The sequence below is a fragment of the Pyrgilauda ruficollis genome, unplaced genomic scaffold, assembly GCF_017590135.1.
Source record: "Pyrgilauda ruficollis isolate IOZ18807 unplaced genomic scaffold, ASM1759013v1 scaffold74, whole genome shotgun sequence".
NCBI lineage: Eukaryota > Metazoa > Chordata > Aves > Passeriformes > Passeridae > Pyrgilauda > Pyrgilauda ruficollis.
The window spans coordinates 3833590-3955485 of record NW_024529266.1 but is presented as its reverse complement, the minus strand read 5'-3'; the positions used below and the strand labels follow the sequence as shown (position 1 = coordinate 3955485).

Genomic DNA, 121896 nt, shown 5'->3' with positions numbered 1-121896 from the left:
CCTTCAATCGCCGCTCGTCGCCGGCGACCCACTCCTCCTCCTCCTCTTCCTCCCCCCCTCGAAAATGGCAGCGCCGGCCACGGGCGGTGGGGGAGCAGCCCGTCCGCCGCCATCTTGAGGCGGGAGGGACGGCGGCCGCCGAGCCCCTCCTGCCCGGCCTTCTGCCGGAAGTGGCGTCAGGAGGCCCCCCGCGCNCGCGCGCCCCGCGCCGGGGGGCCGGGGAAGCCGCCGCGCGGCAGCCGTTACCGCTGACCCCGCCCCTTCCGGGGCGCTCGGCCGCGCCGCCGCCCCCGCCTCCCTCCGTCCGCCCGTCGGTCCCTCCCTCCCGCTCCCGCTCTCCTTTTGTGAGTTATAGCAACCGTTGCCTTGTGAGTCGAGCGCCATAGTCACCGTAGTCCTGGCGACTGTTACCCATCAACAACAGCCGCTCCGCTCCCGCTCCTGCTCCTCCTCCTCCTGCCGCTGCTCCGCACCCCCTGCCTCACCGTCACCCACCACAACAACAACAACAACAACCGCAGCCGCCGCCAGCAGCAGCAACGACAGCGGGAGCGCCGCCGCAGCCCGCCCCGGCACAGGTGAATGCGCTCGGCGGGCGCACCCCGGCCCTCCCTCCTCCTTCTCCGTGAGGCATCCGGGCCCGGGCTGCGCCCTCGGGCTGCGCCCGTGCTCGCGGGGCGGCGAGGGGACGCGGGACTCCCCGCCGACCCCCCGCGGCCCTCCCGGAGCGCTCTGCGGTCGGGGGGAGAGGGGCGACGGGCACAGACGGGGGTGTCGGGCGGGGAGCGGGGCCGGCCGCCGTGCGGGCCGGGCAGGAGGAAAGGCTGGGCGATGCCGGGGACGCAGGCACGCTGCGGGACCTCCAGGACAATCGCTGGGATGCGGTGGGTGTGCGTCTGAGTTGGGTCTCGTTTGTACGGGTCGGGAGATGGAGAAATCGGGGAACGCGCTGCGACCGCAGTCAAAGGTTAATGCATTTAAACCTGAAGAAAGCCGTAGGGTTGGGAGGAAAGATGCAGCCGGGGACGGATCCTGTAGGACAGCAAGAGCAGGGGTTGATTTCCCCCTTTCACTTACAGGGGCCTTGTTCTGATTTGCTTTGACTACTAAATGACTAAATGTTGCAGGTTTTCGTGAATTTGCTATATCTTTTAATGATACTCTCGTGCTATTCATCATATCAGCCCCCCTTTTTTTTGTGCTTTCTCTGTGTAATTTTTTCTTTTATTCATAATTAATGTTGCAGTTTGTTTTCTTGCAAACTATATTTTCTTTGTATTGTGAAGTGGGGTTTTGTTTAATACATACATAGAGTAGCAGGTTGTTTTTTTTTTTCTTCCTTATTGCACTGCTTCTGCAGGGAATTGTTTTTAAATTATGCTTTCATACGGACAGTAGCATGGAACAGTGCATGTGTAGGTCTAGTTTATTGCACAGTGAGTTACGTTCATGTGGAGAGAATCCATTTGTTTCCTTAAACTCTCCATGCTGAAGGAAATTCAAGATACTGACTGTGGGTTTCAGCACTAATCAGCAAAGAAAGGAGAAAAAAAAACCAGTATGAAGAAGAAGTCTGTGTGATTTTATTAGTGGTACTGCTTTTCAAGAGTACTTTTGTGAAAGAGAGAAAGGGCAGCTATTTACCCCTCCAAAAGATGTAGGAGGACTCATGTTATTAATGAGTATGGTTTCCTTCTTATTTTTAATCCAAAATGCTTGCTTTCTTCATCCATTTTGTGATTGCTTATTAAGATCTAAAGATTTGTGTTGTCACTGATGTCAAATCATACTTCATATACTTTTTGAATTCTTTGGATGAAATGAATTTTTGGCATCTTTTATGGCAATGAAACATTTAACATCTTAGAATTTCCATACCCACTCGCACTCTCCCCTTTGACTTGTCAAATCATGTGTTGTTTTGGTAGACTTTATTCTTTCTGAAGTGGTGACTTATTTATTTCCTTATTTATTTAGTAATATAATTAGGAAAAAAAATAATGCTCTTGTTTTTAATCTAAACCCCATGTTTAATTGTACATACACCTTTTCCATTTCTATATACTTAGATGTCCAGTGTAAGATACTGGATTTGTCTCGCATTGGAACTACCAATGAGTGTGACTGAGGCAATTTTTTCAAGCAGGTATTAACTACAAAATCTGCTAAGTGGTTACTACATTGTTTGATACTGATATTCCTTGAGGCAAGGCATATTGGATCCTTTTAAAAATGTGTTTTAATGTTTCATAGTTCACAAGAACTTAGAAAATAAATTATTTTAGATAATGACCAAAAGCCTCAACGTCATAATTTTTAAATTTTTTTTACTCCAAGCTGAAACCACTGTGTGTTAATTTTGTAGGCCCTGGTGTAAATAAGTTCTAAATACATTAAGAATTTTCAGTGTGAGTTCTAGTAGTGTATCAGTTATATGGCAAGTCTATATCTTTATGAATTTGTTGTCAGTTTCTGTGATTTATTGGTTTTGAAATAATTCCTGGCATCTACTGTTGTTGAAAAGATGTCAGTTCTGCACCATACCTTTCATGAGTAGCCCCCTTAGAGCAGGACAGAATACTGCTCAGGATGGGATCATTGCTGGGTATTGAAATCTGTCTTTGAGGAACATGTATCCAGGCAGCTGGGTAGCAAAGGAAAGTGTGTGCCTGTGTGTGAGACAAAGTTTCTGTTCTAAGTCTGCCAGGTGATGTATACAGGTGTTTCTGAAAAAGTCATATTAAAAGCATGTTTTTGTCGAAAACCAAAGACCTTTATAGTACTATTTAGCTGCATTTTCCTTAGTCAATGACTACAATTTGGAAAATAATAAATCAGGTGTAATCACTGCTTTTAATGTTATGGACTTCACTGAGAAAAGTATTTACTCTTTATTTTTTCTGAGATACTGCAGTGACCACAGATGAGATCTGCATTATGCATTCTGATTCTCTAATGCCCACGGGTAATGAAATAGTTGGTGTTTGTGATGCTAACCAATGTTTAAAAATGACATGGCTTGTGATATTTATTTATTTATTTATTTAAAATGCATAGGCTTTCATGACTTACAGAGTGTGACTATCTAATTTTGTTTCAATGTAACCAAATAAAACAGTAAGGATCAGCTGCTGAATTGTGCTACTAGTAAGCTAACATACATTGTGCTACTTTGGAGAAATCCTTTCAGTGAGGTAGTGTAGGTAAATGAAATGGGCATCAAAGATACTGTTAAAGGCTGTTAAAGATTTTAAAGTCATGGTGCTTTATTAGAAAATTAGGTTCAGCTTTGTTAGCACTATCCCATTTCTTGTTCCTCCCTGACAGGGTATTATTAATCAAAAACTGCCTAGAGAAGTAAATGTTGCACTTTATTTCCATTTACTAAACTTTTGAGAAGTCCATCTGCTTTTGTTTGCTTCTCTTACTTGAAACGTAAGCCAGTGTCTAAAATGCAATAGTACTTTATCATTGTAGTTCCTTTTTAGTGTTGTACAAGTGTTTCTCATTTTCATGCTTTAATTTGAAGGGCTTTCTTCCCTCTGAAAATACTCTGGATTAGTTGTATTTTTTACCTGCAGTCTTCAACAGCATACCATCTGTAGGTATGTATCATGCAGAATGCTTAAAAAATTAATAGGCTTTAAAAATATATATGACTATTGAAATGGTTTTTAAAAAACATTGTCAGTTGGAAAGACATATGAATGCTCTACAATACAGAATAAAAAATAAGCTTTCAGTGGCAATGTAGTGTCTTTGTAGTTGGAGTTCCATTTGAAAATCAAGCTCCTTGTCAAATTTATGTAGTAGAATACAAAAAGAAGAATGTTTTGAAATTATCAATGAAAATTGATTTTTTTTTCCCCAAGAATTAGGGCTGAGAATTTAATGAGGCTTTTAAAATGAATAACTATAGTTTAAGACCTTTTATTTCAATTAGCCATAAGTTTATCATCTGCGTATTTTGCCTACAGTTGGTTGTCAATCAAAACAATACTTCTCTTTTCTCACAGCTAAGATTTTGATTTTTAGATTTGGCTAAATCTAGTTTGTTAGGGACAGATGGCTGATTTAAACAGGTGTCACTTTCATTTCTTGTGCCTTGTGTTGAAACTTCCAGAGGTTTACAAAAGAGCGTCCTAAAGCAGATGGTGATCTCCACTTCTGTGATTAAAAAAATGTACTTTTGTAGGAAATCATTTTCCTAGTGACTAGGTGTATTTTAAGAGTTTGATGTGTCATATTAGAGTTTATGCTTTAATCATTAAAATATCTTAGCAGAGTTTGAAATGTTTCATGTAATACAATAATTTTAAAATTTCTTTTCTCATTGGACTTTTAAAGGAGATGTGAGTATTTTGGTGTGAAATTCAGCAGTTTGAGCGTGTGGATAGCTGTAGACCTAATAATTGTTACTCTTGCAAGACCAAGAGCAGATATATTGTTTGGTGTAACATTTTGTTTCACTACCTTATCTTTTCTACTTAAAGATTATTTCTTTTTGGAATATTTTGTAATAAAAAAGAATTACTATTAAGAACAGAGGATTAGTGTCAAACAAATGTTTAATTTTTTTTCTGGCACCTTGCTGTATTAGCATATCTGCAGGTTTCTTTTAAATTTTTTTATTCAGTAGTTATAATTTTCTCAATTATTAAATTTAAGTTAGTTTTCTAATAATTTTTTTATATTTTTATTTCTAAGGATTCCTTTTTGCTTGTTTTTATGTTGACTTTTTTATCACAATGACTGGTGTTTATTGTTAGTTGTTTTCTTTTTCTAACAGATGCACCAGAGGGTGCTGTGCTATTTGAAATACAAAAAGGAGAGAAAATCCTAAAAGTTTGTTCATTGAAATGCATTGATAATGCATATGAGACTTGAATAAACATTACTGAAATTTTCACACATTTCTGTGCCCTGCAATATAGCAAACTTGCTGTTTTGACAATATTATGTTAAAAATCATAGAGTAAATTGGCTGTTCTGGATCAGATTATGTCTGTGTATGTAGATTCACACACTCAAAATGCAATTTCTGTTCATCAAAAGAAAACAAATATTTATATGTAAATTATGTCTGTTTCACATATAGCTAAAACTATTTAAGCTGTATACTCATTGAAGTACTACATGAACACATGTGAGAAGCGCATGCATTTGGAGTGACCTTTATTGTATGTTATATTTTTCATTTATAAGGCTCTGTTCACATTTTATATAGCTAATTTGCTCATATGTGAACCCTTCTTAAAAAATGTATTGCTGTGTATAGAATTTTTTTCCTTTCTCACTGAAGCTCTTCCCAGATGAAACTGAGGTTGACATGGGGGGTATGTACTTATGAATTGCAAAAAGGACTAGATATTTTTCTCCATCAATCAGTAGTTGTGGGAAAGAAAGCCACCAACAAAAAAAAAAACCACAACAAAAAAAAACCAGAGAAAACAAAACAAAACCAAAACAAAAAACAAAAGAAGAAAACAAACAAAAAAAAGAAAACAACAACAAAAAAACACACAAAAAAACCCTCTCAAACCAAGCCCCTGCCTCTACATATTTATAAGTACCACTAAGTTTCATTTTAAAAAATTCTCTATGGATATATGAACCTGTCAGATTAGAAATTAATTGTAATAACTTTGGTAGTTTAGTAATATCTATTTTTTAATCATACCCCATAAAATTAATAAGGCAATATTTTTTTTCCTATGTGTAGGTGGTTAACGGTGTCGAGTTCAGTGTAATTTCCCTTTGGAAACATGCAAAAAGACACAGAGTGTATCTTGGGTAGTACACCTTAAATTGCTTCATTTTGGACACTGTTGCAGACAATTTAGTTGTTCTACCAGTTCCACTATTCTAAGTTGTTTGGTTCGTTAGGAACTTCAGTTTTGGTGTCCTAAAATCAAGAGGTAGTGGATGGAATATATTGTAAATTCTATTTGATAAAGAAATTTCCCGTTTTACAATATAAATTTTAGTGAGACTTGGTAAGTTAATTTCTAGCAATTTAGACTTCCTCTTTGAGTATCTAATTTATTTCTAACCTGTCTTCTTTAAATTCTTGCATAACATTCATAGCAATGCTTTGAGAATCCCAAATATTGTATATGAATAACTGAATTGGAGTGTACTTGTAGCATTTATAACTTTATTCATTCATCAAAGAGAGGAAAGAGCAATTTAGCACTATTTTTAAAGGTCACTTCATTCACCCATAGACCCAGTTTATTGAGTACATCTCAGCTTCGTAGACCATCAATGAGTAAACAATATATTTAGTTATTTCATTTCTTCTTATTGAAGACTGATTTCAAATAAGTTTATAAGGCCTTTAAGGCAAGAACCATGTATTTAGATTTTGTTCAGGCTTTGGACTTTGTTCAGGCTGCTACTACAACTAATGACTCAAAGCCATGTTTGCTGTTTATCTACCAAGTGGATTCTCTCTTCTGTTTTACTTCCTCATTGTATTTAATCTAACTATGCCTTCTCTTACATACCACCTCAGGGATTTTTTCTAAACTCTGAAACTCAATGTAGTTAAATCATGCAACCTTGCAAAGTAGAAATAGAAAGAGGCATGTCTGTTAAAAGGCGAAGTATGTCAGTTTGCAGGTGCCATTGACTCAGATTGTTCTACCTCAGTTGAGGTGTTCTTGGGTTTTGTTCTTTTTTTTTTGTCTGATTACTTTTTTATGTGCTGTTAACTATACATCCTTTACAAGAAACTTTAAACGCGTAATAGGATTCTGTGACAGAGCTACTTAAAAGACAGTTATTAAGGTTATAGATAGCTATTTATTAAAAAAAATATATTTTTGATTCCAGTGAACCAGTTTATGTCTGCTAAATTTTCAGGTGATTCTTGAATACCTTTTGTCTGATTTTCTTCCCCCCTCCCCAAAAGTTCCTAAATCCGGGGCAGGAAGAAGGGAGAGCAGTCTTGCTTATGTATCTCTCTTAATCTGACAATGATATTGGATGTTTATTGAATTTCTGAAGTTTCCTTTCTAGTGGATTAGATGACTAGGACTGTCAGTTTGTACTATTGTCTTTTGGTGTGATCTGTTGCAGATTATTCACAAAGCATTTTGAAATGTTGCTGTTGTACTGTGTGGCATCATCTTAACAAAATTAGTCTTATCACCTGAGCTTTTTCTTCCTTGCATTGTGGTAGCATTCTGCACTGCAGAGAGCTGGGACTCTGGGACAAAGAGCTGGAAATTAACAGTGAAACTAACAGAGTTGAATGGTAAAAAGTAACTAGCATTATCTAAAGAGGACTTAATCTTTTCATTATTGCTAGTGGGAAAGCAAAAAAAACCCAAAATAGCTGTAGTTCTCATGCCATTGGAAGCAGTGGTCAGTGTCAGGATTTCTGTCTTATATTAGATGTCTCATAAGTTTAAAGACTTTATTTTCTATTTAACTGCTGCAAAAAGTATTAAAATTTCTCCATTTAGAGTCCTAACTGTTTTGTTATCCCAGTAAGGTGTCTGCTGTATTCTTACCTCTTTATTGTTCTGTAATACAATACAGATACAATAGAGTTACAGATTTAATGAAGGAAGAATGTTTCCTACCTTCTGTTTTTGCTGATGAGATGCACATTGTAGTTCTTCCATTGGGAAGGACATGTGGCTATACACAAAGGACTGTTAATTTGTCTTTCTAGTTAATATTTTATATATTGTGTTTATTATTGGAAGTCAGTGTTAATTACTTTGTATCTCAGAGAATTTATAAGATACAATAAAGAATTAACCTTTCCTTAATTAAAATCCCAGTCTTCCTTTTCAACGTTTTTAAGAAAAATAGTTGTTCTATAATTGCCATTTAAAACTGGAATTTTCTCAAAATTTCTGATTGAAAAATCTGGAATAATATAATGATCATCTGATATGCATTTTACAGTTAAGTTATAGAAATGTGTTGTTTAAATATATGTAGTTCAAGAGACTATTACAGTCATTTATAAAATGCATGACTTATGAAAACTATTTAGATTACTTCTGTAGGAAAGTCCAGCTGTTTTCAAAGTTACATTAGCCTTGGATAGTGAGGAGCAGTTGAGCTACCTGTATAGTAGCTGATTTATCAAGTTGACTGTTAGCTATGAGGTGAGTTGACACACTGTGGTAGCTAAGATCATATCTACATTTGTATTTGTCTTTAGCATTTAGTTCACTCCTATTTTGTTTTGTCCACTCTGTGTTAAATCAATTCAACTGAATTGCAGTTTGCAGAGGAGTTGATAAATAACTCTTCCATATTCATTGTATTGTTTTCCTGTCAGATTTAGTAAATGGAAAAGTGTAGAATCCAGGGTGTTTCTAATTCCTAAGAGTTGAAACTGTGTAATATTAATAGCAATTCCCTGTAACTTCTAGGAAGTTTATTTGTTGGATTTTCTGAAAAGCATGGAAGCTCTTCCGTGAGCTATATCATCGTTACAGTTCTTTTTATTAAAGAGTAGAACATGCTTAGTGTTAAACCATAGATTTAATGTAATTTAATATTATTATTATTTAATAATAAGTGGAGGTAAGTAAGACAGAAATATAGCTTCATTCCCTTATTTTTTTGGGAATATTTTTGAGCTGCAAGTCTGGATTTTGAAGTGAGGCAAGAGTGAAGTGAGGCAATTAAAATGAAAACGCAGCTCTTCATTGTCTCTTTCCAAGTGCCTTCTGATGGAAGGTTGTCCTGACTTACTCTGGCTTTCTCCAACTTTGAAACTCCTTTCTAGTGTAAGGAGCACAGTCCTGAGGGAGTATGCATGGTAGTGAGCAAGTAAATGTATAGAGTTTTAGTATGCTGGGTCTTTAGTGGTGTGAAGATGAGATAGGCTTAGGGTTTTGCAAACCTCAGGCTAGTTCACAGAATTTAGGTTTTGTGTCCAAAGTACCCTTTGCTAGCAAACTTATGTCATGCTGCGGAAAGGTTTATTTGCACTAAACTCAGAATTAGAGATGGTCCTACAAAGCAATAGCATAATTTATCATGTAAGTAATGATTCTGTCTTATGAAAAAGACCTTCCAGTATTTTAAAAGTTGTGAGTTTACATTGATTCAGTTGTATCTGTTTGGTGTAGTGGTTTTTTACTGTTGTTGTTTCAGGTCATTCAGATGGTCAGTTGTCAAACACTGTAACCTTATGAACCTTGGATATAAGATTTTATGTTACTATTTTATATCCATACTTCCTGTGGAGGCATATTTAAATTTCAGATATTAAAATTTCCTGCCATGATCTTGATATGGGCCACTGAATCAATTTTTCTATCCTTAATAGGGCTTGAAGGTCTTCAGTATCTTCACTCCTTGGCCTACTTTAGTATTTATTTCTCCTTATTGAATTCCAAAGAAACTGACATTTCTTGAATTCAGGGAAGAGCTGAACAAAAGATCGTGATTTCAGTGCAGTGACCAACGTTCATGATGAAGATGGATACTTCATGCAGTCTCAAATCACCAGTTAAAAGTTTGTTTGTCACAAACCTATTTCAGGCAACTGAGATGAATAGAAGTTTTAGGATTACTTTCCATGTGAAAGATTGCCATATAAGGGCACCCATTGCTTGATTTCAGGATGGAATACTAGATTATTTGGCTAAGACTTGTAACAACTCAGTGCTTTAAATCTCAGAAGCTTTTAATGGCTTGAGTTCTCAACACAGATGTAAGTTTGAGATATTCAGAAATTCTTGTGACAGCACAGTTGTATTTTCTGTTACATGCTATGATCCAAGGATGGTAACTCTTCAGGCACAGCTGAATTTCTTGAAAGCTCAACATCAACAGACTGACCATCTGTAGCCTACTGAAAAAAGGGTTAAACTGGAGCCAGTAGTTTATTTTTTTTCCCGTACTTAAAAATAATGAATATTTGAAAAACTATGAGCATTTTCTTCCCATATTTTATAAAACGGGAAAAGATACAATGTCCAAGTCAGAAAAACAGGTGTATCTGGCTGATAGGAAAATGGAAGTTATGTTTTTGTCATCTGTGATAAAGAAAGCTGTGTATGCGAGTTTAATTTTTGATCAGAAATGCTTTAGTACTTGTCCCAGAGTTTGTAGTATAAGAATGGGAAAGTAATAGGTTTTGGCCATTAAAAACGGCTTGAAGATGTAATTGTGTGTTAATAGTGGGAATTGAGATGTTGATTCATAATGTGTTATGTTGTCTAATAAAATTACAGGTGTCATCTCCATAAAACAAACTGCATGGTCGCAAATAGAACTTTGTTTTATAGCTATGCTTCTGACCTTCCATTGATCTGTTCTCTTTGACTAATATTTAGATTTCATTTTTAAAAATAAGTTCATTCCACATGAAGTACTTTTGTCTTCCATAGACTGATTCAAAAGCATTTTATGTGCTCTAGTTACAGGATTTAACTTGTTAATATGGAAATGGTTAAGTTTATCATAATGATGCCAGAATGATTTTTGCTTTCTTGTTTCCTTCTTATATATATTTTTTACTATATTTAGACTGTTGTTGTATAGTTATATAGCTCCTAGCTAGCTCCAGTACTTTTCTCTACCCTGATAGGCAGAAAGACAAAACACCTTCCAGAAGCTCCAAGCCCCAAGGGTCCAAGTCCCCCATCTTGGCTTCTCTTTGGGAACCAAGGTTCAAACCAGCTCTTGGAGACACGTTTTCATAAATAAAGTTTAGCTTCTATCTAAGCTGGGGGGGGGAATTCAGGAAAGGGTAGAACCAGGGGGAATTACCTCATCACTTGTGCTTCTAATTAGGGATTCTTTTCAATTATGCTAATTTGCTAAACTTACAAAACTGTATTCACCCTGTGCAGGATGGGCATTTTTACGTACCTGCCCCTTGCAGGTCTCCAGTAAAGACCAGCCTTTATATTACATCCTGTACTAATATTGTCTCGAAAGTGTATTGCTCATTTCTAGATCTTTAAGGCATCAATAAAACCAAAGGAACAGGAGATGCTTAAGGTACTCAGTGCAGTATGATGTGCAGTTTGCTGTTGGTTTGGTTGATTGTTTGGGGTTTTGTACTTGGTTTTTTGTTTGGAGTTTTCTTCCTTGAAGAGTGAAAGAAACGTGGAAGACACTTTCATAGGAATAAGAATCATCTAGCAAGACACTTTATTTTAATCCAGGTGGTTCAGCTTGTCAAATGGAGTTACTTGTATTAGGGCAAATGGTAAAACTGGTGGTTTTCACATCATTTGCTGGTATGTCATTTCTGTATTGAGCATATTGTCTCAAATAATCTGCTAGCTATCCTTCACAGGGTATTAGAATGCTTATCTTTTCTTACAGCAAACATACAGATTACCTATTATAAACACAGTTGTCTTAGTGAAATCTAGAAGAAAAGTGGTCACTGAAAAAAATACTCTTTTAACCTACTTCTACAAGAATCTTCTGGCTAAAAGGGAGAGAAATGCCAGTCCTGTGAAGCTCTCTAGGGCTTCACAGACCTGTAGCTGCAGACTGCAGGCTGGGAACGGAGTGGCTGAGACTACAGGCTGGATGAGACCCCGAGGTCCATGGCTGTCAGGTAGCTGAATATGTGCAAGCAGTGTGCCTTGCTGTAGGGAAGATCAAAAATGTCTCTTAGGCTGTATGAACACAGGTATAGGCAGGAAATTGAGAGAAATGTTTATCCACGTCTCTTCTGTATTTATTATACAACATTCACACGCATTTCTGCTTTTACTGTCACTCTTCTGCAGTTGAGGGAAAGATGTTGGTTGGACTAAGTTCAGCAAAGGGCCACTAAGATGATCAGGAACTAGAGTGCACGTCTATGAATAGGCACTGAAGAACATGGACTTGTTCAGTCTAGAGAAGAGAGAGTTACAGGGATCCCATCAGCAGCCTTCCCTGGAAGTGCACTTCCTATGGAAGTGTGTGGTGAAAGGATAGGAGACAGTCACAAGAGGTTTAGATTGGACGCTAGGAGACCCTTTTTCCCCATGAAGACAACCCAACAATGCACTTTAGACCAAGTGAGGTTTTGCCATTTCTATCTTGGGAGATTATCAGCCTCTGACTGGATGAAGTTTTGGGTTGCTGGTCTAATGCCAAATCTGAACCTGCTTTGGGAGGGAAGTTGGGCTTGGCAGCTGCTGATATCCACGGCAGCCCAAGCTATACTATAATTTTACTTGGGATTTTTGCTCTACAGCCAAAGTTCCTAGATGTGATCTAGTTTGCCTTCTAGTCTTGTTGGCCAGTTCAGTTTCCTAGGACTGCATTTAAAACCTCACATCTGGAAGTAGAAGTGGAGGGATAGAGCTAGAGTCACAAAGAAGTCCTCTTGACATATATTATAAAGACGGATTGGGTGCTCAGGAAATATCTCTCTAACAACACAACTCTTGGGTTCTTTTTTTCTTCAGTGTATTACATTTCTGTTATTTTGGTCCAACACTTCATTCTATGGATTTTGCAAACTTAGGTCTGGACACAGACTAACATTTATTTCCTCACATTTATCCTTGAGACTTTTCATTGGAGTTCTGCAGAGGCACAAAAAAAAAAAAAAAAAAAAAAAAAAGCAGTAGCAGGAAACCAAAATTTTTTAGGTCTCTTGGGAAAAAGACAATGATGAGCAAAGGGTTTTATGAAAGAAGGAGGGACCTTGCAAAACCAAACCCCAGTTGCTGATTTCTGTGGACATTTATTTGTGTGTATTTATCAAAGTCTTAATTTGCAGTTTTTAGTTCTTTTGTTGGAGCAAGAGAGAAGAATAAACTAAAAGAGGAAGAGCTGCAAATGACATTTTTATTGGAAATTATTCAGAATTTTAAAGTAAACTGGATAATTTCCTTTCTTTGTTGAAACAAGTTCAGGGGTGTTGATGAAACATTCTATATTTGGCTTACTGCCTGGTGATTTGTAAGTGATGTTCAATGTACATAACAGCCAGCAATCTGAAGAGGGTATCAATCTTTTTTGTAATGAGGGTATCTGAAATATTTTCCTGTAGCTTGACTATACCTCTGTTCACTTTGATAAGAACTGGACTGTGTCCAAAAAAAAAAAGTATTTCAGAAGCAAGCATGATTATTTTTGAGTACATGTAAAGAGATGTTTGTTTTTAAAAAAATGTTTGCTTTATCATATAGCTACAGATATAAAATTAATAGCAATGATAAAGATCAAGAGCAATGATCTAAGGAAGTATGTATTGCAGTAACTATTATAGGTGAAATCAGAAAAAATAGATTGATAATGCTTCTGTTGACTGAAGTGGTTCTTGTTGGGAGTCTTTTTGTTGTTTTGGCTGGAGTTTATTATGATGGGACATTCAGATCCATAGCAAAATTAATGTACTTTGATTTCTCTTACTCTTATTTAGCACTGCTTGAGGGATAAGTAAAAACATATGTATACATTACTAATTATGATAAATGTAGTCTTGATAATTGTGGCAGTATTAGAAAGTAATCCTTTTTTTTAAATGGAGATGTTTCATATCAGTAATAAGCTGAGTTGAATGGAATGATTAAGGCTGGGATAAGCAAATACATTATTTATTATGTGGTTTTATTTTATTCATAATTTGTTAAATTTGCCTCTGTCAAATTTGAGAATTTAAGTTAAAGAGGGATGTAGGATTTCTGTAAAGTGTTTCCAGTGATTTTTTTCCAAGGAAAAAATAATTTTTCTGATTGAATAAAGTACTTGAATGTACAGTGAAACTCAGAGTGCCCTAAATGATCTAACACTATGACACAGTCAGTACCTTTTTCAAGTACCTCTATTCTAATGTGCTAATATTTTAGAATGTTCCTGTCAAGTCCTGCCTGACTTTTCAAAGTCAGTGATTAAAATGAATATCAAGAAATTCAAGTAGTAGAAATTCTGGTGGGCAAGACAAGGAGCTGCAATAAGGAAAACAAGTGAAATAAACATATCTCAAAATTTATATAGTTAGTGTTCAGTGTTGTTGTTGTACGTGTCGTAGTTTAGGTTTCTGTATTTCCATATTATAAATGAGATAGCTAATGATATCTGTTTGATATTATTTTTACCGTTACTTGGCAATTATGGAAGAACAATCAAATGGTATGTTATATAGTCGTATGTCTTTATCTTAAAACTTAGAAATCAAATTCAGTTTCTGCTGTTCAGACATAAATCCTGCATAAATATTGTGGCTGAATGTTCTCTATATTTGAATTGGTTTTTTATTCTCTATAGGTGCAGTAGGCTGGAGCCAAATAAAAAAAAGTTACCAAATAATTACAAAAATCAGTTACCATTACCTTTTCTCAAACCATCTTTTGAATGTAGTATTACTTAAACTTCCTGAGCATCAAGCTTTTTGTCAGATTATATGAAAATTTCCATTAGGAATGTTTTGTAACATTAGAAGCCAGAAAACTAATAAACAAATATGCTTTTGATCAAATTGTGCAATTCTTAATATTCAATTTGTATTATAAGTACAATTACTGTAAAAATAGAGATTAGTTAAATACTCACTGTTGTACAGTACCAGTCATTGCCATTGTCATTGATTAATGACGTTCTTTCCTCTTTTTTTAATTAATTAATTAATTTCCCTTAAATTTTTACTTTTTTATTATTTTTTTATTTTCATTTCTGTATGCTGGTATGCCTTTCATTATTCTTTACTTCACTTGAGTTTTACATTGTACCTAATTTTTTTTTAACTCAGTGTTTTTGATTTGAGGGCAAAAAAGCCATGCTAGGTAAACCTAGCTAATAAGAATCCTTATGTGTATTTTCATTCTACAGTTTCATGTTTTCAAATGCTTTCTTCAGTCAATCTTAGCTAAGAGCTTAGAGAACTGTTTGTTTGAGAGAAAAGTAGTGGTGAGTAAAAAGGATTTAATAATTTTAGGATATTGTTTATAAATAAATGCCTGTAGGCTGAAAATATAAGTTGAAATGGTTTGTTCTAAGTCACACATGGAATAAAAATAAAAGATTGGTATCTATCCAGGAAATGCAAGCTGTGGCTTGTTAAATCACTGTCTTTTCAGGTGCTCAGTACTTTTAGGTTGGAAAAGCAGAACAGAATGTGCTGTGGAACTGAGTGTCTTTTACAGTGAGGTCAACAAAAAGCCATGTGGGAAGGTTTTTTTATGTTTGGCTTACAGGATTTTTTTTTTTTTTTGTATGATTTGTGTGTATTTTAAATGTTAAAATAGATTTAATTTCATGTGACATCAAAATCAACACCGGTAGTAACAGCGTCTTGTGAATAAATATCTGCTTGTGAAAGCTAATGTGTTGGGAAAGGTCACACAGGAAGGCAAACAAAGTTATAATTAATATCTTAAATAATGTTGTCAAATGTGATAGTAAATTTCAAGCATGTTTGGTAAAATAGTATTTTTGTAGTGAGAGGCTTTTTTGTGGTTGCTTTCAGCATAATGCGTTTCTTGTATATTTCCTGTAGAATTGCTGCTGCTGAATTTGCTCTTAAATTGAGTATAAATTCCTTAAATAATAAAAGAAAGAACGTGGTAAACATAGTGAAATATTGGTTGCCTTGTTACAGTTACAATACTTCAAATACATGGTTACAAAGCTAAGTAGATTTCTAAAGAGATATTTAAAATTCAGATGGTAGGGCAGGGTAAAGGATATCTTTAGGACATAAAGCAGTATTTTATAACAAGACAGCCTTCTTTAAATGAATTTCTAAATTTCTAAGTTTGTAAATATTCCTTTCTCTCTCTTTCTTTCAAATAAAGTATATGCCAGTCTTGAGGTTTTTTTATGTGAGCATTTTTTCCTTCTTTTGCCTTTATAATGTAGTTCTTTTTTTTAATGCTTTATTATATCATCATTGGTGACAGTAATATCTACTTACATATATTTTGCAATTCCAATTATTTTTTCAGTACTTTTTTGGCACTCACCTTTAGTTATTAAGCTCTGTGGTTCAGTATCCACAGCTTGGCTGTTTGGTTTTTTCACCTTTTGTTGTTGGATGCCTGGCTTGGATGTGGTTTAATATTTAACAGTTTACCTGAGATAGTGGGGTGTGACTAGTCTGGTAAGCATCACGCTGTGCTGACATGATTGTAGGGATTGCCTAAGGTGCTGAGATTGGCTTTCAGGGACTGCCTGATTTTTTATTTACCAGCAGCCACTTTGCTTTCATGTTTGCTAATCTCTAGCTTTCTCTCAGGGTGCTTTAGCCTGCTTCATGGCAATGTATACAGAATTGATACTTAAAAATATATTTGGAAGAACATTCTTTTAGTCAGTTTGATGTAATTGGAAATAACTTGAATTGAGAAATTCAGAATCTGTTTCTTTTAACGGCTGCATAAGAATAGGTAAATCTCCAGACTCTGTTACTCTGTTAACCCCAGTTACTGAAGAGTGGAATGCTTGAAGGATATGTTAAAATAAGATCTTGAGTCATTTGGGGGTTTTGGTGGAGGAGGTATATTTGTTGTTTCAGGAAACTCGGAGAGGCAGGTATATGGACCATGCATTTGTTCTGGTCTAATTGTGGTGGTAGAGAATTCTATCCTAAGAATAGGATTCTAGAATTATGGGAGAAACATTACTTCCATAAGTAATCTTACTAATGTGGAATTGTCTCCTAGAGCCAAGGGAATGTTCAGCTTGTACAACTTATTTGAATGGCCCGTTTACAAGTAAGTTATCCTCTGTAATAAAGGATGAAGGAATCTTAGGCTCATCCTTAAGCTAATTATAGTGAGATCCTGGTCAAGTTTCTTTTACTAAACTGTCAGTGAAGACAACCAGAGTGTCTCACCAAACTGAAGGAATCAAGGCATGTTTGTGTAAAAAAAAAACCACTGATGTGTACAAATTTCATTTCCTTCACTAATATTAAAGTAAATATACTTACAGAAAAACATTTAAGGAAAAATGGTGGATGGACGTAGCTTTGAATCTGTTCTCTTTGTCAAAGTCCTCCTTTTCTCTAATAAATTCTTGGGCAACACAGAAGTACGTTACAAGCTCTAACAAAAATGTTGATAATCAGTACCTACTTTTTAATTATAAACCTTAGGTAGTTTTACAGCATGACATGCTTCTATTACTCCTCTAGCTGTATCTAGTTGTTGGTGTTGTCCAAGCAGCCTGTCATCTTTGAGGTCATGATGTCTAGGGTAACATATTACAGTGATTTTTTTCTTATAAAATCTTAAAAAGTAAACTGGCAATGGGGTTATACACAGCAATTCTTTAGATTTATGGATTTGGCTAGAATGTGTTTCATTCTGGCATTTTGTTGTAGACTCTACTAGATTTGTGGCTGTCAGCTGTTCCAGGCTAGATCCCTCAAGTACAGGGGCTAATGCAGGTTTGTTTTTTTTTTTTTTTGAGTGTTACCCTGACACAGGTGAAAAGTTCAGTTTTGCCTTTGAAACAGATTTTGCAAACTTAAAAATTCTGGAAAAGTAATAAAGTAGTTGGAAGAGTTTGAATTCATGAATGCATTCTGCTGATATTTGCTGTTTTACCCTCAATCATCTGAGACTTCTTTTCTTCAGAACACGCTTCATATTTGATATTGTTTTCATGGTTCCCCTAAAAAACATCAGCCACTGAGTAGTACAAAGCATTTTGGAAAGGATAAACACTAGCATTTCCTTATATTGCTATTGGAATCCATTTGTGGCACTGTCTTTTACATCTGTTGTCTAGATAACTGATCTTAATATTTCCAATAACTACTAGGACAGTGCATTAATTTCTTAAATTTGTACTCTTAAGAAAATAAATTAGGTTTGTTGTTTTTTGTGGCTTTTTTTGTTGGTTTTTTTTGGGTTTTTTTTTTTGTTTGTTTTTTTGGGTTTTTTTTGTTTTGTTTTTGGTTTTTTTTGTTGTTTTTTTTTATGTTGTTATTGTTTTTTTGGTGTTTTTTTTGTTTTTGTTTTTTTCTCATATGCCTCTGATATGTCTGTCTTATGCAAAAGATGATTAGAAGTTTCAAAAAAACATACTAACAAAATAATTAGCTTGAAAAGATAAGAAACAATGGGTGCTACCATTGAAGAAGAGGCATTTGCAACTTACTTTTCACTCCCAACATACTGGATAGTCAGGCAGCAAATACTCACAATTCATCCTACAGTGCTGTATGGATTCATTTAAAGGACCAAGCTGGAGGAAATGCTGCTTTCTTAATTCTGATGCCATGGAACAACTTGTTCTTTGATGCAGACTGGAACTGCCTCAGATTATTAGAAAGAAAAGCCATAATAATCAGCTCTTTTGCATGTCATTTCTTAGCCATTCTTTAGCATATTTACAAAAATATTGCTGAAAGAAATTAATCTGTAAAGATTTACATAGATGTCTAGTATGTAGAATGTGTAAAGGTGACAAAGACACACAAAACTAGAACTCACTTGAAATCTACTTAGAGGTTTAAAGAGGAAATAAGAAATATTCTGACATTTCAGAGTTAGTTCTTTTTTTCCTCAAATTTCCACTTCTAATATCTAGAGTATGAAAATTGTATGAAAATGTATTGTTCTGTCAGAAGTTTATTATAAAATATCTTTGCAGAGCATGTTTAGCAACTCCATTATACTAGCTGGTTGGTATGTGAAGGTTGGACTTTGATGGGTTTTGGAGTTAACAGATTTTAGCATTGCTAATTTAAATGATGGTTTAGAGGAAATACGGCTGTCTGCTTTGTTGTAGTGTGCAGTGTAGGCCAGATATATTGCTTCTGTGGAATTTTTTTGAGTTTGTGTTTGTATACCGTATTCAAATCTTCCCTTGCAACTTTTTTTAACGGTATGCCTGGAATTGGGGTTGACTAAGGAGAGTGTTAATCTATTTAAATAAACTGGTTAGAGCCATAGGAGAGGGCCTGTGGTGTTTTCAAGGCTTCTCAGCCCGAAAGTGCCGCATAACCCTTTTAGGTTGCATAGCAACAGGCTCCTAGCAACAATAATAGATTGAATTTCCAATAGTGACTAGGCCGGATGTAATAATAAAGCAAGAGTACAAACAGTTGTCATGGTTTTCTTTTCACAGTAAACTAGTGTTAAATTTAGGGAGATTCTGTTTCTCAAAGTGGTGAACCTCTTTGCAAAATGAAAGTAATTTTGAAAATGGAGGTACCAAAACCCAGACAAAGTGCTTAAAATTAGAGACTTTGATGTCTAGTAGTTTGGAACATTGGAGAAAACAAAGAAACATTGAATCAGTTGTTAACAAAAAAGAGTATTTAGTAACTGGTTTACATTGCTTTTAAATCCCAGCTTCTTTTATTAATCGACCTGTACTGGATCTTCACAAAACCCCCTACCTGTACTGATAGACATATTGTTTAGGAAAGTTGGGAAATACCTTGTCAGTATACTGTTAGAAGGTAATGAATAAAACTGATTAACAGATTTGTTTCATGGCAATAATCTCTCAGTATTTCAGGACTTGTTATGTGTGAAAGGTAGAAATTTATGGATGAGCAAGTGACTTGGAATGAGACAGAAATCATCTCATTAAATAGTAATAGTTGCAAGTCTAGATAATTACATTTCAGTTTTAATGTTTTGACCTGGCTAACAGTTGAAAATTGTAACATTGGTTCTTAAATAAATACATAGATTAACACCTCTTTTCAGTTCCTGTATCTGGTTTTGGGATGGTGTTGAAATGTTGCTGCAGTAAAGGCCAGTTACCTTAACAAAAAGGACAAATTAGTTATTTGTAATCTGCTATATTCCATTACTATGGCATTCTTTGTTTTCTGAATAGATGAAAACTGCTCTAAGAGTATAAAACATTCATCTTCAGTTACTGATAACAGGGACAACTCTGAGGTCTGTACAAGATAGAAGAAAAAATAGAAAATTAGACATTTGGAAGTTAGAGACTTGAGATATTTCACTGGATTTTAATGTTTCAGTGTGTTCAGATGTTTATCAGTAGTGTTTTATCTCAGGAATTTTTAAAACTGAATTCTGAAAAAAGCCTTTTATTTTTAGTGGACCTCTTAGGTCTGACTATAGATAGTATTCTCCATTTTAACTGTTAATCTCAGCATTTTGATAGAATTATAGAATGTTAAGGGATTTGAAGGGACTTTAATGACTGTCTAGTTCCAACTCCCCTGCCATTGGCAGGGACAGCTACCACTAGACCAGGTTGATAAAGGCCTTATTCAGCCTGGCCTTGAACATTGCCAGGGTTGGGGCATCCACAGCTTCTCTGGGCAACCTGTTCCAGTGTCTCATCAACCCCACAGTAAAGAATTTCTTATTGAGTTTTTCCTCATTTGACACTAGAATTTGCATGATGAAGTGTATTAGAATGGTGTCAGAGACATATTTTGGATATAATAAATGAAACAAGATGCTTTTATGTGATTGTATTCAAAAATTGAGTTCTTTGAATTGTGAGTTAAGCAGTATTCTTAACATTCTGAATTTGTATTATGTTTGTAATTTAGACTATCCACCCATTTAAACACTTGAATTTTAAAGCTTAAAAAATTATTTAGGAGTGTAATCTAATCTGAGTCTGACATCTGAGCAAAAGCATTGACTAGCATTTGTGGATTGCTAAATAATTTGTGCTCTACAGACGTATTTATATGATAACCGTAACTACTGCCACAACTGGAGAGCTAGGAGAGTTTGAAGGGTTTAGCAGAATTAGAGGTTTGTAACTTAGAATAAAATTAAAATCTGATAATGAAATCATATCTAGGAGATAGAAAGAAGAAATTTTAAAGATACAGGAACATAACTTTTATAGCATTCATAGATTATGACTGTTAAAGGTATCTTTATTGAGAATTGTTTTGTATAGTACAGTTGTGATATTTTCAGAGAAGTCTCAAGCATTTTAATCTTACATTGTAACAATAGTATCTAGTATTTATTATGGCAAATACCTATTCTTAAATCATGTACATTACAATCAGAATTCTTGTAAGAATTTATTTTCCAGAAGTGCAGTCATTAACTTTGTTCAGCTCCCTGTGCTCCCTCTCCTACATAGCTGGATTACTATATGTTGTATTAGTGCTTGCTTTTACTTTTGGACCAGAGATGTTGCTTAGAATAGATAGTTACTGATATTGTTCTTGTTGGGCAAACACAAATAACTGGATTTGCATGTTAAGGCTTCTACTTCATCCAGACCTGACCTGTCAGGCTGCTTGCCTCAGAATGTTAAAAGCCCAAAAATCCCTTTTTCATTCAAATCAAAAGAGCAGAGGTTAGATATTGGACTCTGTGCCAGATATGATGGTAACAAGTGTTTTTTTTGCTTCCTGTGCTTTTAGGGCAGTTCAAGAGAAACTTACATCTGAAAGGCTACTTTGCATTTCTTTGAGCTTGCAATTTTTATTAAAGAGAAAAAAAATTATTGAATATAATAACTAAAAACTGGGAGGACATAAAAGCGATTCTAGGGTCTTGTAGCATGTAATAATGGAAAATCTTGAGGAACAAAATGGAAGGTGAGCTAAAAACCAATTTTATTCACTTATTTTTAACCGTAAGAATAAGTAATTTTAGGAAATGCTTTCAAGTGTTTGGAAATGTAAAAAGAAAGCCTGGGAGGAAGTAGGTCTCTGAAGTTCAAAGGACAATAGAGAACAAGAAGTTTGGCAAAAAATCTGTGTAGTCCATTGGGCTGTACATTTATCCTCCTACTGAATTACCATGAAACGTAATGTGTTGTGGCATGGCATGGCATTGAGTGTTTAATCCTAGTTTGTTTTAATTAGTGCTGTTGATATACAAATTTATCTTCAGATTTTTTCCTGTCATTTAAACATTCTATTCTCATATTGATTTATTGTAAGAACAATTACACTGCAATTTAGTGTAAGACGTCAAAACAATTATTTTTTTGTTTAACATCTATAAGTTGAAAACTGTAGTTTGGAATAATTGACCAGACACCAATTCTGAAGCAAACGCCTCATATGCTTTCTATTTATTTTTGTAGTGATGTCTTTCTTTTCTCAATACACTAACTATGACTAAAATAAAAATATGAGCAATAATGTTGGTTTATGTAGTGTTAATGAAATGCTGTGTAAAATTACAAGATGTTTAAAAATGCAGGGTTTTTTAAATGGGAAAAGAAACAGGCTGAAGTAGTGAATGCTTCCAAGCAAAAAGCTATGTTAGCATTAAATGTAATTCTTGTGTGGCAGGACTACAAGATCTAACTAACTTTTTGGACTTAACTGCTATTTATATGCTACTGGGGCATGTATTATATTCTTTCATAAATTTACCATGTACAATATTCACTCTTTGATCATATACTGTTATTTATGCCACATTTATCTACCAAGAAGAGTGAAGAATGTCAATGAGATGTTTTGCTGCTTAATTAAATACTTAACACCCAACTTAATAGGTCTACATCACGTAAACATAGCTGTTAATCAGATATAAGTACAGAATGCTCTTTGTGCATTGGACCTGAACTGGTGTGTTCAGTATCTCTCTTTTTGATACACGCTTGAAGATTTTAAAGTTACTTGTATTGGAAAAAAAGGTGTAGGAAGCTATTGTGCAGAATTTCTGGGAATCAGACCTGCTTTTATCTAGAGAGGACATAGATGGACAAAACCAATCTTTGATGGTGACCTTTTGAAGAGAGAGAATGGAATTTTCAGGTTATGAGATTTATGCCTGTATATATGAGATTTATGTATTTTTATATTTCTGGAAAGTAATTCTTCAGAATGCTCATGTTTTACTTTTTTTTTTTTTTCCCCCCTTTTTTTTTTTTTTTTTTTTTCCCAAGGGTTTCATTATTGGAAAATTCCAAGCTGCCTAAGATTTACAGATATTCTTAGGTATTTTCCTATGTTTCTGACAATTGAGAATCTAAGATTTCTGTGGTATTCTGAGAAAAAAAATATTATTTTGCCATTTTTCTTCCAAATGCGTTTTATGTTGTAATAAATAGGAGAGCATCTAAATAGTGTTGCTAAATATTACATACAACTTTACATTTATACTTTCATGTACTAGTTCTTTGTGTTTCATTTGTCTCATGTTTTTAATAGAATTTTTGACTATTCTGGAAGTGCTGACTATGATCATACAATCTTAAATGTAGACCTTGGGGCTACCTATTTCATATTAGTTATTGATGAGGAAGCTATCATTAAGGACTTTTCTTTTAAGAAATGTACAGATATAGTGTGTGAATTGCTGTCTCACTATTTAATTTTTGAAGCATACTAGAACAAAAAGCCCGTGTTTGAAACTTGGGTAATTTCTAGGTCTTTGTAGAAGCACAGAAATTTTCTGTTACAGTCATTGAAGGTGCTGACCTATAAAGCAAATCTTATTTTAATTTTCTCTTACTTGATCATGGAATATAACTACCAAGCCAAAATCAGTGAGTAGCATGAAGTTATTCATGCCTTGAGATAATACGCCATTCAGTTTTTAAATGAATATGAGAATAGTGATGATACCATCTTACAGTCATTTACCTCATTGAAATAAAATATATTAAGCCTCTAATCATTAGATAAATAATACTGCAATTACTTGAAATCTCAGTAGCTAAGCCTGTTTTTTCCTCTTCTGTACTGTAGAAGACAGTATCTTTTGAACTTGAAGGTGTTTTGACATAACAAATGTGACATTAAAATCAGTGTAGTTCCTTTGAATAATTATTTGGCATGCTAGTGCTCATATAAAAGTGGCAAATGTAGGATGTATCTGGTGTTGTTATTTCAAATTAATATTAATTTATAACTGCAGTAATGCTCACTGTAAAAACATAGTGTTATCTGTTCAGACATACATCAGTTCTTTTAAAAGGTTTCAATTCCTTAATGTGTTTGACTAGGTAATTTTATCAAAATTTATTAACATGTCAATTGTGTCATGTATTTGAGTTTGGGAGAAGGGGGTAAAGGGATATTCCCAAATGAATTCTAGTACTGTTCAGCTTTCTTTGATATTGTTGCTTTTAATATCTGAAATAAAACCATTGTAGTGTTGAAAAAAATATCTTTTACCAAGTAATGTTGCCTTAAATGTGGAGAGTTTGACTCCTGGCTTGTACTGTTAGTCACTTCTGACTGCACACTACACTTCTTTCCTGCACTTTTCACTGCCATTCTGTATTTCTTCTTCAGTATGTGAGACAGATGGGTAATGAGAAAAGCATGTAGTTTAATTTTGAGATGAATCAACAAAATATCAAACTATAGCTGTATGACTAAAACCATTGACTGTGATGTCACAGTCTTGCATATCCTGCAGTGAGTTTGATCACAAGGGAGCAGCTGATCACTGTGAAAAATAAGCTGCTGTCAGTACTTTCTCTGGGAATTATTTAAAAATAAAAATGTGTGGAAGGGAGAATAGAGAATTGAAATGTCCAGATAGTAATTGAAAATGAGTTCTCTAGATGCAATTTGGGGCAGATTTGGTAGAAAAGGACAATGGTAAAAGGCAAGGTACCCAAGGTACATTCTTCACCTTGGTCTTTATTGGTAAGATCTGCCTTCAGGTGTTGAAGGTGCAAGTAGAAAACTTGTGCATCTTGGAAGGTTTTTCCTCTGTGGAGGAATGTCAGGTTATGATGATTTAAACAAACAGGACGTATAAATTTCCCTTGGTTCAGGGAAAATGCACACAGGAATGCTGAGGGAGCTGAGCAATGCCACCAGGAGATCACTCTTGATTGTTTGAAAGGTCATGGTGGTCAGGGGATGTTCTAGATGTGGGGCTGGGGATATGTGTTTTCACTACATTTTTGATCCATGCTTCTGTCTGTAGACAATTACCACAGAAATGCAGTTGTTTTATATATATTCTTACTAAAAATAACTGCACATTCTTCCATATGTATTACTCCGTTTTATTAAACCTTTTTTTGTTTTTCAAATTAATAGATATCTATGTAGTGTTCACTTTTGCTTAGGATTGTATTTTCTTTTTTGGTAGAATACTGACTAAAAACAGATACTAGCACTAGATAATTGAGCTGTTCAGCTACCACTTTTAGAAAATTTATTCTGAATGCAACATGATATGATTTAGTTAAAATGCTTTCAATGCTGTTTTGCTGTCTGGTTTATTAAAGATTGCCGCTCCTCCCGGCTAGCTGATGACAGGCGGGGGTGCGGCAGATCCCCCCTCGAGCCCCGCTGAATCCCAGCGCAGTGTCGGCGCAGCACAAAACACAGGGCAGCACACGGGCCCCAGGGTAACTTTATTTGATGGTAAAACTTCCCCTCATCTTCGTCCCAGGACCCCAAACTGGGGGCAGACAGTAGTTTATATATGGGGCAGATCTCAAGGGGAGGATACAATCTTTAACAAATCGGAAGAATTGGGAGTAAAAAACAAGGCAGGAAATACAATGTATGAACCAATAAAGAATCCCAAGGGAGGAGAACAGTTTCAGTGAACTAATAAAGTTTGGAGAAATACAGAACTGACAGGGAAGCTTCTCGAAAGAAGGCAGGTTCAAAAGGAAACTGGTATCTAATAACAGAAAAAATGACGAAAGTTCTAGGAAAAGAGCAGGAACAAAAAGGAAACAGCATAAGGAAACTACAAAATTACAAATCAAACAATCAACCTACTAATAAAACAAAAACACACCACAACACAAGATGCTTTAAGATAGTGTGGCCACTACTAGTAAAAGACTAATGTAAGGAAGTAATTAAAGAATAGAATTGTTCATGATGAGTCGGATTTCATTAATTTAGTCAGTTAAATACCTTAATTAAAAAAACTATTGAACTAAATCTGAACTAAATGCCAGAGCACAGTGGTAGTCTAGATCCTAAAGTAAGTTGCATAGAACTATTCCTTGCTTTTCATTTATGCTGGTGTGGTTAAAAAGATGCCATGTTAACATTCCCGTGGCTTTGTCACTGCATAACTTACTATGTGACCTACTGTTTGGCAATGAGCTTATTCCTTGTTATTTGCTTTTAAATGGGAAATCTAATTTTTGCAAATTACACAATTGCTGTCAGTGTCTATTGTTCATCTGGGAATATTTGAATTAATATGATTAGGTATTTGGGAATTGATTTATGGTCATAAACATTAGTGAGATCTTATTTCTGTAGGAAATACCTCAGGACTCAATTGTTACAGTCAACAGTTTCAGTCCTACAAATGTGTGAATAATTCATTTTGTGCTGTATGTTGCCATTTCTTTACTACTGGAAATTACTGCTTCAGAGATAGGAAGGTTGATGAAGAGGACTGGACGGTTGAAAAGGCAAAGAGACATATTAAAGATAATGAAAAATAGTGTGGGAAAACAGTACTGAATTTAAAGATTCTCAGCTCTTAGACAAGGATCTTCACTGCATGGGCCAGGATGATGAGAGTTGTTTTGGTTTTTCTAATCTAGAGATTATATAGGGAATGAAACATCTACTGGATATATTGAGATTTTTTTTTTTCTATGCTTAAGTCAGTGAAATACTTAGGACATGCAGAACAGTAAATGGCTATATGGAGATAGATGTTCATTTTGTGTATATTATTACAGTCTAGTGCTCAACAGGCTCAGTTCTGCTGCTAGCTACGAATTCAGCCCTCTAATAAGATCAGTATAATCACTTATCACCTATTATAGGGTTGAATTCTAAACATTCTAAAAAGGGGTGAGAAAAGCAAAAAAGCAAGAGGATTAGTATAGTAGTTGCATTTTGAAGAAACTGGTTAACATCACCTGAGATTTATTTATCACGTACAGCACACGCCTTCTGTAATGATTTTGCAGCTTTCCAAATGAGTAACTCTACTCAAGCAGCACATTAAGCCACCAGAATTTGTACTAAAATAAAGTTAGTAAGCATCCGAAGTAGAGTTTCCATGGACTAGAACTTCTAGGATTAGCTGCAGCTTGGCAACATTCTTAGTGTATTAAGGTCTGTGTAATTCACATGTTCATAATGGTATTTCAGAAGCTAATGTAATTAAGGTAATATTTAAAGTTCATATTCATTCATGACTGTAACATAATAGAGCTACATTGTTTTATCAGTTTATATTCAATTATACTATTGGAGTTTGCCTAATAACATCTTCATTAACTGAATTTTAAAAAGTAAGTTTCATAAGCTCAGTCACTGTAGGGGAATTCTTAATGTAGTATGTTAACTTGATGGTCAGATAAATATGATCTAGTATGAGAGATATAACTGCTTAAAGCATTTAAAATGACATGTGGGTAAGAAAGATCATGCCAGTGATTATATTTTAATCTTCCATTGCATTTCATTAATTTTAGATGTTTCATGTTTTAAAGAAATTTCTGCATACTACAACAAGATCAAAAAAAAAAGCAAAATTAAATAAATATTTATCATATGGCTTCAAATTCTCTATAGGTATCAGTCAGTCTCTATCAGTAATCATGAGAAGACAGGAAAGAATTAGGTTATGGATTTCTCTCAGGCATGCATTTGGAGTTAAAAACTATCAGGTGTGTGCAGTATTTCCAGTGGGTGCTTGTCATAGAAACAAGAATTGGTGTCTCAGCCTATTTTCAAATATCTCTACAGTAGCTAATTATTTTTATGCACTTGGCGTTTAAGGTTTCAGGGAGTTTAAAGACTTCAACTTCCATGCCACTAACTGTTTAAGTGTGATTATGTAAATAACTGTTTTGCTTTCTTTGTACTGCTTCTGTAGTTATATCATTTAGATATTATGGCAGTAGTGGTGATGGGTATTATAGTTAGGAAGTGTTAATTTCTTATGTCTTGGGTTTTCTTTGACCTTGCTTGAAAACCTGCAGACCCCTGTCCTGGTTATTTTTTTAGGCTGAACTGGAATACCACTACACCAATGCTAAATTGGAGCAAGAACTAGACAGCATTCACTGTAATAAAGATTTATCAGAACCTTGGAGTACATGCACAAGTTTTTTTTAACTTAAGGGAAAGACAGAACACACTTTGGGAAAGAGCTATGCTTACTAAACTAGTATCTCTAGATACTAGTTCTTGTAGAAAATGTATAGAAAGTATTCTTAAAACTGTGCATTATAATATACTGTTTACCTAACTTTCCACACTATAAAGAATGTGTAAGAAAGCCATGTGAAAAAAATCAGTATAGTACCTCGTTGTTACACCTCGTGTGTGTATGGGTGTGTGTGCATGTGTGTGTGTGTCTTTTCTGCCACCCTGTGGGCCTATTTATTTTTTTCTAGAATGGGTTCTTCCTTTGTTTCCTGGAGAGGAGCAGTTATGTTTTTTCTTACATGGATTTTTATGCAGTTGTTTTCTACTCATTTTTGTTTTCGGAGCTGAAGTTGAACAAAACTTCTCCTAGTTTCTTAAATTCAGCATGAACTCTCCTAGGAACCTGATCACTTCAGTTTCTACTATCAATGACTGGAATTTCTCAAGATTCTAGCAACATGTTTTTTCTTCAGCACATTTCACAGCATATGGTGTCAATTTAAGAAAAATGATGTTAAAAATGGCCAGGAGTTTCAATTTTCAGATTGACAATGTGGTCTCTTCCTCTACTTGGACACCCTTCTGTATGGACAGTTGACTGTTACAGCAGTTTGTAAACGGAAGATGTTTTTGGAAAGTCAAATTTTGTGCAGGGGAATAAGTGAGTTTGTGATAGCAGACACGAAGGCAGATAAAGCCAAAGGTGAGACCTTGACTATAGCATGGAGGATTGAGAAAGCATGTTGTAGTAAGCATGTGCTGTAGATGGAGATGGAAAAGGATCAAGGCATTCACTACAAGAATAGGGAAGGAATAGTTTGAGAACGATTGCAGCACAGATAGGTTTCTATAAAAGATAGTAATTTTTAGTTTTTGAAAAATATGTAGTAAAACCTAAGATTTCATGAAAGCTCTAGAGGCAGTGACTTCTGTACATTAAACAGTTAGAAAAATGAGGACAGAAAGTACACTTTTCATTCTTTTCTTCCTGTCTGTCCATCACCCCTTCCTTTGCCCTTGCCTTCTCCCCTTTTCTGCTTTTTTCCCTTTCTTATACTTTGCCAGACAAGAAACTGTGATAGAAGAATGCAGTGAAAGAAGAGAGTTTTAAAGCTGTCTCTTCATGTAAGTGTCCTTAAAATACATCCTTTAAAAAGACTGTAGGTTTCTCTTTGAAATATGAAATGAAATAAAAATTGCAGTATTTTTCATTTTTTGTGGAATAAAAAATATCCAGCCTTTCTAGTCTAAAGGTTGAATAATGCCACATAAAGTTTAAATTTGCAACTACTATTCTTGCTGTGATTTTTAAATTAAATTTTTTATACAGAGTGATTATTTACAATAAAATTCTAGATACGATAATCAAAAAATGAATATATTTATTTTATATATCAAATGCATATTTAAAATAATACAGGGAAGTGTTTATTAAAAATAAATTGTTCTAGTTTTTATGCCTGATGTGTTCACTCTTTTGTAGATACTTATTGTTTTGTAATAACATCCCAGTTTCCAGAAAGGAGAAAGGGCAGGGGGGAATGAAGTTTGAATGTAAAATATATTTTAGCTTCTCCAAAGCTTTTGTTGACATAAACAGGTCTAGGTCTTTATGGTTGGTGTTTGCAGTTAATTAGCTTTCCCTTCCTTAACAAACAAAGCAAATGGAGTCACAAGACACTTGTTACATTTTCTGTCACTCTAATAATAATTTATGTATTTAACTTGTGCAGGTTCTTCAGTTGTTTTTAGTGCTAACCTTCCTACATTACATGTAATGGAAGTGATAAGTAAAAGTTGCAAAACATGTCACAAGAGAAAGCATTATTGACAGCTACATTCCTCTCTACAGAAAAAAACCAACAATCGTGTGGTGGAGCATAAAGAATGTCCTAAATGTATAAACCTTAACACTTCCAAGTTTCAGAAGTCAGCTTTGAAAAACGATTGCTACTTTAGATTGCTTTTAGTATGGAAACAATTGTTTAAATATTACTTTGAAAATGTTCAGGTTTGTGGGTTTTTGTTTTTTTTTTTTTTTTTAGTCAGCAGTATCAGTAATGGAAATTACAGCGAAATGAAAATTCTTTTATACCCTGCAATAACATTTTACCCCATTTGAAATAAACCAATGTCAAAACTGTCAAATCCAAATAGGTAAAGTGGAAGACACAGGAAAAGAAACTAATATGCTAAAAACATACTGTTTTAGTGTGAAATAATGTAGGACTTGTGGTTATACTTTGTGAGAGATAGTTATGAACTACAAAAATGTGTTTTTCTAAATTGAAGGCTTATCTCTAGTATCTGTCATGTCTGTTGAAGAGGAAAGAAGATCCAGAAATAAGGGTGTTAATCTGGAAACTTACAGTCTGTTCCCTGTGTTGCAAATTCTGTGTGTGTGGTCCAGAATTAATTGTTTATGCCTACATACCTGAAGGTGTTCACAAATCTAATTCTTCTTAGCTGGTCCTTAGTCAGAGTTTCTAAGTATTAGGGGGTTTTTTTGGTTGTAATATTTTTTTCTTTTTTTTTCTCAAAAGTGTGAGTTTTTTTGACATATTGAGGTTTAGCGCCTTGAATTTGTTGTGGAATTTAGAAGGAAATGTTGAGGACTTAAGAAATACCAGTCTTGACTTATCTTTTTTATTTTTTTACTACTTTTTATATGGAGTATTTTTCAGTTGGATTGAGGAGCTTTTATCTGAGGAAAAGAATATATTGGTATAAAATTGACATATCCTAATCATCAGAGAAATGAGGCTAAATTGAGGGCTTAAATTGTTTAGCATCTACCAGTCTCCAGAAAAATGTTTTGGAACTCAAGTGTTTTTTTCTTTATCTTACCCATTTATTTCACAAAGATTGATACTTATCATTTGTCAATGCAAGAATGTAAATTGCTAAAGTAATTTAAAAGGAGATTGATTTCCTGATGGCTTTTAGTCACTACCAACCACTATCTACAAACCAGTCCTTGCAGTTGTGTATCACCCAAAATCTTGCTGAGGTGCACTGTCTTCCATCCTCTAGGTCATTAATGAAGACATTAAACAGTACTGTACCCAGTATGGATCCTTGCAACTGGACTGGCCACCTGCTGAACTTCGTGCCACTGGTCACAACCCTCTCTTGTTAAATTCCGTTCAGAACTCTTTTGAAATGTGGGTATCAGCAAATACATGTTTCAGAACTTCACTTTAGTATGCATGCTTTCTAGTCCTAAGAAGTCACGAGTGGGGCAGGCTCTCTCTTGGGCCTTAATGTTGCACTTAATGTATGCTTATATAAAAAGACTCACAGGACATACTCAAAGTTTTGTGGGCCCTGGTTCACAGACTGTTTCATAAGGGTTGCATTACAGGCATTGCTGTGAAATTCTTACTATGTGTGTTAGGCTGATTATAATCATAATTCCTGTTTTTTTGCAAATCTCGTATTTCAGCACTATTTTTTTATTTTCTTGTAATGATGGTTACATTCCAGATGACACTATAGTACCAGGGTTTCAGGTGTATCCCAAAGTAACTGTATTGTGGTTTTGAGCAGGAAAGGAGGAGAGGATACTAAATCTTTGGGGTTTTTTGATGCATAAGATTGTAATTATCCAAATCTGTTTTTAAAAATAGATTGGACACAATCCATTCATTAACTTTCACTTTCCTTGTCTTGTGCTTTCATCAGTAGTAGTATTCTTCCCTTTGTTTTTATGTTGTATTATTAATTTATTAGCTAATTTTCTAATTTACTTAAAATAATGAGTGAAATTACATAAATCCTGCTCAACTTCCCTTATTTCTTATTTTGAAGCTCTGTCTACAGCATGTGGCAATAAACTGCAAATCTGCATGGGTTTTAACTTTGAAAACAATTAATCTCAATAAATTGCTGGTAGTGACCAAATATCGTATAAACCTGATGATAGAATCAGCTCTTAAGCTATTATAATTTTATTGAGTTTTATTGTGCTTTTGTGAAGACCACTTCATGTTCTCTAGTTTGTGAGCCATATTGCAGATGGTACAGTTGCTATTTGTCTTGTTTCAGAGTCTGTGTTTGTTACTAGTTATTACCTTCTTCCATTTTGTCAGACTGGTTTCTGGCTCTAATAAAATAGGGCTTCAAATAATGTGCTGCTTATCTTAAACTAAGACACAACTGAATTTTCTAACAATTTGCTTATCATGAAGAAACATCAATATTCATGCAAAAGTTAGACAATAACTTTTAAGACTGAAATTATGAAGTGCTAATATATTGTGACTTTGATGTAATATATTAACTCCTGATTGTATTCTTATCTGACATTTATTGCAGAGTGTGCTAACAGTAACAGTTTAATTTATGACAGCTTGATAAAGGAAGTATACCCTTATTTGCTTGAGGTCATATTCAGCTTTTGCACTTCGTATACTACTTGTGTACATATTTCTGTTAAAATCATCCTTTTCTTCGGTGATATCTCTTGGGATTTTCTTTTTATTTGTTTGTTGTTGGGTTTTTTTCCTTTTACTTACTAGCATTTGTTGGAAACTTCATAAAAACAGAAAACAACAAAATCCATCTTCTTGTTAACCTATGCAGCTTATCTGTATAAGACAATCTAATACACGGCAATGAACATTGATGTAAAAAAAAAAAAAAAAAAAAAGGAAAAAATTAACTGTGGTTTTGGAATGCAATTTGTTACAGTATCTGCAGCACATAGGAAGTTCTCTTAAGGAGACAGACTGAAATTCTTGAAAATATTAACATGCCCCCTAAAAACTATCACAGCTTTAGCTCACTCCTCCTTTTTGCCCCTAGGAGCCACCACGACTCATTTTAAAAGACGCAGAATATCACAGTTAGACCCCCGCTGGGAACTAAGCACTATGAAGCATCTCACTCACTCCCCTCTGCCTCCTCGCACCCATCCACTGCGGGGAAGAAAAGTTAAACTTCATCGGTTAAGGAAAAAACACTTTAATAATTTAAACAAAATATAATTTACTACTACTAGTAACGAAAAAGAGTGTCCAGTATACCAAGGGGTTGTAAGAGACGCGTGCTCCGGGAAGGCTGTGGATGTCGATTCCAAGCTCATGAGGGCCGTAAGCCGCGCCCCCCGCATGTGCAAGAGGGTGGCAGGTCCCCCGGCAGGGCGGGTCGAGCGCTCCCCTGCAGTCTATCGGGCAGAGGTGTCAGAGGCTCTTGGAGCTCTCCCTCGGTCCGCTGGCGGCCGCCCCCTTCTCCTGGCAGCGGGATGGCGGTGGGGCCGCGGGCGCAGCCGGTAGCGCCGGTGCGGGGACGTGCGGAGCACGCTCTGCCCGGCCGCGGCGCTCTGCTGGCAGCCGGGCGGGCCGAGCACGTACTCCTGGTAGTCGTCGTCCGCCCTGACCGTGTGCAGGATGCGGCCGAAGCGCTGCCTGCAGAGCGGGCAGGCGGCGCGCACGGCGGCCCACTGCCGGATGCAGGCGAAGCAGAAGGTGTGCAGGCAGGTGTCCACGTGCGCCGCGTTGTCCACGTCGCCCAGGCAGATGGGGCACAGCCCGGCTGCCGCTGCCTCCCGCTGCCCCCCGCTCGAGGCGGCCGGCGCGGCGGAGCCGCTGTCCTGCAGAGCCTCCGCGGCACCGCGCGCCATGGGCTGCCAAGAGACGGGCCGAGTGCCGGGGCTTCGTGGCGCCGGGAAACGGGCAGCAGAGAAGGCCCCAGAGCGTGGGCAGGGACGGGAGACAGGGCCCTCCCGAAGGGTCTCGGTGTGGGGCAGAGGCGGGATACAGGGGCCTCCCGCAGGGTCTCCTTGCAGGAAAAGGAGACTTTACTGGAAAGTGACTGAGCAGCCCCTCAGCTGCCTTCGACACCTGCCTCCCCCTCCGTTCCGCCAGGCAAGCTGCCCCCCTTTCCAGGAGAAATCTCCCTTCCACACTGCTCCCACAGCCAGTGCGACTCAGCTGGCCCAGGAGGCGGTCGGGAAGGAGGAAGTGGCTGGGAGCCCTCGGGGATGCCGAGAGCCACAGCGCACTCTCAGGAGCCAGGACCAAATGCACTGGCTGCTGAAGTGCTGTGAGTTTATGGCTGTTTGCCCCTCAGTGATAACACATAATTCTCTGGGCCTGCACCACAACCAGCACCTGGGGAAGACAGTAAACACCCCGGAAGGGTGAAAACCTTTGAATCACAGGATGTTTATCATGTTGTGGTGTCTTTTTGAGCTGAGATAAGCCTAAGTCTCCTCAGATCCTGTAATGACTGACTGTTTCCCCTTAGTGTGTGGACTCAGCAACAGGCAGTGCAGCAATGCAGGTGGGGAACTGCTGGTCCCTGTGAAGCACTCCGTCTTGGCACTTCAAAGATCTATCGGGGAGAAAGACCCCTTGCTTGTGGTAAGAAAACTTTGGCAGTGGAAACTAAACTCTGGGGGCCATCTCTTCTAAACCCCTGCTTAAGCAGGGCCACTTAAGAGACCGTTGCTCAAGTCCATGTGCAGATGGCTTTTGAAAATCTTCAGGATGCAGACAGCGCAAGCCATTCTAGTGGTGTTTCAACCTCGCAGAAAAAAAAAAGTTTTTCCTGATATTCAATAAGGACCCTCCTGTATTTCAGTCACAGGCTGCAGAATGCATATCTGCTCCATTGTGGATCTCTCTGGGTTGCAGGGGCGCAAACTGTGTCACCATGTTTTTTTCCACAGGGTTCAGGAATCTCTGTTCCAGCACCCGAATTGCCTTCTCCCCCTCCTTCTTACAAGCTTGATGTCTGCAGGGTTGCTTGTCTTTCTCAGGTGCTGTTGAAAGCACCTTTTACCCTCTCTTGATTATGTTATCACAGGGGCGTTCCACCCTTGGTGTTCAGCTCAGCTTTGGTCAGCAGTGAGTCTGTCTTGGAACCAAGTGAAAGTGACTCTTTGACATGCGGGGAGTTTCTGAAAGCTTACTGAAGCCAGCCCTGTAGCCCCACTGCTACCCAACTGATACAGGAGCCCAGAACTGGACACAGCCCTCCAAGTGTGGCCTCACCAGTGCTGAGCAGATGCCAGTGATGACGTCCCTTTTCTTGTCTTCAATACTTTGTGTAGTGCTGGGAATTTTTGTTGCAAAATACAATCTAGCTTCTTTCAAGGGGTAAAATTCAGGATGGAACGTGTTGTGTGTATATATGTGCATATCAGTAGTTTAAACATGAAAGTGTTTCCTTGCCACATGAATTGCTCAGGTTACATAGCATCCAGCTGTAGCAAGGTTAAGTTTAAATATTTGGTGTTTTGAAGATGGTTCTGTTGAGCGTATCTGGACTATCTTAGAATTAGTTAGAGACAGCAACTTTAAAAATAACTTCATAATTTTTTGGTGTTGTTTTTAGGTCAGGCAAGTATATGTGTAAACATGTATGTAAAGGTTGCTAGTTATTTCTTCTGTCCACTAGGTCAGGAACTTATTTCTGTTATGTCTGCACAGAACTTCCTGGGTTTTTCTTTTTAATATTTTAGCATTCTGTGTAACAGCTCATTATATTCACGGCACGTAAAATACATGAAATTTATTTCTATTTTAAAGCAAATTTCTGGTCCTAGAGCAAAGTCTTAACAGAAGGATTTTAACTTTGTCATATACACCTTGCACTGAGAACTTCAGACACCTTTCCTTTTATTGTGCTGTGTCTTGTTACATGGTAGTTGTATAATAGTTTTTTTTGTGTGTACCATGTCTAAGTGAAAACCATGCAAATGCTGGATTGTTTCTGTTGATATAAAATATGACACATTTCAAAGAGCAAAACTAATGCATTTTTAAAGGTTTGTGTTAGGTAGGAGTAACATGCAGGTAGTCTTCTGCAGTGTAGAGAACTTCTGTACAGGAGCTTGAGGATCGTGGGAAGGTATGAGGAGAGATGAGAAGGGAAAGAAGAGAAAAACAGCAATTCTTACAAGTATCACTAAACTCAGTTAAGGTTACTGTTGTGGCTTCCTCTTATTCTAGGAGATACACCATCTCTCTTCTAGTAAACAAATTAAAAAAAGGGAAGAATATTTCATTAATATTTTGTTAGGTGTGGTGTGTGGTAACTGTGCAGCTTGCCCTGGTGTTCTAGATTTGTGTAATTTTTACTTCATAAGGAAATTTCTGTTTTGCCTAAAGTGTTTAAATATTGTAGTTGAAAAAAGTAACCAGTATGACTGTCTGCTTCATTGATTAGTAAGCAGCCTTGACATTTCAAATGTGAGTAGACCATTTAGATTGTGCTTATTTGCAAATATATTGTGAAAGTATAGTGGATACAACAGGAGCTGGAACAAAATCTGTCAGTTTTTCAACTCCTGTAAATATTGTCACCGATCTTATTTTCTATTTGGTGTGAGTTAAACTACATTTTTTGTCTTGCCTTCTTAAAGCAATTGAGGTCGTTGTGTCATTATCTTGATTCACCAAAAATGGAGAATCACTTGGGGGCATAAACTACATTTTTTGTCCTGCCTTCTCAAAGCAATTGAGGTCATTGTGTCATTATCTTGATTCACCAAAAATCACTTGGGGGCATCCCAGATTTGGACATTTTAACTGAGTATTTTAATTATGGGTGTAGAGTTCTGTGGCCTTCTGGGTTTTTTCTTAGAATGAAGATAAAATAAATATTTAATTATGTGGGCAGTGTTGTTTACATAGAAATAACAAAATATAACATAGCAAATCAATGTTGACTCACTTATAGAGAAAATAAATCTTGCAGTAGGTTGGCACATTTTTCTACTTGGTACCAGAAACTTGGATTACAATGCACAGAATTAGAGGAAAGCTGCTCTTTACCAGAAGTAAAAAATCAGCACTTATCTAAGCACTACTGATGTAGTCAGTGTTATACCTGTCAATTCATCTCAGATATTAAATGTAAATATAGTAACTGCATTGGTGTACGTGCTGTGAACAGTAACACTTCAGCAAACTTGTTTAAAACACAGCTAATTTTGTGGGGTCTGACAGGCAAGTTTTCATTTGCAGTCAAGGAACTTGCCTTTACAATGATTGATAGTTTTTGCTTGCTTTGTTGAACTGTAGTAGTACTGCCAGTAATATTTGTCTCTCTGTATGCTAAATGAGTGAGTAGTTGAGAGTAGCTCAGGCTTTCAGCTCTTCATGCTGCAGTTGTTCTCCTAAAGGTACAAAAAAAAAAAAAAATCAGTACTGATTTGTTTTGCGGGTAAGGTAAGAACTATTTGCTGTGAAATTGTAGACAGACTTGGAATATTAGCTCTATAACAATAACACATTTTTATACTTAAAAGCAGTACATGTTTGTTTATACAGTGTGAGTTCCAAATGTTGGCATCAGGGTCCTCTCTTTCCATGTGAAAAGAAACCAGCATAGTAGCACCAGTGTAATTTTTGCAAAGTGAGAAATACTTATAGTATAGGATGAAGCTTTAAGGAACAAAAACTGTAAGAAAAGCTGCAGTAGGAATTAAACAGTTTTTTTCCATAAGGATAACAAGCCTACTGCTGTAATGCTACAAGGATATGAGCAGTGAAAGAACAAATAATTTTTGTGTCTCTTAGCTGGAGATAGGGAGGTATCATGCTGTAATCGAAGCCAGGCAAATAATAATGTTGTGTATGCTGAAGTTCATTCTTAGTAAGGCAAAGCTGTGTGAACTAGGAATTATGCTAAGTTATTTCTTAAAACTGACCAACCATTTGAATTAAATCTTACTATTGCCACCTGTCAAATGGTGGAGAAATTTGTTTCTTATTTCTTTTTTTATCTGAGAGCTGTCTTTTCATCTGTTACTTGTAAAAATTATGTACAGATCCAAGCTCATTCTTAATAATAGGAAATTTTCTTACCTCAAAAACCTGCATGTTTTTTCTTATGTATAGTGTTTTAAACTTCATCTTCCAGTCTGCTTGCATCATTTTTGGGTTGCACTATTCTTTTGTGTACAACCACAGTGGATCAGATGCAGACTGTTGAACCTGGAACCATACTGTCAATAACTTGTCTTAGTTTGATTTGAGTCCTTTCTTTCTTGTAGTCAATTTGTCAGTTGCTGCAGCGAGTCAGTGTGGATTTTTTTTCACTTTTGTATGTACAGACTTATTAAATGTAAGTGAACCTATCTGTAAGAAACTAAAACATTGCAGTTTTCCTATCTTTTCCTAAAATCTTTGGTCTTTTGATACCTGGAAGATACCAGTAGGTAAGCAAGAATGTCTAGTTGAGCTGAATATAGGTTAATAATTTGGTAACTACTGATTTGCTTGATTTTTTTTCCCCCACGATGTTAGAAGTTATCTATCTAAGAAGAGATAAATGAGTTATGGGAACAAGGTTGTTAGTTTTTTTTAGGCTGAATTAAGAAATCTAAGCAGTCTGCTTAAGTCTCTGTTTTGTTTTGTTTTTAATGAAGGTTTAGGTTGTTTTGAGAAAACTACTGGATTACTGATTTATTTGAGAATTATAGTCACTGTGCTACAGCATAAGCATCATCTTTAGCATTTAGAACACAAGTCATCTGGAAATTAGCCACTTCTAAGATTGAGTGTGTGGGGAGGCTATCTCAGAGAAATGCTGGTGATCATATTTATTACTAAAAGTATTTGGATGTTTCTGAAGTTGTAAAGGTATGTCATGAAATTAAGGAGGCAATTTTCCTGTGGGGCATTCTTCAGGAAATTATATGTATCCAAACTTCTTTTATTAAGGCTGAACAAATCCCTTCTGATCTTCTGGTCTGCCTTTCCTTCCACATCAAATATAATTGCTTTTTTCTTTTTTCTTTTTTATTCTTTTTCTTTTTTATTCTTTTTTCTTTTTACCCTCTTCTGTGGAATCCAAAGATGGATAGATGGATAGAGCATTTCAGATGGATAGAGCATTTCATTACCTCCAGTCTAAAGTCTGGAACTGAGGCACTTGCTGTTACAGTGAAATCTACTGTTGGTTGTCTTTACTGCAAGGATATATCAATCTACAGTTCCTATGTTCTTTACTCCAGTTGTGTCTGAATACTTAGTAATTTTTAGTATGTCAACACCTAATATGTGTTACAGTGTATTGTTGTTTAGGGAGATCAGAAAGACTCGTCTGAAACAAGTTAAAGTAATACATAATTAAAGCTATCAGCACAAATAAAATATTTGAGAATATTTTTTCTACTACTATTATTAAAATAGAGATCACCTGATATGCTGGGATTTTTACCTTTTAAAAATCACAGATATAAATTAAAATACATTCCATTGTGTGTTCTTTAAACAGTTTAGTCCTTGCAGATTCTTTTTGCAATATAAAATAAAGTTGTCAAAATATATTGGAAGATGAATGTTCTGCTGTAGCAAATGCTGTCAAGACAGGAACATTTTTAAGTAGTCTTAGGAAGAGAGAGGTATGTTGTCCATTGATACACAAAATATATCAGATTATGGTTTAAGAGCCTACAAGCCTTCTGGTAAGTCAGAAATACTAAGCCACCAATTTGTGGTTGGTCTAGGACCTGAAGTTATTAAAATGCTACATTTAAAAAAAAATTCCGTTGTAAGTTCCGTATTTTCAGGTTCCACACCTTCATGTAAATTATTTGATTTCCTAAGTCTGAAAGTTTAATGTCCTTGAAATAGCTTCAGAAATTTTTTTTTTCAGTTTAGGGAGTTCAGAGGATGAATCTGCCTGGTTTTGTGCAGACCATGATGAGCAAGCTATGCTAAGTATTCAGGGCTGATTGAGGCTTCAAGCTAGAGTTAATTACTCTGATGCTAAGGAAGAGTTTGCATGCCCTGCCCAGAGCATTCTGCATAATTCATGGCTGAATGTGATCAGTACTGAAGCTTTGCACTGAAGCATTCAAAAAACTTGGCTCTTTCTTCATGGCTTCATTGTCAGTGCTTCTGACAGTGCAAAAGCACTGAATTTTATTCTTTGGAATATTTTTAGGTTTAAGTATGGTTTAAATCCATCTGGCACCTAAATCCCCTGCAGGTGCTCAGTCACTTCCTCACCAACAGGTTGGGGGAGAGAATCTGAAGGGTTATCCTTGTGGTCAGTTGAGGTCAGCTGTCCTGATTGTGTCTCCTTCCAGCTTCTTGCACACCCTTCTCACTGGTGGGGTGGTACAAGAAGCATGAAAGGCCTCAGTTCTGTGCAAGCGCTGTTCAGCAATAAGAAAAATATCTCCGTATCATTAGTCCTGTGTTCAGCAAAAAAACAAAATTCAAAACCCAACCCAATAGCAGTCACTATGAAGAAAATTAACTCTACCCCAGCTAAACCCAGCACATTCCAGCCCTTATTTCCTGGCATTTACATCATGCTCAGGTGCCATACTACTCGATATGACCTCATTAATCACAACCCACTTTCCATTTGGTGTAATAATTTTCCATTTGATATAATACACAGCATTCCCTTAGTCTGAGAACTACCTCAGCAAAATGTTCATAAAATGTCTACAAAATGTCCACTGAGTTATTTAGTCCATGACTTTCGGCTCCATCTGTTCTGGTGGTCATTTGGGACAGGGGAGGTGGTGTGTTGCATGGAGTAACTGGGCACCAAAGCCAGCTCAGGTCATGTCCCTGCTGTACTGGATCTGCTTCTTGTAAGTCTTCTCCATTGGTTTGGATTGTTAGTGTCATGGTAATTCCTATAAGATGCAACTCAGATCATGGTTTACAACAACAGTTTAAAGGTATATCCATTAAGAGCTCTATCCCTCATCCTTTTGGGCCAGGTTTTATGGTTTAACATTGCAGTGAACCCCTTCACTTGTTTCTACCTTGCCTACCAGCGAGGATTTCCTGCTGTGGTCCACCATTAACCCCCATGGGCTGCATAGAGACAGCATGCCTCACTATGGTCTTCAGCAAAACAGGCTGCTAGGCAATCTCTTGCTTCCCCTCTTCCATCATGCGGTACCACCCACAGGAGACATTTCTCTACAAACTTTTTCAGCATGGGTCCTTGTCACAGGTTGCAGCTCTTCATGACCTGCTCCAGCCTGAGTCCCTTCCACAAGGTCCTTCAGTCCTTCAGAAACAGCTTTGTGTGGTCCAGCATGGGTCCCTCGCAGGGTCACAAGACCTGCCAGCAAGCCTGTTCCAGGGTGGGCTCCTGTCTCCTCCATGCATTCACAGGTCCTGCCAGGAACCTGCGCCAGCATGAGCCTAGTGCAGGGTCCCAGCTACTTTCAGTTATCGAGCTACTCCACCGTGGGCTCCTCCATGGACTGTAAGTGGATGCCTGCTCCTGCATGGACTCATCCTTCTACTCAAGTTCACACTGGTGTTGCAGCCTGTCCACTACAGCAGTACAGAAGATTGCCACAATGCCACCTGCCAGGTCAGGCACTTTGCTATGGTTGTTTTCAAAATGCTCTTGGGCACAGCACAGTGAGGTGATAAGCAGCACAGCACTGCAGCGAGCAGCAAAGGCAACAAGTGGCCACTAATGAGCATTAGAGTCTAATATTCAGTCAGGCAAGCAAGCCCCATGGCAAGCACAGGAGCCTGCTCTTTACTAGCTAAATGGCTTTAGCTATAAATTTGATCTAGTACATTTGAGTCAAATCTGTTGTTATCTTGAACCCTTTGTGCTTCACATTGGCCACCAAAAAGGACTTATGACTTAACCCCAGCTGGCAGCTAAGCCCCATGCAGCTATTCACTCTCTTCCCCTACAACTGGGATTGGGAAGAAAATTGGAAAAGTGAGAAGACTCATGGGGTTGAGATAAAAACAGTTTAATAGGGAAAGCAAACGCCAAACACACAAGCAGAATAAAAACCAAGGAATTAATTCAGTGCATCCCATGAGCAGGCAGGTGTTCAGGCATCTCCAGGCATCTCCAGGCATCTCCAGAACAGGGCCTTATCACACATAATGGTGATGTGAGAAGGCAAATGCCACTGTTCCAAATGTCCCTCTCTTCCTCCTTCTTCCCCCCACTTTATATGCTGATGTTGCAGCCGTGTCTCCTCCCAATCTCCTGTGCACCCCCAGTCTCCTCACCAGCATGGTAGTGTCAAAAGCAAAAAAGGCCTTGGCTCTGTGTAAGCCCTGCTCAGCAATAACAAAAGCAGCTCTATTTTATCAATCCTGTGTTCAGCACAATCCAACATGTAGTCCCACTCGAACAACTGTGAAGAAAACTAACTCTGTTCCAGCCAAAATTACATGACGACTATAGAGTTATTTTATTCTTTTTTTTTATTTCTTTTTTCTTTAATGAATCCTCTTTCAGTTAGAACATAAGCATGAGTAAGAATAATTTAGGATAGAAGGATAATTTGGGAAAAAGGTATAAGGATAGGCAAGGCTTGTTTGCCTACACATCTGCTAGGTGTAGACTGACAGATGTAAATGAGAATTATGAAGTTCAGCTGGACACTCTGTGTCCTTATTGTCTTCTACATTCCCTACCTGTTGACATCTTAACTCTTTTCTAATCGCATTGTATTTGAGAATTATCTTGCATTCCCAGCACTTTCTTCTCCATTTTATGTGAATTGACACCATAGTCCCAGATGCAGCTAAGGTGTGAATTATTGCAGCTATTATTACTGCATAGTTGGGACTGTTGTAATATTTTGAGAGACGGTGATCAAATCTCCAAATTTCAGGCACACATTTTTATCTACTTCTAGTCTGTTACAAGATAAGAATCAAGCACTAATCAAATACACTGGTCTTTGGGTTTCTTCTAAAGGTTGATACCTATTTTCAGACATCTTTCCACTCATCTGTTTCCTGCAAATAGTTGCAGACTGTGGCACACAATCCAATATGATAAAATACTGTACTTCCGATTTCTAATTAATTCTTTTTAGGTGTCTGGGTATAAGGTGAATAAGAATTTATTTAATTTTTCTGTTTTAAGCAAGCGGTGTAATGTCTCAGAGCAAGAATAAAATGGTATGTTTCACAAATAGACCTTCTCAGTACAGGGAAGGAAAGCTCCAAGGAAAGATATGCTTCAGATGATGTCTCAGTCATTAGCAAAGTAAAATAGTCACTAACTTGTCTCTTGACATGCATGATATACATCCTTCTCTTACAAAATAAAATTGCAGGTTGAGGAAGACAGGAATGGGAGAAACTGGTGAGATTTTATCTGTTCCATTCATTGTTTAAGTAGATTACTTGTAGTTATCCCTGAAGTAATCCTGCAGATATCCCAGCTATAAGACTATTTGCATGTTTACCTGGTCAATATAGAAGGGATTTATCTTAGCTTGCGTCTTTGTTTTAAGGCAATCTAGTCCTTAGTGGTGGCAGAGTTATAATATTCTTGTTGAAGTCCTGTTCCTGTACTTTCGTAGACAAAAGACAGCTATAGCTTCTACATTTAGTAGCCTAATGGATTTCACATTTGGCCAAGAAAGCCATTGTGGCTTGAATCAGCAACAGTGTGGCCAGCAGGACAGAGCAGTGATTGTCCCTCCATACTCTGAACTGATTAGGCCACACCTCAAATCCTGTGTTCAGTTTTGGGCCTCTCAGTACAAGAACATTGAGGTGCTGGAGCATGTCCAGAGAAGGGCAGTGGAGCTTGGGGAAGGGTCTGGAGTACAAGTCCTATGAAGAGCAGCTGAAGGATGTGGGGATGTTCAGCCTGGAGAAAAGGAGGCTCAGGGGAACCTTACCACTGTCTATAACTGAAAAGAGACAATGCAAGATGGGGGTCAGCATCTTCTCCGAGGCAGCAAGTGACTGGACAAGGCAAAATGGCCTCAAGTTGCCTAGGGAAGTTCAGGTTGGATCTTAGGAAACATTTTTTGACTGTGGTTATGTGTTGGAATGGGCTGCCCAGGGAACTAGTAGAGTCACTATCCCTGGAAATGTTCAAACAATGAGCAGACTTGGCACTTTGTGCTATGGTTTAGTGCCCATGACGTTGTTTGATCAAAGGTCAGACTTGGAGGTATTTTCCAGTATTAATGATTCTACAATTCTGTGATAATTTATCATCATTTTTCAGAGCCCAAACCTGAGATGTTCAGAATATACATCTCCAAATAACTTTCAGTATGTCAACAGTATTTTTCACTAGGATTCTCAAATCTCAGAGCAGTATTCTATCTTAGTCAAGAGAAGAATAGAAAGTAGAAACAGGAGCTGCAGACAGTAAATGTCCAACACTTGGTATATTACTGCCAGACAATAGGATACCTTTTTTAATTTAAACATCTACTTAACATGCACATATTAGAACATTTTTCTAGCATAAACTTAATTTTGTTGTGTGCTATTATCAAAACACTTTCTGTGAAAAGAATATATAATTTTAATTGTACTGTAATGCAATACTTCCAGCAAAAAATACAGAATTTCACCTAACTCAAAGGTGTTGTATACACATAGTCACATAGTTATCAGTTTACTGTAGTATGTATACTAGGCACTTCAGTTAAATGTTGTGGGGATTAGGATTATATATCCGTATCAATGCTGTATGTGTGAAGATCACGTCAAATATGTGTTTTGAACTGCTTCAGCTTCTCAAAAACTGAAATATTAAGATTTATGGATCTTAACTAAAATAACCAAAAGTTTAGCCGTTTGGAATCTGATAATTTTGTGATGTATGGATTTTGAAGCAAATTTTGCTGCAGTTCAGAATAAGGGAAAAGATGTCTCTCCTCATTTTCTTTTCTCTTAGATGCACAATCTTGCATTAGAACTGTTGTTCTCTAATATGATGTAGCAAGACAGGATCATACCATTTAACCTTTTATTCTGTACATTTTCCAAAATTTAAAGATATTTTAACACTGAACCACTTCTAGTTTCTAGACTGCTCTAAATATCCCTTTAAGAGCTTTCATCAGTTTTTATCCTAAGTCTTTCCTATCCAGTGGCTGTAAATTCTAGTTTGGCAAATGATATTGATGATAACCTGAATATGATGTGGTAGACTGTTATTGGGTGAAACCTATGTCTCTCCCTCTACATTATCTTTTTTTTTCCTCTCCTTTTTTTTTTCTTTCTTTTTTTTCTTAATTGGCTTCCCCTGTCCCCATTCATAGGGGAATTGTGCGTTGTCACCTGTCTCACCATCTGTTTAACTACTGCTAAGGTGATGGGTGAAGGAAAAAAATTACCAACACAGCCACTGGAGCAATAATTCTGGCATGAATTGTTTCCTTCTTCTTGTACCTGGTGAGGAAATAGCTAACTCTGAAGCATTTGAAAGATGTCAGTGTATTAATAATACCATAACTTTTAAGTGTTAAGTTATGAGATGGGCTAAGGCAGATCTGACTCTTTTCAGTGGTGCCCAGTGTAGGTACAAGAGGTGGTCCTCTCTCAACCTGAACCAAAGCTTTTTTCTGTGAGGCTGACCAAGAATGGGCACAGGTTGTCCATAGAGGCTGTGGAGTTCCTATTCTTGGCTGTATTCAAAAGTCACCTGGACATGGTCCTGGGCAGAAGGCAGGGTAGGTAGCACTGCTTGAGCAGGTCCCTTCCAGTTTCTGGGAGTGTACTGTCATTTGGTGAAAGTCCAGTAGTAAGAATCACAAACATAAAATTTGTGGCACAGAGATGACACAAATAGCATAAGGTATTTCCTCTAGTACTGCTCATTCTGTTAATAAAGTAGATTTTTCCAGCTATAATGCTTTTATTTTTTCATTTTATGTTTTGATCTGTTGAGTGGTCAAAATAAATATAGTCTCCATTTTGACATCACTTTTACTCCCTTTATTTCATTATTATCAGGCACATGCTCACTCTTTTGATGAAAGGACTGCAGCACAGTATCATACTAGAAGGAAAAAACCTACCCGAACACCCATAACTCACTTCTGAAACAACCTAGAGATCTCCTTTCATAACTGTATAAATTATGCAGAAGCAAAAAAAGTTGTTTTGTTCAGGTGGTTCTCCTGCTTTCATGTTCTTCCTCAAAAAGTTATCAAAATACATTTTGTTGTCAATAATTTTGAAAGGTGTGAAGAAATAGCATTATACATGTTAGACTTTATAATTAATTCTGCTGTTATCATTAGTGCCCTAGAATAAGATCTTGGCTCAAACGAGAAATTTCATTTGGTATTGTAACTATCATTCTGCATAGAGATATTTTTGGGAGATTGTGAACATGCTCATTCCAGCCCATGACAGTTATGCTAATATAATAAAGACAGATGCCTCAGTATCTGAAAAGTATCTGAGTACTATTAAAGATGGATAATGCTTGACTAAGTGTGAATTAAAAGCCATAATATACTAGACTTAGCAGTGTAAATAGCAACTTAGAAAGCACACTTGTAGAAATGTTCTGTAATAAAATTCTTTATCAAAACTTATTTCTGGTTAAACACTACAGAATACCATCCCAGCAAGAAAGTCCCTGTGAACTTCATCCTAGATTGTTTCCTGAAGACATTTTTGCTTCTGCAGAAAACAAACTGTAAGGTTAGATAGCTTATGTCCCTCCATTGGTGCCATTTAGTCATGTTGGCTGTCCCAGCACATCACTGTCATCTCAAGAAGGCGATAGTCCTGCAAGTGCACAGAGGTCTCTATTCCTTATGTTTATTCACCATGCTGAGTGTGAGGCCATTGTATACCCCTTCACATATGAGCTCTTCAGACAGGCACTTCAGAATGCTGATTTCTGAAAGAAGATCTATGTGGCTTCCTCATAAACATGCCTTGTAGCCACTTCCTTGCTCATATGCACATGCTTGAGGTGACCCTGCTTAAGCCTCATTTTTTGACTATGTGTTGCTTTTCATTCATGGCACCCCAGGCCTTTGCTTGTTGAACCTGTCCACCACTCCTTCACTGGGCTGCTGGAAAATATTTCATTCCCCATACCACTCCTTGCTCCAGTGTCTTCCTACCAGGTCAGCTATCATGGTGGAAGAAATATCTCTGCCCCAGTTTATGAGGCGCATCCCAGCTCTCCTAAGTTGTTAACCTCAGAGAAGGCCCTATGGTCATAAAGCCCTGTTGCCAATTCCGATTATACAGTCAAGTGTTGACATGCAGTATCAGTGCCCTCTTCCTCACACCGTTTCACCCAGGATGAAGGAAAACACCTCTTGGATTTTCTACTCACAGACTTTCTAGTGGACAAATGAATGCTTTGTATATAGCATATAGAATAGCATAAATGTAATTGTTTGATGGTTTGCTAGTTTTCTCACAACAAAAATTTTGAGAAGTTTTAGCCTGTAAGTGAATGTAATCTTGGTGCTGGTGTGTATTAATGGCTAAGGCTGCTGGTGTGTGCTAATGGGTAAGGCTACTGATTAAATTTTCCAGCAAGGGAAGATACAATTCTGATGTTTTTGGAGGTAAAATTAGTAAGTAGATCAAAGTGAGAGTGTCATGAAGTACTCATTCAATCTAAGCACCTATGTGCTGTGAGTTCCTGGCAATATGGGATTTCATTATGACTGTTGTTTACTAGTACCATTCCTAGGGACTTGGTAAACTGATCATCAAAACAAGGCTTTTTTATATTCTGAACTTTCTTTGAAGGAGTTACTAAGAGTTTCTACTTGCACAGGTCCTTTCCAGAGTGCATCTCTATATCTCACCCTTCTGTTTGTTACTCTTTTACAGGGTTTTACTACTCGGAAGTATATATGTAAGTCCAGAGAGGCAGTTTCTAAACTTCATTCTGTGCCATTCAGTTAACTGTTACTCCTCCATAAATCTGTGAAAAGCTTAAAAAAGAGTAAGGAAATCTGTATTACTAAGTGCAATATTTAGCAACTAGTACTAATACCAGGCATGGTCCAGCTGTGTACTTTGGTATTCACAAGAGAAGACAAACAATCAAATCGTGTTTAGTAAGACACTGGGGTACTAACATCAAAATACATTAGTATCTAGTAACTTGTAATATTCTGTTCTTCCTCTGTGAATGGCTTGAGTAATCTGTCTTCTGCTCTGGAGTAACACAACACAATTATGAAGTCAATTATTCGTAAAATTTTTGTTTATACAAAAATTGAAAAAGAATGCTTATATGAAACTAGTATATTACTGAAAACTGTTTCCACTTATACTCTTGTTCAGGAACCAAGCATTCCGTATTAATTGTTGAAACAATGTTTTGAGTTTTCCTTTATTGTGAAACACATGGTGTTGCTGCAAATTCTTAATTAGTATATTGGCTATTCATCATTATAAATAGATAAGATTTTAAGATTAGCCTTTTATTCTGACTATTAAAAGCCTGCCATTACTGCATGTGATTACGAGATCTAGTTCAGTTTATCTTCTGTGATGTTTTGTTTAGGCTTCTAGAGGAGAAAAAAGAAATTTCCTGCTGCACTTGAAAGTAAATTACAGGCTTTCATTTTCTGCATTGAATTAAAGCCTGCTGTATTATTTGATCTAGACAATAAAGCATATGTAGCTGAACAAAACTTTGCAAACTCTGGTCGCTTAAAAAGGTAAATTAGTTCAGTGTGAAGTAGTCCAAGAACAAAAAAAAATCATAATCTGACACATTTTAACAATATCTTTTGATAACTGTTAGAACAAGTTATACTATTAAATCATTCTGTCTTCATATTTCAAGTCTCAAAACCAGAAGGATTCCAACTGAGAATTTGGGTATATTAAAAAATCTTTAGGGAATTTAACAGACAACATGAAACTGCACAGAATATATAGGAAAGGAATAATTTTCAGCTTTGCCTAAGTTCTGCCCATTACACTGAGGAAATACTCACCTTGTTGCATTCAGCAGCTGGGTCCCAACAGTATCTTTTCCCACTTGGAGGGGTTAATTAGTCTTTCAGAATGCGGCCTGTTTAGCTTACATTCACATCATGCAATAAGTGCTGGCTGTACAAAGCAATAAGCGCTGGCTGTACAAAGCACTACCATTAACAGATGGGTGTGTCCAACTGCTTAATTAGGCAGAATGAAAAGGACCTTGTCAAACATTCATCTGTTGTTTGTCATACACCTGACGGTCCAATTAGGCAAGGATGACGTCTTTTCTGCGGTAATATTCACTTCCTTTACTTACATGGAGTGTCAGTGAAAAAATGGGAGAGTGTGTTTTGATTATTTTTGTAGCTTTAATCCTAGGCAACGGCCAAAGCCCTCAGCCACTCACTTCCCACCAGTGGGGTTGGGGAGAGAATCGTAAGGGTAAAAGCTGAAGAGCTCAGGGGTTGAGATAAAAACAGTTTAAAAGGGAGAGCAGAAGCCGCACACACAAGGAAAGTAAAACATGGGATTAATTCAGTGCTTCCCATGGGCAGGCAGGTGTTCAGACAGCTTCAGGAGAGCAGGGCCCCATCGCACATAATAGTGACTTGGGAAGAAAAACACCATTGCTCCAAATGCCCTTCCCCCCAGCCCTCTTCACCTTCTTTGATACACTGAGCGTGATGAGCATGATGCCACATGGTCTGGAATATCCCTTTGGTCAGTTTTGGTCAGCTCTCCTGGCTGCATCTTGTCCTGATGTCCTGAGCACCCCCATTCCCCTCACTGGTGTGACTGTACCAAAAGCAGAAAAGGCCTTGGCTCTGTGCAAGCCTGCTCAGCAGTAACAAAATTATCTCTATTATCAACCCTCTATTCAACACAGCCCAATTGCCAGCCACTGTGAAGAAGGTTAATTTTACCCTAGCCAAAACCAGCAGTGTGTTCTCAATATTGATGTAATGTAAAGGAATTACACTGACTGCATCATTGATGTGATGCTAGAAAAACTTCCATTAAATAGATACTTAAGGTTGACTGTCATACCATATTGTATGGCGCCTAGAGGAAAAAATCTGTACAGTGTACTGAACTATAATAAAATTTTGCCTTTAGGATAGAGACTTAAACCAGAACAATGGAAGCAGTCCTGGCTGAATGCCAGGTGCTCACCAAAACCACTCTGTAACTCCTCCAGTCCTCTGCTAGACAGGTGAGAGAAAACATAACTAAAAGTTCATTGAGGAAAATAACAACATGGAAGGATCATTCACCAATAACCACAACAGGGAAAACAGATTTGACTTGAGGAAAATTATTTGAATTTATTGCCAATCAGATCAGCGTAGAATAGTAAGAAATAAACCTAAATCTTCAAAAACCTTCTCCTCACTCTCCACTTCCTCCCAGGCTTAACTTTATTCCTGATTCTCTACCTTCTCCCTTCCAGCAGCCCAGGGGAATTCAGAACGGGGATTATCATCAGTTCCACAGAAACACATTGTTTCTGTGGCTTTTTCCTTCTCAGGGGGTGAACTCCTCATACTCTTCCTCAGCTTCTGTGTAGTCCTCCATGCATTTCTCTGTGAGTCTTCCTGTGGGCTACAGTTCACAAACTGCTCCAACATGGGTCCCTTATATGGGGTACAGCCCTTCAGGGCCAGGCTGCTCCAGTATGACTTTCTCCTGGGGTCACAGGTCCTGCCAGCAAACCTGCTTGTATCTCAGCACCGGCACCTTCTGAAGCCTGCTGTTGCACTGACATTTCTGCAGGTTCTCTCACATACTCTGACTCCTTTCTTCTGTGACTGCAATTTGCTTCTGCCCGGTAACTTTTCTTTCCCCCTTCTTCGATATGTTTTCTCAGAGGCACTACCACTGTCACTGATGGGCTCAGGGCTCAGGTTTGGTCAGCAACATTTCCATCTTGGATCCAGCTGGCACTGTCTTCATCAGACACAGGGGAACCTTCTGGCAGCTTCTCAGAGAAGCCATCCATGTAGTCCCTCTTGCTTGCTACCCAAGCCTTGCCAGACAAACACAATATACCCATCTCTCCTTCCTCACCTGTTCTTTCTGAACAACCTGCACTCCAGCCAAGGGATTCATCTCACCAATTTTGAGTAATCACAACTAGGTTGTAACTTTCTAGCAGCATGGAGGCTTCCAACTCCTCCATATTTATTGTGTGGACATCCATTTTAATTGTTAAGATTTTAATATATAAATGTAATCTGAAGTTCTACTTCTTTATTCTTTTGTATGCTGATTTTTGTCAAGTGTGCTGGATGCTGAAGTGCATCCACTGCTTAAAAGTAGAGGGTTCAGTTAACGTGAAACTCTGAGAGTCTGTTAATTAAACTGAAATTATTTTGATCAAGAATTTATCAGTCTTTCTGAATATTTCAGAAGAGGAATTTAAATTAATCAGGTGTTTCATTGGCATGATTTCCTGGAGTTTAAACCAAGAATGGTCCCAATTGGCAAGGTCCTTGCCCTATTGCCTGACCTCATACCAAATTTATATACCTGTTTCCTGCCTTGCAGTGGCTACATTTAAATGCAAAGTGAACTAGAGACAGTTGGAAAGAGGAACTGCAGAAACCCAGTCTTAAATCATCTTAAACTGCTGTGGAACCCAGCCTTGAAAGTTTGCTGTTGACAGCTGGTTCCGCAAGGAGAATACTGAATTTTTTTTCATACAGTAATTAATTCCTCCTGTTATCTAGTGGTATATCCCTCAATATTTTTATTATGGTTTTGTCTGAAAAAAATATTGTTGAGTTTTTGGGGGAGCTTGTTATTTGGTGGTGGTGGTAGGGATTAAAGTTTCTTCACTGTCAGCCATCTGGGTCTCATGAGTTAAACTGAAAAAAAATGACTTGCATAGATCATTCTAGGTAGCTATAATTTTTTTTTTCATATAAATCTCTTTTATTATGCATGATAAAGCTACTAATTTTTAGTGACAGTGGTTCTCAGATTGCCAAAGTATCTTGTAGCTAATATAGATTAATAGAGACTGAGAGCAGTAAAGGTTTTCACAGAACATTTGGATTATAGACTAGTAATTTGTGTTTGTTCACTGTGATTCTTCACAGACACATACAGTCTTCTGTTTTGAAGATACCAGGTGAAGAAGAAACTGCTCATCTGTTTGTTATTTTCACTGGTTAATCATCCACTGCTTTAAAGAAATTTAAGAAGAAAGGGAAAAAAAGGATGATTCACAATTTTGAATTAATTCTGGTTTGTCACTATTCAACTGTATTGTCATTTCGGCTGTGGAAATTTGAGGAATGTGCAGCTCACAATCTATGTTTCATATGAAGGCATGCCATTCTTGGTTGTTTTTCTGATAAGTTTTCTTTGTTAGGCATTTTCCTTGATTCTTGAACCATTTCTTTATTCTGCCCAAATTTTGTTGCTCCCTTTAAATATCAGGGTCATGATCATAGGCACTTGTCTACCATTTGTGTATTTCTAAATGGTTTTAGAGTAAAAAAATTTATTCATAATTGCTTTAATGCCTTCTACTGAAGAAGGTTATTTGAGTGGTTTTTTCACTGTGACTGATTAAATGCTTTTCAGAGGTTGCTTTCCAGAGTAGAGGCCTTCATTCAGTGTCCTGCTTCAAGTTCAACTTTGAATTTGAATGTATAGAGATTTTAGTGTAATTCAGTAAGACAGAGAAAAAATGGTTTTGAATGCTGACCAGTTATTTACAAGCTGAGAGAGGATCTGCTGCTGATTTTTCTGAGTTACTCCTAAAGGGACAAAGCTCAGATAAGTGATGCATTTCTTCATATGTCAGCAAAAGATATTTCAAATATAAGTAAGATAAAAATAACCTAAAACTCTATTTATGCAAACTTGTGTGCTAGTAGGGGGAAAAATCTTTAGGCTCATAACAAGATTGGTACTAGCTAATTTTAAAATATTAATAGAAATAAGGGACAAATTAGTGTGCTAATGTAAGTGGCAAATAAAAACATTATGCACTAACTTTTGGATTTTATATTTTAATTTTATTCAGAGATCACAATGCAGACATCAGAGACTGGGGCGGATACAGGTTCAACTGTGACTTTACAGACATCTGTGGCTGGCCAGGCAGCAGTTCCCACACAGGTAGTACAGCAAGTACCAGTTCAGCAACAGGTATGTGGCTGTTAATTTTGAGAAGATTAAATAATAATTCTTTACAATATAATGAATAACTTGGTTTTGTGCAAGACTGCTAAAGGAACTTTTGCTCTGCTTTTATCAGTTTTAGTTTGCTGGAATTAAAATAACCAGAGAAAAGCAAGCTATTTTCAGGATCTGTTCCTTTACTAGAGCATCTGACAAGCTCTGGTAGTACTCATCCATGATTCTAGCTGTTATTTATTATATAATTCATGCAGTAGCTCACAGAAATTTGCTTTTTGTTACTGAATATTTACATTTTTTCCTTGAAATAATGCATATGCTTCTGAAATTATTGACTATATAATTTCTTCATCTGTTTGGATGTCCAAGTACAATACAAATGTAAATATGAAAAGCACTGTTCTTTGCACCTCTAGGCTTGAATGTGTGCAGATGTATGCACAATGTTATGAAAGTTTTTGTGATACGACAGTCAGTAACTCATAATGTGAATTTGCTGGGGAAGGAGGAAGATTTGTGTAGCACGCAGCACAGTGCACTGTTCTGCTACATGAGGTGGTTACTCCTATGCAGCATCCATGAGCTTTAGAAGAAATGGAGGCAGAAGAAAATGGAGAGCTAAAAAGGAAAAGTATGGAGGTAGAAAATGGGGGTTCAGAAAGCCATGATGACTGTCTAGGACTTTTCCAGAAAACACAGAAATTAACTGTCCATATGATGGGTATTCTGGATGACATTTGATGTTTTTCATCAAAATCTGATTTCCCATTTTCCAAATCAGTAATATGAAAACTAGACATGTTTCGTTAAACAGTGCCATTCATTTCTGTGCTGGCAGAGCACTTCTCTCTAAATTAAACTCTTCAGCATTTGTTAAGTTCTTAAATGCCACTGCATTTTTATATATGTGTTTCGCAGTCTCATACATTTCACTTATGTTTTTTTCTATTGTGTAGACTCAGTTTGTAGTGCCTTGTAGTTCCATTACTACAGTATGATGATTGAACTTAGCTAAACTTTGTAGGAGATTTGTCTATAACTCTTTTGTAAGATTTCTGAGTGAAAGACTATTTTCCCTTGTGAAATACAGTCTGGATAATTGTTTGATTTATATCTTCTTTCACGATGACAGATGTTAATACATGTCGTTTATATGACTTGTTCCTTGCTATTTCTGTATTTCACTTTTTCAGATACAAGATGGCAGTTTGGTAGTGCTACATGGTTGCTTGTTTACAGCATATCAGATGTACATTCAATGGTCTAATATTACGTACTGAATTTATGAAGTACTGGTCAGTGTGAAGGACTGAAAACTGGTAAACTGGTAAAAGAAAGTTTTTACTAGTAAAAAACTGGTAAAAGAAAAGTTAGTGCCATATAGGATACTTTATAGCAGTTCTAGTATTTGTATTGATTGAACTGTAAGGTCAGGTTCTATGCATTTGTGTTCTACTCTTACAGAAAAATGGAGAATGAGCAGGACTTTGGTATTTGTAAACTTTGTTTGTGCAAAGTTTCTACCTTTTTGAAAACTTCTAGGATAGAATTGGCTCCTTGTTTGTTGACTGGAGCTGCCTACTGAAGGGACCTCAGGCCAGAAGCTGATGTCTCTGCATTGGGAGTGTGACTGCCTGAGAGTCTCATGAATGGTCAGACTGGGAGTTTTCCTTAACATATTTTCTCACATAAATAATGCATTAATCTTTGTCACCAACTTTGTCTATGTCTTTTCTAAAGTAATGCTTGTTGTCCACTAATAATGTTACACGTGTGTCAAAACATAGAAGCCAAGGATGAGATTGGGTTTTTCCTTCTTTGATTATAAGAACAGCAAACAGTATTTTTGTTGCCCAATCTGAGTGTGTAAAACTGTTCCTGATCACCTTTACCTAGATCTCCTTTAGTACTGCTACTTCTGAGTATCACCTTGTATTGAATACACCATCATCGAGTGTTTTTCCCTGTGGACATAGTAAATTATATTTTCCAACTGACTCTTAACACTGACTGTAAAATCAGTGTAATGTTTGAGAAAAAAAATCTAAAGGAAAGGGGATTGAAGATCCAACAAGAATGTTTGAAAGTCCAATGCAGACAGTATTGCAGTGGTTGAAACACATATGTATGGGAGATATGTGTAGAGAGAGATATTAGATTATGGGAGTAGTGAAGAGGAAGGGAAGAGTGAAGATGTGACTATGGTATACCAGCAGGAAATGTGATGAAGAATGTAGGTGGGATAGGTAATTTTAATTGCAGGATTAAAAAAAAAAGGAATAGCAAATATAAAAACAATTGCTGTATTGAGGAAATTGCAGGTATGATCTGTCCTGAGGAATGACCTGTGTATAAATTTCATTGGCATAAAATTAATATTGCCTTTATGTTCCTTGAGTAGGAATAAGTCAAGTTGCCTAAAGAAAATTAGGAGAAAGAGCCATTATAATGGCTATTTTAATAAAGACACTCTATTGATGGCAGAGGGAGGACTTGTTATTTCTGTACATTCAAAGTTACCAAAGTTGAAATCTGGAGAGAAGGTTTTAGGCAAGAGTATATAAAATATGGTTTCTTTTTTTCTATGATTTATAGTGGACATGCTTAATGATTTCAGCTGTATCCAAATTATGTGTGATTATTCAAATTTTGATTATATTTTCTTGTGAATATACATTGCTAAAAACAATGGGACAGTTCGAGGATTTTGTTAAATTCAGGGATACTGCAACACAAGTTTCCATGTATATAGAACAATTTGGTGTAAGCTGAAACTTCCATATCATGATTTACAGTAATTTATTAGTACTTTCTAATGAATAATGCAATTTTAGATGAATTTGTTTTAATTAATATTAAATGCATAGTGTTTCATTTTTCTAGGGAGGTTTCTGTTTCTGAAGTTTCTGTTCCTGTATGTACGCCATATTTAAATGACATTGCCTGAATGCATTAATTTGGGGTTGATTTCATGACAACATGTTTCTTACATGCACAAAAAATTTACATTTTTTTCCAAATGAAATATTTGTGCCCTGAAAAGGAGCAAGCTGAATAAGTAGAAGGGCAGATTAAGAGCCTTTTCTCTTCAGCTATGTTAGTACTCAGGTATCCTGTCTTTTGAAAAAAACAATCAACAAATGAGTAACTTATTTATGGCTAAAACAAATCCCTAATTTCCATATAGCTGGTATTAATATGCAGCTCGTAAAAGTCTGCTGTAATGCTCTGAAAATAGGAACAATAAAGGTACCATTTACGAAAACCAGGATTTTCCTCTTGCAGAAGTGGCTCTAGTGGCAACTGGTTTCATGCAATACAGCAATGTTGTTGCATGAAACTGTTGAGATGGGATAGAGGGGAATAAAAAGCAAAAAGCAACTACAGTAAGAGCAAAAATGTGGGAGTGTAATTAAATTCTGTTTAAATAGCCTAAGAAATTTTCTTAGTCTTCTGTTTCCTTGAATACTGGGATTTTTCATTAATATATGATTGCTTTTTCAACAGGCAGTCTTCAGCTCAGTGCAGTAAGCTTCTAAGGATTCGAAATAAAACTCACTTTTGAGTTTATGCCATGTGATGTGGAAGAATTTGAAAAATAAAACTAAAATTAAGCAATTTCATAAAAATATATCCATGCATCTGAAGTTGGGCAAAGCATTCCTTTACACTCACTGAATTTGGTGGCCATTGCATTCACAAGCATTCTATCATTCATTAACTGGAGATGCAGACTTCTGCTAATCAAAATTGCTCCTAATGCAGAATCATGTTTAGCATATGAAACACATAATGATGAGCTGACATTAGCCATTATATAAATATGAATGTGCTTAGACTATTACAGCATGTGCTATTTATATGTTACTTGCCAAAAGTAATCCATACTAATGAAGGAAAAAAATTATTTTTATCTCCAAGGACAGAAAATGTTGCACATCCAAGCTGTTTGCAAAGACACAGTGGATAATTATATTTTCTTTTTAAAATGGAATTTTAAAACCCTTAGATATATACATTGCTCTGTTGTTCTAGTCTTTGCTTAGTGGTACTTTGAACAGAAGCACTTTTTATTGGAAATCAAAGTTCACTCTTACATTTTGTTTCATGCTTCAGTGTAATTTCAGCATTTCAGTATGCTTTTATATGCTTTATTTTGTTGACAAATTTTCATAGATAAAATATAACTAAGTCCCTTATTTGTTCCTCTGAGGTAGTATAATTAAGAATACAATTTATTTTTGCCATTTTTTTCTTCTTCAGCTAGTAAACATAACTACACGTGTATTTAAATAAGTTTTCATTCACCTCTTGTTGTTCTGCAACATTTCAGCTGCTTGCTTCTAATCCTATTCCAGTTTTTTATTTCAGGATAGAGTCACTGAAGCAAGAGGAATGAAAGCTCTACTATCTGACCTTATTTAAGTCAAAAATTGCTGTACAAATTTGTTAATTTTCTGTTTTCCAGCCAGAAAATAATGAAAATTACCATGGCTAGTTCACTAGTCCACCCTAGAACATAATTTTTGAACTTGCATACTGTTGCTGTTTCATAAATAGTTTATTGTGTTTTCTGTTTTGAACCCATTTCAATTAATTATTGGAGTATTTTTTTAATACAAGAAGGCCATTTAGTTTTAGGCCTCTGAAAAACACTGTGAGAATAATCAACAATTTCTGCACTGCCCCAAAAACTACGTGATAGCACTCCTTTAACAGCTTAATAAAAAGTGAAAAGATAATGATAAATAAAACAGATATGAAGAAAAAACCCACCTTTTTCATATTTTCCACAATTTTTCATAGTGTTTTGTTTCCTCATAAACAACTTCTCTCAAACAAATTCTCTCATATATACTCATATAGAGTAAATATGCACATCTAATTTCTTTCTGTTGAATATTAAAAAGAAGATTCAGAGGCACTAGATTTAATTCTCATTAAAAAATTAAAAATGAAATAAAATAGAAAATAAAATTAGTATTGGAAATATCATACAACAAAGACTTTCATCATGGCAGAGGTTTCACATACAAGGCCATCCTGAAGGCTCCTTATTTATTTTGTCATAGCTTGATAGGAAAAGTATTTGCCTTTAACCTTCCCCACCCTAAAGTTCTTAGTAATTGCAATACCATGTAGTGACTACAGCTTCCTTTGGCAGGATAATGAATTTAATTGTAGCAGTACTGAGTTTCAGAGAAGCTGAAGCAAAATAAGTTTTTTTGTAAACTTTTTAAATTATTGTATTGAAAAAAAAAAAAATTCAGTGACCCTCTTTGTGTTGAACTTCAGTGTTAAAGGAAAAACATTTTCATTTTCAAAAGTAGGTAAAATGTTTTAATAGCACTGTAGCATATCCATTCTTAAATGTTGGTTTAAAAATAAATTACTTTCTATGCATAAAAAGTCCTGATGTTTCTAGAAGTACTATATGTTACGCTGTTAAAGAACTTACATAAAAACTGCTAGAAAATTGAAATTAAGCAATGAAAATTTTAATTTTAACAGATTTTGGTATTTTGTTTCATGGTAAATTAAATTTTTGTTGTTCTTACTCCATATTAGAAGAGAAATACATTTCGAATATTTCAGTTTTCTGTCCAATAGACAGCAAACATTGATGCACTGTGTACACACTTTGTCCCTGCAGTATTGTCTCAGTTGTGACAGAAAGGTCTTGCACTGTGCTGAATCTGATGCTTTTGAAATGGGTGGCAGCTTGCATTCAAGAATAATGTGAGAATATAATAATGCCTTATATAGAAGGGGAACATGACCTCTGTTTTAATGCTGTGTTTGTACACAATGTAGAGTTCCATTTTACCCGTATATGCAGGTTATAGGGAGAAAACCATGTCTCCTTTATTAACAGCAAAATGGTGTGGGTTATTTTTAATAGGAACTAAGCCATATTCAGTGTGTGTGAATAGGGAACAAAGTGCATTTTGGGAGTAGTTGGGTGAGAACATGGAATTTATACTGTCAACAGCATCATTTCCACAGTGTTTCCCCAGCTGTGCTACTGAGAGACAAAATGGAGCATATCCATTACATGCCAGGTGACAAGCTACTGGTTTTAAGAACAAAGCCCGTTTTCAAGATGTTTTCTCACAGCATAGGTCAAGTAGATCAGTTTGGTGTTCTGTAATAGACTGATCAACAATGACTCCCCTTCTCCCATTGATTGAAGGTAATAGAATTGACTCACCCAAAAGGAATAAATAAGCCTAGAATTAAACTTTAAAAATAGCACAACAGCAAGTTGCACAAATGTTTCACAATAAAGCACGTATGTATTTTGGCCAGTTATTGCGTGAGTGGGTAGTTTTGTCAGAGTTTGGCAGATCTGAATTTTGAGAGATACAGATTAATTACAAGGTTACAGGTCTTTCTTACAGTGGATTTCAATCAAGCCCATTCCATGAAATGGTGATGTGAATTAATTTAGGTTATTAAATTAATTAAGTCAAAACTGATGGAAATAGAAATAATTTAATTTTGGAAGATGTTTGCACAATACAGCTGTTTCTGTTTTTTAATTCAGAGAATTTTCTAAGGTCTTAGTAATGTGCATAATTTTGATTAGAGTTTTTTTTGACTACTTTGAGAACTGAACCTTTCTATTGAATAACTAAGTATTGTTAGGAGAAGAAATGTACACAGGTACCTTGCCTTAATAATTAAGCAGACATCTTCGAAGTATACTTTCTGAAGTTGAGAAATTGTATTTCAGGTGTATTTCTCAATTTATGTAATGATTCCTATGGGAAATCTTAAAAGCTTGGATTTTAGTAGATATCTTAGCCATCATGTTCCATCTTATTTCTGTTAGTGGACAGATGCATCTGATTTTTCATCATGGTAATACAGCTGCATTCTAAACTTTGGCTGTTTTCTGTCTTTTTCAGACTTTGGGTTTTACTGTCAACATAAGGAAAGGTTTCTGTAAAAATCTAGATTTTTGTTTCAAAGTCAGAGTCAATATTATGGGAAAGTATGAAATGTGCTTATTTGCAGAACTTTTTAAAACACAACACAGGTGGAAGTATTAGATTAGGATATTTTTAAAGAGCTCTTGGAGGGGGTTCATCAAGTGCACGAAACACAGACTGATCTGGGATTATGGTGTTTGCAGTCATTAAAATCAAATGGTAGATTGAAGTAGCCTTATAACAATAAATATGAGAAAAATTATTGTCACCTGATGTTAAATCTGTTTGCTAAACAAGTGCATTGATACTTTCTTGATTCAATTCCTTGGGTAAAATTGTGTCAATCTGTGAAGTCTCTGTAAGTCCTTTAGAATGTTTTAGATTCTTGGACCAAAATTTGGCTTCTCTGAAAGCTGGAAGGTGTAAAAGATGAAATTCTTCATCTTTACTGTGGCAGAAGACAAAAAATTAGGATTGAAGAGAAAATTTGCGTGACCTGAAACATTCCTACAATAGCATATGAATCAAAGGAGTTAATAAGTAACTGTCCTTAGCGATACATGTGAAGATAATCCATGCCTTACTGCCTCTTTTTGTTTAGTTCATTGAAGTAAAACCGGGTTGTGTTGGAGTTTTTAATACCTGATAATATTCTGGGAAAGGGGTTACTCAAACTTGGGGTTTTGGCCCATAACTGTGCATTGCAAAAAAAATCTTGTGTCACTGTAATTTAACTCCAGTTAAACAAGAGCTAAAGCATCTTAATGAGAACATCTATTTCTTAACTTACTGCAACATATTTCGGCTATGATTTTAAGGCTTGTACTATTTACTGCTTAGAATAAGAAAAAGAATAAATGTAATTAAATGATACTTCCGTCTGTAATAAATGTAATTCTTCCGCTTGGTGCAAAGCACAGTTACACTTCATCTCATCTTTGTGCTCTCCAGTTTTGCCTTTGGCACTGAAGATGTGTATGAGCTTGCATCTTCAGTGTTAGGGCTCTGTTCACCAAACGTACAGCACAAATATTGTGTAAGAGCAGTAATTTTTTTTGCTAGTGCTGTGATATACCTTTAGTAACTTTAAGAACAGAGGTATCTCAAATTGTTTAGAAGCCACTAGGTGCACTAGAGCATTGGTACTTCTTTATGATATCCCAAACTTGTGATTTTCTTGTTTTCAGGTACAGCAAGTACAGACCGTGCAACAGGTACAGCATGTCTATCCAGCCCAGGTTCAGTATGTGGAGGGAAGTGACACAGTCTACACTAATGGAGCTATGTAAGTTGGAAAATAGTTAGAATTTTAATGTTCATTGAAATGTGTAGTTAAATACTTTCAGTTAAATATTTTCAGTTAGATTCTATCAACTACTGTATATCAAATTAGAAAGAAAAATCAGAAAGAAAAATTATTCAATTACAGTTCTTCCAGTGTCAAAATAGTTTTTTGGATGAAAATGTGAATTCACACTATTTGTTTTTGTTAAGGCAGAAGTTTTGTGTAAGTAGAATTCTTGTGATTGTTTTAGTTGCACACTGTATGACATAGTGTTTTTTGAAAAAGTGTTTTGTAGTTCATGGGTAGGTTCTGTCTGAAAGACATATTGTATAACTCCTGTCCCAAGGACAAAAGACAGGGCCTTCTGTCTTCCTGGCTTCAATCCTAGTGGCAAATGATAAAACAGTGCAGCAGCTGTAGTTACTGTCTAGTAATGTAATTTCATTCGTGTGTTTCATAAAATGAGATCAGGTTGGTTTTTTTTTTCCCAAAGGAATGAGGAAAAGCAGAGAAAGGAAATTAACAGTCTCATTTGCTGCTTCTTTAACGTCTTTTTTCACATGATTGTGCATTTCCTGCTTTCCTGAACAAGCTTTTTCATCATCAAGTTTCTTTCTTCAATATACAAGCTAAGAAAGACTAAAAAAAGAATAATCTAAATTTGATCTGACCTCTGGACATTACCTAGTCTAGTAACAGGCTTGGAGCAGCACCACTTTTGAAGTTGGCGCAAACTTCAAAGTAGACTGTGTTGCTTGGAAAGGAGCGTCTCAATGTAATTTTTTGTGTACCATTTTTGCTTTCTAACTGGCTTTTCGAAGAAGTACAGTTTTGCAGCGGCGGCTGACCTTAAGGTGTGTCCCGGCTAGCTGCGGCCAGCACCGCCGGCAGCACGGGGGCACTCTCCCGATCCGGGGCTCGGTCAGGGGAGCGCCTAAGGCTTTCGCCTTGAGGGACGAGGATCCACGGTAAAGAGAGAGGGCTGCTATCCCACAGGAGGCAAAAAAGAGACGGACTCCAGCGGTAGTGCAATCTGGGTTTAATGTCCAGGGGAGCTACCAGCTGAAGACAGCCAACTGGGCTCCGACCTGGGTTTATAAAGATGGGTGGGTACAAAGAATTAATATGGTCTTCAGCAAATAGGAGTTAAGGTGGGAGTGGTGGGAGGATAACAGACATGTAGGGAAACCAGTGGGAGGAGAGCAGGGGCGGAGTCCCAGCCCCTGATCCAATCACTCGATGCCCAGGATGCCCCAGATGGAAGATTCTAGAACCAGGGAGGGACTGAGGGATGGATACATTTGTTGCTAGGGGTAACAGGGAGGAGAGATTAGACTGACAGGGCGATCAAGGAGAGGGAGAACCAGGGCAGAACCATTACAACTTAAAGGGGTATAAGGAACAGACCAACATCGGCATACAGCAGAACCAACACAGTACAACACAATTTAGAAGGCTTATTGAGTGTCTGAAGATACTTATTTATTGCTGGTAATCCAAAAGCAGTTAAAAAAAGTAATATTATTTGTATTCAGAGACTTAGGATGCTGACACTGACAATGCTCTTTGGTCATTTCTACTAGCACATTTTGATTTATTAATTTTAAATGTACTGTCTTCTCTGTTTTTTTCTCACTTGTAAATCCTGAACAATATATTTTAAATATGCATTTGACTTCTCTGTTGTACTGATTTTGTTTGGGATAGATTAATTTTCTTCCTAGTAGCTAGGACACAGCTGTGTTTTGGACTTGTGCTACAAATGGTGTTTATACTATCTACTGTGAAGAAGGTAACTCTACCCCAGCCAAAGTCAGCACACACCTACAGCAGCATAATGTCATTGTGACCATGATAGAACCTACTAGCCTCCAAAAGAGGTCATTCTTAAATATGCTATTTTTCAAGTTTCTCTTTTCATTACTTTTAAATTCTTATGTGTGCTGTTGGGACTTTTGGCAGTATATAAAAAGTGTATTACACTACTTATTACAGTCCAAAGGAAAAACAAGCAGATGTGACTGACTGCTTGGTATGAACCTTCAGGTTTCCATTATTTTATTGTATTTCTGTGTCTGAATTCCTCTGTCAGTTGCTGCAAAATCAGTCAATAGGATATAAAAGAAGAAAGCTCTTCTTAGCATGTGAGCCAAATCTAGATTGTTTTTCTCTCTCACAAAGATCATCTTACTTATGTTGTTGTGAGCAGTAATGTAGTGGACAAGCAATTTGTTGTTCAATCCTTACAGGAAGATTAGCCTTTCTAAAGATTGTAATTTCATTGACGGAGAATGGACCCAGTCTGTGTTTCTACTCAGACTTTTCAAAGATTCTATATGGTGAAGTACATTTCCCATATACTTCTATGCACCAGATTTTGGGTAGTCTTCCTATGATTATATGTTTGATATATTTTATGATAAATCAAAATCTTAATTCTAACTCAAAATCAGATACAGGATTGTTCTGTAATCTGTCAAGCAACAGTACTGCTCTAGCAATGGAATAAGAAGTCTGCAAACCATAGTTAGGGTGAAGACATTAATTCATACGGGAATCTCTGGAATAAATTGTCACAGCATGCCTGATGAAAGACATTGCCTTCCACTCTGCTCTCATGAGACCTTGCTTGGAGTGCTGTGTCCAGTTCTGGAGTCCTCAGCAATTAGAAGGACATGGACCTGTTAGAGCAGGGGCAGAAGAGGGCCACGAAGATGACCAGAGGACTGGGCCACCTCTCTTATGAGGACAGATGAGAACAGATTGAGAGGCTTTATTGTAACCTTCCATTACTTAAAGAAGGCTTACAAGAAAGGTGGGAGGGACTTCTTTTACAGGCAGATAATGATAAGCTAAAGGGGCAATGGTTTTAAACTAAAAGAGGAGAGATTTACGTTAGATAAGACAGATATTATGAAGAAATTCTTGGCTCAGAGGGTGGCGAAGAAGGTCGTCCAGAGAAGTTGTGGATGCTGCATCCCTGGCAGTGTTCAAGACCAGGTTGGGTGGAGCTTTGAGTAACCTAGACCAATGGAAGGTTTCACCACCCATGGCAGAGGGAGTTGGACTGGAAGATCCTTAAGGTCCCTTCTGACCCAAACCATTTTACAATTCTGGAAAAGAATTATCCTTTATTTTAAAATACAGCACTTGCAAACTAGCACTGATTTAAATCCACATACAGTAGCAACAAAGGATGCAGTTACAATGTACATCAGGAAAAAGTTACCTAATTCTTTGCATTATCAAACTTAAGAAGTTTGTCAGGTTTCACATTCTTTGTCAAGTGTGATTGTTGTATTCCTATAATCCAATTCTTCCCACGCATTTTATATCATGATTTGTCTACACTTAATAGTTATTTGGTTATATTATAATTGGAGGCAATATAATTATACAAGGAGTGTAGCCCACAACTTGTCACATATACTGTATGATATGAGAATATTTGAATTACCTTATCTACGTTTGTCTCTAGTTAACAACAGTTTCACTTGTCAAGCATGTCACTCTATCCTGAAACAAAAGTGCATTGTTGTTGCAATGGCATGTACAGGCTTACCTGGCTGTTCAGAATATATTAAGACTATTATCACCTATATTAAGAAGTCATTTGGTTCTGCCTATTAGAAGTGAACTTTCTTCTTACACATTGTAACAGATTAATAAAATTTAGCCATTTACCTGGTAGTTCTGATGCAGCAAACAGGGTTTTAATTACTGGAATTGTGCAAGGTTTGATATTGCTGTTGGATCCAAGCCACATTCTTCACCAATTTGTTGTACAATGATTTGTGGTGTTTATGTTGGCAAAATGCACCATTTATGCACACCCAAGAATTTACTATTACCCTAATTGAAACCTTAGCGGTTAAATAAATCAATTGTTATCAATATAGTTAAAATTATTAGTCTTCCTACTAGTTACTAGTATCTATCCCTTTTTCTCTGACATTATCCTTTTCCTTTTACCACCCTTATGCATACTAAGGTGAGTGGCTGCTGTCTGAGTTTGAGAGAGTTACAGCAATTTACCACTAGCACAGGTGTTATGTGTGGACAATGTATGATGGGTGGTAAGGGTTGCACAGTGTGTCCACTTGCAGCTATTTTTGTATTCTAGCACAGTCTATACCTTATCTGTATCAGTGTATTCACTGGTTTCCATTTCCATAGTTTATCTGAATTTGTTTTATGTGGTCTGTTTTTGCCAGAACGGATACTTCTTCAATACTGTTATGCCAGCTCACCGTTCTCTTTGCTGCAGTTTTGATCTAGGGTCACGGATTGTTTATTCTGTACAGAACAGCTGTTTGGTATTAACATCCGTTAGACAGAGCAATGCCTTAGCATTTTAATTATAGGTTTCATACCACACAACCATAGAAAGCTAAGATAAAATGGAAACAGATTAAGTAACATTTATCTAATTGTTCAGTAATCACTGCTAGAACAAAACTCTAGACTAAGACAGAGAAGCCTGGACAAAGAGAGCCTGACAAGCCCAACTCCTTAGATCTTGCAGATTTATTATGTACCCTTTAACATGTTCCTAACAGTGGCAATACCGTATTTCTTGGACTATAGGTCTGCTGTACTTAATCAGAATTTTAGAAATTTGTAATTAATTTTTCCTTAACTGTCTAAATTACAGATCCTGAGAATAAAATTTATAGAATTGCACCTTTGTTTTAATTTACTATATTCCCCGGCTTGCAGGGTTTTCTGTAGCTGTGCATTGTGTGTGCTCTTATTGCTTTGTTTCCATGTGGAAAATGGTCTTGGAGTGAGTGTTGAAGATCTCAGTTCTTTTTTTTTTTGGCTAATAAATGCCTCTCTATTATAATTAAATGGCTGTATCTTGTTCTGTTGTGACAGTCTCAGGGTGTATGGCACTTCCTTTTCTTCCCTTTGCTTAGGATACATCACCTCCAAAATCTGGCTATGATAAGGCCTTCCCTCACTATTAGACAATGGATTCTGTTCTCTCTAGTTTCTCTGAAGCTCTCTATTAGCTTAAGGACCACAGAATTATCCTAAAAACTTAAAGGAGTTTGAGGATATTTTTCTGACATGAAAGAATTTCTTGGTTTGGAGTTTTTCTAACGTAGAACACTCATACATAGTGGTCTAATGGATTGGATATTTACCTAGAATCTGATCACAGGTGCAGATGGCAATAAATTATTTCTAATGTGTGCATGTGGACACTGGAAACTAATGGAGGACAAGAACAAGTTTACTCTTTCTGTGCCATTGTTTTTATTTTTCTCTTTTTTTCAGAATGTCAGTATCTTTGAAGAGACAGAAGTGTCTGTAAAAGTTGAGCTCAGTAACATTATATTAGAGTCTGTAATGTAGGGTAAGACATTGCAATTGATTTGCATGGTAGTGCTGAGGCTTACTGAAATAAATTATTTTCTGGTTTCATGTGCAAAAAAAAAGTGTTTTAAACAACTTTATACCACAACTCCATCTCTTTTATTTCTAACATTATATTTTGTAAATCATTATAATATGTATGTAAGCAAGCAATGAGGCATAATAGGAAATGCCTTGGATTATTGTACCTTCCAGTGCTAGTCTGACTCTTGCTGATATTGTTAATTTCTAGTGTGGGATCTTAACATCAGGCACCTGCTCTGGGCTTGCTGCTTGCTTAACCTGAATTGAATTCACACAGTGTCTGACTTTTTGTTGCTTGCTCTCAGGGTAAACATGATCTAGTTTGCACAGCCTTCTTGAGACCAGGATACTGCAGCCTAACTATTTAGACTTTAAATTTACTTGTAACTGGTAAGCTCTAATGCCACATTCTAGTAAGCACTGAACTTCACAGTGATTCAATAGTAGGAACTATCAGGTTCTGTTGCCTTCCTGCTGTCTCAAGCAAGAGTTAATCGTCCATGTGTTCTCATAAAAAGCAAGGAAACTTTGAGATTACTCCTTGTGTGATTTTATATGCAGCTGTTAAAGGAGAGAAGAGCTAGGAATTCTTTTACAACCTTTGCAGCGGGGAGGTACTGACTGTGCTATATGTCAGGCTATTTGAGAAAGTATAACGTATTTGTGCTACAAGTGCTGTGGAGAAAGAGAAGATCACTTCCTTATTTGAATTTATTTTCCTCTTTGCTGTAACTTTATTTTAAAGTGTTGTGTTACCATGTGCAGTGGCCTTAAAACATTTAAGTCTGCTTTCTAAAAACATAATTTCTCAAAACTGCTTTCTAAAACATCATCTTATTCAGCTGCATTTTTAATTTCCAGATTGAATAATTTTGATTAAATTTAATGTCTCTTTGCTAAGTTGCAATTATTATTGCATGTAATAATTAATAATAATTAATAACTCACTTTTAAGTACACTGTTGATCTCTGTTGTGAAAGGTTTGCTAAATCATCTCCAATGATTGGGTGTTCCAGAAAACCTCGTTGGTTGTTGGACCAAACAGAAGAGTGTGCTTATTTTGGAGTCAGACCCATTGATGTGTCCCATTGATACACGGATACAGAGTGCTATTATAAGCAGAAATAGGTGCTCTGTTACAATCACTCCTTATTTAGGGACTGTGTGTGATATAGAGGTTTACAGATGATACATATGATATACAGATATACCTTAACAAGGTAGAAGCAAACAAATATTTCATCTCTTATTCCACAGCAAATCTGTTACTAAATTTTCTTCAAAATTTAAAGCATTCTCTAGGATTTGCACTGCTTCCAATATTCAGTTCCACTTTTGCAAGTGAGAGTTGTTCTCCTTGCATCTTTTGTACAGTGTATTGCCTCTAGCCATATCTATTTTTGCTGTCAACAATGATCTTGTCCTTTCACCACTTTCCTTACTGACAGCTGATACCAAGATTTTTCTTTCCTCTTGTGAGAGAAATTACAGTGTCAGTCACTTGGTGGTCATTTCCATGAACTGTTTCCGCTGAGCCTACTCACAACATTTCCCTACATTTGTCCTGTGCTGCATAGCACTGTTCACAGATGTAAAGATGGAGGCAACATCCCATCTGCTAGTGGTTATTGTGCTCATCACAAGATGAAAGACCTCAGGGTGCACCAAAGAACACTTCAGTTAGACATTAAGAAAAAATTTCTTCACTGCAAAGGGTGGTCAAGAAGTGGAACAGGCAGTGTGGGGATGTGATGGAGCCACCATCGCTGCAATTGTTCACGAAACATCTAGATGTGGCATGTGGGGAGGTGATTTAGGGATGAAGATGACAGCATTCAGTGATTTTTTTTTTTTTTGCACCTTAACAACTCAGTAGATCTTTCCTGTGGTTCTAAGAAAAACGGTATCCCTAAGGTATCACAAGGTACCTCCATGATGCCTTGGCTTGAGAGAACAGATTAACCATGACCTGCACAGGACCTCAATACATACATAGGTTATTGCAACGCGAAGATCAACTGATTTTAACTTTCAAAAGAAAGGTTAATAGATTAAATGTCTGTTTGAGCATTAGTCCCTAAAACAACTATTTCACTTTGTTTTCAGCAAACTGCAAGGCATTTCTTTTGGATTAGCTTCAAGGTTGTTTGCAGCTGATCTTAAGGCTTTTGAAATACTCAAAATAAAATGGAAAGTGTTTAAGTAGCTTAAAGAGGGGTAAGAGGGAATAAGGTAGTATGAGGCTTATGAAACATTTCAGATTTTGAAACTTAAGTTTGGAGATTCTGCAAGTCTGGGCAGGGAAATGAAGAAACTGTTGTAGCAATGGTTAACAAAGCAAAATTTCTGACTTTGGTTGTTGATAAGGTACTCTTATGTTCCTCAGTTATTTAGAAGTAATGCTTTTCTGAAGGTAAACAAGAAATTATAATTTCTGCGTCTGATGTTTACTAATTAAGTAATCTTACATAACTGTTCATAATTTAAAAAACAACAATAAATTGCCTTAACTTTTTTCTCTATATTAATTTTAAAATAAATATTATATAGATAAAGGGAAAGAAAAGCCTGACTTCAGGTTCTTGCATACATGTCTTGATCATCAGTTTATTGCATAAAACATGAGCGCTGCATCCACCTCTTGTGTTTCTGTACAAAAGTGTCTGGGGTTTTGTTATTTAGTTGTGTGGGTTTTTTAACTTGTTTAGTTACATGCTGTATAAATTGATACTGCCTGTGGATTACAAAAAATATTACAGAATTTTATGCTTAAATAAGAAAATTAGTGGTTGGGTAAGCTGACTGATTTTTACTTGTTATCATGCTTGTCAACATACAAAGATCCAGTCTTTGAAATAATTAATTATATTTACTTCATAATTTTGAAATATATAGAGTTAAATATCAAATTTAGTTTGTGGAAACAAATACAAATTCAAAAATTATAAGTAGATTATAAAACATGAAGAATAACGATTCATAAGTAAATAAGAACATGAAAGACATGATAGAAGGTTTCAGTTGCTGAGTAGTTTATTAGGGGGAAGTGTTTAATGACATGTAAATGTTTCATACTTGATAATTATTTTTAAAATGTTACTATTACATTCCTTAACTTCTCTAATATTTGTGATGGTTTTAGAAGTTATAGTTCTGTTTGGTTTTATTTCTTAAATGCTGGTTTTTAACTTTACATGAATTCATGTCTAATTTTTAATTTGCCCTGTAAAAATAACTGCATTTCCCAAAATACCAGCAGACTCAGATTTTCAAGCTTCAGTAAATTTAAAAACAATAAACAACAGAGGATTCTTGGACACTGGACTCTGTTAGCTGATATTTGTATGAATTGTTTGTGACTTTTTAAACTACACATTATACAAAACATACAGCATCCAACTTGAAATTTAAATTCTGTTGTAAAATTTAAAAAAAAATGTCGATGCAGAGAGAGCTTTGTAGATTACTTTGCAATGTATTACTAATTAGATTAGCTCTATGTGCCTGCCTTCAATTTTTGTTGTTCCTTTCTCTCTTCCTCTTTGTGTAAGACTGACAGTTTTTCTATAATGTTCAGTGGATACTTGGCTTACCATTGACACCGAGTTAGTTATTTAAATCTTTGACTTGATTAACTGTTATTTTCTGAGGATACAGGGATTGTTTGCCAATCGTATTAATTTGATTTTAGTTTTTGTAAATCACTTTCTAAAGTTATAAACATTATAACTCAGCTAAATGAAATGCAAATAATATGTTTTCCTTTTCTTTTATTTTCTTTTCTTGAAGCCGATCGACAACTTATCCTTACACAGAAACCCAGATGTACAGTCAAAACACTGGGGGAAATTATTTTGATACTCAAGGAAGTTCTGCACAGGTGACAACAGTGGTCTCGTCGCATAGCATGGTGGGCACTGGAGGGATTCAGATGGGCGTAACAGGAGGACAACTTATTAGCAGCTCAGGAGGGACCTATCTGATTGGCAATTCAATGGAAAATTCTGGTCATACAGTGACTCACACAACGCGGGCCTCTCCAGCGACAGTAAGTATTTCAGACTGATGCAAAACCATTGAGACTAGTCTCTTAGTCACTCAGATGTTCTTGCATACTGACACCGTTTTTGTGACAGAATGCATTGCGGTATTATGTTGTCAGAATAAGGACTGCATAGTACTTTTTGTAAAAGAAGCACTATATATGTATAAGATACAGGAGTAAGAATACTGTGAAAACTTAATAATGAAGGCATACCTTTCCCTTGACAGCTTGTGAATAATTACATTTCATATGTTAAATTTAAACATTTTATAATTTTTCTGAAAATGTAAGAAAAATAGTGTTGTTGAGAGTAACTGTTAGATGTAAATGTTAAATATTGTAAGTTCATAGATCAGTATCTGTAACTTCCTTGCATTTGATCAGTTTGTTTACCTGGTATTAGTATAGTTTTGGTAACTTATTTCAAAAGATTTCCAATTGTTCAGAATACTGAGGTAATATGTTTTAACACTTCATTCCTATTTATCTATGTTATGTTTCTAAACTGTGTTCAGATTAAAAGCTCTTGTGGGAATGTCTGACAGTGTTATGGGAAGATGCATTCTGTTACAACTGTGGTATAGAATACTGTGGATACGTAAACATGAGCATGGAGAACTTTACCTAAGAACTTACTCAATCAGTCTATATTTCAGTTAGGAAACTGTGTTTATACTACTCTTACCTTTGCTGCCCTAAGGAATACTTTTACCTCATGCTTCTGAGTATTCTGGTCTGCAAGTAGAGATTTGGAAGTAATGGGGAAGAGAATTGTGAAACATAGGGTAGCAGCAGTTTAAAAATATATAAAGAAGATAAAGCACCAGTAATAATACAGATTTATAAGTTTTCAAAAAGGCAATAAAGTTAGGGAACTTAATTTTTAGGAACTAATGTAAAAGCATTGGATAATTTAGATTATCTCAAAATTCTCTCCAATATGAATCTTAAGGTGATTGGTATGAATAAATACAATTTTTGGTACCATGCAAGAAGTTATTACTGAGTCCAAAAAACCCATGCAGTATTGTTTCCAGAAAACAAAAATTGTGAAGAGTTGTAATTCATGAATAGTATAACTATCACACCTGAACATAGTGGGAGCTTTCATAGCAATAGAGAATTTTATACTTGAGTTATAAAACAGAGTGTATATTAACATTTGTCTGTATTTTACATGACTTAATAGAAGAACACAGTTTCTGAAAAAAGTGTCATTCCTCTTTCAGATTTCAGATGCTTAACTGACTGTGAAAACAATTGAGGCTTAAATGTATCCAGTAAACATAAATGAAGAGTAGTAGAGTTACTTTGAAGTTGAAAATCCTAGAAGTATTTGAATGTCAGAACTCCACACTATATTTTGCAAATTAAAAATTGATTTTTGGTTTGATTTTTTTTTCAAAAACTAAAAGTAGAATTTGCCAACATTGAACGAAAGCTAAAATTCATGGCTTCAGCAGCATTTTTCTCTTTCTCTATGTGTCAGTAAAATAGTCTGGTTTAGTTGCTCAAAATAAATTCTATACTGCTATATCAACTCACTGTCAAGAATAGAAGAAAATACTGCTAGTTAAACAACAATTACTAAATTACATTTTGACACTAAAACAATTTCCTCTGTTTCTTAGAGTGTTATTTCTTCTGTATAATATAGTTCTGTATAATATTATAGAATATATAATATAGTCTGTATAATATATAATATAGTTCTGTAAGAATGTTACATTAGAGTACATCAGAAGTACATTTCTTGCTAAGGAAGTGGGACATAACATGATTTTAGATAATAATTTTAGGCTAGTTGTGTTTCAGCTGAAACATACAATAATTATTGAAACACTAAGTTTCAGTATAAGCTCACTTGAAAGCACTTCGTCTGTTTTAATTTTACTTGGTGGCATAATAAACTGAGTTAAATAGAGCAATGTAATACTTTAATTGGATTGCACCTTTGATAGGTAGAGCTTGTTTCACTTGTGATCCTCATTTGATCTTTATCATCATAACTTTTTTCATTCTTATGTAGAGAATGTATTGGAGCGATCAAAATAACCTGTATGCAGACTGTTTTGCTAGAATAATATGCAGAAAAGTTTTCCCAGTTTTGAGTTAGTTTGGAAAATTTTCATATACAGAAAAAGGATGTAGAAATTAATAAGAATTTATTTATTAATATATGTGATCATCACAAGTTCTCTTTATTTTGCCATAGAGGTATTAGTTCTGTTTACTCTTTTCAGCTGATTACTTCACTTGTTTTGTCATTTATCACCTTCACTGATCAAATCATTACATTATGTAATAAGCAAATTATTGTATGAATTATGTTATCACTTTCAGATGCATTTAGTTTAAGTTAAAAGAAAGAAGCAAGAGTTTCAGGTTAAAAGTCAAATATATAAAATAGGTAAATTTTATTAACTGTCTTTTAGATAAATTAAATTAAAAATCTAATTTACTCTCCAGCAGGTAAGCTATTTGTTTTATGCAGAATTCAATAAAAGATAGACTTTTAAACTTAATTTTATTTTCACTTTTTTCTATATAGTTTAATGTAATTCTGGGTTCTGCTTCTGAATTTTAATGAAGAGGAAATATTTTGGTTGTAGTATTTAATTTGTTTTAATTTTCTGTCAAACATTCATACAGGAAAGCAATCCTTATTAAGCTACAGTATGCAGTAGCACTGCTTTCCTAGCCAAAATGTCAGGACTTATGCTCTCTCAAAAGTATTCCAACATATATACAGTAAAGATTTATGTTGGTATGCATGAATAACTTTTGTTAGCTTTTTCTTTACTCTTTTCTTTTCCATTGATTTCACTGTGTCTTTCCATTATACTCTTTGCTGGCCTATTAAACTACTTTCTCTACATGCTGAAAAGGTTGGGTTTTTTTTTCACAAAACCAGAAAGGCATTCAGATTATAAGGACTTCTATATAAGATGCTCAGTAGATAAGCAGATTTCCAAAATTATCATTTTCATGTGAGTATGTTTGTAGATTGGTCCAGAGCATTTGTGATTGCATTGAAGAAGAACTGATTTAGCCTAGCTGGATGTCTGTTTGAAACAAATTTGCATGTTGAAACCTGTATGAAAGTCATCTCTTTGGTTTACTGGCAGCTCTCACTAAATAAGGAACCGCTACATTTAGGGGACTCTCCAAAAAAATTGATTGATTGCCATGTTAATGAAATATAAATCACCTTCCATTATTTCCCCATATGTAAACACCTAAGGATTGTTCTTGTGATGAAAAAAGGTAATCTAATCACCATATTTCATAATATCACAAGGTTAAAAAATTCATACAGTTTCTAGTAATAAATGCGTTGTTATACTTGTCAGTCAGTGAGAGGCTCCCATCTATTAGTCTTGTTTTCTAACAAGCTTTATGACTGATCCTCAATTTACAATTGTCATTCAGCAGTCATCACCAACCATAGGAGGTCTCCACTCATGCTGTTACAGAACTTCATCCTATTTCAGTGCAAATCTAAATCTGCATGAAAATAAAATCAAAATTTATGTGTATATGTATATGTATCCCCACAAACTATTAGTTCTGCTAGTAAACACAGCATGCAAAGGAATAACTTTAAAGGAAGGATAATACCTGCTAAAAATATTTTGTAATTATTGGAGAGAAAACAAGAAGTAAGAAGACCCAATGCAAATACCATATCATTATAATGCATTTCTAGTGGAAATATTATAACTATTTCAGAAAAAACTAGCACATCTTGCATAAAGGCATAAAGGTTATAATTTGGATTTAAGTTTGAGGTGACATTTTATTTATTAATTTCCTTCTTGGTACAGTAGCTTTTTACTCCTCCATTTCTTAACTTTTCTTGTAATTTTGATGTAACTAAATCCATTTTAGCGTAAAATAAAAGATTTCTGATCAAATCAAAGATGCACAGACTTTTATGCAAGAAGGATTATCAGATCATTTTGTCTGACATCATATACAGGCAAGATATATACTTATAATTTCTGCTACTGAGTACAGTGACTTCTGTGACAAAAAGGTATCAGGTGGCTCATGTGCCTTGATAAATCTCCTGCTTTGGTCTCTGCTTCAGGCTATGGAGCATTATCGCTTCTCCCCCTTTCTTCCAGAGGTTTCAGTGTAGCAATGTCACAAAATAATTTATGTATTTCTCTGTCCCTTTGAGTACCTTGCTGCTACATTGTAAAATCTCACACTGACTCTATGCAATCTTCACAAGACAAGGAATGTGGTGGGAAAGGGAGAATGATTGCTACCAAGGTCAGCCACACCTACCCTGACTAGATTCTGTCTATGCTCCTTGCTTCTTCTCTGATACAGGTTGGCCTCAATGGCTTTTAGTGTGTTTTCTCCATAAAAGCCCTGCAGCAATTACAGTGTTTCCAATTTTGGCAGTTTAATGTTTATTTCTGTATTTGTTTATCCAAAAAACAAGTTCTTGGATACTTGCTTTATTCCAATGTATTATTCCAGTTTCTGATTTTAAAAGATTGTAAGAAACATGATTTTTTTCATCATAAGATATCAAAATTAGGTATCTGTCAGTCCATGGGAAGAATTTGTGTTAATTCTTTTTGTTTGAAAATGCATAATAAACTGGATGCCAGGAGATGTGCCATGATGATGTTCTCAAAACAGTCTGGTTATTAATGGCATAGATGCATCACCTTTCTGAAGGACTGCAGGTTTTCTTTGTTTTTGATTAAATAAATATTTGTCCTAATATGGTCTCCCTCTCTGTCTAAGGCTGTCATGCCATAAATGTTTTCAGATTTGATTTTAATAGTAATCTGAGTTGAATTTTCTTTTTAGTTTCCCTGTTTTGGTTCTCTGGTGTGAATAACTGATGTATTTACATGTGTTTTTCAGTGTTAGGTGGAATGTATATATTTTAAAAGTCTTTATGACAAGCTTGACAACAGGTCTTTACGTGGGATTTTTTGGTTTGTTTTCCAAATGTGGGGGAAATGACCACAGAGAAAAAGGTTTAAAATATGTTTAAAGATGTATATAAGAGACACTAGGTATATAAATAATGGATGATCTGGGGAAAAGATGGTAAATTTGTCCCTATGTTGGAGAACTTCTAGCAAAGAAGATAGACATAGAATCATAGATTGTTAAGGGTTGGAAGGAATATTAAAGATCATTTAGTCCAGTGTCCTCTGCCATGCACTGGGAGACCTCCCTCTAGATGAGGTTGCTCAAGACCTTATCCAGCCTGGCCTTGAACAGTCCCAGAGACGGTAATTCCACAGCCTCTCTGGGCAGTCTGTTCCAGTTTCTCACCACACTGAGAGTAAAGAATTTCTTCCTAATATCCAACCTTTGTTTCTCCCCGTTCAGTTTGTACCCATTACTCTTTGTCCTACCACTGCAGTTCCTTACGAAGAGTCCCTCTCCACCTTTGCTGCAGGCCCCCTTCAGATCCTGGAAGTTGCTGTGAGGTCTCCACGCAACCTTCTCTTCTCCAGGCAGAACGGATCCAGCTTCCTCAGTCTGTCCTCATAAGGAAATGCTGCAGTCCTCTTTTCAACCTCATGCCCTTCTCTAGACTTGCTCCAATAGGTCCATGTTCCTCCTGTGCTGAGACCCCAGAGCTGATGCAGCACGGCAGGTGGGGTCTGAGCAGAGCAGAGGGGCAGAATCCCCTCCCTGGCCCTGCTGGCAACACTGCTTTGGAAGCAGCCCAGGACACATTTGGTCTTCTGGGCTGTTAATGCACATTGCCAGCTGTTGTTGAGGTTTTCCTCAACCATCACCCCCAAATCTTTCTCTGCAGGGCTGCTCTCACACTTCTTCACACAACCAGTAGCCTGGGATTGCCATGACCCAAGTGCAGGACCTTGCACTTCGCATTATTGAATTTCATGAGATATGCATCAGCCCACCTGAATTGTGTCAAGGTCCCTTGGGACTTGGCCAATAACATTACATTTGAAAATGTGGGAAGGAAAAGGTAATCGGTTTTAACTCCAAGCACTTTTTATTTTTCCAGTCTGTGACTGCAAGATGTGCTTTTTCTCCCAAACAACTCCTTATGTTCTTTTGTAATCACTAGAGAACATGCTGTATTCATTAGTCAGGATGCATGCCTTATGTACCTGTAGAGTACTGGTAGTGTGCATTTGCAGCGGGTGTTTTGACCTGTATCTGTTATGTATATTAAACTTTCATATTTACAATTTAATCAGAGGAGTTTTTAGGAATAAAAAAAAGCCCTTCTTTTTCTAAGTTTTTAAAGTTTATCAGTATTCTTTTAAGGTCAGCTTTGTGTAAAATACTGCACTAATTTTACATCTTTTTTTTTTTTTTTTTCATCTCTTTCTGCATATTTACATTTCTTTCATTCCACAGACTTAAAGAAGTATCTTTCTGTCTGTCTTCATAGTATTGTTTCAATACTTTGAGCAAAATTTTGCAGGTGTTGCTACAGCTTTTTCTATTGACAGGAATGCAAATCTTTTAGATTTAAGTCTTCCAGCTGTATGGGCTAGAGTGGAATTCTCCTCACGTGGTCAATATAATTTAATTTTCAAGCTTGTTTATTGTGGGCAAGCTTGTCTGCCTAACACAGCCCTCTGGCACAGGTTTCAGAAAACAGTATGACATACATGAATACTCAGTCCTGAAACAGTACTGAAAGCCAACATGAACCATGCATGTTTGTGGCATCATAAAAGGCTGAAATTGAAATTTTCAAAAGGGCTGTGTTCATTTATCCTGTATTTTCAGATTAATTCTGCCTTAGTTAGGTAGGCACAATTGCCACAAGTACCCAGAACTTAGCTAGCTGTACCACCAGATCAGTCTTTCTTGTATACATGTGATGAATTAGTAATTCCTTCATAATGGAGCATTGTGATGACAGCTGCTTTAGAATTTCACTTCCTTTCAAGCCTGAAAGGGTGAACCTTTGGAAGTGGATAAAGGGCGTTGTGAATGAGAGGTGCCTGTGGAAAAAGAGACTACTAGTAGCTATCTTTTTTCAAGATGTTGCAACAATATATTGAATACTAAGATACCACCTGCCTGCCCTGCTGCTGGTGGAGGGTGGTTTGCAAATGCAAACAGATAAAGAAAAAAAAAAATTGTAAGCTACCCAAATTATTCACTGAACCTCAGGACTTCAATTTCTGCACAGTTTTCTTTTTTTTTAACTCCTCAGAGCAACTTACGATAAACATTTTGTACTAATTGTTAAATTGTTAGTTGATAATGGAAATTGTTAGTTCAATCATGTGGAAAAGCACTGTTTCTTTCTTCTTCCTAAGAGGAAGGGATTTTTTTGCAAAGTGGGTTTGGGATAGGTGTTTGCTATGTCTGTGCTATATGCATCTTAGACTATGTCATTTGTTTATCAAGAAAGATATTAATGAATGCTAAGACATAATCTAGCAAAAACAGTCAATAACTTCCAAATAGGTAGATCATGTAAGGGTTGCATTATAGATGCACATACTAGCATCAAACTGCTGAAGTTTTTTAACCCCAGAAGAATATCCTTATTCCTTAATGATTGTTTCAGAGTATGAGGCAGTGTTTTAGCTTGCTAATAAAGTAAATTGAAGAAATTAATAATCATAGTTTTCTCATCTATAATGCTCTTAATTTAGTGACTGCCTATGTTTGTAACTGTACAAACCTATTAGTGTTCCTACATTTAGTGTAACATTTAACATGATTTAGTTGGAATTGCAGTGGGAGTGATAGTGTACATTTCAGTTATCAGAACTTTTAAATAAATGTTTTTAGTCTTATTAAGACAAGAAAAGGGGAAATGTATGACTGATCACATATTCAAATAAATGAAATTCTTCTTATTAACATATCAGATAAATATGTAGGAAGTTGTGCCTGGAAACTCTCACAGCTTATTGTTAAAACAATTGAAGGATATCAGTCTTCCTTTTGTATTTACAGAGAACGTAATTTTAAATGTTAAAATTACTTTAATCTGTACACAAAATATCATGATAATGCACACTGTATTACCTATGTAGTTATTCTGTGCTTAAGTGCTATTTGAATAGAGACGTAATGTTCAGTTTTTTAGCCTAAATAAAAGTCCCTGGCTGGAACTTAGAACCTAAAAGCATGAAGGAACAGATCCTTCACTTAAGGAATAGATCCTTCTCTTAAGGAGCTTTTTACTTGGGTAGCTTCTGTTTCCTGTACACAGGTGTCACATAAAGCCTCCTGAAAACTCAAACCCATGGAATAACAGAGTAGAAGAAAATAAAATATTTCAGTAGTAGGGGACCTACAAGAATCATTTAGCCCAACTACTTCAGTTCAGGGCCAACCCAAAGGTAAAGCAGGCTCTTAAGATCTCTGTCCAAATGCCCCTTACACATTGATAGGCTCAGGGCATCATCGGGCTTGACCACCTCTCTATAAAGAAATGCTTCCTAATGGTGAGTCTGAACCTTCCCTGGTGCAGCTTTGATCCATTCCCACACATTCTGTCACTGGATCCCAGGGAGAAGAGATCAGCACCTCCCTCTCCACTTCCCCTCTTCAGGAAGCTGCAGAGAGCAAGGAGGTTGCCCCCCAGCCTGCTTTCCTCCAGACTAGACAAACCCTAAGCCTGCTCACAGCCATGGTGTCCAGTCCTTCCATCAGCTGTCTTGCCCTTCTCCAGACACCTTTGAGGACCTTCCCATGGTTCTGAAATGGTGGAGCCCAGAGCTGCACCCAGCACTCGAGGGGGAGCCCTGCCCTAACGCTGGACACAGAGGGACACATAGAGTGCCGAGGTTGGTGCACTCAGGGTGGGGTTTGCTGCATCAGGATGGCGTTTGCTGCACCCAGATGGGGTTTGCTGCCCTCCTGGCTGCCAGGGCACACTGCTGGCTGCCACAGAGCCTGCTGCCAACCAGCACCCTCAGAGCCCTCTCTGCAACCCCAGAGCTGCCCCTCTCCTGGTGTAGACTTGGGTCTGGTATTTCTCTATCCCAGGTGCAGAATCTGGCATTTGACTTGCCATCTTCATGTCACTGGTGATTGCCCAGTGCTCCACTCTATCCAGATCCCTCTCTCCTAAGGCCTCTTGTCCCTCAGGAGAGTGAACAGCACCTCCCAGTTTGATAACACCAACAAACTTGGTGTTTGATAACACCAGCAAACTTACTAATGGTGCAGTCACTCCTCTGTCCAGTTCATTGTTAAAAATGAACAGAATTGGCCCTAGAACTGAGCCCTGTAGGGCACCAATAGAATAAAACAAGCAGCAGCCATAAATTTTCAGAAAGGGCAAATGAATCACTTACTGTGTAAAAAATCTGTCTTCAAATCAATCCTATTTTATGCTCAAAAATAGTTAGAGAAGTAATTTTACAACCTATATGCAAAGAGGGTTTCTGGGATTGTAGAGACATCTGTCAGATAAAGGTGAAAGTTCATTTTATCAAAATATCATCTAAAAATGGTGAACAAAATAATTAGTAGTGAAAACAATTTCTCCTTAAGCTTGTCCTAGTAGAATATGTGGAGACTAATTTTAAATATAGATCCCATTTCTGAGCTTGATAAAGTAATTAACGTGTTTTAGTGGTAGCCAGTGTTGCTTGGCTTATGTGATGCACTAAAAGTGAACACAAATTCTGTGCCTTCAGTGGCCATACTCATGAAATCTACTAAAAGAAACTCCAGCAGCAAAAATTACCCAAATGATGAAAAGCCCAACAGTTACCCTCAAAAGCCATGGTGTCAATATGGCAGTGAGGAGTCAGTGTCATCTGTGATGCCACTTTTCAAGTGAAATTACTAGAGATGCTAATTTTTTAGCAGATTTGTTCTCTGAACAAAGAAGATCACACGTTGCAGCAACAAAATGAGAGTAGGGCAGTAGTGGGAATGAGCAGCAGTCAGTGTAACCCCGATGTACAGTACTGCTGTGGATTAAGCACTGTGGTACATGTGACCTAACATTCAGATTTAGGAGTTAAATGTCTGTACACTCTCAATTGTTTGACTGTAGTATTTTTTAGGAAGGGAAACTCTTTGGCTACAATATAGTAAACTGACGGCATGATGATCTTTTGAGCTTGTAGTGTTTTTCTTGAAGCATGCTTTTAAAATTTGATCTTTCCTGTGTGATTGAATACTTTGATCTTATGGTATTTTCCACTGAAGCAAGTCACTGACTTTTAAAAGAAAGAACATTATTGCCAAGCAAAAATGTTTTCTTACATAGTAATTGTATATATTTAATAATGTACCTTTTTTTTAAAGACTTGCAAAGCTAATATTACACAATTAAAAGAAATTACTCCTCACAGCTAATATATTAGAATACTTGTCAATTACCCTGGAAAAAAAGGAGAAACTAGTTTTACAGGTAAATTCAAACATCAGCTATAGTAGTTTTCCATTTCTACTATACAGAGAGAAAATTCAGCCAATATTGATAAATTATGTCATTAAAATGATAGTTAGTACTGTGGTATTTGAAGTACAATAGAGAGGGCTCATTAAAAATGTTTACAGAGATAATTATAAGTATTTTTTTAAAAGTTTAAGTGGTGGTTCCATTGCTTTCATTTCGGCCATTTATTGTAGCTAATAATTGTGTGCCTTTTCTTACTGTGCATTCCATTGTCTTTGTCATTTTCATTGTTGGTTTTTGCTCTTCTGGCCCCCCAGATAAATTACACTTAGGTTTTTTCTTTAATGTTGTTGCCAAACCGTTCAAAATCAAAATAGCCATTGTTATTTAAAAGGAAAAGAAAGAAAATGGATGTGAGAGTAACCATACATTTGCATTTGAAAAAAATCTACTTTGTATTTTAGTTATACTGTGTTTTCTTTTCCTTTTTAAAAGCAAAATTATTGTGAACAAATCTGCTTTCCCAAAGGCTGGATCCTGCAGTCTGTGTAACTCCTGACTTTCCATTTACTTTGACAGCTGGGGATCTTCAAAGGGTGCTGGCAGGAGTAAGGGTTGATGTCCTGTCCCAGTGAAGCTAATGGTGTAAAGCCTATTGAATTACTTTGGTTTGGGATTTGATTCTGTGATTTCAGATAGTTAAAGTCTTGTTTCTAATTCAATTCTTATTGCAAGCTCTGCATGTTTCTTCCTGGTGTAGTTGAAGGGAAAACATATGGAGACCTTCCAGAAAATCGTTTAGGGATTTTTTACTTAATTTTTTTTTTACTTTAGTGATTATGTTTTTGTTCAGTCTGGGGTTTTTTGTTTCAGTGCAGCTCACCAGTAATTCTACTTCTTGAGCTCATTCTGAGCAGCTCAGAAGGTAAAATGAACTTTGAGGCTGTGATCCTGCAGTATACATGCTAGCAAAATTGGATATGTGCAAGGACTTTCTGACCTCATTGAGGAGGCTTATGTTCACTGGGACTCTAGAATGAGGCTTTTTAATGAAATATATGCCCTAGCCAGGAATAAAGCAGGCATTTCTGTTATCTGTAAGGAATCTGTCAAAACTTCTCTGATCAGGCTTTTTTACTATCCCATCTTGAGTCCTTTTTTTAATGACATCTATTATCAGATTGAAATGGCGATTGAGACACTGCAAAAGTCTGATGGTCTGTCCACTCACAGAAGCTCTCTTCTCAACAGCCATGTAAGTTGTCTCTTCTTCACATACACTCTCTCTTGCTTGTTCTGCATGCTTAGCCTGCCTCTAAATGTTTGTTTTATTTTATTATTACTTTTTGCTCTTAATCTTCCCATCTTAGTTGCTTGTAATCTTCTACTACACCTCCCATGGCTTTATTTTGTCAGATTAAATGTCTTTATGGTATATTGCAGAGTGTTACCTGTTTCCTATGCTGTACACCTGTGTTAGGATGAGTTAACACATTTGACTGTTTTGCGGGTTACAGTGTAAATGTCAAGCTAAGGTTCAATTAATTCTAAATTAGCTGGCTTTTGGCATTTTAAGTACAATTGTCTACATCATAAGAACTGTGTACCGTGTATTAATTTTGTGGCATGTGAAGAGGAAGAGAAGAAACAAACAGCACACCTAAATAATATATTTAGGTTATTCCTAGGTGTTTATCCATTTATTCTGACTAGTGAGTTTATTTTTAAATTACTTATTTAAGAATCCTAAGGATCCTTCTGATGACCTGGTAAAAATTGAAAGCAGTGCCTTAACTTGAAGTACACAGAAATGTCTTATTCATCTGCCTTTTACTTTGTTTTTACCCTGCAAGTCTTACAGTTAAGACCTTTTCATAGACAACGCTAAAAGATATTTGGGGAAAACATGATCTCCAAATATAGTGATAAGTTAATTATATATAACTTTAAAATAAAGGAAAAAGACCAAGTTAATTTTAAACTTATTACATAAATAATATTATTACTTTGTAAGTTGTTAGTCTTTCTGAAATGTTTTTTTTTCTATTGATTCTTAAGGTTTTGAATTTTGTATTTTTGCCATGTTGATTGGTTTGTATTCATATTACTCTTTTTTCCTTCTCAGCTTTACTTATTATATAAATTCAAATACCCTTATTGTTTTACAGAAGAAATTGAAATTTAGTTTGCAGTCTGAATGTAGAATATGATGGTAAAGATTGTCCTTTGAAAATAAAATTAAAATTGTATTCTTTAGAAGGTTTGGTTTTGGATTTGGATTTTTTTTTCCTGTAGGGGTCTGGTTTTGTTGTCGTTAAAATTAAAAATGTTTTGTGGAGAATTTAGGCAAACTTTTTCTTCTTAAATCTAAAATTTAAGGGGAAAACTGTATTATAAAAAGTTACAGGAAATTATATACAGAAAGACATTTAGATTCCACCTTGTGTGCTTAAAAAATAATTATTTTGAAGTTAAGGTGGTTTCAAAATTATTATTTAAATAATAATTGATATTATTTGACTAATAATATGAAAATCATTGTTTAAATGTAATTTTTAACAGACCGTAGCTTTTTTGGGAATGTTTTAGAACCATCTAGAAAGATGGTTAGAACACTAGAACTATTCTAAGTTTGTGCTTAAAGCTGTTAGGAAGTCCGTAGTCTTTGTATAAAACCAAGAAAGATTACAAGATAAGCTGCAGTGCCTCTGCAAGCTGTGTTTCACTCATTCCTAGTTCTAGGCGCTATTCACAGTGTCTTCCTAATAACAAGATTTGCATAGAAGATCACAGTCTTTCCAGCTGTGAAGACTTACCGTGGTATTTCTTGACTGTGAGCACTTTGTGAAAAATACTGTGATAGGGATGTGTCCTTGACTCTGTGTGGAAAGAAAAATTTAAAACAACCCTTGTACACATTTTGGTGGCAAAAATTCTTTCCTGCTTTTGGTCATTTTGAAAGAAATTTAAAATCTAGATCAAGCCTACAGGATGTTTTGCCTGTTTTTAAAGCAATGATTATTGTCTTTAAACTCAAGGACAGTTGTAAAGGAAGTTTAAGTGTAGGTGTACACTTTGACTCTTTAAACTTTTCCTGAATTTGCCTTCTAATGGTTTAGTTTGTCATTTATTAAAATAATTGGCTTAACAGATTTTAAAATAGAATTCTAAATTGTGTTTTTTGTTAACTTGTACACTTAGCAGGTGATTAATTAATTTGTGAAAATATTTTCACTTGGAATTTAAATTTTCACCTTTTGCTACCTCAGTGAGGTTTTGTAGGATTTTTTTTCCTAAATACATGAGTTCTCATTTTAAGGAGTTTGTCATTTCTCCTCTGTTTTCTTTTGTTTCTTGATGTATTTCTGCATGGGATCAACTTATTCAACTAATTGATAGTTGAGTGTTTTATAAATGTTGCAGATTAATTGAAATCACACTCAATTTAACAGGTCTGGCTCTGTAAATATTTCATACCTTTCCCCAGCTTACCAGTACATTATGATCAGTACTACAAATTTATACAACTCAAACCTGAACAGTTTTAGAATTGTATTTCAGCTTGATAGAAAAATGTTTGGGTTCTTTAAAAAGTTGTTTACAATAATGTTTGGATTCAATTTTCTCTTAAAATCATGAATTAACTGCACTTTTTTTTCCAGGCTATAATCTATCAAGTAAGGATTTCAAGCCCTTGCTACTAAGTAACTCCTTCCAAGACCAAAAATTCTTGTATTGCACTTAACTTTTGATTTGGCTTTTTGTGTGTTGAATAATGCAAGTTATGTTTGAAATAACATCTGTTAGAAATTCATATAATTAATGAAGTGCACTCAAAGTGATTAATAATAGATTAGAAACCATCTGGAGGAAAATATCTTTAAGGCTACATACAGAACTTAATTACAAAATAATTAATTTTTGTTTGTCAGTCTTTTGGGATTGACAGAGTTTTTCCCCTTGAGGAAAGCAGAAGTACTTCACGTTCTGTATTGTTCTGATTCAATTGTAGCTGTAATAATATATGACAAATGTTATATAAATGTGTTAATAAAAATAGAGATGTAATAACAGATTTTCAGTATGGATAGATTGCAACTGTTGAAAGTCATAATTACCTTTGTTTGTAAGCCAAGACAGGCTTACGTCAGATCACTAGTGAAATAAGTTTAATACATTCACGCAAAACTCAAATATTAACAATTATACCTTTTCTTCAGCTATATTTCAAAATGACAGATGCTCTGTTTGGAAGCAGATGCTCTGTTTGGAAGCACTTGTTAATGTTAGTACATATAAAACAATGATAAGTGATGATTAACTGTACTTCTTCATTTTCTTTATTTGAAATGCAAAATTGCCTGCAAACCGAGCTAAAAATTTTATGTCTTGGAAGCATTTTCATCTTCTTTCTGTATTTTTCTAGAGCCTAGAAAATTCTAGGGAACCATGACAAGTACTGGGACAAATAAGGAAAATGTTGACTTATCAAAAAACTAAAACAATGAAATTTAATGTATTCTCAGACTATATTTGTTTTGATCTATTTTGTCATTTTCCTTTAATATTAAATCTAGGAGTATTAAATTGTCTTTTTAACTTACAAATTAGCAACAGCTAGAGATGTTTCATAAGTATGCTGTACTTAGCATATGCAGTGATGTTACGTAATGTCTCTTCTTGCATGTTTCTAATTATCTACTACAATTACATGAAAAGATTACTGTTTTTCCAAGAAAGTCATTCTGTTCCTTTTGGAAGTCAAAGGCAAGCAGGCTACAGCTGAAAGGGTTTGTATCCCTAATGATTCATAGACATACCAATTATTTTCAATAATTACCTAGGTAGCTCTTTGACTTTTATGCAGTAGCTTTTTTCTTATCTGTATCTTAATGTTTTTTTATAACAGGCAAAGAGAAACAGTATCATATTCCAGATTTCCAAATGCATTAATTTCCTATTGTGCCCAAGGAGTTTGTTTTCTGCAATTTATGTGTATTACATTCATGATTCCTTTATTTCTTTGTGGTACTAACAATTTGTCTCCAAAGCATAGATACCTTTATCACATACTGATGTGTGGTACTGAATCAAAAATATTTTAAGAAAAGGGCACTAACCTGAGGTCACAAGTCCAATGAATTCTGCTATTCCCTGGTAATTCTGAAAATGTTAAACATTATTGTTTAACTAACATTTAAAGACACTCTGAGGAAGGAAGTAATTTTTTAATAAACCTGAAGAGTGGTTCCAACTGTCAGAAGTTAATGCTGTACGCATACAATATTTTTAATAAAGTATATAATAGGGCTTTTTTTTCTGTTTTGTATGTGATATAGCTTCAATGGCTTTTAGACAACTATGAAACTGCAGAAGGAGTGAGCCTTCCAAGAAGTACCCTTTACAACCATTACTTACGACACTGTCAGGAGCACAAGTTGGATCCAGTCAATGCTGCCTCCTTTGGAAAACTCATACGGTCAATCTTCATGGGACTACGGACCAGAAGACTTGGAACTAGGTTTGTGCAATTGAAATCCTGAATTATAATAAAAAATAAAGGTAATAATTATGAATAAGAAACTAGTCTGCTAGAAAAAGAATACATAAGACCTGCATTAAAATATTAGTGGTTTTCTGTCAGTTCTATTTCTTCATGTTGAACAGTTCTATGTTTTTTCAAGATGCTATTCTAGTTTTATTTCTTCTGCTTTTGACAGTTTATGTGTTTATATTTTGGTAACTACACTTCAGATTTTTATCATTACAAATAAAACATAACTTTCCATTTGGAAATCACTGAGAATACTGTTTGCCCATAACTAGATAAATTGTATTTATTTGCATTTTATTTTTCTTACTCAAGTGGAGTGCAAGTTAGTATGCTGATAATATTTGTTTAAGAGAGTGAATTAATTTCCCAAAAGCAGTAAAATGACACTCATGTAAAACAGGTATGACAGGAGAGCCAGACCTGATTTGTGTGTGTTGTTTTCCAGTCAATGTAAATTGTAAAGTAAATGTAAATTGTAAAGTAAATGTAGTGTAAATATGTAAAACTAGTATTACTGCTCATTTAATTCTTGCTTTTTTATAAAGGGGGAACTCCAAATATCATTACTATGGGATTCGTGTCAAGCCAGACTCTCCTCTTAATCGACTACAAGAGGACATGCAATATATGGCCATGAGACAACAGCCCATGCAGCAGAAACAGAGGTAAAGTGTGAAACACAACTATTCACACTATTTCTAGTTCATCAAGTCTTACTTTTCCTTACATGGACAAGTTGGAATTCCTGTTCAGCTTTTTTGCTGTGAAAACAAAAGTGTGCTGAATACCCAGTTGATGTCAATGACATCAGGCACCGGTCAGTGTGAAAGAATATTTACCTGGAAATTGTCATAAATTTGCAGAAAATAAATAATAATAAAATTACCTATAATATGAACAGATTCTTCTTAACTATATTGAATTATTGTCCCACAAGCTGAATAAAAGCAGTAAGAGCTTTAATTTCAAACATTCCTGTTTCTTTGCATTGTTGAATCATTTTATGTTCACACTTCTTATCAGAGAAATTACTATTAAGTTGCTTGGAATTTATTTCATATCCCTGTGAAGAATTAATATGACCACAATGGTTTACCTCCAAGTAAGTATGTTCCCTTAGTATCTGTAGTTCCTTTGGTACCTGTGAAGGCTCAGAAGTAGTTGAAAGCTGTGGCACAGGGCTGTACTGATGGTGAAAGAATGTGTGAATATCCATACTAAAAACTACATTAAACAGAAAATTTTAGGGGGAAAATGGGAAATTAGTAAATTTCTTTGAAATTAATTTTGATTTGACTAGTGTTACTAGCCAGTCATACTACCCTAAAGTAAAATGGATTACATGCATAATTTCATGACACTCATAAATAGAAGAGCACCATATCAAGCAAGTCACCTTTAGAACATTTACTTCCCCAAAGACATTCAGTTGAATGAACAGTTTGTTATAGTGTACCAAGCATATTTTGTGTCCTTGTACACAACTGAGATGGAAAACACAACTTCAAACTTTAACTTCAAACACAGAAATCATTTTGATCTGAAATGATTTTACTGTCATTCCCAGAGAGTACAGATTATTTACAAGACTAAATGGTAGCTTATGGTAAAATATATAGTCTTAACTATCTTTTGCTGAGCATAATACAGGAGTATGAGATGTCTCATAATAGCATCAAGTAGAAAATGCTTGTTGCAAAAACCATGGCAGGATTATATAGTAAGGAATGATGATAGATATTTACAAAATCTTCCAGCAAGCTTATTTGACCCACTCAATCTCATTCACTTACACATTCACTTGCATCCAAAGTTACATATGTGCACCAAAACATATGCCACAGTGGTCAAACTAGAATTATTTCTGGAAAAATTATGCCAGTCAGCTAAACATTGTCACATCTCTTGTCTTCTTCGTGATTCACAAAGAAAAAGTGATTTTAGAATTTCATTATATAGCTGTTAGGACTGGATATTTCTTTTTGTATTATTTTCTTGATTATTTTATTTAACACCACTGTATGTATTATATAGTTCCCTTATTTTCCTTACCTAAGTATGTTTGGCATTATTTTCTTAACTTTAAGTCAATATGTTCCTTGATTATATCTGAACAAAATCACACATATGGCACTGTGTGCAGTTAGTGCACACTTCTGTGCCCCATGTTTTGCACTTGCGCCTATGTACCTGCACCAACATGCACCCAATTCAGGCTCAATTCACATCAGTCCTGAACTCTGCTGCGAGAATCTATAAAGGTGTTGGTGAGGGGTGGGAACTGCAAGATACCATTATGCACAATAGGTAGCTGTTACGTGAAAAATACTGTGCTATAGAAGGCTTAGCGTTTAACTTCAGTGTTTCATATATGACAGTATGTGTTCTTATCATTGTTGTCCTACTATATCACTTGATACACTATATCAAGTGTATTGATAAATTCTAGCAGGATTTATTAAGAGAGAACTAAAAACCTGAATATTGTGATTTTCATGATTATGGTAATATTTCTCTTTTGTCAGTTTATTAATATTTCTAGTGGTTCATTTGTCTTTTAAATTAGTGGTAAATTGTAGTCAATATACTTTTTTTTCTGGGTGGTTATACCAATTCTACCATCTCTATCAGACACATCTAATTGAATAAATACTTCTAGTTCTCTTCAGCAAAGGCTGTAGACTGAATGTATGCCTCATTTTTCTTCATTCCTTTTCTTAATTTGGAAACCATGAACCTTTTGGATTTGCATAACTTCAGTATCCCAAAGTGCTCATTTTGAAGTCTTTGTTATCCTCAGACAGTATTGTTGTTTCTTCTTAAAAGTAATGAAGCATTACCTTTATATTACAAAATTATGCCAATATGTGCGGAAAAGGAAGGATTTGATTCTTTTTGATATAAATTTGCTGGTGTTACAACATGATGTTACTAAGCTAAATTCTACCAGAAATTGGGAGTACTGCTGGAATATCACCTTTGTGAATTCTGTAATGCATTGTTAACACTCTGGCTTCTCTTAGTGGTTTTTTCTTCTGTTTTTTACAAAGTAAGTAAGAATATCTAAATTCTTTTGACACTTGTCCTGAAAATTTTATTTTGAGATGGAAAAATCAAACTCTTTTATTTGTGAAGAAGTAAACAGAAAGTATAATTTTGTACTTGATATTTTTGCAGGTATAAGCCTATGCAGAAAGTGGATGGAGTTGCAGATGGCTTCACAGGAAGTGGTCAACAGACAGGCACATCTGCTGAACAAACTATAATTGCCCAAAGTCAACATCATCAACAGTTTCTCGGTATGAAAGCAGGTTTTATACTGCTATATAAATAAGATGAACTTTGTTTTCACAGTGAATATCAACCCAGACAAGTAAAATAGTTGCGTCTGAAGTTATCATGCCCTCTCTAAAATCCTTACTCTCAACAGAACTGAAAGGCATTTAAATTACACTTTATGTAATTTAAGTTTTATGTAATATTTAATATGCATCATGTAAGTATAAAAGGAAAAACAGGAAAAACAATGTGAGATATGCTTCATATTACATAAATATGAAGTTGCTTTCCATAAGTATATTAAATGTGCATGATGAAATTTTTGCTATGAAAGTTGTTTCCTTCATGTGCATTACAGTGCATTTTATTTCATGAAAATTGGCATAGGGGGATGGCATTGCACTACTGTGCAGGTTAGCTGCCCCTGGCTGTTTTGAAAGGATGTTCTAGTGTTGTGAGTGGAAACAGACAAATAGTTTCAACTGAAAACCTAAAGGTCATGTTTAAAAATACCCTAATTGTGGATTTTTTGACCAGTCATAGAAACAAATCATAATTTAGTTAATTGTTTATGTAAAAAAAATCCTTGGCTATGCTGATAGAGTGTGCTATTAGTGTAGGCTTATTTGGTTGGGATTTTCAACCACCAAATCCTTTGGCTTGATTTTGCTATTACTAAAACCATTTCAAGCATAAGGGTAGCATTAAAATGTTTTGAATCTTCTTTTCCAGGTACCTTTCAGTCCAGTATTTTTATCTTACCAGCTTGTCTCTCAGAAACATTTGTGGCAAATAGTAAAAGCACACAATGGCTGTACTTGAAAGTCTAGTAAATGTCAAGTAAAAATGCATATTGAGTTTATTAAGCCCCATCACACCTGGCAGCATGGAAACTCTTCAGCTGAGCAACAAAAAAATTATTCAAGGATTAGTCTCTCCTGCACTGACTCAACATATTTTCTTTTTAATAGTCTGAAAAAGCATATGTTAGGTTCTCCATATAGGTATACTATATACACAACAGCATTTTAATATATTCAAGTATAATTTTGTATTTATTTTTTACTAAAAGTTATTAATATATTTAGTATTTTGGCATACAACAGGTATTAAGTAATGTCCCCTTTGAATATTATGACCTTTAGGAATTTATGTCTTTGTATAATCCTTAAATTTTTTTAAACTGTACTGTAACTGGCACCTCTTTCATTATGCTGTCATGACAACAGATGCATCTCGAGTACTGCCAGAGTTTGGAGAAGTTGAAATATCTTCTCTGCCAGATGGTACTACCTTTGAGGACATCAAATCACTACAGAGTCTTTATCGAGAGCACTGTGAGGTATTTCCTATAAACCGTTAATTTTTAAAAGTTCATGACTTTTACTGAAAACCAGTACAGGAGAATAGTGCCAAATATATTGCAGCCATGATAGTGGCATGTGACTTTCCCCACAATATTTTATTTATCTCAATGAAAAGGAGAGCAAAAAGGGTTTTCTGAATGATCCTCTTTACAGGGGAAAGAGTAACATGTAATAAATACTGAGAATGAAATGTTGTTACATGTATGTTTTTCAGAATGTTAGACTTTAGATTGTGTATGGAGATATTTGGTTTAGTCAATAACAAATGTAAATCAGGTTAGATTATAATTTTATTTTCTTTTACATTAAAAGCAGTAACATTTTTCTCGTCAAAGAAACATTAAGACATTTCAACCACATTTGATACTGAACAATATGTCTTTTAAAATTATTTATGAAGGTGCTTCCAGCTTATAAGGCATTATGTGAAGGAGTAACATTTGCAGTAGCAGTAAATATTTTCTGTGCCTAAATCCTCTGATATGTTTACATAGGCCATACTAGTTCCCAGAGGCTTCCAAGCAAGCCTTATGCAAGTCTCTGTGCACAACAATTTATAGTGCTGGATAATTTATGGGTATCAAAGATAATAAAACAGGTACCATTTATAACTTGAGAAATATACAGTTTGCATTGGTTCCACTTCGTGATGAAGGAAAAGAGCTGTAGATCTAGATGGAGTTGGGAGTGGAGGGATTCTGGGTAAAAGACAATATGATCTCATGTTTCATTTTTTCAGGCAATACTGGATGTGGTTGTTAATCTTCAATTCAGCCTGATAGAAAAATTGTGGCAAACTTTCTGGCGCTATTCTCCTTCTGCTCCACCTGATGGCACTCCTGTTAATGAACCAAGGTCAGTAAACGTTTCTCTTTATTTAATGTGTCTCACGATAATGTGAGTGTGAAATTTAAAAAATCATATTAGTTTTAACTTAGTAATTTCTTCTCCTATTATTATTTTCCAAATTAAATGTATGTTGTCTGGCAGTTTTGTATAGCCTGGGTGTATGTAAAAGGACAGTCTTGAAAGAGTTGTATCTTCCATGGGGGTATTTTGTATGGACAACTGCAGTGAAGTTGTCTCTTCCCAAGATCCAAAAGGATCGTTCATACGTTTGCGCTGTTTGTGAGCTGTAGGAGAATTATGGAGACATTTCTTAAATCCATTTCCATGTGAGACAACATTTAAATAAGTTATATTGGGTGCAACTGAGACATCTATGATGCCTGTATAAAAAAGTACATTTTAACACCCAGGTTTTTACCTGCTGTAAATCACAGAATCATAGAAAATTTAGGTCAGAAAAGTCAAATTCAGCTGTTAACCTAGCACTACCATGTTAGATGCTGAACCATACCCCTAGGTGCCATAAATGCATTATCTTTTATTATTTTGCCATATTTTTTTTAACACCAGCAATCTGAGTGAAATAGAAAGTCGACTTCCTAAAGCAAAGCTGATTACTCTGTGCAAGAATGAGTCTATTCTGAAATGGATGTGTAACTGTGACCATGTGATGTACCAGGCTTTGGTGGAGATTCTCATTCCTGACGTCCTTAGACCTATTCCTAGTAAGTTCAACACCTGAAACATTTTGTAAAGATTTTTCTGCAAGCATATATGTGATGGAGGTGTACTTGTGCCTCACAGGGCAGCTTAAGAAAAAAGTTTTAAAGTTACAAAATACTGTATCATTTATCCTTAGTTTTGTTGTGTAAGGAGTTGTGCTGGGAAATGCTTACATCACATGTTAATCTTTGATTTGTCTGGAAGAGAACTGTGGTCTTTGTGATTCCATGTCTGGAGATGTGGTACTCTATCCCTAACAGCTGAAATCAATTCTATTAACTGTTAAGGCAATGAAAAATTCCTAGTCCAATTTATTACTCTAATCTGCTGTTTTCCTGTCATACATCCTGTGTGAAATAGTGAGTGAATGTCCAATCATACCACCATTACCAGAAGGAGAGCTTTCTTTTCAAATTCAATTTTACTGGAATCTGTCATTGCTCTAGCAATGTGTTTTTATGGCTATCTTTGGTAGGAAACAAATTCATGTGAAGAAAGTTTAACTCCTTCATGAAGTATTTATTGTCTCACATATACTGTCCTAAATGTTATGCTGAAATCATGTTTGCAACCCACTAAAACCCTCGTAATTCTTATGTATTATCTTCTTCCAATGAAAAAAACCCAGTATTTACTGTAAAAAGTTGGATTTTTTTTTTTTTTTATTCGGGCTGTAAGTAGTTTTGCAGGTAACAAAGCTATATTGTCATGCTCTGAACCCCTCCTCTGCTATAGTGAGTCCAGCAGTAGTAAGCATTCAGTAAGAATATTTGGTGGTAGTGCCTTGAAAAAAAGTTGTGTTTACTTCTTTCTTGCCAGTGGAATAAAATCAAGTTTTAGCATATTATGTATAATACCAAAAAAATTTAAACTAGAAATGTATAAAATATGAAGGTTTGCCATTTACAGTGCACATTTTACCTAGCAATTGACATAATTTGTGCATCTATATAACAGAATAAAGGAAAAAATGTTTTCTTAAATACATGCAATTATTGACAACTATTAGTTGTGTAAATTATTTTGCATTGGTTTATATTTAAGGTTTTACTTCTCTAATGACAATACCATTAGGTAGGATTTTAGAGTAATATAGTGTATCACAAACAATTGGGTAATAATAAAAACTCCTACAAATTTAATTATAACATTTAATAGGTTGAATGAAAATTCTCAGCTGCAAAAGCAAGTTAATTTCTGAATAAAAAGGTAGTGCAGACATTTTCATCAAACCTGATCCTCTCCTTTTCAGTTGCTTTTCCTACAAAGCCTGGCAGTCTCTAGAGAGATGTTTAAATGACATCATGCTGTCTTCCTGCCTTGCTTCATAAGATGCATTGGGCATTGCCAGTACAGAATTTCAAGAAAATCGAGGCAAAATCAGTTACTATCAATAACTAGATGCATCATATCTTTTTCATGCTATTTCTTTCTTTCTAGAATTACCAGTTATATTTGAATAATTGATACCTACTGTGTTTGACATTCCTGTTTTGGGGATGGTTATCAGACTGTCGGGTTCAAACACATCCTCTGATACCAGGACAAATTCATCCCAAGGGACTTCTGCCTCCTTTTTGTGAATAGTCCAGTGGTTTTCTGCTCAGAATTGCACTCATTGAGCTACTTTGGAAGACAGCTAACATATTTTCTTAGTTTATAATTTAGGACCATCTAACTAAATGGCTTTTTAGCAGCTTTCCTTTACATGATGGGCCATCCAGGTTTCTTCTTCACTGTTAAACGGTTACAATCTTATGATTTTTTAAACTCCTGCTTTTGACAGTATTACAAGAGACTAAAATAATGAGTTAAGGTTGAATATAACAAAAATGCAGCTGGGTGAAGCAAACAAATTCATCATCTTTTGTGGGAAAATGGCAGTTTGTAGGAAAGTTTGAACCCTGTGGAGGTGCTGGGACTATAAATGCTTCATTGAAGGCATATTTGTGATTTTTTTTGCATAAATGGGAAGATAGCAGCAGCTGCTGCTCAAAATAGGGAAGATATTAATTTGAAAGGGGCTTGAAAAAAGCATAATTTTTTTCAAGGATTTTTTTTGTTGCTGAGATCTTTAGTGTTTTTTCTTTTTGACAAGTCTTGTTGTTGATACATATTACTGGACTAGAGAAAAAAAAGACTGTTGAGGAAAAAAATTGTTTTATTTTTAACCTCTATATTACGTTTATCAGCTGAAATATTTCGTACCCACAGAATGAGTGAGGAATTGCTGTGTATAAAACAACAAAATTCCATTTCCTAAGAAAGTGAAATGCTGTCCATTGGAGTAAGGAATAGAGATCATAATTATCTAGTCCCCTGTTATGTTTTAGAATGAACATCTTGCATCTTCACACATGGCAGAATGGAAACTAACAAATTTGCTTGTGAATTAGTTTCCATGATAGGTGGAGAATTTATGCAAAATACACTTCCATGCTTCCATATTACACAAATCCAGACAGACAAAAATTGAAGTACTGGAAAGACTGTAAAGCTCAGTTTTGTACAAGTCAGAGGTGTTTTGGTTCAGAAGTCAAGCTTTTTAGGTGCTTATGCAAATCCAACTTTCTGTAACTGTCATTGCCACATCCTTTAGTTTGTAACTAGGAACACTTAGTGATTTAGGCCATTTACTTTGAACTATGCTTATCATACAAAGATTCTTTGAAAGGGTTCAGACAACCTTAAAAGTTCAAGGATGTAGGTACTTATGGTTTTGGTAATGGCTACATGTGTACTTAGGGATATGAGAAAAATTCTGTATTTAATATATCTCCAGAGGTTATTAGAAATTCATGATGGTTCTATACAATACTGATGTCTGATTAGCTACTTTAGCTATTTTTATTTCTTCACAACTTAGAATTCCTTTTAGTTGTTCCTTTTTCTTTCTAGGTACAGGCTTTTCTTAAGGCCTGAGCTGCTTTTCCATGTTTATTTTTAAAGGAGATCAGCATTACAGTAATGCATATAATTTTGTAACATATATATGTATACTTGGGTAAAAAAGAGTAGTGAGAACACTAGAAGTGAAAAAGTGGTAATGTTTTTTTTAAATGTCTAAGTACTATTCATACAGTATTTACATTATTACTCCCATCTTGTCTGGTAGGTAAGAAAATGTGAGTGAATACATAGTCAATTAGTAAGGGCACAGAAATAATTTACAAAGCAACACAAGTGAGCTAGGGAATTGACAGGGTTGAAGAAAAAAGCTTGTTCTTCACATGTAAACCTTAAAGGAGAAAAAACCTGATAATGTAGGAGGGCTCAGCTAACATAGATACTTTATAAGTTCAAATTGTGGTCAGCTAAGCATCAAAAGGTGTGGTGAGTTGTAAGAATTACCAATATGGATTCTACTGCTTATGACTGCAAGTTTGAAGAGATGTGAAAAAGATATCACAAAAAATACAATTTCTCTTTTAGTAAATTTATGTTTCTGTTAGAAAGCTTTATTTTAAAAAGATATTATTAAGAAAAGGTATTACTTCCTTAGGTATTTTCCTCTTCACTTTTGTGGTTGCATTCATTCTCTAGTAGTCTTCAGAAACCTTTAGTTTTTTTCTTTTCTCGCCTACTTTTTGCAGCAGTTTGAGTGTGCTGCTGTTATGTCAATGTGCAAGGTTTAGGCATGGGAAAGCTGGGTTTCCATCACTCAGAAGATATGATTTTATTTTTTCCAGATATTATTCCTTGGGACAATACTTCCTGTCCTCCTCTTTTGAAAAATTAAAATTTCTGGTTTTAGTAGTGCAGAGTACTATAGGGGCTTCTTTTCTCTAAATCTGTCAGCCATTCAACATTTCTGTGGGTGCTATAGAAAAGAAACAAAATGCACACAGATTTCACAGTCATTTGAATAATTTCACTTTTTGTCAGTGAAACACACTCCTATATCTTGCTTATTGATGATATCCTTAAGGACTGCATGTGAACAGAATTTATTCTTTAAAACTGTATTAAGCAGCACTATGACATAGTTTAATACTACTTGGGACTTATTTGAGGAAACTGCAGTATTCCTGTAGGTGGATTTTTCCCCAGACTTTTGCTTTTTGAAAGAGGTGTCTAGATAAAATGGAAAGCTGAAAATTTGTGATGGAAAATTCCACCACAACTGCTGCAATTACTGTTGTTCTTGTATAGAGAGCCCCCAACAATACTGCTAAGTCACAAAATTCTTTGGAAGATTGTCTGGTGAAGAAGTCAGAACAGCTTATTGAACCAAAATAAAAATAATTATTACATTTTATTATTAATACATTATTGTGTAATCTTCATCTCAGTGAGGCATTCTGAACCTAGACTAGATTTGTCTAGTAAGTAAATGCAGCAGACCTGAAAGTTGTGTACAAGAGGTCTGAGGATGCAAAACATTTCAAGACACGTGCACTGCTTTCTTTTCATTGTGTTTTTATTCTCCAATGCACAGGTGCCTTGACCCAAGCCATTCGCAATTTTGCAAAAAGCCTTGAAGGTTGGCTTTCAAATGCCATGAACAATATTCCACAGAGGATGATACAAACCAAGGTAGATGAAACTTGAAGTACTATTCTTGTAGTGGCAAACCAAGTGGGCAATAGCATCTAAAAGGAGAAGCATTTTAATGTTAATGCTAAATTTCATGTTTAGCATCAAGCATCAAAAAAATGGCAGAGGAAACAATATTATTTGATCTGCTACGTGGTATAATTAAAATATGAGGACTCATTAATATACACTATTAAAATGAAAGTCAAGACTCAATCTGTATAATTAATCTATGGAGCACCATATTTAAAAATAATAAATTTCTTCATAGGTTGCCGCTGTAAGTGCCTTTGCCCAGACTCTGCGAAGATACACATCTCTTAATCACCTGGCTCAAGCAGCTCGTGCTGTGCTTCAAAATACTTCTCAAATCAACCAGATGCTCAATGATCTCAACCGTGTTGATTTTGCCAATGTTCAGGTAAAATTTAGTTTTGAATAGCAGGGGTTTTTTAAGTTTCATTTTTTCTGTAATTTTGAACATTATTGTCAGGCATCATTCTATCAAGAAAGTCAAGTGCTAATATTTTGCTCGTTCATACATGTTGTGACTCAGTCCAAATGTGACAGCTTATGCTTTAGGAAAGTAAGAGCTCAGAACCATTACCTGTTTCTATTTACTGTCTTGAAATGCACATATTCTTCCAACTTCTATGCAAATGTGGAGCAAATACTTTCTTAGAATGGGTACCATGAATCATGTCTTACTAATAGCAAAAATGTTATTTTAGGATTAGAACTCAATAGCATATCTTCTGAATGTCTCTTGAAGTTGTTAAATCCATAGCATTTTCAGTAGAGACTATTTCCATACACTAGTATTAAAACCCCATACATTAGTATTTTTTTTCTACATGCCTCTGCCTAATTTTACAAGATCTCCTGAAAAATGGATTAGATTAGTATGATTCGAACCTATAGAGTATAAATTCATGTTTTTTACTAAGCTTAATTTCTCTACATGTTTTTGCTTGTCCAAGGAAAACTACTTTGTCCTTTTGGCCAGTGAAGTGAAAGGTTTCAGATTCCTCGTAGTTCTCTGTTTCTCTTCCTTGTAAAAGAGTGTTTTAATGTACTTGTTAACACACTTAACAGAAATCTAGTCAAGAGTTCTTGACCAAAGATACAATATATTAAGTACAGTAATATGTTGACATGGATACAGAGTTTGTGAATGAGACCTTAACTTGGCACATGACAACTAAAGTTTAAATGGAAATGGCTTGCAGTAAGTGAACTGTCGTTTTTTTCTCATTTTCTGAATTTAACAGTTCTGAATTTAAAAGTAAGTTAACTTTATTTAAACTGACTAAATTGCTGATTGCTGCATAGTGTGTTTCTCCACTTGTGTGCAGTTTATGTTGTCTTTAAGTGACGTGTAATCTGTTACTGCATAGAGTCAGCAAACAATCCTTGTTTGCATACAAAGTTTCTTTTATAAGATGATGTAACAGGATTTGTCTTTAAGCTTAACTTCTTCAGAACAAAATGAATGTTACACTTGATTTCTCACTACTTCTTTTATTACTTTAGTCCCCTGCATTTGACCTCTCCCTCCTGCTTGTCCTGCCTGAAATCCCAGAAAAAAATTACAAGATATTAGTACTTCAATAGAAAAATTACAAAAGTAGAAGCCTTTTTTCACAAATGAATGTGGGAAACAGGAAACTTTTTTGTTTACATTGTTTGTTCTAATTTCTTTATTTGATGTCTGTTCTTTCAGGCTATGCTTTTCCCACCTATTTGCTTTCAACAAAATTACAATAGATGTAAAATAAAAACCACTTCTTAGTCTGTCTAGTAAGTGGGTCCAGTCTCTTTCATCCATTGAACAGCTGAACCTTTGAGATACAATTACGTTGTGTGCTTTGGCTTATGTATTGTCAATTCAAGAGCTACCATGTGCTATAACAGGAGCAGGCTTCCTGGGTGTGCCAGTGTGATGACAACATGGTTCAGAGACTTGAAACAGATTTCAAGATGACTCTTCAACAGCAGAGCACTCTGGAGCAGTGGGCTGCCTGGCTTGATAATGTAATGATGCAAGCATTGAAACCGTATGAAGGAAGACCCAGCTTTCCTAAAGCAGCACGGCAGTTTCTGTTAAAATGGTCTTTCTACAGGTAGTATTTAATAGATTTTAAAACATTCTAACTATTCTATGAATTGTGCATTATAATTAAGCTGACAAATCTAATATCAAACAGTGGCTTGGTACAACATGAAGAACATGGGTTTTTTTTCAGAGGACTTCTGTTATTAACCTTGAACTCAGGGCTGTCAGTAACTGAACAGGGACCTAAATGACCCCAGTTGATTGTTTTAAAGGCCATCTGAAAATGAATGCAGGTGTAATTTTGTCCAGAGTTAGAAACATATTATGAATTGTTTTGGTCAAAAAACTACACAGTTATTAAGTCACTGTTTTTAGTATTACGTACTAAAACATTGTGGCATCAATGTTTATTAGATAAGAAAGGCAAAAGCTGGTTTTAATAAATTAAAAGAACATTAAGACAAGCATTTCATGTTAGCTGCTTATTGAAACAGTTATCAGAGTAAACCTTTTTCTTTGAATATGACTGTAGTGATTGCTTGCTCAAGATACGAAGATATAATATGAACACACAATAAGTCTATTGTTTTTGAATTTTAAGTTTCAAAGCTTTTAAAATTCTGGCAATTAAAAGCGTTGCTGTGGAAAGATTGACACAACAGACATTATTTAAGCAATAGTTTCTTTAAAAACAAATCGTTTTCTTGCCATTTTAGTTGTTTATGTTTTCAACAAAGTCTCTTTCAAGTTAAGTTTTACACACGTTCAATTAGTGGCAGTTATGCATAGGTCAATACCAAAACTAAACCAGTCTGGTTATTTCCTATGTGGTGTTCAACAGTATGTTATGAGAAAGGAGAGAAGCCAATGATTGCCCTTTCCCGGTCATCCCTTTAAATCAGATATTTGAGGATAATGTTACTTTTGAGAATATTGATTTTGAGGTGAAATGTCTGTCTACATGGATAAATGTTAAAATGGCTGTGACATACAATACATAAACATATATATATATTTTTTATTTTTGAATAGCTCAATGGTGATTCGGGATTTAACCTTGCGCAGTGCTGCTAGCTTTGGCTCTTTTCATCTGATCCGCTTGCTTTACGATGAATACATGTTTTACTTAGTAGAACATCGTGTTGCTCAGGCAACAGGAGAGACACCTATTGCAGTTATGGGAGAGGTAAGATAATATGTAAGAGACTAGCTTGATAGATTTAGTGATGAATTGGAGGAAGTGTTTTTGCACATTTTTAAGTGTGTATGTAGGATGGTCGGATGTTCTACAATATTACAATAGATGAGTTACAAATATATACAGTGGTTTCAAACTTGTTTCACTGGTTCATTGTAAGAGTATTAAAATAACACTGAATTCTTAAAATCAGTTATTTCTAAATGAACTTACTCTTTTACAAATCTGCATACAGATTCATATGCATAGTTTGAAAAATGTTGATCAACCTGCATCTATTTTCTACTTTTTGAGACCTAAATATTTTATGTGAAAATAAAAAAGAGCATAGTAATAGGAAAGTGTTACTTCTGTGGATCTATTTACATGCATTTGCACGCATAATTCCCACACAAAATCTACACCCTCTTTGACATAAGAAGGCTGGTTTACATGCAGAATTTTGGCTTGTACAGACCTGTTCACATACCAGTGCAGATATACATAAAGGTTTGCAACACATTTGATTTTCATACAGTTGTTTCAAAGACTATTGGCTTATAAAAGAAGATCTAGAGTCTCAAAGCACAACTGTTTTTTTGTACTCAGCTGTGGCATCTGCAAGCAAAATTTCTCTTATCCCTCTTCTTTTCAGTAGTTCCTCTGACCTTTTATTTTGAGTGAGACAGTAAGGAAAGCATGAACTGTTCCCAAAGAATAGTGCTTCAAAGATGCTGGAAAATGGATATATTTGAAAATATGCTAAATTGTTAATAGGACAGATTTCTTACATTTTTACATTTGCAAGTCACTCTATCATGTTCTGTGTTACCTATAAATTGCAGGTAATTTTGCTAGTTGAGTTGTCATTCTTCCCACAAGATATAAAAATAGGTTTATTAAATATTATAAAGAAATAGTATACTTTCAAGAGAAGTTGGAAAGTGTCTCAGCTTGCTTTGTCAAATTATTTTATATCATGTGTCATGACATGTTTCAGAAAAATTAAATAATTTTTCTGCTTAGTAGAAAGACCTACCATCAGTATAAGATGCTCTTATGTTTCTTGCCTTATATTTGCAGAAAGTACTACACAAGTAACAGTTACTACACTCTTGTTGTCTCAGCAGACTTGATATGATTGAGACATAACTGTAGCATAGGGCCATCTAAAACGTTTACGAGAGTGAATTCGGAAATGCTGTGAGGGAGTAATTGCAAAATTTTTGGAGATGACTGGCAGAATAGAAGTAATACATGAAATGCATGTCTTCTTATGTTTCTGTGTATTCAATGGCTGAAATAAAATGAGGAACATTTTAGTCCAACAAGCACTGTAAAACAGTATAAACTGGTTGCAGCTGAGAAAAGCATTCTCATACTTCTCCCTTCCTCTTCTTCCACCCTTGGACACAGGTATCGGCAAAATTCTTCTGGAAAAGACTGGTATAATAATTTATGGCTAGAAATGTATCTATCTAAACAATGTACCTTTCATTTAATATCCATTGGTGGCATTTTACTCTTCCAAATTTCACAGAAGAGAAACGGAGGAAGGAAAGGGAAGAAGGTTTCTAACTTCCATGCAGCTTCTTTTAAAAGCTCTGGATTTTGATGTAAATCAGTTAACAGGTTATAAACCCTTTCTCAGCAGTGCCTTTCGTCTGCCTTACAGGTAGATTAACAATACTGACATACTTCATTTTTGTTCCAGCACAATTAATATGGTGCCTGGGAAAATTTAAAGAGATTTTTTTGTTCTAATATTGGCAGTTCAGAATGAATATCCATTATAATTTATGGCTTTATAAGACACAGAAATGGCTCACTTCAAAAAACAAAGGCCCTGAGAAGGCAATCTTTAAAAAAGGTTGTACTTCTCCATTCTAATTTTTGAGGGTTTACTTAGTGATAATTGTCTTAATAAGCACAAGACTGAAATGGAATGGGAAATTGTTCTGCTATGGATATGGCTGCAGCTAAGACCATGCATTTGAATGAATGCATCAAACCAGTAGAGCACAGATTTCTGCATCACAGATATTCTAAGTCCACATTTGCATAAGACTGTGTCCATTTTTTTAATTGTTTATTTTGCAGTTTGGTGATTTAAATGCTATATCCCCTGGAAATATGGATAAAGGTAAGCATTTTAGTGTCTCCAGGGTATAATTCTGTTTAAAGCTAATGTGAGTCTGAGCAAAATAAATCCTTATGTTTTAAAAACACAAGGATTTAAAACACAGTCAAACAGAATTTAGAGCTGTATCATCCTTTAAAGTGCATGTATATGCTGTATGGATACATTGATATAATACAATAGCTCTGTATGTAATATGCCATATGTAATAATGACTGGAATATTGTAGGTTTGTTTTACAGTAAGAATATTTTGAAGATGTTTATTATTGTCATAAAGAAATGACAATTGGAAAACTCCAATTTTAATGCAAATTTTGTTATATCTAACAGGATGCAGGAGGGTAACAGCTATGGAAAGAAAGGCAAGAGTATGCTTATGGATATTTAACTGTACTAAATGTTTTGCTAAGTCAAGAGGCAGAATTGCATGCAAGTAATCAGGGAGAAATTAGTTCCTTAAATTCTCTTCATGCCCTATTTTGACATGCATTCTTATACTGACTACTTGAGTGATTTGGGGTGATTTGACTTCAGAACTCAACTAGTGAATATAAGAATGTTTGTCAAAATCTGGGGTCAAGTAACCACAGCTCTCTTCGCCTCAGTTTCCCTACCTGTACCTAAAAGTAACAACTCCTGTTCATCATGTTTAGGAAACGAGACATTTTCCAATATGAAGTTAACATTGTTTGTTAGACATTTTGAGATTGCAGGCTTTTTTCCCACATCAAAAGTGTGTAGCTCAAGTGATGGAACCTGAATCTGTTTATCTATTTGAGATAACAGTTGACTTCTTTTCCATTAAAATTTTAATTTTCAGTTTATGCTTTATCAGATTGCTCCCCTGTATTTCAACTATTACTTACAAAATAAAGAGCCTTGTATTAGAAACTTCTTGCTTTGTGGTAGTTACATGCTGGTTTGTTTGTGCAGATGAGGGCAGCGAAGTTGAAAGTGAAATAGATGAAGAGCTGGATGAAAGTGGAGAGCCACAAGCTAAGAGGGAGAAAACTGAGCTAAACCAGGCATTCCAGGTGGGCTGCATGCAGCCAGTGCTTGAGAGTGGAGTACAGCAGAACCTCCTGAACCCAATTCATAATGAGCACATTGTTGCAACTACTCAGACTATCAGACAATGCAGTGCTACTGGAAATACATATACTGCAGTCTAATGTGAAACTTGCCTGGCCTCCGACACACGCCCCATTGCATTAGCTGTTTAGGTTTAAGATGAAAAAGAAAAAAAAAAAGAGAATAAGTCTGAAGGTTGACTGTTGTCAAATGTAACTGTTCTGATCATTATTTTGTTGGAGTTGTTAAATGGAATGGGTGTACGTATTTTGCCAGGTCTGTTTAGAAACAAAAAAATTTTTGTAAACGAAATCATTTTGCTTTGGCCACTCAATATGAAGAGGTTTCTTTGTATCAAATGCAAGGAAGATTTTTGCGAAGTTTAATGTTAATGTTTTGTCCTGTTATAATAATTTAATTTTTTTCATAGTTTTAAAAATATTTTAATGTTAATTATTAGTTATTATGCTGATTTCATATAGATAGGTTTTTAATTAGATGCACTTCTGTGAAATATCAAAAGAACTATTTTCTTTGATTTACACTGGAGGCATACTTGTTTGACAGCAGATGTATCAAATTTGTTATAAAAGGTGCTTTTCATCGTACTACGAGAAGACACTATTTTGATAAAATTGTGAGTATTCAGGGGGATTTTTTTGTAATAATGCTGGAGGGTTGAGAAGATCTCCTAGTTTCTTCCTCTGAGGAAGAAGCTGTTTAAAAGACAGAATTGTATCAGAATGTGGTAATCTGTATGGCATAAATGTACCTAATTATCTGAACATGATGTAAACAATGCAAGCTTCATTTAAAATCAACAGTTTCAGATATTATTTGCATACCAGTTCCTCTCTTTTGAAGACTACTGATTCTATATGTGAGGCCACTGAACAGATGCTTTTGATTGTTCAGTGGCACTGTAGTTGTTAGAAACTGAAGCTAAAAAAGAAGTGACTTGATTGTTGTTAATTTTAAGTGTATGTGCTACTTATGCTGAACTGGACATACAGGAAAACATTCCATTTGGATGACTTTCTTCTATTCCAGGTCTTTTCCTACTAGTGGTTCAATCTGCTGCTCTTAGAAAAGATGATTTATAGAATGCAAGGAATGTAGCAACCTGCATCATTCTCCTTTCAAAAACATTTCCTTGTTGTTAAAGTGGATTTAAATTTTTACAAAAATTAGACAAGGCAGTGTAACTGGCACACCTCACTTGTACCTATTCCCAATTGTGTAGAATTTGAATAGGTGGCTAGATGGACCATTGCCATTTAAGAATGTACATCAGGGATCATTGTACCTCGGCTATTACATGGTGCCTTAAACAGAACTGAAGCTAAGACTTAGTACTTTTTGTTATTCTTAACTCTTAAATTAATTCAACAAGGTGTGCCTGTCATTTTCAAATTCCCTAAGAAGTAAGGACAGGTTACACAGCCTTCAAAAGAATAAAAGGATTTTTTATTATTAAATAATTTTAATATCCCTCTTAGAATGACAATAGACCTATTTTTTCTCGTTTCTAGCTGGATTTCACTTTAATAGAAATAAAATTTGCTTGGGAATTTGGAAAGCAAAACTAGCTTTAATACCAACTTCAAATGTCAAAATAGATTGACCATAGTCCCAAGCATGATTATATATTTTCTAAACCCTTGCCTACTTTTAATTTTAAAAACGAAAAAGAAATAAATGAGCAGGTACATAATGCAGTGCATGTTTTCAATTTCTATATTTTGTGGTGTATCAGCCAGATATTACATTTTAATGGTTAAATAATATCAGTTATAGAGACCATATTAATTGACATTAAAGAACTCAAGTTTTTCTTCACAAACATTTCATTATGCAGACACACGAATTTGCTACACTAAAGTAGTGTAATTAAATTTAAAAAAATCCAAAAAGTGAATGAGAACACAAAAAGATCAACTTTACAGGAAAGACTGTGTAAAAAAAATAGGATTATTTTATTCCGGTTTATCTAGTGTGTCTGGAAATGACTTTAAAGTCATATATACCAAATGGGAGAAGAGCATGTAAAATGGAAGTGTATTTATAGCAAACACGTTTGTTGCTAGAGTTTACATATGCTCCAAATACAGCTGCACATAAACTAAAATGTCCTAACACTATTGGTGCACAAAAAAAAATTAACTCCTTTGCAGAATTGTGAACCCATCCAGCTCATTCTGTGTAGGCATAATTCCTACTAATGTCAGTAGATGGCTTTTGCCTCAGTAAAAAGTAAAAGTGACATTTATATTCATTATTTCTAAACTTATAAATGCACTGAATCTCATTATAGATTTTGTTGTCACATATATCGCTCAGTGTGTCCTGATTTTTCCTTAGAAATCAGCACATCTGTACCCTTCACCAAAAATGCTAAAACTAAGCTGTGATAAATATTTACTCCCCTTCATTGTGCATTATAAGATGTTTACAAGTAAAATAAAGTGAAATAATTCAACCTTTTTTTCATTTTCAGCTTTTTTTTAATACTGTAGTAGTTGTTTTAATTTTTGTGTTCGTGTTTTCTTATTCTTTCTTGGTTTAATGTTGAACTTGTTGTTGCTGAGAAAAGAGTATAATTGTAAAAGGTAAATCTAGATTGCTAAATATGGTGGGACTTGATTATCTTTCATTGTTTAGCTTTCCACTCCACTCAGTTGTTAAATGTCATAAAGTGAAAAAAAAAAATCTGGGTACAAAAAATTGAATATGCTTCACAGCTTCTAAAAATAATGAATTATGAAGACAAATTGAACTTTCATAGGTTCAGAAAACTGACTGGAGTCTGTATTCTTACTCTTAAATTCTAAAGATTTTGCCAGGCTTTTTTCAGAGCAACTATCTTACTGTATTGTAAACTTACAGATTTGGGGGTATTTTGTTTTGTTCTTACTGAAATTTCAATCAAATGCTTAGATAAAACATTTTGCACACTCTTGCTGTTTAATAGCTGGGTTTTAGTACTTGTTGAAGTAGAGAGATATGAATACCTCAGTGTGTATTCTGTAATGTGTAGCGTGCGGCTGCATTGCCACACCAGCTCTGAAGTCTGTTGTCAATGCTATGGAGAGGTGTAGCGTGTGTCCACAGGGTAGACATTATGAGAGTTGACATGATTTATGTGTTTTATCTAATCTTGAAATGGAATCCAGATTAATTATTTTAGAGGCATTTCCCCCATTAGCACAAAATAGCACAGTGGACAGTGTGGGGGAAGAGGTCTTGTTGAACTACCTTTTCAAAGCACAGGGCCCAATTTTCAAAAGTTTTATATATGTTAAAGTGTTTTGTTACATTTTCATCTTTCTTGTGGTAAATCAGTTTTAAAACTTTTTTTTTTCAGGTGGTTTTTTTTTTTTTTTTGCTTGTACTGTAGTATGCTCAAAGCACCTTCATTTTTTAAAATTTCCGTAAAAATTTGGAAAATAGATGTTAAATTATTTGCCTATAAAATGATGATTTTAAGGGCATTACTGCCTTTAGTTCAAAAAAATAGGAAAATGAAGTTCTGTCATTCAGGAATGCATAGGTCTGTATATAAACTTAATTTAAAGCAAGGTATTTTTAAATATCTGAAACACTTTTTGTTTTCTCTTGTTTACCCTAGGAGAAATGATCTGATATCTTTATCATTCTCACCAATTGACATCTGCACTGTTTAGAAAAAAATCCATGTTAGAGATGCACTGCAATCCAATTTAATCCAGAATGCTTTTACAAAACAAAAACAACAACTGAGAGCCATAAATGTGCTGACAAAACATCCAAATTTATTAGTAATATAAGTATACAACAATTTCAGAGTTTAAAATACAAATCTGCGAGAGCAAGATGAATTTCTGAAAATTGGGCCCTTGTCACACTAACAGGACATGCTCTTTGTATACGGTTTAAAGCAAATTGGTACATGGAATTCTAGTATCTCTGCTAATTTGATTGGTGATTTAACACTGACAATAAAAACTGGAATAGAAGCATAAACACACAGTGCTTAGTTCTAGTTCTAACTAGGAAATTAATTTGATATAATGCCTTGCATTAACCCTTTGAGCATTGTAAGTAACATGATGGGAACAAAGATTTTTAGATAATTTAACTAGTCCACTGAGCATATACTTTGAAATAGCTTATAGTGTTGTAAATGTTTTTTTACTTATGTCTAAAGTAAATACTTGCATTACTTGCATACAATATGGGGATGTTTTTTTATTAATAGGGGCCTCAGTAGATGTAGGCAAAATATTCATTGCCATTTATATGTACTGTGTAATATAAAACAGTACTTCAGCTCCCTGGTTTTCATAACTGCATATATATACAAAGAAAATCAAACATGATTCTACAGATAGGAAGTTGTCTACTTTAAGATTCCTTTAGAAGATAAAGGTTTAGAAAATATATTCAGCTATTTTGAAAATTTCCTGAGATAGATTAGTATTGGAATACTCTGGTACTGTAAAAGAGAAATCTTTAGGATTAAAAGAAGGTTTAGTAATAATAAATTTTGCAGAATATTTGATGTGTTTGCATTGAAATTTTTGGCAGTGTTTGTGAGAAACAGGAACAAAAAGTGCACAATTATGTTAATATTCCTTTTAAAACTCAGTCGCTGCAATAATGACTAGCTAGAAGATTAAGGTATTTTATTAAATCTCACATACAAGGGTACAGTTTGGATGGCCCTTATTGAATGTCAGAATTTTAAAAGCAACCTAGAAATTGCAGGAGCAAATAATTTTAAAAGCCCCTTTGTTCTTAAAATTACTGCTTACAGGAACAAGGGAACAAGTGTAGCAGCAAGTAAATATTCTTTTAACTTAAAGATTGCCACCTTACTAAGTGAGAATACAGTACATTTTCTACTGGTTTCTTGCAATAGCAGTCAGCAAACACTAAAGCAGCTGTACTTATTTAAGTCTAGCTGAGGGCAAAGAAAAAGAGTATCATTTAAAGTTATTTAAGGGAATTACGTCAGTAGTATAGTGCAAGTAAGTTGTAAACATTTTTAGTCAGTTAATGCAAATTAATGCATAATTAATTAACATAAATGCAATACTCAAAGGGTTTTAATTTACCAACTTTTTTTATTCATAATTTACTGTAAATGCTTCTGAGTTTGCATGCCTTGATCATTGCTGCTAGTGATTTTATGTGCCAGTAGACCTGAGTTTAATTTACCAGTTTAACTAAGAAATAGTAAAAGCCACTTACAAAGTGACTGCCTAGTGTTTGAAGTAAAATATGCCTTAGTTTGAAAACTATCATTTTAACTCTTGTTTTATTCTGATTTTGTTCTCCTTTTCCTGTTGAAAAAATAAATTGGCATTTTGGGATTGGAAGCCCTGAGTAGTTAAATATTTGGTAAGAATTGTTCTTGGAGATTGCTCATTAAGGCTGAAATTCACTGTAGAAAACAAGGCCAGAAAAAGCCTATGGGCATCAAATGAGCCTCACTTAACACTAATTCAGGAAGATGTTCTTTGTATGTTCTTAAGCACTTTCTCGGTTATGGTGCAAACATCTTACAGGAATTTTCAGTTCTAGATTCATTTTACTCTGAAATAATAAATGTCTTTTTAGGACTTCAGACGAGCAACCTTGAATGGATTGCGTTTTAACAGGAACTCAGTTCAATTCTTTTTGACTCACTGATACCAGCAAAAGCTTTTTACACAAAGAATATTTAATGGGTTCCCCAAATAAAGTTTCCTTCCATACAATATTAAAGTGACTGCCTTGTATTTAAACATTAAATACCCATCTTAAAGTAACCCAGTTAAGCAACTTAAAATATGTTGGGAAGATATCACTTTTGTACCAAAGCAAGTTGCCCATTTCCACTCATACCCACTGAAAATTTGGATTTACAGTTTATAACCAATGAGGCTGTTAAAGAAACTTCGAGTGCCTTTCAAAAACTTGGAAAATTGTGCCTGAGGTGGTAAACTTTAATTAGGTTAATTCTAGAGCTACCAATCAGTAATTTTGTCATCACTCAGGGCTTTCTTACCTTCTAGGAAACTTCCCTTGTTGCATTTATTTTATACTGTATTTTTTTTAAGTGCCATCATTTAAATTTCACTTAGTAAGTGGCAGATTACATTATCCAGTCCCACAGCACAGAAACATCATAACACTAGGACATATTCAAATTCTTTTTTTCCAGTTGACTGAATATATTATGTAAATGAGGTAAGCAACTTTTTGTAGATTGTATGTGTGAGATAATGTAATGTTCTTTTCCAGTTTTTGGGCTACAGTTGAATATACTTTTTAATTATTTAAAGAAGACATCTTTACAGAATAACGTGATGGTTTTTTTTGTATAATGTATTTGATTTTGTAAATACGTATTTCCTGATGTGATTTTTGTGACAAATGCTAAATCTTTTAGTATATAATGTCCTCTCAAAACTGGCAGGAGCTAAATAATAGTTTGTTGGCAATTTGTATTGTGTACTGTACAATAACTGGGGACCTTTTATAATTATAAAAATATATATTAACTTTTAGTGTGTTGTATAAAAAATGACTGGAACATACTAAAGACAGTAGGATTTTTCTGAATATTTCAGACTTGAACTCAGGCTAGCTTTCTTGTGTTTTTCAAAACAAAATTGTGTCTTGTCTTTTAAAATCAATAAATTTGTTTTCTTGTTACAAACATATCTGAATGGCTTCAGTTCTTCCATAGCTGTTTTGGACTGTTGTACTGTTGATTTTGAGAGAAAAATTATTGCACTTATACCTTTGAAATAAGACCACTTTTTTTTTTTAATTTAACAACAACAGAACTAAGTAACAAATGTGTCTCAGATGGCAAAAAACCCAAGTATTTTGAATCACAGAACTGCCAGAGTTGGAAGGATCCTCTGAAGATCATCTAATCCAGCCCACCCTGCCAAGGCAGGATCACCTAGGAAGTGTTGGTTCAACTGAGTTGCTGTCATATTCCCAGTAAATAGAGATTGTATTGTACTTATTCATTTCAGTGTTAACAGAATTTCCCATTACAGATTTATGTAGTTAACAGCTAACAGTGAGAGGCATGCAGACTCTGGCCTCCAGGAATTAGTGGTGTCAGTTTGGTACCAGCAGAACCCACTTCTGCAATTTTGGCTGTAAATATTCTGCAATATGGTAACGTGTTAGATGTTTTGACAGTTTCACAAAACGTAGTTGAAAGCCTAATCTCACCGGTTCATATACTCTATGAGTCTCAAGTATGTGTTGCAGGCACCATATATATTTCATATTATATTTCATATAAAGAAATGCTGAATTTCATTTTAATGGGGAGGATCCATCAAGTAATACATGCTAGAACATATCAAATAACTATTGGATACCAAGATTAAAACAGGTATTTCACACAGAACTGTGGTAAAGGTAGAAGAGTTGCACCCTAAATCTTACTTTTCTCAGGATGTTCAGCCATAAATTATGGTCCACTCATTGCCTATTCTTTAATTTCAAATGAAGACCAAAAGCTTAGTATAGTACATCATTGGTGCCTGCATTGCATTGTACCTTACAAGACTACAACTACACCAGTGACCAGCTGCAGCTAAAGAGTAGGGAAATTGTCAAGGTTGGAAAAGACCTTCAAGATCACCCAGTCCAACCATCCACTCAGCACTACCCTTGTCACCCATAAACCACCACACCACATCACCAGACCCAGATGAACATCCCCAGGGATAGTTACTCTACCACAGCTGTGGGCAAACTGTTCTGATCTAGCCTTCCTGCCCTCCAGCAGATCAGCATTCCCACCCAGCTTGTGACATCTTCAAACTGACTGAGGGTGCACTCAATTGCAACACCCAGATAATTGTTAAAGATGTTAAACATGACAAAAAGAGCCCTGGGGAACACCATTGGTGACTGGCCACCAACTTGATTTATTTCCATTCACCGCCACTCTCTGGGCCCGGCCATCCTGGTAGTGTTTTACCCATCAAAGAGTCCACTCATCTAAGCCACAAGTGGTTTTTCTAGGAGGATCCTGTGGGAAATGGTATCAAATGCATTTACTCAAGTTTAGATAGACAACACCCACAGCCTTCTGCTTGTCTACAAAAAAGGTTGCTTTGTCATAGAAGGAGATGAGGTCAAGCAGAACCTGCCTTTTTTAGATCTGTGTTTGCTGGACTTGATCCTCTGGTTGCCCTGCATGTGCCATGTAATGGGCTTCATACATCTCTTCCATAGCCTTGCCCAGAACTGAGGTAACTACAACCCTGTGGTTCCCAGGATCATCCTTCCAACTGTTCTTGCAGATGTTCTTACATTTGCTGATTTCCATTCTTCTGGAACTTTTGCAGTAACCAGAACTGTTGGTAGATGATGGAGAGTGGTTTGGCAAGTTGCTTTACCAGTTCCCTCATTACTCTGGGGGGATCTCACCGGTGCCCATAAACTTGTGAGTGTCTAATTGGCACAGCAGGTCACTAACCATTTCCTCCTGCATTATGGAGGCTTCACTCATCTGCCCATCACCAATTTCCAGCTCTGGTAATTTCTCAAGCTGGGTATCCCAAGAACAAGTGGGAATGATATTAAGAACAAGGCAAAGAAGGCATTAAGTACCTCTGCCTTTTCCTCATGCCCTGTCACTCGCTACACTGCCCTCTGCATTTCACAAATGATGAAGACACTCTGTGACCCTCCTTTTGCTATCACTGTGTTTATACAAGCCTTTTTTTGCTGTCTATAACTGCTGTGGCCAAATCAAGTTCTAGCAGGACTTTGGCCACTCTAATCTCCCTATGTGATCTTGCAACATCCTTACAGTCCTCCCAAGCTATTTGACCCTCCTTCCAGAGATGATAGATTCTCTTTTGTTCCCCCAAGTTCTCCTTAACCCATCTTTTTTCCTGATGACTTGTCTTTCTAGACAAGGGGACAGCCTGATCTTGAATATTTAAAAGCACATCCAGCCTTCCTGGACTCCTTTGTCCTTCAGGACTAACTCCAAAGAGACTCTGTCAATCAATGTCCTAAATAGGCCAAAATCTGCTAGATGGAATTCCAAGATGGAAGTTCTGCTGGTGTCCCTCCTTACTCTACCCAGTATTGAAAACTCTAATATTTCATGTTCTCTCTGCCCAAGACAGCCACCAACCACCACATCACCCACTAGTCCTTCTTTGCTCGATGTCATGATTTAAACCCAGCCAGCTGCCAAGCCCCAGGCAGCCACTTGCTCACTCCCGCACCAGTGGGATCAGGGAGAGAATCGGAAGGATAAATGCCAGGAAACTTGTGGGCTGAGATAAAGACAGTTTAATACGGAAAGCAAAAGCAATGCACACAATTCAAGCAGAACCACCTACATTCTAAGCATGATACCACGTGGTCTGAAATATCCTTTTTGGTCAGTTTGGGTCACCTCTCCTGGCTGTGTCTCCTCCTGACCTCCTGAGCACCCCCAGACCCCTCCCCAGTGTGGCAGTACCAAAAGCAGAAAAGTCCTTGGCTCTGTGCAAGCCCTGACAAGCAATAACAAAAACATCTCTGTATTATCAACTCTGTGTTCAGCACAAACCCAAAACACAGCCTCATACCAGTCATTATGAAGAAAGTTAACGTCTTGACACAGCTGGTGAAAGAGCCTACCAGAGAACATGCCCTGCTAGACCCGGTTTTTTTGTGTATGTGCTGGTTTTGGGTTTTGGTTTTGTATATGCCAGCACATACACAAAAAAAATGGGTCTAGCAGGGCATGTTCTCTGGTAGGCTCTTTCACCAGCTGTGTCAAGAAGTTACCTTCCACACAGTCCAAGAAGCCCCTGTCTGCTTCATCTCTGCTGTGTTCTATTTCTAGCAGATACTTGGCAAGCAGAAGTCATACACACATAAAAGGGCAACCACGAGACTTTTGGCAGCCACTTGAAGAACACCTCGTCTGCCTGTTCATCCTGGCTGGGTGGTCTGTAACAGACTCCCACCATGACATATGCCCTGCTGATTGTCCCCCATCTTACCATAGACACTCAATCTTGTCATCTTCATCATAATCACCAATTTCAATACAATCAAATCACTCCCTAAGAGTGCTATTCTATGTTTACAGAATACTCCTAATTGGTTTGCTAATTGAGATGAGGCTTCATTTTCTAGCATGTACCTTGCTGAGACTAAATGGGTTTTTCTCTGACACATACATGGCAAAACAATGTGTAGAGGGACATCGTCCTTAGAGGGACCAACCAAGTCTTGAAATAGCCAACAGGCTACATTGCTCAGCTTTTTTCCACTGACAGTGCTACCAGGAAGACCCTGCAAAATTCAACCTCTGTTGCTGTTCATATTCCTTGAACTGATTTTATTTTGAAAGTTTCATTCACAGTAACACAGATCCAGACCTCTAAGCATGAAGTACAGGTAAAAATGTAGGAGAAACTTGAAAATACTGTGTATTGTAAGAAAAAAGAAGCATAAGGAAGGTAATAAATTATTTCTATTACTTCTATAAGGTAATTTTCTGCACAATGTTATTGTCAAATAAGTAAGATACATTCTACATCAAGTTATGTTATGTGTATTTAATTTGACTTGCCTAAAGCATTCACTTTAATTGTGTAAAATCACATAGAGCCTGCAGCAATCCAGTGTGCATCAGTTGTTCAATTCTGTATCAAGGTCTATGCCAAAAACCACATCAAAAATAAGACAGTTATTTTTCCACAAAAGCATCTGATCGAGGCAAGTAAGAAAAAGAAGAAACCTTGATCTATTTTTGGCACAGTATGCTAAAGAGAGTTTTTATTCTGACTTGGCTCTGCTGGTCTCATTCAAAATTTTGCTAAATCCCATTGTACGTATACTTCCCCATTACATTAACTAACCTAACATGTTGGATTTTCCTGTTCAAAAACCAAAACAACCCCTTCTTATGCTACTGAAATATGCTACTGCTGACATTCTATTCTAAATATTTTATAAGCAGAACTGTTCTAGCAAAGAGTAACTCTGTGTATGGACATTTGCCATGGGCACACTGTACACAAGATCTGCTGCTGCCTTTATGATCAGAGTTCTTGGCAGATGTAGCTGGTCAGTACTTATTTAGTAACCTACTTGTTAGTCAGACATATTTTCAGAGCTCTAGATGGAAGAGATGTTAAAAAATGCTGTCTCAATGCTCTGCAGCTGGATGTTACCTTTCCCCACAATAAGTGGTCCTGGCAGATGAAGTCAGAAACAGCTGAAAAAACTGCAATAGCAACATGTTGAAGTGAGGACCACAGATTGTGTCGTTGCAATGTAGGCATTGAATTTACTGGTCCATGTGAGTGACACGGTGATTGTCACTCAGAACAGTAGCAATCACTTCATTAATTTATTTCCCTGGTCTTCCATGGTTTCCAATGCCCAAGAAAAATTTAGACTTCCCTTCTTCCTCCAGGTTTCACCCAAGTCAAGCAGTCAAAATCAAAAGTTGCAATAATTAAAATTGCAAGAAAATGGGACAGCCCTAATCATCACCACATAAATGTGAACTTCTTGGTGGACTATTTTGTGTGTCTTTGGGAAGCATAATTCTTCTAACTTTAGGTAAAGGTACACTTTACCTCCATCCACTTATTATGGCAAATTTAAATCCATGCTTTACTACATCAACAAGTAGACAAAAAACCCTTGGTTTTGGATGTTTCTGCTGACAAATTTGCCAGAATAACTAATAATATCTATGTTGAATAATCCACCCTAATCAAGCTTTTTTGTCTTTTTCAAAACTATTAAGATAATTTAATTGATTTAAAGTTCCTTAAAGTGTGGGTGGAGTTTTTGTTAAAAATAAAAAAGTGGTCAAATAGGTAATCCATTATAGACAATCCTGTTGTGATGCCTGATGGGGAAAGAACTGGTCTCATTTAACACCACCAGATCTGATACCTTTAAACCCACTAAGCAGGATTGTACCTGCTGTTGCTCTTGACTTTAAAAGCAATGGGGCTCTGCAGAGACAACAGTCCAGCTGGGAAAGACTGTGACATTCAAACCCAATTCCGTGGTACAGCACAGGGTATGTATAGTAGCAGGTGAACCCCAGAACGGGGAATAGCATGCATTGACTCCATGATTCAGAAGGCTGAACAATTGCTTTATTAAGCTATACTATATTATATTATATTATACTATCCTAAAATTATGCTATACTACTCTATACTAAACTAAAGAACCTGTGACCCCTTACAGACAGTCACGACACAGCTTTGACCTAATCAGTCAACCAATCCAAACAATAATCACCAGTGTCCAATTAAGAAATCTCTCTTTGGTAAACAATCTCCATAACACATTCCACATGTGCCAAACAACAGGAGCAGCAAATAGAGATAAGAATTATTTCCTCTTCTTTCTCTGAGCTTTGTCACCGCCTTCCCCAGGAACAATCCTGGGAACGTTGTGCCTGTTGCTTTCTGTGAAGAGAGCTGCAGCCACAGGTATGCCTGTGGAACAAGTGTTGGTTGATCTGTTTTAGCCTTCAATGTCAAAGCAGCAGCTCAACAATAATGTTTAATATAACATATTGTTGCACCTCTAATTTAAATTTAAATATTTAAATTTGGTTTTAAGTATAAAATATTTGATTTAGCAAGAGAGACTGAAAATCTAGTGTTTATAGCATTAGTGAGGAGCTCATTGGTAGCATTAACTTGACACTACAGATACTGCTGACTTTGTTGATGACCAATGAAAGGCAAAACTGAATTAAAAACTGTTTTCTTATTACTTCCACAGATCAGTTTTGAAACCAAAATGGTGCACACACAAGAAAGTATTCACAAGAAGATAGCAGTTTCAGGTGAGCAACATCTTGCAGAGTGTTTACAGTCAAATTTTGATGGCATTCACTGCATGAGGGGTATGGTAGTGACTTGTTTGAGCAATAACCCTTGTAGTTATTTCCTCACATTCTTGAATAACACCACAGTTTAAAGAGACTGATGGAAATCTGGATAGGGAAATCATTGGAAATTACAAAGGAAGAATATAAATTGATCATCACTTGGGCTTTGGTTTGAGTTGTTTTTTGTTGTTGTTTTTTTTTGTTTGTTTTTTTTTTTGTTTGTTTGTTTGTTTTTTGGGTTTTTTTTTCTGATTCACCTAACAATTCAACATGTGCATTAAGGGTAAAAGGAAGGATCAAAACTCCCTGTCTTTAGTATTCCAAGTTCATACTAGCTGTGTTGTTCAAATTTTTAGGAATACAGGTGGGTTTTTTCAGACACATTGTCCTCTTATTTGGTTTGATAATTAAAACTAATTTATACCTTCAGAAAACATATTGGCTTAGTGAATGTTTGATAAAGAGCTGCAACACAGAAATTTTCTCAGAACTCTTCCCCGAATGTCCCTGTTCCCCCCTTCCTTCCTCAAAATGACATATATTTGGTTCAGGAAGCAAGCTTGCTACCATATACTCACCCTTGCAGCTAAAAACTAGTGCACTGGAGCCACAGGCATATAGCTGTCTAGTGGTTTAGTGGTGGTGCCTGCAGTTGGAACCAAGGCTGCAAGTTGAAGTTGAGGCAGTAAAAGCAGCAACAGCCATTGTCTGAAGTTGGCCTCTTCTGTGGGACACTGTTTTCATTTTATGCTCATGAGAAGCTACCAAGGACTAGGTGGTCAGTGTCACAGTTCTACTGAGGTGACGTAGTCATCCAGTAAAGATCCTGGTAAAAAAAAGCTACTCTTCTGTCTCCTTGTACATGTGAAAAAACATACCCATCCAAACTAGTCTCGCCACCATCTTTTTCAGAGCATTGTGAGCAACATCTTGCCTGTTGCTCCTTTTTATTACTGGTGTGTCATCAGGTTCTCACATCTAGGAGAGGTAAAAATCTATCTGCATGTCACTTTCCTGCTTATCCACTAGGTTTCCACAACTCTTAGTTGGCATTTGCTCTGTATTTGAGCTACCCATAGATACTTTCTTCTGTGCTAAACAAATGCAGTGTTGTCTTACCTGTATTCAACCTTTCACTGCAAGAATGAATTTGACAGCCCAGAAATCTCTGTTATTTGGACTAGATGTTAATTAAGAGGCTGTGGAATTGGCTTTGGGTGTAAGTAATCTTGCTGAGCACTGAAGCACTGACTGTGTGCAGTTCGCTATGCACCTGATGGCACATGCAGACATCCTTGTTCCCCCTTCATACAGGGGTAACATCAAATTCACTCACGAACAGTCAAGAGTCAACATCTATTGTTATAGATGAACCCTCTCAGTCATTAGTGCAAACAGAGGTTCAGCAATGTGTGCCACATCTGTACATTTCGTGGCTAAAGAAGCTCAGAGGAACAATTCTCTGATGAACCATTCTCCATGTAGCAGGACAGCGTCACTTTGTACAACTGCACAATCCTTTGAACGCATTCAGGGTGGGTAAGTTGCTTCCTTTCCACACAGGATAGCCCAAGTAACCATTTAGGTCCACAGATAACTGACATACTTACTACAAAATGTATGGAAACACAGTGAGCTGAGGCCACGTAGTACTTAATGCAAGAGCACTTCTCAAATATTGATTAATTAATTTTCATAGTGTATTTTTGACACACAGTCGTACATACTAAATTAATTAACAGGGGTTTGGTGGTTTGGTTTTTTTCCCTTTTTACCACGACGGGGCGGGGCTGGGACTACCTAACGCCAACAAAAACCGCACAATCCAGGAAAAACTTTTATAGCAAAACAGCGACACCCACTGCTGGACATCACAGTTGCACCCTTATGCTCGAAACTAAAGCGAAGGTGAAAACGCCAGGGAGAGGGAAGCTGAACTGCCACGGGGGTCGCGAACCTTCTCCCTTGCATCGCTTCCACCAACCTCAGGTTGCGGTCTTAACACAGGGCTGCCCCCAAGGGCCGTGGTTATTCAGCAGGGAGACACGGACGGAGGAAGGAAGGGTGTCACGGTGTCACCGTCTCCTCGCCTCCCGTGCCCCGCTGCCTCCCCTGGGCGCAGCGACACAGACGGGAGGACGAGCGGCGGGCGCGGGGTCACGGCCGCGCTGTCTCCGCATCCGCAGCGTTGAAGCTCGAGGATGCTCCGCGCCAGGGAGGAGCTGCCGGCGGGACTGCAGCCCCGGCCAGAACGTCCGGCAGCTGGTGAGAGAGGTGCGCGGACGTGACTGTGACACTCGGGTGGGTACCGAAGCCCCCCGACTTTTCCTCCCGCGCGTCACCGCCCAGGGCGGGCTTCGCCTCCCGGCGGCTGGTCCCTAAGCGCCCTGGGCACTTCCTGCTGACGGCTCGGCGGGAAGAGGGGCTGTGGCTCACGGGCCGTCAGCACTGCGCGCAGCCCCGGTGCGGTGAGAGAGGCTCCCGCTGTCTTCCCTCGTCCTCCCCAGGTGGTGACCTCGAAGCGGGGCCGGGGGCGCCGGAGCCGCGTCTCTCGCGGTGTGCGGTGGCTTGGGGCTCGGCGCCTGCGGTGCGAGACGCCGGGCTCAGCAGCGGCAGCCTTGGCTAGGCCGGGTCAGTTCAGCCCTTGGAGCACGTGTCTGTGCGAGCGGCTTTCCTCGGGTGCGGCCGCTGGTGCTGCTGGTGAAGATCCAGCTGGCACTCGGGCGGAGGGTCAGGCCGGCAGCCGCCGGGAGCGCGACCCCGCGGGGCGCTGCCCCGGCACAGCTGTCCCGGCTGCCCGCGAGCCCGGCAGCGGGGCAGCGCTTCTCGGCTGTAGGAAGCTGCTCCGTCGGGGAAAGGTACACACTGGTGTGTCAGGGTTGTGTCTTCTCCCTCTTCTTGAGTTTGTAACTTAAGGCAGGGATGGTCAGAAGAGGTCTTTCCCCCTTACCTGAAAGACAGGGTCTTTTCTTGCTATAAAACCAAATGGAAGAGAGAAAATAACGAGCTGGAAAGGGAAGGAAGTAATTGGAAGCCAGTCTGTAGTTGTATGAACATAGCTACATTTGCTTTTCTGCTGCTGCTGCTAGTTGGACTGCTGTGCTGAGACGGCAGGAGAGCACAGCAGTGTTTTGGGATGCAATGTGCTGCTGGGAAAGTCCAAATTGGTCCAGAAGGGTACTGCTTAGCCCTGAAGTAATTCTCTCTGGCTCTGCTATTTGTCGATTGGCTGGCTTAACATGCAGAAGTGATGTCTGCATGGACACCTTTACTGACTTTCTTGAAAGCAATCTTTCAAATTCGTGTCTTTACAGGGTAATAGCACAGCTGAAATTTTACAATAAAACCAACTGCTTGAATCTATGGTGGGGGAAGATGGTGGAAAAAAAGCCCCACCTGAAACTGGTGTACAGAAAGTAGTTAGTGAGGTGGACAAATGAGACCAATCCGGAGCTGTTCGAGACACGCAGTGCTTGTCGTGGCTTTGGTTTTTCAAAATGGATCTCAGTAACTTCTGAAAGGATTGATGGAATAGATGTTTTACAGTTGTGCTTGGTTTTTGGTCAGCAATGTAAATGAATCAGTATTAGTACTGGCATATAGACCTGGGTTTTCAGTCATCTAACATGTCATTTAAGAAGGCATGAGTGACATAAACTGACCACTAATCACAGCTGATATGGGCTTCTGTCTTGCATTGTATTACTTAGAAGATTGATCTGTAGTTACTGTTCTCTTGGTGTTTCCTTTTATACACATTCTTGCATGTGAAAGACTTGCTGGAAGCAAAGAGAAATTCAAAGCTAACCATTTCTTGCTTTGGGGATTTTTTTATATTAATGTAAGGGCTCACATAGGACACAACTGAAAACTTTGATGCTGTAGTGTGGGTATATTGAGTTTTTTATGTCCAGCAACACTGGGCTTTAGTTTAATAAAACCACATTTGTAAGTTTTGGGTGAGGGTGCATTGGTGTGTCATTGTTACTAAAACAGAGGAATATTGCAAACCTGTTTTGAGGTGCAGGCTGTCTTCTTTTTTCTTTTCCTTTCATAAGATGTTCAAGTTATGCCCTATCAGACCCTATGGATAATACAAAACTTTTTAATGGTATCTGGTAGTTCAGCAACTTGATGCAACTTGAATGCTTTGTGTGTTAGCTAAGAGAAGAAGTCTGCAAATAGCCACACGGTACAGCCTATTAATACTGCTAATGTAGTAGTAGCTAAGAAAATACATTAAGTATTATTAAACATTATATACTGTAATACATACATTACTAACCATTAGTAAGATCATTCTAATAAGCAGATACTAGTACTTGAAAAACACACTATATATGTTAGATATATGTTATTTAAGCGATAAAAGGAATGGACATAATTTGAAATCTTCAGTTTTTTCCCCCTCCCTGCTTCAAATTGAAATGATGAAAATTACTTTACTTTCAAACTTCCTACCTAAATATAGGTCCCCAAAATATGTACTGAATACGTGTTGAAAAAAAATGAATAGTTCGACTCAATGATCCTAAGAGCTCTTTTCCAACCTAAATCATTTTGTCATTTAAGTAACAAAAACAAACAACAAAATGAAAAAAATTCTAGCTTTCAAAACCATCTTCTTTCTTTACCAGTAAGAATTTTTTTTTTTTTGAAAATATGTTTGTAGAGAATAAAGCATGCACTTTTTATGTGTATTTTCAAGTGATAAAATACTCCTGGTCAAACTGTCTGGTCAAAAATTAATCCAAGTTCAGATCCATCAGGGCTGGATGTTGCTACAGCACTCAGTTTATCTGTAGTTTTTATACTTCATGTATCACTACTGCATTTATCTGATTCTTTTGTGTTATTGTCTGTAATTGAATAATAGTAATTAAGTATAGAGCTAACTAGGAATGTAGACTACATTGTATAGCATAATATAGAGTATACAGTTTATTACTGGTACTCAAGAGTGATTTTAAAGTCTAACAAGTGAGTTGGTTATACTGTGGGTGATTGGCTGCTGGACTTTGTGCTTTTTGCTTGCAGTTGTTTGTAAGAATTCCACCAGCTCAGGCCTTAAACACCCTTCCTGTGGATGCATGCTGGGGCAACACAGTGTCTAAATAAACTTTCTTGAATACACTTACTAGCATAGAATCCTTGGAATCTTGTAGTGGTTTTGGTTTCTTCCGCTGATTTATTACTGTATTTTTTTGTCCCTTGTAAGTATCAAGCATATAAACACAGACAGGATTTAAGCTTCTAAAGAGAAGAACACATGCACCTTTGCTGTACCTAGCAGAAGTAGACAACAATGTGCTCAGTCATGGCAATTTTAATATGAAACAAAGTTTAGATCTGTTGAAGCTGAAAAGAAGAGCTAACAGCTAACAGCTGCAGAACCCATGTATTTCTGCATTAAAGTGCAAATTCTGGACAAAAGCCTATTACACTAGCTCTTCACTCATTATTTGTTTTTCCTGAGGTTACTAGGACACAAAATCCCTGATACCTTTGAAA

At 36.1% G+C, this 121896-nt stretch overlaps 1 protein-coding gene across 2 annotated transcripts; it reads left to right on the top strand.

The window, feature by feature from the left end:
• The first annotated feature begins 252 nt into the window (after positions 1 to 252).
• RFX3 (regulatory factor X3) lies at positions 253 to 110187 on the top strand. 2 transcript variants are annotated; one of them, XM_041486127.1, is made up of 17 exons: positions 253 to 578; positions 52610 to 52734; positions 60848 to 60945; positions 70142 to 70400; positions 81929 to 82003; positions 86088 to 86269; positions 86848 to 86967; positions 89480 to 89601; positions 90811 to 90923; positions 91688 to 91803; positions 92368 to 92522; positions 96959 to 97056; positions 97328 to 97477; positions 98971 to 99179; positions 100145 to 100298; positions 102390 to 102432; positions 103365 to 110187. In XM_041486127.1, the coding sequence occupies exons 2-17, from the start codon at positions 52618 to 52620 to the stop codon at positions 103601 to 103603; spliced, it is 2250 nt and encodes a 749-aa protein (XP_041342061.1). In that variant the 5' UTR covers positions 253 to 578; positions 52610 to 52617; the 3' UTR covers positions 103604 to 110187. The 2 variants fall into 2 exon arrangements, with proteins under 2 accessions (XP_041342061.1, XP_041342062.1); XM_041486128.1 differs by lacking the exon at positions 81929 to 82003.
• The last annotated feature ends 11709 nt before the right edge of the window (positions 110188 to 121896 follow it).

Bases quoted from the DNA above. Each gene is read 5' to 3' on its own strand.
- RFX3 (XM_041486127.1), top strand. From the start codon at position 52,618: ATGCAGACATCAGAGACTGGGGCGGATACAGGTTCAACTGTGACTTTA. The intron at 70,401-81,928 runs GTAAGTATTTCA...ATCTATTATCAG, and splicing joins CGCGGGCCTCTCCAGCGACA to ATTGAAATGGCGATTGAGAC. The intron at 100,299-102,389 runs GTAAGATAATAT...TTTATTTTGCAG, and splicing joins CTATTGCAGTTATGGGAGAG to TTTGGTGATTTAAATGCTAT.